Raw genomic sequence first — 144,179 nt, forward strand, 5'->3', positions numbered from 1 at the left:
TACCCCTCCTTCTATGTCTTTGAGTTATTTTGAACTATTGACCCTGAAATTTTGTTACAGTATATGGGGCTAAAAATCCCAAACCTTTATGCAGCCCTGTTTTCTTTATTACAATAATATATATATATATATATATATATATATCCATCCATCCATCCATTTTCCAACCCGCTGAATCCGAACACAGGGTCACGGGGGTCTGCTGGAGCCAATCCCAGCCAACACAGGGCACAAGGCAGGGAACCAATCCAGGGCAGGGTGCCAACCCACCGCAGTATATATATATATATATATATATATATACCTACAATATGTCTGAACATACACCAGAATGACTAAAAAAGAAAAAAATTAAAAAGAAAGAAAACTTCTGACATGGCAGTCACTGTCCTAGTGAGGGATTATGCAGACTTATTGCTGTTGGTATAAAGGAGCCCCCTTAGTGTTTCTTGACACACTTCTGACGAATAATCCATTGGCAGAAAGTCCTCAGTGTAAGTGTGTCAGAGAGAGGATGTGCAGCATTGTTCATGTTCAGGTGGAGTGGTGGCTCTGAGGTTAGGTATCTGCACTGTCAATCGGAAGGTTGCCGGTTCGAATCCCGTAAATGCCAATATGGACTCTGCTCTGTTGGGCCCTTAAGCAAGGCCCTTAACCTGCAATTGCTAAGCACTTTGAGTAGTGAGAGAAGCGCTATATAAATGCAAAAAATTATTAAAAAAAAAAAATTATTATTATAATGGCACTCAGTTTTGTCTTCATTCTTTCCTTTGCTATGACCTCCAGGGGGCCCAGAGTGTGTCCCATAACAGAGCCTGCCCTTTTAATTACCCTGTTGATTCGGTGGGCCTCTCTTGAAAAGACATTACCAGCCCAGCACACTACACCATGAAAAATTGCAATGGCCATCACAGAGTAAAGTGTAGAAAGGTAAGGGTCTGAGTACTTTTTGAATCCCCTGTACTTCTCTGATGTTGGTTTTGGTTAATTAAGTGTTATTATTATAAATATTATTGGAGTTGATAAGCCCTTCTTCTTCTTCTTCTTCTTCTTCTTCTTCTTCTTCTTCTTCTTCTTCTTCTTCTTCTTCTTCTTATTATTATTATTATTATTATTATTACACAGTATGTTTAAGTGGTGTCTTTACAGATAGGGATTTAGGAAATCAAGACATGTTATAATTATTTACTTATTAATTTCTTTCCTACATAGATACAGTATGTGTTAATTGACTTTCTCGGCATCACACAATGAGGTGTTATTTGAACCAGCTACACTGGAGTTTACAGTCCATTGCCTTTATAGTTTGATCACACTGACTGCAGCTTGAAAGGTTTCTATAAAACTGTATGTAACAATGTCATTGCTGCTCTATTGTCTGTTTGTTATCAATGTAACCTTGTGGATCATATTCTTTGACATACTTCAAGAATTAAAGCACTTTGAATTCTAGAATTTTTAAATATGCTGCTGTTTTATGGCCATGCTGCCCACTCTGTCATCTCCCTGACTGATGGCACTCACATCTGGACACATCTGAGTTTGATGACTCAGCTGATGTACAAGTCAGCTGGCTTAGTTGTACTGACTAAGCAAAAGCCTCTAATGGCTACCCTTTTGGTGTGTGTTTTTAGATAGATAGATAGATAGATAGATAGATAGATAGATAGATAGATAGATAGATAGATAGATAGATAGATAGATAGATAGATAGATAGATAGATAGATAGATAGATAGATAGATAGATAGATAGATAGATACTTTATTAATCCCAAGGGGAAATTCACATACTCCAGCAGCAGCATACTGATACAAAAAACAATATTTTTGTGCAGTTATTTGCACCAGTGCCTCATATTTCTAGAAGGCAGGGTTCAAATCTCCTCCAGCTTCTGTACAGTAACCTAGCAGCTGGAATTTACCACAGTATAAATAATTGTGCCCTCTAGTTTTCCTCCCACATCCACAAAAACATGCAAGTTAGGTAAATGTGTGAACCACTGTGGTCTGGCATCCCATCCAGTACTATAATATAATAATGTGGACCACTCCTGTCACTTGGTTTTAGAGCTGAACTTTAAGACACAGTATCCTGTGTGCTGCCAGGATATGCTTTTGTTGTTCATGACCCTGCACTAATAAACAATGAGCCCTGAAAATGTATTAACAGTCTTTCTGTCTGTTTCAGAAAGATCTTTAACATCCTGCTGGTTACTTACATTGATTATCTGACTAGGCTTCTTGCTATGTAAAAACAACCCTATGTGATAATTAGGGATCTTCACAGGCATATTCACCTGGCACTATGGTTGTTGTTGTTTTTTCTTGGCTCCATTGGTCCACGTTCATTTTTCTACTCTGGTCACTGGAGTTACAGTAGCACCTTCTCTTGGTACTCCAGTCTCCTCCATGATGACAAAGACATGCAGTCTACTTTAATTGTCCCAACAAGACTGAGTGTTGATATTGCAATGTCTGGTTGGGCTGCCATCAAAGTGTATTTCCCATGGTCTCTCCCCATTGTGTGTGTGGATTTTCTTTCAGAACACAAGGCATTAGATTAGTTAGGTTAGGTACAGTATATTTATTTATTTATGGGGAGATTGTCTTTTTGCATGACATTTGGGGGTCAGAGCACAGTGTCAGCCATTGTACAGTGCCCTTAGAGCAGTTTTCAGGTTAAAGGCCTTGTTCAAGGGCCCAACGGAGTAGGATCCCTTCTAGCAGTAACACAATTTGAACCAGCAACCTTCCAGTTTATTATGCCAGAGAAAAATTTATTTGCATTGAGAAACTACAAAGCATAAGACATTGTTACACAGATGCAAGAAAATAAGCCATCTAACACTGCCTGCATAGCTGGACTCAGAACACAAGTTCAGAAAACTGAGAAACAGAAAGACAAAAACTCATTTGGCAATTATCTCTCTCTTTATCTCTCAGTCACAGTCTGACTTAAAAAGTCTCATCTTATTTCTTTTTTGGACCACACTCTGACCTCCATTAAGCAGTTATTTAGAAGAGGGGATTGATGGTGTCTGAATGCTTTGAAATGGAAACTCAAATTTGTTGTTTTCATGTCTGTGGCTTCCAATGGATTTTGTTCTTATGACTTGAAGGATACATTTGGTACTTTTCAAGTCAAAGTTAGCTCTTCACAAACATATATGTCTTTGCCACGGGAAGTTGTGTTCTAAAGTTAAGCATTTTCTATAAATATTAAAAAATACATAGCATGTCCTGGCATTTTATAATGGAGGTCAGGGGACATTTAGCCTGACTGGAAAACAAAAGCCTGAAAACTTACCAAATACATCAATTTTTTAAGCCAAGAAAGCTATCAAGCTTTGATCCATGTCTTGAGATTACATACATATTATAAAATAACGTATACATGTCATTTATGAAGAAAAAAAACATCATAATTATGACATTCAGCCGTTTTCAAACAAGACCAGCTGTGTGCCATACCTCAGTGTTTGTCTTCCTAGACAGCCACCTTTCACCCCTGAGGTTTGGTTTCCTTTTAAAAAATAAAACCACACTGAACTATTATGGCCATGTGTTTAGTATCTTGCTGATTTACTTCCATATTTACAGGAGAACTCCTCCCATGAAGGTTCGCATAAGCAACTATACAGTAAAATGTATCCTTAACTGAAGAAATCCATGCGGTCTCATCTTTGTTGTCTGGAGCCGTGACTTCTTTGCGTGTGGTGTTTTTGAAGCGCGTTGTAGGAGCCTCCGCTTATTGTTTTTATCTATTTGGTCTCGTCTTTGTTGTTCTGTGGGTGTGTCGTTAGGTAGATGTCGTTTACTGTTAGGAATCATAATTGAACTTACTTTTAATACTGAATTACCGTCATGTGATCCAAATATGCCACACTGACTGCTGGCACAGTGGATTAGAGCAAGTTTAGTTTACAGGTTGTGTTGTTTGGGCGCCACCTACTGACTCTGGGAAGCCGCTGGGTTTGACTCTGGGGCGCGTTGTAGGAGCCTCCGTTTATTGTTTTTATCCATGCGGTCTCGTTTTTGTTTCTCTGTTACTGAATGACCGTTATGTGATTCAAACATGCCACACAGACTGCTGGCACAGTGGATTAGAGCAAGTTTAGTATACAGGTTGTGTTGTTTGGGCGCCACCTACTGACTCTGGGAAGCCGCTGCGTTTGAATCTGGGGCGCCGCGGCACAGTGCGCATGCACTTCAGTGCGTTCACCGTGCATAAATTAAACTGTCGTTTAGTAATATAGATATGATTATTATTTCTAAACTCCTTTTATTGTCACAAACATGCATCAGAAACATGGATGGCATGCTTTCTTATATTAAAAATGTTGACATTTTGAAGTGGACATATTTGGTAAGTTTTAATGCTTTTGTTTGCCATTTGGGTCCCATGCCCTATGACTTCCATTATAAAATACCAGTACAGGCTATGCTTTTTTTTAAAAATGTATAGAGAACACTTAACTTCAGAAGATACTTTTGTGTTGGAAATGCATAAATATCATGTTTGCGAAGAAATAACTTCAACTTGAAAAATACCAAACTTATCCTTTAATCCAAGGCTGACTGATATCACTGGACAACAATTCTTTTCAAGCATGAAAGAAAATTGGTGATCCTGATGGACAGCTTCAGTCTGAACACAAACATATTTTCAAATTGACTGTGTTATGTAGAAATTTGGAGGAACATGTAATTAACTTTTAATGGATTTAGTGTGTTTAATCACTTAATGATTCTGACATGTTGCATTAGTTCAGTTGAAGTAAAAATGATTTGCAGCTGGTTTCCATTTCAACTTGGCATCTGATGCTTCTCGTTTCAGTGTCTAACTATAGTTGGCCAGCATTGATGAATTCCACTTTCTGTTTTTGCAATGTCCTGGTGAACCCATTCACCAGATTCATCAATAGACTGCACAAAAGATTAGAATAGAAGAAGACCACATGGGAATGCAGAAAATGAATATTTAGCAACATGTTGCACTTCAAGGCTTTGTACGTTTGAAATATGTTGTCACCTGGCTGGATGTAGTTTGCTGCTCCATAGTCACCAAGAAAATTCTCAGTTACATCCTTAAATGTCTTCTATACAATTTCTTCCTGCCCCACACTAGAAGATCTTCCAACCATTTGTCATTGGTGATCATTTGTGGACCAACAAAAATCCCTTCCTTAATCTTGGCACCAGTTATTTGTGGAAACATCTGTCTCAAATATTGAAATCCTTCACCTTCTTGATCACTTTCATGAAAATGAGACAAAAATATCTTTGTTGGGCTGACCAGTTGTTTATGTGCCACACTTTTCTGCCCTGACACCAAATGCTTAGAGAGTGGCCAGTTGTCTTCATGTAATGAGAGTCTTCGGCACATTCACAAAACGAGGCAACAGGACTTGATATATCTGAGACCACCACAGATGTTCCAGATGCAGTTGTTGTACTATAAGTAGACATGTAATATGAGGGGAAATCACAAAAATAGGCAATTACAATAAAACAGTATGCAACAGGAAAGTTTAAAGGGGACTTTTGTGATCAGCAGGTGAAAAACCAAAAGACCAAAACAAAATCTTTATTGTCTGAAGTATTCTTTGTAGATGAAGCTCATGTTGTAATGTTTTTATTTAAAGTTTTATAAACTGTGTGTTTTATTTGGTGTATTTTATTCAGTATTACAGCTGACATTATATTGACTTATAAGATTACCTGGCCCAGAGTTTCTGAACCGACTCATTCCTATTTGTATTTTCCAATGACTCGTGAGTATTGCATACAAAATTTGGTTTTTTGTAACCTTGAATAGAGGCATCTGTTAAATAATTAATTAATTAATTAATTAATTAATTATAGTAATAATAATAATAATAATCATAATAATGGAGGATGATGGGTTTTCTGGAACCAATGCTAAATGTATTAGGCAGGGGCCAGTCCTGGACAGGTATACACATTCATAAATATACTAAATTCTGTAATTTCCTTCTTGAATAAAGATGACCTCTGCTCTTACTTCTTTTACAAGACAAATTCACATCCAATCTGTGAAAATGCAATTTGATCTTCTTAATGTGACAATAATGAAATTGCTTAATCCAGTGGGGGGTAAAAGGGTAATGATTACCCAGGGCCCACTGGGTGGAGGGCCCTCAAAGCCTGGAATGAAAAGTTTGTTTTCGAGAGGAAGGGGCCCACAGAGACTGCTCATGTAAAGGTCCCAGAGCTCTGTGCCATACCCCTGGTGGGTGCAAAGCAGGAGAAGTGGCACTCTTTTTCAATGCAATTATGAATTATGTTGTGTTCTTTCCTTCTCCATACAGTCCAATTGTCAATCCTGCCTAATGGCTCCAGTGGTTTAGATTGAAATATCATGCCAGTCATTGTGTGAGGTTGGCACGTTCTGTCTGTGTCTATGTGGGTGGGCTTTGTTTCCAAATCCCCAACTACCTGCATAGTAAGTTAACTGGCAACTCTAAGTTGGCTCCAGTGTTTGAGTGTTATGGATAATGGCGCCCTCTCTAGGCCTAATTCCTGCCTTATGCTACTACTGCCACATGGGACAAGGTCAGAAATTAGGTTACTGAACCCTTTTGTTAGCAGGTCATTAAGATATCGACTACATTCTCTGTTTCATTTGGGCAAGGATAATTCCTAACAAATGATATTAGTTTATTTCACATACGTTATGATGCTTTGATGCGTTTCTATTAATGTTTGATTTTCAGACTGGAATTTATGTTATGTTTATAAGATGCATTTCGACCTCAGCGTGTATTAAAGTTGTAGGTGTGGCCACAAGTGCCGTGCTATTTATCCTTTGTTTAACAACGACAAACCATCATGAGGACGTTTTATATTTCTGTTTAGTGGTGCAGCGATTGGCTCTGCTCCTGAGGTGAACAAGGTTTGCTTCTACTCATCCTACCTTTACCAAAAAATTCAAATGCACACCGTAGTACAAAGGTGTTGTACCATGTTAGCCGTTATGGATGTAATGAGAAATTTAGTTTCATGGTGTGCATTTAATGAGAAGTCAAGCAAAATGGCACCTTTTATGGCTAACTGAACAGATGACAATATGCAAGCCTAAGAGGGTGACTCGGACTGTTTACATGTTACCTGAAGAAGGGGCCTGAGTTGCCTTAAAAACTTGCATATTGTCATCTTTTTAGTTAGCCAATAAAAGGTGTACAGGCGGCATGGTGGCGCAGTGGTAGCTCTGCTGCCTTGCAGTAAGGAGACCCGGGTTCGCTTTCCGGGTCCTCCCTGCGTGGAGTTTGCATGTTGTCTGCGCGGTTTTCCTCCCACAGTCCAAAGACATGCAGGTTAGGTGGACTGGTGATTCTAAATTGGCCCTAGTGTGTGCTTGGTGTGTGTGTGCCCTGCGGTGCGTTGGCGCCCTGTCCGGGATTGGTTCCTGCCTTGTGCCCTGTGTTGGCTGGGATTGGCTCCAGCAGACCCCTGTGTTTGGATTCAGTGGGTTGGAAAATGGATGGATGGATAAAATGTGTCATTTTGCTTGACTTCTCATTAGATGCACACCATGAAACTAAATTTTGTGTTTTTGGCCACAGCCCTTGGGTGAGAGGCAGGAACCGTGATACTTGACAAGGCACCAGTCCACCACAGATATTTTCAATCTGTGATGTATAATTTGGCCTTTGAGGAAAGGAGTAATTAATGTTGCATTAATGAACATAAAAGAGGTATTTAATAAACATTACTTGAGCTGTTTTATTATCCTCGGTTATTGTCTTTGCTAAACTCTGTGAAGTAGAGAACCAGAAAGTGACCTATTGTATTCAATGACGGACCGAGAAGAGCTTTTCCCAAAGGACCACACATTCAGGGTCGATTCCTGACAGTCACCAAATGCCGGACAGACATAGGCTTTGCGTAACTCTGAAAGTGAGAGGTCTCAGATACATGCTTACCTAGTGAGAGATAAAAGGGTTGGGGGCTTTGTGATTCACCTCTGGATGGGTATTGGGAAAATATTTTTTTAGTTTCTTAAAAAAAAAGTCATCTTGGTCATTTGTAATTTTTAATATTCTTTCTATTGTTTTTGAAATTTTTCATTCTTATTCCAAGATAGTTTTCTAAGAACCTTGTTGTTTATTTCATTTTTAATTGAGGGGCCCGTGCCCAGCCTTCTAGGCTCTCATCTCCTACCCTGAACCTAAAAATGATTTGTCAGGTTACTAAATGTACGAAGATTATCTTCAGGGGGTACCCTTACTGCCTCACTGGTGTATGGACCAGAGTTCTTTTCCTGGCCAGGTCAGCCACCGTCTGTGTGGAGACAGACTGGACATTCTGCTCGCTTGTGACCAGGGCCATCTTAACGCATGGGCACACTGGGCAGTTGCCCGGGGCCCCCATGTTAATCTGTTGTGACTTGCTGAGTGGTTGTGTGGGTAGAGATACCAGTGTACTGCTTTGCCTGGAGGCCTATAATGCTGTTAAGATGGCCCTGCTTGTGACTGTTTCTCCATCGCTTAGCCCTAGAAGATCCTTGGTAGTTTGACTGGTTATTCTACAGTGGCTGGCACTGGGCATATGCGTTCTGGTCAGTCTTTGTTCCTGTCTGCTGCCTGATGTGGGTAACTTTGTATCTTTTTAAATGTCCTACACATTTGTGTGAATCGGCTCCTTCTGCACTGACTGCTGAAAAAAAATACAAAAAGACCCTTTAATTTTGTTTTTTTATTAATCAATTTAACTGGATCAAATTAAAAACAAGCATTAATATACAATCATATGACAAAGTTTGGGAACCCCTTTCAGCCTGCATAATAATTTACTCTCCTTTCCACAAAAAAGATAACAGTGGTACGTCTTTCATTTCCTAGGAACATCTGAGTACTGCGGTGTTTTCTGAACAACGATTTTTAGTGAAGCAGAATTTAGTTGTATGAAATTAAATCAAACGTGAAAAACTGGCTATGCACAAATTTGGGTCCCCTTGTAATTTTGCTGATTTGAATGCCTGTCACTGCTCAGTGCTGATTACTTGTAACACCAAATTGGTTGGATGAGCTCATTAAGCCTTGAACTTCATAGACAGGTGTGTCCAATCATGAGATATAAAGGTATTTAAGGTGGTCAATTGCAAATTGTGCTTCCCTTTGACTCTCCTCTGAAGAGTGACAGCATGAGATCCTCAAAGCAACTCTCAAAAGATCTGAAAACAAAGATTGTTGAGTCTCCTGGTTTAGGGGAAGGCTACAAAAAGCTATCTCAGAGGTTTAAACTGTCAGTTTCAACCGTAAGGAATGGAATCAGGAAATGGAAGGCCACAGGCACAGTTGCTGTTAAACCCAGCAGGTCTGGCAGGCCAAGAAAAATACAGGAGTGGCATATGCACAGGATTGTGGGAATGGTTACAGACAACCCACAGATCACCTCCAAAGACATGAAAGAACATCTTGCTGCAGATGGTGTATCTGTACATCGTTCTATGATTCAGCGCAATTTGCACAAAGAACATCTGTATGGCAGGGTGATGAGAAAGAAGCCCTTTCTGTACTCACGCCACAAACAGTCACTTGTTGTATGCAAATGCTCATTTAGACAAGGCAGGAACAAAGTGCTTTGGACTGATGAGACAAAAATTGAGTTATTTGGTCATAACAAAAAGTGCTGTGAATGGCGGAAGAAGAACACCGCATTCCAAGAAAAACACTTGCTACCTACTGTCAAATTTGGTGGAGGTTCCATCATGCTGTGGGGCTGTGTGGCTAGTTCAGGGACTGGGGCCCTTGTTAAAGTCGAGGGTCGGATGAATTCAACCCAATATCAACAAATTCTTCAGGATAATGTTCAAGCATCAGTCACAAAGTTGAAGTTACGCAGGGGTTGGATATTCCAACAACACAATGACCCAAAACACAGTTCGAAATCTACAAAGGCATTCATGCAGAGGGAGAAGTACAATGTTCTGGAATGGCCATCGCAGTCCCCTGACTTAAATATCATTGAAAATCTATGGGATGATTTGAAGCAGGCTGTCCATGCTCGGCAGCCATCAAATTTAACTGACCTGGAGAGATTTTGTATGGAAGAATGGTCAGAAATACCTCCATCCAGAATCCAGACACTCATCAAAGGCTATAGGAGGCATCTAGAGGCTGTTAGATTTACAAAAGGAGGCTCAACTAAGTATTGATGTCATATCTCTGTTGGGGTGCCCAGATTTATGCACCTGTCTAATTTTGTTATGATGCATATTTTCTGTTAATCCAATAAACTTAATGTCACTGCTGAAATACTACTGTTTCTATAGGGCATGTCATATATTAAAAGGAAGTTGCTACTTTGAAAGCTCAGCCAATGATAAAGAAAAATCCAAAGAATCAAGAGGGGTTCCCAAACTTTTTCATATGACTGTATTTTAGTGTCAAACCGTCTCTTCAAAATAAACGTACAAGAGTGCTTGTACAGAGTGGAACCATTTTTGGGTCCCAAAAGACCCCTTAAGGTTTCTGGAAAGAACCTTTATTTATTTAGATTTGCAACAAGCTGCACACACTAAATAGCCATGAATATGTGGTAACTGATTTATGAAATACCAATGGCTTGTGAGTTTAAAAAGACTCTCGCTGCATACAAAAGCACAGGCTAAGCCCAAGTTTTCTCGATCTGTTAGTGTCACACTATAGGTAGCCTATCATATATTAAAGATTTCTGCTTTTTTCCCCCTACATATCAGGGACTTTTTCAAACCACAAGGAATCAGCTTCATAAGCAAACAACCCTTCCAAGAATGAAATGATGTTTGGTCAAACAATAACTGTATGAGGAACCACACAACCCAGTAAAGAACCATAACATGCCATTAATGAACCATTTTTAAGAGTGAATGTGAACCTGTGAGTGTTTCTTTACAGAAAACAAATACACCAGTATTAGCATATGTGATGCCATCCATCCGTTCTCTAAACCTGCAGGGTCCAGGGGAAGATGGAGCCTATCCTAGCAAGCATAGGGCACAAGGCAGGAGAAATCCCAGGACAGGGTGCCAGTCCATCAGAGGGTGAACACACACTCATTAAGGCCAATTTCACATCGCCAATCCACCTAACCTGCAGGTCTTTAATGTGTAGGAAGAATCCCACAAAGACACAGGGAGAACATGCAAACTGCACACCCTGAACCCTGGGCTCCCTTTTTGCGGGGCAGTAGTGATAACACAGCGCATATGTGATATCTTGCATTTTCATATATCGCTCATTAAATATTATTTACAACAAGCAAAATGCTAGAATATTTCTTTTTTATAATTATAGGCTATTTTTATAGGGGTGTTCACCAAGTTCAGGCGCAGAGCACTATGAAAAATTCTCAATTAAACTGCAAGTATAGATTAGACTACTTACAAAATGTAGAACTTAAAAAAGTCTTTTAAAGGGTTTATGATGGTGTTTGCATCAGAAACGAATCTGTGATTTTCATATTCAACATCTAAAAGTAAAAAAAAATGGTTTTCCGTTAAAAAATACAATAATGGGTACTAACTCATTACAACAGAGGGGAACTTCTCAATAAATGTGAAGAAAGCAAAATGCAACCGGACTCTGGTACGGAAATTAGCAGCATGCTGTGCCCATACCACCTGTAACGGCGCTGTGGCTGTCCGCATCTCAGTGGGCTCACTCATATGCCAAGTGCCTAGAAAAGATATGTGGCCTGAAATCGATCTGTGTGTAGTGTGCAGAAAATAAAAACCAATAATACCTATTGTATATACAGGTATTGAAAAATAGCCCAATACCATCGTTATTTGTTTGTTAAAGAGTTTGCAGCCGCTGCAGCCCAGCCATACACGCTAGATCGTCGGTGTCCACTCACCTGCAAAAGTGTTTCCCAAACTTCAGGTTGAACAGCAGACTTCCGCTTGCACCATTGCCCAGAATCCTGGAGATGATTAACAGAGCGAGCCGAAGCACCGCCAGCCACATCAGCATCAGCGCAGCGCTCAGACTGAGGAGAAAGAGTTAACGGCGCAGCTTTGACTCCTGCCGCGCTGACGTGCTTGACAGAGAAAGGCAGAGCGAGTGAAGCTCGCACTTCACACCGAGCCGAGTAGCCTGCAGCCCGCAGCCGTGCTCTTCGCGTCTCCTGGGCGGCTTCGTTTGGGATCCTAGAACCTGCTTCTAAACCCCATGCAAGGTAAACTTTGGCTTTTTTTTTTTAATACAAATTGCAAAATCAATGAGGTGTCAAGTCCCCGATTCTGTTCGTGTTGACAGTAGCTGAATGTTTTCGTTGCACCTCGTCAGCTGATGGGACCGTTTAATTTGTTTTATTTCCAGTAAAGTGGATAGATTGTTTTTCGGTGTTCTCTTTCCTGTCGCGGTGTTTAAAAGACTCCATTAGCGCGATGAGATGCGAGATTGATCCGACACTTTGGTTCGTTTGCGATGGTTGCATGGTCAAGGTAACATGCATAATGAATATGTTTTCCGATTTGTGTTCACAGTCGAAGAGTTTAGAAACAAGCTCAGAAAACGAGGAATAATCAACACATCCATTTATTTTCTGAAACCGCGCCATCAAAAATGATTAGGGTGTCAATGGGCCCGAGATTGTCCCGGGAGGGAGTATCGGGCGCATAGCAGGAGCCAAGCCTGCGGACAGGACTTCAATCCGTCGCAAGACACACTGAACGCACATATTCACGACGACAAATTTTTGGTGTCTCCAGTTAACCCAATTAGCAAGTCGTTAGACAAAGAATACCAGAGCACATGGAGAGCTACCAAAACTCAGGCGTTCCCGGGGTATGCTGCAGTAGCACTAACCACTGGCCTACTGAATCTCTGTAATGCCCGTATGAAAGCCTCGAATTTCGGTTAAATGGATGCATTCGCTGGGGTTCGGCAGTCTGATTTAAGATATAGGAGATTTGAGAGAACTGAGGAATGGAGTGCTGGATGTGTTTATTAAGAGCATATCTGAAAAAATTTAACTGTGGTAGTTTGTCTTGACGTCTAGAGAACGTGTTATCAATAGGATGGGTGGCACCGCGGGTAGAGCTGCTGCCTCATTGCCCCAGTAGACTGCATGGCTTCGCATCTGCAGCCATGTCGCTGTCTGTCAGTGTTTGCCTGTCTTCTCTTATTCCGTATTTTATTTATTTATTTTCCTTCTACCTTGAGCTCACTAGCAACTGTAAACTGGCATTGCATGGGTAGGTATATGAATGAGCCCTTGGACTGGCTTGTGCCCAACGCTGTTATCATAAGGAACGGCTACTCGCGTCATTGAGCTGAACAGAGTAAGTTAAAAACGGATGGACATATAATAGTTATACTTTATGGGACTGCAGTGTAGGGGCTGGAGAAGGAGCAACAGATGCAAGAGAGAAGCCAATCTGGACGGGACGCCAATCAATTCACATTACAACGCCTTGTGTTCTTGGAGCAGTCAGCTAAGTAGCCAGCAGAAACCCACCCAAACATCTGAAGCCGAACATGCAGGGATTTGGGACTGCGGCTCCTTGATGGAATATAAGGATATGGTGGACAAGCAGGCAGTAGGGAAGGAAGTCACTTCACCTGTCTGTGCGCCATTTGGAAAAAATAACACCAGACAGAATGTAACCAAATGTATCTCGAATGTTGAAAGACATCGGCCAAATAATATTAGAATCTAGAATTTACAGGCCACTCTTGTACGAGCTTACTTCCTTTATTTCATGTAGCTTCTTTTATTTTAATCAAAATTAAACGGTCACTTTATTCTGTGCGACGCTGATGTTTAATAACTACTTTCGCAACCTTGTCATGGAAACTTTAGACGTCAAAATGTCACTTGAAGTTAAAAGATAGCCATTTGGACGCCTATACTAGAATCTTTTCTCTCCATCTATGTATCATAGGGGTCTTTCATTTCTGTCCGCCTGTCTGTGGCACTATTAAGCTTTTTAATGCAGGTTAAATGTCGTTTTCTTATTGAGGAATATTTAAGCTCGTTATTTCATTGCGTGGTAGACATTTCCCTCCAGACCTTTTAATTTCGTATTTTATTCTATTTTCAGATTCGCCTTTCAGATCGAGCTGACACACGAGAAAGCGTTTTAAATGACAGAAGAACTTGATAGAATGCGTTTAAAAGCCCCCGATCTCGCTGAATGCCAGAACGTTTTTGTCTTTCTGAACCGCGTTGGCGGAGCTGATGAAAAAGAGAGAGAGAGAGAGAGAGAAAGAGAGAGAGAGAATGTGATGCTTCTGGAGAAATACAAAGCGTGTATGTTGAAGGATTTTTGATTATGTGGTAACTAGAGTCGAAGAGAAAAGCAACTTTGCGAAGCGCCCTGTGCTCGTGTTCAAGGGTGTAACGTACACCTTTATAGCCAGGACGTGGACTGAGAGTAACGTCATCTGTTCATGGCCAAAACAATCTAAACAAAATTTATTTCCGTGAGTTGATGTATTCATCTCGTCAACACTCCGTTCTGCGAATGTCATTGACCTAAAGCTTTTGAAATGGTAAGGAGCTTTTTCAAATGCAACCTTCGGCAATGAAAGGTGAACACATGTATTCAAATCCAATTTCTTTCACCTGTCCTAACGATAAAGTATTATCTCCCCTTAGGTACGTATATTCATACAGAATATATGCAATAAATCAACGATAAATTACTATGGCGGTAGTGACTTTCCGTAGCTGCATATCAGTGTTTTTGTTTTCACTCTGTTAGTGTTCGTTGGTTCCTGCTCCACTCTCCCATTCACTTTACTCGCTCGATCCATCGCAGTCTAACCCAACAGCAAAGGGACGGACTCCGGACGGGACGCCTTCTCCGAACCAATTAACAGGAAGAGCTTCAGTTGCGCAGATGACTACACGCCGAAGCTCTAAACACCGAAGGCTCTCATATAACAGTAACGTTAAAATCAAACAACGCAAAAAAAAAATCACGTTTTCTTCATTATGCTGTATGTACTCGGGTGTTACGCCGTGTTAGCCGTTATGGATGTAGTGAGAAGTTAAGTAGAATGACACCTTTTATTGGCTAACTAAAGATTACAATATGCAAGCTTTCGACGCAACTCAGGCCCCTTCTTCGGGCAAGATGAAATCAATTGATTGATTACTGATTCCGTCTTGCCTGAACAAGGGGCCTGAGTTGCCTCGAAAGCTTGCATATTGCAATATTTAGTTAGTCAAGTAAAGGTGTCATTTTGCGTAACTTTTCAGTCTGCTGCAAATTCCCGAAAGATAAAGGTCTATAGTCTTATTCTGCAAGGCACGTGGTTTATTATGGATCAATCAAGACTAAAATGCTGTCGTCTCCACTTCGGCAAACGATTAATCGCTGTTAACGCGCACGATTGGCGTCAACCGTTAAATCGCCGAAAATGAATCTCATAAAACTACTTGACTCAGTCAAACCCTGAGGTTGTGGGTTCAAATCCCGCCACTGACACCGAGATTGTGTGTGAACGTGATCGAGTCACCTGACTCCTGCCTGTGCTCCAATTGGAAAACCAAAAGAAAGGGAACCAGTTGTATCATAAATGTTGTAAGTCGCTTTGGATAAAGGCGTCAGCCAAATAAGTAAATGTAATGTAGATTTATATACGATGTGACAATTCTGTACAATTTAGGCGATGTAGTAAATTACTACTGTAATAGACATACGAGTATTAAGTGAATCAGCATAAACGTTCAAGGTGTAAGATGTTAATAATCATCGATATATTTCTGGAAGCCGTTTCACAGACCACCGGGTTTAGACAACCGGTTTTACAAATATGGTGGACTCGATCATTTACGCTACTTTAAGATCAGAAATATATTATTTAATTCTGTCGAGCAATGACAAATTTCATATTTAAGTATGAATTTAGCTGTCTACAGTATACTTCAGAATAGAAACGTTTACTTACTAACCAATCCAAAATATTGGAATCTGTGAAGGTTGAATTTCAAACCCCGAGGTGGTGCGTTCAAATCACTCAACTAACGCTGGGTGACCACGAGCATATAATCCAACTGGAAAAAACGAAATATATGCAACCAATTGTATCTCAAATGTTGTATGCCGCCTTGGATAAAGGAATCAGACTATTATTATTATTGTTATCATTATTAATTATTATTATTATTAGATAACATTTACATTGGCACAGTGGCAGAATTGCAGCGCTGCTGCCTCACAACATGGAGACTGGGGTTTACCTTCCTTGGTGCTCCCTGTGTGGAGTGTGCATGTTCTCTCCTTGGTTTTCTCCAGCTGTTCTGATTTCCTTCCAGAGGTATGCAGGTTCGGTGGATTGGCGATGTTAAACTGGCCACTGTGTGTGTGTGTGTGTTTGTTCACCCTGTGATGGACTGGCACCCTCTTTAGGGATCGTTCCCACCTTATGCCCAGTACTTGCTTGGATAGACTCCAGCTGCCCTGCAACCCATGTTCTGGATAAGGGGTTTAAGAAAATGGACTTCTCAAACTGACTTAATCCAATATAGGGTCTCAGGGGGCTACAGAATGTCCCTGTAACTTTGGGGAAAAGGGTAGGAAACATCCCTGGGCAGGATATCGGTCCATTGGAAGACCCTATTCCAGCACAGGGCCAATTTAGAAAACCAGCAACAAAAGTATCTTTTAGGATTTGGGTGGACATATTGATTACTCCAATGGAAACCCATTCTCTTAAAAATACTGGTTCTGTAATGGCCCTTTAATGGTTTGTGTGTTCCTCTTTGAACCCTTGCTTGACATAGAAAGCTTTCATTTTAAAAAGGGCTCTTTGCATATTAGTAATTTTTTGGGTTTTGAAAAGGTTAGTGAGATGTGGACGAAACATAAACCTTTATATAGTGGGTTTTACACTCTTGTAAATACCAGTTCTTTAATGACACTTAATGGTTCTTTACTGGGATGTGTAGATCATCGTGGAAACATTGCTTGACAGCACCATTTCATTCTGGGAAGGGATCTTTGCATATGAAGTTGTTTTTTTGGTGCTTCAAAAAACTTCCTAATATTTTGAAAAAAAATTCTTCAATGTATGGTGGGCTGCAGGACACTAACAGATTAAGAACACTTGGACTTAGAATGAATTTTTGCATGCAGTGAGAGTCCATTTAAAATCAGGACCCACTGGTATTTCACAAATCTGTTACCATCCAGGTTATGAACATATAGAGATTGTTAGTGATCTAAATAAATAAAGGGTCTTTCTGGAACCTTCATACGGATGGGTCTCATGGGAACCTAAAATAGTTCCCCTGTGGCATCGCTTTGAAGAACTACCTTGACACCTTTATTTTTAAGAATGCATGCAGGATACTGAAAGGTCAAAAAAGCCTGAACGTAGTTTGCGTTATTCAATGCAGGACGAGTCCCTTTTAAATCTGAAACCCTTCGGTATTTCACAAATTTGTTATCATCTGCCCTTGGCTAATTATGGATCCTGTAAATAAACAAACGCTCCTTCTGCATTCTCCATGTGGATGGTTCTTTTGAGAAGTAAAAATAGTTCGCCTATGGCAGCGTTTCTCAACCTTTAAGTATTTGCGACCCGAGTTTTCGTAACAGTTTTAATCGCGCCCCCCTTAACGTTTTTTTGAAAGGAGCCCACTAATACCAATTTGTTCTTTTTAAATTAATAATATATCATAGATGCATATTTTATTATACCTACTTAACTTTTATCGACATTTATCTAACTCTATATTTATTTTTCTAGTATCAGAATGTAGTTTAAGTTAATTTGTTTTGGTTTCAATAGATGTATTTTTCATATTTTCGATTCTTGTTTTCTTTTTGGGCGGCACGGTGGCGCAGTGGTAGCGCTGCTGCCTCGCAGTTAGGAGACCCGGGTTCGCTTCCCGGGTCCACCCTGCGTGGAGTTTGCATGTTCTCCCCGTGTCTGCGTGGGTTTCCTCCGGGCGCTCCGGTTTCCTCCCACGGTCCAAAGACATGCAGGTTAGGTGGATTGGTGATTCTAAATTGGCCCTAGTGTGTGCTTGGTGTGTGGGTGTGTTTGTGTGTGTCCTGCGGTGGGTTGGCACCCTGCCCGGGATTGGTTCCCTGCCTTGTGCCCTGTGTTGGCTGGGATTGGCTCCAGCAGACCCCCGTGACCCTGTGTTCGGATTCAGCGGGTTGGAAAATGGATGGATGGATGGATGTTTTCTTTTTTTCACATCTTCGCCCCACAGTTTGAGAACCACTGGCCTATGGCACCCCTTTTGGCACTTTTAATTTTGAGAGTGCACGTTCACTCGGGGAGCAAAAAATGAAAAGGCTAAATAGGCGTCTGCGAAAATGCTAACCCCTGCGCCACCGTAACACATCTCTTACTTACCAGAAAATTGAACCTTTAAAGAATATTCTTTCTTGTAGCACAGTATTCTTTCTGCCCCAATATCCTGATGAGCTCATACCCTAAATAACAATATAAGTAGCTCCGGTCCCCGTTTGTCCCCCTCCCCGGTGCCGTCTCTTCTTATCACTTTTCCTTTATTTGCTTCGCCCCTGCCTCCCCATCCCGCTCTCACTCATATCTCTCTGACTCAGTCAAGCGCATTTTCCTCCCATTCTTCCTCTTCTTCTATTCAGCTCCTGTTTTTATGTGGTGTTCTTTACCAGTCTGCGACATGCTGGGATGCGGGATCACGGCCAGGTTATCCCTAAACACGCCCACACTCCCCCTTCTAGCTGTTTTGACATTCCAAGGACAAATGCACAATTTTCAGCTGCTTCAATGAAGAGACAAAACCGTATCGCAGAGCAGAGTTTAAAGCTGGCACGGTAACCAAACAAAAGAGCACATACAAATAAGATCGCTTTTTGTTTTTTTCTTCTTTTAAGTCTGTATTTGAAAATGGCAGACACTTTCGAAAATATTAGACCATTAGGAAAGATTCCTTCTCAGGTCCCACGGGGGAGTCCGCAATACTTTTTAAATGTCATGTCAAATCTCTTAATAACCCCCAGGTGGAGTAAGCAATCAATCATCGACAAATCAAGAGGGGCGCTCGTAGGTCACAGGTGAGCGCGACACCCGCTGACTGTTAAGTAAAGCCGACGCCCCAGTCCCCGCCCCCTTTAAGTGGAGCTGGACAGAACCGGTTCTGGGGCTGTGTCGATCCAGCGGCCGCTACCGTCCAATCATTCACCTCCTCGATCTGCTTGGTGAACCCACTTCACAGCAGAACTGCATTTTTTTTTCTCCTTCGACTATTATTACTTTTATTTATTTATTATTTTTTTATATCATCCTTGTGAGTCCTAAATGCTGACAAGCTTAAGTCAATGCAGCGATCTGTCGTGTCAGCTCAAAACTTGGTCGGAGTCAGAAGAGCCCTTAGAGGCTGTACATCGGAAGGCTGATTTTTGTCGTCTTTTCAAAATGATTGCTCAAATCCATCTTCTTAATGCTACCAAGTAAACTAGATATTTTTCTGTAGTATTGTAATCAAATCACAAAAGCACACTCTGACATTTATCATTTATTAAAGTGTGTGATATATTGTATTTTTATTTATTTATTTATTTTTTTAATCCTGGTTATTTTTGATACTGAGAGAACAGGTCTAAATAAAAATTCATTTTACTGGCACAGTGGGTAGTGCATTATGGACTTGTATTATTCATGTTGGTTTTCTTTTTTTTTTTAATTTCATTCCCCCCAAAATGAGCACATTAACTTGGTTATGTAAAGAATCCTGGAATATGTCAGATGATTCCTACCTTGCACCAGATGTTGCCAGGGAAGATGGTGGCTGCCTGTGATCCTGTACTGGACTACATGAATTCAGAGAATGAATGAATAAAATGATGCAACGTCTGAATGTTCATTCATTTATCTGTACCTGTAGCCAGTACTGTCCACATCAAAAATGAGCCCTAGGGTGGGAACCAGTTAATCAGAAGGAACACTAACTGCACCTTTAAAAATAAAAGCGCCAAAGCTGTTCTTCAACATGATACCGCGCACTCTTAAAACTAAAGGTGCCAGAGTTGTTCTTCAGAGTGATGCCACAGGGGAACCATTTTTGGTTTCCAAAAGAACCATCCACATGAATGTTCAAGAAACAACCTTTACGATCTGTAACAGGTGACATAAAGAACAGATGGCAACAGATTTGTGAAATACCAATGGGTCGTGATTTTGAAAGGGCTCTTACTGCATACTCTACATATTCTACTCTGTTCAGTGCTTGCATGGACTGGGTGTTGGGCAAAGTTGTGGGGTCCAGCTGCTGTGGGGTATCTGTTGGCAAGGAAAGATTCACTGATCTTGGCTTTGCTGATGATGCTGTGATCTTCACGGAGTCAATGGAGGCTCTGATTGGGGCTCTCGAGAGACTGAGCGAGGATTCTGAGTGTCTGGGCTTGCGAGTGTCCTGGATAAAATCCAAGATCCAGGCCTTTAATGACCTCTTGGGCACAGCCATCAGCAGTGTGTCTGTTTGCGGAGAGAGTGCTGACCTTGTTGAGAGGTTTACTTACCTCGGCAGCGACATTCATGTCTCTGGTGAATCTTCCTATGAAGTCAGTAGACAGATTGAGAGAGAATGGGGGTTCATGGGGTCGTTGGAAAGGGGTGTGTGGCGCTCCCGATATCTATGCAAAAGGACGAAGGTCCAAGTCTTTAGAGTCCTGGTGCTTCCTGTCTTGCTATACGGTTGCGAGACATGGACACTATCCAGTGACCTGAGATGAAAACTCAACTCTGTCACTACTGTTTCTCTTCCGAGAATCCTTGGGTACTGCTGGTTTGACTTTGTGTTGAATGACCGGTTGTTCACGGAGTCCTGAATGATGCACATTACCTGCATTGTCAGGGAGCGTCAGTTACGGCACTATGGCCATGTGACTCGATTGCCCGAGGGTGATCCGGCTTGTAAGATCCTAATTGTTGAGGACTCAAGTAGCTGGACCAGGCCAAGGGCATGCCCACGTAACACCTGACTGTGGCAGATAGAGGGTCATTTCTGGTGGGTGGTACTGGACCGCATGTCTGCCTGGGGGGTTGCCAACCGGGATCCTGAGCTATTTCATAGTGTGGTTGGTGCGGCAACGCGCTGTACCAGTGCATGCTCCCCAACCTGACCTGACCTGACCAGACCTCTCGCTGCATACAATAACACAGGCCAAGTCGAGGTTTTCTTAATTTTTTAGTATTCATTTTTTTGACATATTAGAAAGTTTTTCAAAGCACAAAGAACCAACTTCATACTCAAAGAACCCTTCCCAGACTTAAATATTTCTTTGCCAACCAATAGTTCTATAGGAACCATACAATCCAGTAAAAAACCTGAAAATGCATTTAAATAACTATTATTTTTAAGAATGCAGGGGAACCATCCACATGAAGGTACTAGAAAGAACCTTTTATTTAGATCTGAAGAGGTCCCAAAAATAACCATGGATAGATGATAACAGATTTCTAAAATATCAGTGTGTTTGTGATTTAAACAGGGACTCTTGCTATGTACAGTGGGCTCAGGCTAAGTTCAGGTCTTCTTCACCAGTTAGTAGACTACTGTACAACGAAGATCTCTGTCTACATATGAAGAACCCTTTAAATTCCAAAGAACTATTTTTATATGAGAAGACTGCTTCTCAGAATGAAATGGCTCTTTCTCAAGCAATGGTTCTCTGAGGTACCACACAACCCCACCATTAATTTTAGAAGTGTGGAGCCTTTCATGACAAGATCAGGGACAAGGGCAATGCCAGTGCAACTCAGGCAACACTTAACACTCACTCAAAGTGGGCCAACTTAGAGTGGGCAATAAACCATACAAGTATATGTAAAGAGTGTTGGGGAATGCCAGGGCATTTGAGAAAAATCATCAGGACCCAGCAGAACATGCCAAGCACACACTCAGACATTAAACAGGCCGGAATTCAGATTCTATCTGAATCAGAAATAGAAATCAGAAATATTTGTCTGGTGTTTCTCATTTTAAAATTCTATGGCCGTTGTTATTAGCTTTCATACATGTAGCTCCTAGCTGGTGGAATGAGCTGCCCACTTCCATTTGAACTTCCGACTTCCTCAGTGTATTTAAGTACAATACAATACAATACAATACAGTTTATTTTTGTATAGCCCAAAATCACACAAGAAGCGCCGCAATGGGCTTTAACAGGCCCTGCCTCTTGACAGCCCCCCATCCTTGACTCTCTAAGAAGACAAGGAAAAACTCCCAAAAAAACCCAGTAGGGAAAAATGGAAGAAACCTTGGGAAAGGCAGTTCAAAGAGAGACCCATTTCCAAGTAGGTTGGGCGTGCAGTGGGTGTCAAAAGAAGGGGGTCAATACAATACAATACACAGAACAGAACAAATCCTCAATAAAAAATAAAAAATTTTTTAGAAGTACGGAGCAGAATTTAACAGTAGATGATATCACATAATAAGATTTGGATAATTTTAGATTCCTGGAGACCTCATCCATCAAGCTGCCTCCCCCATTTGGCCATTCCATGGCTGAAACAGCGCCAGCCAATCCGATGAAAGGACCCCTCCTTCCCATGATTCCTGCGATCCTCCATCAGGGATGACTTTACCTTAGGCAGGCAAAACAACTTGGCAGGTGGGCCGTGGCACCAAGTGCCACATTTGAGTACTGAGAAGAGAAACAGAATAGGTGAGGGTTATTAACAAATTATGACTATCATGTTACTTATGTTTTAGTGCTAATGACTCACAACAGAGATGCAGTCTGTACAGTTAATCAGCAGCTCTAGTCAGGATATGCTAAACTGAAGTAGTGAGTCTTCAGCCGGGATTTAAAAGCTGAGACTGAAGGAGCATCTCTTATAGTAGCAGGCAGACCATTCCACAGTTTAGGGGCCCTGTAACTAAAAGCTCGACCCCCCACTGTTATTTTATTAATCCTTGGAATCATAAGCAGACCGGCATCTTGAGATCTTAATGTAATGTTAATCTTAAGTAATGTTTGAAGACTCTCTGGATTGGTGAATTTCTGTCTAACTGGTATTAACTATCAGGATGTATTACTCGCTTCTATTTTGTTCTGAGCTCTTCACTTGTAATGATCAGTTTTGTACCCTTGTTCTGTAACACGTCTTCCCACACAGTCCCCCAGACTGATGTTCACCTGATTATTCTAACCTGTTTTGTAAGTTGCTTTGGATAAAATCATCTGCTAAGCAAATACATGTAAATTGAAAGGGCAGTGCTGGCACAATGATTAACACTGCTGCTGCACAGATATACAGAGCTGAGTTTGATACCCCATCCTGTCACGGAATCCATGGGGGCTCATTTTTGATGATCTCATTGTGTTGGAATTGACTACAAGGATGAAGATTCCAGCTCCTATTGACCATATGGTGTAAAAACAAAGTTTAGAAAATTGATGGATAGTATCACGTGAGGAAAAAAAACTTGAATTTGAACTGCTAATCAAAATAAAATGTTTACATATACAGTGGCAGAAATGAGTATTGAACACGTCAATGTTTTTTTCCAGTAAATACATTTTCAATGGGGCTATTCACATGAAATTCTCACCAGACATTGGTGTTAACTCAAAAAATCCAAAATATAAAGAATTCAGTTCAAGGATTAGGAGACGTGAGCGGCTGTGACTGAAGGATACCAGGAAGCCACAGAGATGAGCACAGGACTGTTAATTTGAAACGAAACCTACCACTTCATTCTGATACTGTAAGGGTTGGTACTTACCTTGCACAGTGAGAAATAAATAAGCAATAGCATTACTACCATATGGAAGAAAAAAGAATAGCATTATAGGCAAATAGAAAAATAAATGCATACCTAATTTCATATCTTTTTTATATGGTAGCACTTGGTTATCCAATCCCACCCACATCTATCTCTGCTTCGTCTCATTGTGCTCACCAGGAGGAGTAGCAACACCCCAAACCCAAGACACAACTACACAAACACAGTCCCAGGGTCAAGTACAAGGTGTTTTTATTCACAACAATACCTTAACAGGCTTCCATATCCTCGTTTCAAAATAACACAGTACAACAACAGGTTTTCCTCTCCTTCCACAACCCCAGGTTAGTCCCATCCAACTCCTTCTGACTTGATGACTCGAACTGTTGAGGCAGGACGTCTGGCTCCTTTTATGTCGGACCTGGGAGTAATTCCAGTGCCATAGCTCTGCTTGTCAGAAACACTTCTGGTTCAAGTGGAAGCCCCTCGTAGAAGGCAAAATGTTCCCCTGTAAGTCCTCCTAGTGGCACCCAAAAACCCTACAGGGCTGTCCTATGGGACTACAATTTCCAGCCTGACCTGTGCTTCTCCATATCGGAGTTTCACAAGTGGGATGTTGCCATCGTGTGCACATGGAAAGAACATAGCCCAGGGAAGCAGCTACCCAATGTCTTTCTGAGTAGGCCTCCCACTCATCCTAGCAAGGAAACAGCGGCCATCACAATTGGGATGCCAGTCTCTGTCCCTCTATTAGAGCTTCCTGTCCTGGCAAGGAACCTGCTTCTATCCTGGTCAGCACACCGGACCATCCAGCATGACATTCACTATTTATATTATATATATATATATATATTATAACAGCTGTACACCGTGGCTCTGCCTACGTATTAGTGAAAAATGATAATGAGGAGGGCCCTGCCTGGCACCCCACTCCTGACGTTTCCCCCTCCCCTCTGCCCACAGCCTCTGTCTCAGATTAGTGCGAATATATTGGTCCTGCAAGCGAACTATGATTATTAGCACGATGAGAGAAGTTGCAAAATCAACCAGAATGTTCAAGCAAATTCTAGAAAAAAACCTGATGTAAATCCGTTAAGTAGTTCTCTCGTGAAAAGTGGACAGACATGCAAACAGATAGATAGACATTGGATTTTATATATATGTATATACAGTATATAGATTAGATATATTACATACTGTATTTATATTTGGCATAAAGCATATCTAATCATATATATATATATATATTGTAACACTAGATGGCACTATACCAGTGTTTCACCTGCCACACAGACACTGACAACACATTTTAAAAGCACCAAGAAGTTGTTTAATTTCTTTTCTTTAAATAAATAGTGCCCAAAGCATCTTCACCACAATAAACAAATAAACACAATAATATTTAATTCTTGAAATCTCTCCTCCACCCCTCCCAGCAAGCTCTGTCCTCTACCTTCCAAACTCCGGCTCGCTTGCTGGGTCTTCATCAGGCCTTTATATAGTCCTTGACCTGCAAGTGCTTCCGTTCTTCTGTCCTCGTGACTTGCCAGCATTTCCGTGTCAGATGGAAGACTTGAGGTTTTCTTCACCCCGGAAATACTTTGGGGCTTCTGACCCCGTGACTTCGGAGTACTTCCAGGCTATACAGAAAATAAAAATCCCCAGATCTCCCTGCAGTGTCTCCTGGTGGCACCCAAGATACCCAGCAGGGCTGTGATGCAGAAGTACAGATCCCATGATGCCCTGTAGGAATCCGCTATGCTGTAGGGAACTCACCATCTGGCGTCTTGGGGGAGGCAGTGCCCCTCAGTAGCTGCCTTCCCCCATCCTTCTCTTCTTTAGGGCATCCTGGCTGTCCGCCACTATATATACTGTATCTGTATATATATATATATATATATATATATATATATAAATATATATAAATGGCCTATATATATGGCGCTCCCAATATACTGTATATATATGGCCTCTTTTAATGTCGTGAACTGAAATGAAAGAAAATAAAAAAATATTCCTGAAGCTCATCATTGAGTCAAGGTTTTCCATCCTGGTGCTGATACTTTAAAGTAGTTCTACGGTGAGCTCTGTCCTGTTCTGAAGGAGACCCAACAAAGAACACCAGGTACTAACTGTAGGCTGAATTAAGTAATCAGGAGAACAGAACGGATGAGGCTTGAGCTGATTGTACTGGAAGCAACATCACTTATCTTCCGGCTGCTTGTCTTCCACGGACATGTTCATTTTGATGCATCCCCATTGAATACCTGTGTCAACTTTCAAAAGGATCAGCCAGGCTTCAACAGAGTTGAGTTATTTCATGTGGACAGACAGGCAGACAGACTTGGAATTTGCAGTAGGTGCTTTTTTCATCCTACATGAATGTATCTAAATATGATGATAGGGCCTCTTTATCCACTAACAAGGCAGGTAGAAAGGGATGTTTTTGTAGTGTTGCCATTTCCATGTGCTTTAAATTGTAAACACACAATAACTTTGAGGTAGCATGGTGTTAAGTGAATTTCCCCCTGGGATTAATAAAGTATCTATCTATCTATCTATCTATCTATCTATCTATCTATCTATCTATCTATCTATCTATCTATCTATCTATCTATCTATCTATCTATCTATCTATCTATCTATCTATCTATCTATCTATCTATCTATCTATCTATCTATCTATCGTGCTTCTGCCTCGCAACTCTTGGGTCCTGGGCTCAAAAGTCTGGATCTGGGTGACTTCTCCTTTCAGTCTGGTTTCAGGGCGCGGCACAGCTGTGAAACTGCTCTGCTACGGGTAACCAATGATTTGCTTATGGCAGCAGACTCTGGACAAACTAGCATATTAATTCTGTTAGACCTCAGTGCAGCATTTGACACTGTTAGACATGACATCCTACTGTCCAGAATGGAGAACATGCTGGGTATCTCTGGCACTGCCCTCCAGTGGTTCAAGTCCTATCTGACTGATAGGCAAGAGTTTGTTAGTCTTGGCAACAGCAGGTCCAACTCCGTGCCAGTCACACAAGGAGTCCCTCAGGGCTCTGTCCTCGGTCCTCTGCTTTTCTGTATTTACATGCTTCCCCTTGGCCATATTATCAGTAGCTATGGATTGGGTTATCATTTTTATGCAGATGATACTCAGCTCTACTTCAATGTTAAAAGTGGAACTTCATCAGAGCTTTCTCAGCTCACAACCTGCCTTAGTGAAATTAAAACTTGGATGGAGCAGAACTCTTTAAAATTAAATTGCAATAAAACTGAACTCCTGCAAATTGGGACTAAAGTGCAACTTAATAAAATGAGCTCCTTCCCAGTCCATCTTGGCAGTGATCTCATCAGACCTGCTTCTACTGTAAAAAATCTTGGTGTCATTTTTGATTCCTCCCTCACTTATTCCGCCCACATAAATCACATTAAGAAACTTTCTTACTTTCACCTCCATAACATATCCCGTGTTCGCTCCTTCCTCTCCTTCTCTAATGCTGAGAAACTTGTCCATGTTTTTATCACATCCCGCATCGATTATTGTAATTCCCTACTGGCAGGTGCCCCTTCTAATCTTATATCACAGCTCCAGCTTATTCAAAACTCAGCTGCAAGAGTCCTTACTCGAACCAGCAGCAGCGAGCACATCACACCCATCCTGCTCCGTCTTCACTGGCTCCCTGTAACTTACAGAATCGAATATAAAATCCTACTAATAACCTACAAAGCTTTAAATAACCTCGCGCCAAACTACATCAGTGACCTTCTCCATCACTATATGCCTGCCCGCCCACTAAGGTCCTCTGATTCTGGTAATCTTGTTGTGCCCCGCACTAATCTACACTCCATGGGTGACAGGGCCTTCAGCTGTATAGCGCCCAGACTCTGGAATGACCTACCAAAATTAATCAGGTCAGCTGACTCCATGAATTCTTTTAAAAAACAACTCAAAACTCATCTGTTCAGGAAGGCTTTTAGCTCTATTTGACTTTATTACCCTTCTCTCAGTTTACTTCTCTGTCAAGATGCCAATGTAACCTGTGTGTGTGTGTGTGCGACCATCAATTATGTTGTCTGTTTCTTTTTTCAGAATTTACTGTCTTAATCTTCTTTGTTTATTTATCTGGTTTGTACAATGCTATATACTGTATATTCTGCCGTTCTTTATTTATTCTATAAGTGCCTTGAGCATGGGAAAGGCGCTATATAAATAAAATGTATTATTATTATTATTATTATTATATGTGATTTTTTCCCTTGGTATGTGGGAACATCTCAAATAATAGCTTGTCAGGTTCATTGGTCACTTCGAAATGAACCCTAAACTTGAGTGTGCCCTAAAATTCAACTAGTCATAAATATGTGTGTGCCCTACAATGTACTGAAGCCCACCTCCAGAGCTGGAGATGTCACAATAGACTCTAGCTCTTTGCACCCCTTTATTGGAATGTGCAGGTTCTGAAAAATAAGGATGGAAATTGAGTATCTGTGTCTTATGACGGGCTGCTGTCCTTCTCAGATTTTATTCCGGCATTGTGCCTAATGCTGCTATACAACCCTATATTAGAATACACATAACATAACATTCCCTGATTTACTTGATCCAGTTCAGGGTCACGGGCTAAGAACATTTTTGGATGGGGTGCCACAGACTAATTTATCAAATGTGTGCCCCTTTGGGAGGACCTTAAGAACAGCACAATGGGAGAACATGTAGGCTCCACACAGAGAATGACCAATCACCCAGAATAATGGAGCAGTGAGCCCCCCATTTTGGAAATAAATAAATGAAAGTGAAAAAGGAATGAACAGCAGCATGGGCCACTTCCCCTTAAACTCAGGCAACAGACTGGTCTTGTAGAAGTGCCAGTGATGAGCACTGGCCAAATGATCTTGGTGGAGGAGATAAACACCAATTTCAAAAGTCTTATTTTTATTAGTAAACTATTGTTCATTACTTTAGGCGATGTAAAATCGAGTGCTGTCAACATATAAAAAAGCCCCCAATGTCTATGGGACTGAGTTTTCTTAGATGGGCGGGGGAATCTGACAGTGCTTTGCAGACCAGATGGCATCACTGCAAGAGACTGGCATATCAATCTGTCCAGATTGGCTATTCGTGGTATATGGCACCACAGGTGAGGCGCTGGCTCAATCTGCAGTGTTCTGGAGTGCTAATCCGATGAAGTGGCATGCCACTAATTCGCTGCTTCTGATCGTGTTCTTTGAAGGAATTCAAGTCTTCCATACCCACAGCAAAACTTGCTTTGGCACAGCAGCTTGGCAGCTAAGCAGAAATGGACAAACTAATTTAAATAGCCAAAAATAACACTTCAAAAAAACTGAAATGTGTGACATTATGACCACAGAAAACATTTTGCTTTAAATATTTTGACCTGATGGCATTGCAGCACAGTGGCTAACAAAGCTACAGAGTCCCGTCAAACCATTTGTGTGTAGGGCTTGCACGTTCTGCCAATACCCGTGTTGGTTTTCACGTAGTTCTTCTCACATTCTGATAATTAATTTGCTTGGCATTACTGATTGTGCCATGCAGTAGACTGGCACCGTCCAGTCTTGGGCTCAGTGCCACTAGGAAAGGCTCTAGCACCCTCATCCCTGATTTAAATGGGCTCAATGAAGGATGCAGCAAAGTTTATTCCTGAAACCGAAGCTTTGGTATCAACCCTCCATGATCCATATCTGTTGAAATGTCATACAGCAAGGTGTTTAACTTGACAAATGTTTGTTGAACTCTTAAAATACTGACTGAGCTCTTCCCATTTATTAGAAGTGCTAAAATATACTTGTATTCACTAATTATCACTCTCACACCTCTTCCTTCAGCCTTGAAGTTTAATATTCTTAAATAATTGACAAAAAAAACATGTTGAATTAGAATTCCCATGGACTCCATCATCTGCACACTGCATTCATTTAGAAATGACTATCAATTTGTTCAGTGCTTAAAGGAAGCTTTCCTTCAGCCGAAAAGTGTTTTCACTGCGGCTTTATTAAAAATGCAGGATTCTTAGCAAGTCTGCCTGCCACTTTAGAAAGATTTATAATCTAAATTCAGAACAATATTTAAATTAAAGCTGTAAAAGGATTGGGTCGCGTCATTTAAAGTGCTGCAATTAGCTGTCTCTTTCTTTATTTGCCTACCTCCATGTGGGATGATGATGCAAATGGCTCGCCTACAGCAGATAACTGGCACCAAGGACTTGTGGTGGGCACCTCTCACTCGGTAAAGAGCCTGCTTCATGTTGCTACACAAGAAAAATGCACCGTAACAATGCAAATATACAAGATATCCCTGAAAGGTCTAGTGGACTAGTGTTAAAAAGCTAAAACAAAGTAAATAATACATTAAAAATGTCCAACTGTCAGTGTATTAAGAGTAAAATAAGATCAAGGTGAAAGCCTTTTTTATTGTTAGATGTACAATGCACAGTGAAATTCTTACTTGTATAATGTCCTTGTAGACGCAATAATTAACATATTGTAAAGCATCAGGAGACAAAAACCCCTCATACCTGTATCTAATATTAATAATAATTACAGTAAATGACGCTAAGCATATTATGGCGTGGCATTTAATTTGCTCAGTTTATCACATATGACAGTTGAGCTGCTTGATTACCTACGGATAGAAACTGTTCTTAAATCTCACAGTTCCAGTGTTAATAGTTCTATAGCGCCTGCCTGATTGGAGGGGAATAGAAAAATAACCGTGCAGGGTGACCGGGATCCTTCATGATTCACTTTCCGAGATAGCGTTTGGCAAACATGCCTTCAAGGATGGTATCCATGTGCCATTGATGATTTGTGCTGTTCTCACCACCCACTGTAGTTCCTTATGGCCCTTAGCATATCAGTGCACCATGCAGCATGTCAGGATGGACTCTACATGTGCACTTATAGTTAATGAGGGCTGCCAGAGACGTCTGCAAAAGTAAAGTCGCTGATGGGACTTTCTGATGACTGCTGTGGTGTGTTCTCTCCACTTAAGGTCATAGGGGATGGTTAACCCCCAGGAATATAAAACTGTTGACTGTTTCCACAGGCTCACCCCGGTGTGATGCTTTCTGAAATCAAAGAGAGAGTTGGCCCAACGAAGAGAGTTGAATCTTAACGTAGCTGTACATAATTAGGACATCATAGCAATAACACAAACCCGGCTAAACAACAGTCCTGGGTTGGAGTTTAACATAAATGAGTAGTGTGACAGATTGGGGACGCTATCGCTCCCTTGAACCCTCAGATCAGACGCCAGACACCAGATAAAAGTCCAAATTATTATTTTATTAGGACAATAATGTGCACCAAGCACCTTCCATTCCACAATACTCATAAATCAATTCTCACTACAATAATTAATAATCAATCCTCCACTCCCAGACGTGTTGCCACCCTTCCTCCCGACTCAGCTCCCTGTCTGGGATCCCTCACAGTACTTTATAGTCCATGACCTGGAAGTGCTTCTGATCCCTCAGTCCATGTGACTTCCCAGCACTTCCAGGTCAGGTGAAAACTCCTCTTCTTCATCCCGGAAGTACGTCATTTCTTCTGTCGCTGTGACTAGGACGTACTTCCGGGTTATAGTGCACATAAAACTCCTTATGCCTCACTGCAGCGTCCTCTGGCGGCCCCCATGGTATCCAGCAGGGCTGTGAAGGAAACCTCCAATGTCCATAATTCCCTGCTGGCATTCTGGACTCCTCCATGCTGCAGGGAGGGCTCCATCTGGCGGCCTGGGGGTATTGGCCAGGATGAACGGCTGGCCATATCCCACAGTAGACATTATTTAGGAAGGACAGGCAAAGCGAAAGATTTAGGGTAGTTATTTTAGAATCAAGAATACAGGGACACAGATGGACATTTTATAAGGGTAAAATTTACACAAATGTTACAAAGTTTTCTTCACACAAGGAAACATACTGTAGACACGTAAATAAATCTCAAAATATTGTGATGGAGGTTAGGGTTTTAGGGACCTTCAAATCTCAACTTCATGTTATTTTGGAGAATTGACATGAATACGTTTGACAGGCTTCTTTAGAGGTATGGTATGTTCACATCAAAGTTATTTCAATGTTCTAACAAATATCAGTGCATTCTATTTGATCACCTTTTTCTCCACATTTTATTCCATAATTGAATTAACTTTTCAGAATGCAGTTAATCTAAATCAGATTAGTTGAAAAATATTGGAGAATTAAAATAATTTTCAAATGTGAAGCAGACAAAAAACATAAGGCTTGAGCACACGAAAAACATTCATCGCTACAGAAGTACTGAAGATTAACACATGTCTGCTGTCGCATTGGATTTTACTGGCTTCGTGGTGTGGTGGCTCACTCACTTAGGCGCCTCATACAATCGACACAATCTGACGTTGTGCGTTTACTTGTGCTTCAATAACCCAGTTTTCAAGTGGGGTTGAATTCTTGTTCTGTTAGGTTTTGTTTTTATTCTAGTTTTATGGTGTTTCTTTTTCTCAAGATTTATTTTCTAGTTATTTGTTGTATTATACACTGTTACTTTCCTGAAATAAAAATTTAAAAAATTAGTTATTCATAAAAACCTGTTTTTTTAAAAACTGTAATGCAAACCCTTATTCCAGTTAGACATTGTAAACCCTTATTCTGGTTAGAGAAAATGAGTTATTGGTCTCTGAGTCACCTGATTAACACACGGACCTCACTCCACATTGAGCATTCTCCTCTTACTGTATCTCCAGTTATCATTGTTAGACCAATGTCCTTACTTCACATTGAGCATTCTCTTCTTATCTCCTCTTGTTGTTGTTAGTCCAATGTTAGGTTCTTGCCAATTTTTAGTTTCCTATCTTATATCTTCTGAAGTCTCGGAGTATAGACTCACCTGACAGTCTAAGTCACATCCGAATAGCTTTATCTGACCCATACATTAGACAGTGTGCCATTTCTATCCTACGAACATTAGTGCCTCTTCTGCCCTGGTAGGCCCATCACTGTATTTTCTGTGATGCAGTATGCTGGACATCAAGCCGTATTTTGAGGAGATCTTCATTCTGGTCTAGGGTGTTGTCCTGAACATTACCTGGGTGAAGTCATATCCATGAAGTTATTTTGAACACTCCCTGGTTGGTACTACCTGGTGTTTCACAGGAGAGCAGATGAAGGTCTGGTCCTTTAAGGAGCTACAGGACAGGAACAGAGATTTTCAGCCATATCCCAGTCCTGTCCCTCTAAAAGGATGGAATCAGATGGAGTGGCAGTGGTACCTGGGAGAGCTCCTGGTATAGAAATACACTCTTCTGAATTGAGTATGGATTACCTGAAATTGAACATCTGAGACCAAGTCAAGCACCGGCATTACTCCCTGGCTCCCCCTTACAGGAACCTTACATTCCTCTGGCAGACTATCTTGGAGATGGGAATGGAGAAGATACAAGGAGGCAGAGGAGGATATACCAAAGATATATAAAGACAAGGAGGTGGAGGAAGGTAGTCATGGGCAGAGCTCTGGTATATACTGTAGTCAGGCCCTTGGGTGGCTTAGTGTTTGCTGTTTTCCCTTTGTGTTTATTCCGAGGCGCTTGTACTTTCCCAAAAACCTTTAACTTTCAATAAATCCAATTTGTTATTAGATTTTGTGGCATCTGAGTCCCAAACCTGGAAGTATCACTCAGAAAGAAGAAATACATTTCAGGCAGGAGAAGAGTGATTGTTAGTGAGTAATGAAAGTCAAACTCTGTTGATAGAACGGTGTAATTCAGGCCTGGGAAGGTTGGTCCTTGGCAGAGAGGCACTAGGGAACTGCATATCTGTAATCTGTAGTGGGTAGATCTGGTGTGTTGAGCCTTTAGGCAGGGGGGATAAGCCTAGGCTTATGAGGAGTTCTGCCGATAGACTGACACAGGTTTGTTTAGTTAAGTTTAATTTTTAAAATTCAGTTTAAGAAATAAGAATAATTTGCTAAACCTTAAAGAACTAAATGCACACTCAAATGTACATTCAATGCATGGCAAAACAGAGCAATTTCAATTCATTCCATTGAGCAGTAGATGGCAGCAAGGAGCACCAGAAGGAGATTTAGGTGCATTGGCATGAGCAGCATGGCCAGGTGTGGAATGTAATATGTGCAAAAATTAAATAAATACAATGGCAATTATGAAATTAAAAAATCACTTGAAAAAGTACATTGATGCATACATACAGTTAGGTCCATAAATATGCAATCGTTTTGTTCACCCCACTAAATTAAAGCTGAAAGTCTGCACTTCAACTGCATCTGAGTTGTTTCATTTAAAATTCATTGTGGTAATGTACAGAACCAAAATTAGAAAAATGTTGTCTCTGTCCAAATATTTATGGACCTAACTGTATATGAGTCATTAAATTTAAAAGTCAGTTATTATGAAATATAATGACATTTTATTTTGGTCCAATAATGTAGTTACCTTACATTTCATTGTTACAGGCTTCTTTTCAACGTGGCCTTATTTTTAAGACTGTTTTTGTTTAACAATGGGCCTTTTCCAAACAGCACATTTTTGAATGGCCATTTTAATGCCAGTGCTATTTATTTCAACATTCCTCTTTTCAAGATGATTTCATCACTTGACAAATAAGGCCAAAGAGCTAAACCTGTTCCTATTGGTTAAACATTTCCTGTCGATTACTTTTGCCTCATTGTTTTTCAGCATTCAAACTGGAAAACGTCAAGGCAGTAAGAACTGCGACAGTTTTGCAGACAGATATAAAGGAGAAAGTAGGGTGAAATGACACCTTTTATTGGCTAACTAAATAGATTACAAATGCAAGCATTTGAGGCAGCTAAGGCCCCTTTATCACCCTACTTTCTTCTGTATCAGTCTATGGCTGACACGGTACAACACTCTACTACTATAGGCAGATATATAGACATATGGCAACGTGTTACCAAGCAATGGGTGCTTTTATTAATCAATAATAAACTGTACTATAAAAACCTAAAGAGTCACTTACAAGTCATCTGAAAGCATGTTACCTGGAATTTTAGCTGTGGTCATTCTATGAGATTTCTTCATGGGCACCTTCTCTGCAGACATGGTGCTTAATCAATCTAAAAGTACTAACAACTTCTTTATCAGAGTGGTTATTTGTCAAGAGCATTTCCAGTGTATCATCAATTTGTCTCAAAATAGTGTCCTGTGTTAATTGATCTCGTTCTGTTTTGTCTGCAAGACTAGCTGTCCCAACTCTTAATTGCTTCCTTGTCCTTGCTGGTTGGAAGGCAAGTAGTGCTAATGATCTTTAATGCTAATGATCACCTACAATCAGGGAAAAGTAATCAACAGCAATGAGTTAACCAATAGAAAGAGGTCCAGCCCTTTGGTCTTGATTGACAAGTGACAAAGGAGGAGGTGGAGGAGGTTGGGAGCAATCCGCTGATTATAGCGCGGTGCCTGACCCACCACACAACAAACCACCTGGATTGGGACCCCAGGGCAGCCATGCAACAGGTGACCCCTCAGCACCACACTGAACAGTGGGTGGTTTTTTACAGTGGCTGAAGTGCCAATCCTGCCATCAACCTCCGAGTTTTCCCTGCAAATTGGAGGACCTGCTTGTATGGCTGGATGCTGGTTAACATCATACCCAGGATGGAGCAATTTTAAGGTGACAAAACCATTGTGAAAAAAGATGTTATAACGTTGGCGCTAAATAAGCTGTTCAGAAAGTTACAATGTGAAATCATTTTGTTTAATAAGTAGGTCATTTAATGATAATTAAACATACAGTTAGGTAAGTACACTGTTGAAGTAAAATAAAACGATGACACTGAATTTCATAATAAGTTACTTTTACTTAATTATGGATTTTTTTCACAATCCAATGACTCATTTATACTGTATGCATCACTGCACTTTTTCATGTTATTATTTATTTCATAATTTCCATTTTAATTATTTCAAATTGACATAAATGGTATTCCATAGTCAGGCTGCCTGGACCTTTAACTGAAAATTGAGTGGAGAGAACAAAGTGTGTTATCCATCAACAGGCCAATGGAGTAGTTTTCAGAGGATGGTGGCTTCTGGCGGGAAGGAGTGATGAAGGCTAGAGAAAGTCTATCTATCTATCTATCTATCTATCTATCTATCTATCTATCTATCTATCTATCTATCTATCTATCTATCTATCTATCTATCTATCTATCTATCTTGCTGCTCCTTCCAGCTGCAGGTTCTGCTCTACTGGGTCCACAAACACCCGATGCATATTTATGTACAGTATATGTATATTTGGACATGTTTAGCACAGTTTTTCTTTACCCATTAGCTGCACGTCACCCTGCAGACGACTATCCCATTGCAGTTCAATAATGGCCTATTTACACTGGAAGCCCAGCTCAGCCTAATTACATTGTCTAGTATTGGCGAAATTTCTACCCTTGCATTTTGGCCTCTTTTCACACTGAATGAAGTCTAACCACCAATTTTCCTTGAAGCAGTTATTTTATGGCTTCAATTTTTTATACTGAGTGCCTTTTTACGAGCGAGTGATATTTACTCTAAAACCCCAGCACATTATTTCCTTTATTTATAGATGAGCCGAGGCATTGTATATCCATAAACAGAGATAGTGATAGGTTACAGAAAAGAGCGCTGCTGTCACTTAAATCTCTTCATCCCATTCTTCACCCTCTCAGGAAGTCAAGCAGGTGGCCATGCTTTTCTTCTTCTGAGGATTTCTTTCTTTCAACTGAAGCCATTTGAATCTACCGTATGTACAGTTTTGTATCTGCTCACAAAGTGTACATTTATTGAAGATGAAAAAGGCAGTCTGAATTCAGCAGTTTTTGCAATTTCAGTCGAGCTGTTTTCTTACCTGACAGCCTAAAAGAAAACTGACAGACCCTGCAACACTTGAATGGGAGAGCTGGCCAGCCGTGATCTTGTCATCTAGCTGATGACTTGATCAGAGGCAGATCAAGTAGCCTTTTAAGTTGACTTATCAGGTGGTTTTATCTGTTCCTCATTTTCTAGATTTACAAAGTGATCCTTCATAATGTATTGTGTTTTTACAAAAAAAAATCAGCAAAATTGTTCAAATGTTTCTTTTATTGTAGCATAGCAGAATTGTCATTCAATCCTTCTGAACTTTGCTTTGATATAACTAGCAACCATGCAGCATGTCATATTTGGTATTGGTATTTGGTGGAAAACACAAATCAGAACCTATTTTTATGCCCTATAAAATTAAAGATCTAAATAATTCAACTAACATAAATACATCATCTGTTTATATGTCTCCCTGTTTTTCCACTCCATCCAGCTCCTTCTCTAAGTTCTCACCAGTCACATCTGCGTTTGTTAATAACCTGCTTTGTAAGATGAGGCCGACTACTTGTGTACTGGACCCCATCCCCACCACACTACTTAAATCCTGCCTTCATGCCATAATCCCGACTGTTACAACAATAATAAACTCATCCCTTGACACTGGCTCTGTGCCGATCACTTTTAAAATCGCTTCTGTAACCCCAGTGTTAAAAAAGTCTGGTCTTGATGCTGACAATCTTAACAACTTTCGGCCTATTTCCCACTTACCTTTTCTGTCAAAAGTTCTTGAGTGTGTTGTAGCTTCCCAACTAGCCAACTACTTAACTTCTAATAATTTGATGGAACCCTTTCAGTCTGTTTCAGGGCACGGCACAGCTGTGAAATTGCTCTGCTATGGGTAACCAATGATTTGCTTATGGCAGCAGACTCTGGACAAACCAGCATATTAATTCTGTTAGACCTCAGTGCAGCATTTGACACTCAGGTCAGACATGACATCCTACTGTCCAGAATGGAGAACATGCTGGGTATCTCTGGCACTGCCCTCCAGTGGTTCAGGTCCTGTCTGACTGATAGGCAAGAGTTTGTTAGTCTTGGAAACAGCAGATCCAGCTCAGCGCCAGTCACACAAGGAGTTCCTCAGGGCTCTGTCCTCTGCCCTCTTCTCTTCTGTATTTATATGCTTCCCCTTGGCCATATTATCTGTAGCTATGGACTGGGTTAACATTTTTATGCAGACAATACTCAACTTTATTTCAATGTTAAAAGTGAAACTTCATCAGAGCTTTCTCAGCTCACAACCTGCCTCAGTGAAATTAATACCTGGATGGAGCAGAACTCTTTGAAATTAAATTGCAACAAAACTGACCTCCTGCAAATTGGGACTAAAGTGCAACTTAATAAAGTGAGCTCCTTCCCAGTCAATCTTGGTGGTGCTCTCATCAGACCTGCCTCTACTGCAAAGAATCTTGGTGTCATTTTTGATTTAGAAACTTTCTTACTTTCACCTCCGTAACATATCCTGTGTTCGCTCCTTCCTCTCCTTTTCTAATGCTGAGAAACTTGTCCATGTTTTTATCACATCCCACATCGATTATTGTAACTCGCTGCTGGCAGGTGCCCCTTCTAATCTTCTATCACAGCTCCAGCTTATTCAAAACTCAGCTGCAAGAGTCCTTACTCGAACCAGCAGCAGCGAGCACATCACACCCATCCTGCTCCGTCTTCACTGGCTCCTAGTGTCTTACAGAATTGAATATAAAATCCTACTAATAACCTACAAAGCCTTAAATAACCTCGTGCCAAACTACATCAGTGACCTCCATCACTATGTGTCTGTCTGCCCACTAAGATCCTCTGATTCTGGCAACCTTGTTGTGCCCCTCACTAATCTACACTCCATGGATGACCTGGCCTTCAGCTGTATAGCGCTCAGACTCTGGAATGACCTACCGAAATTAATCAGGTCAGCTGACTCCATGAATTCTTTTAAAAAACAACTCAAAACTCATCTGTTCAGGAAGGCTTTTAGCTCTACTTGACTTTATTACCCTTCTCTCAGTTTACTTCTCTGTCAAGATGCTCATGTAACCTGTGTGTGTGTGCGAGACCATCAATTATGTTGTCTGTTAGGCTTTTTCTCTGAATTTACTGTCTTAATCTTCTTTATTTATTTATCTGGTTTAGTACAATGCTATATACTGTATACCATGCCGTTCTATCTTAACCTCTGTGAAGTGCCTTGAGCATGGGAAAGGTGCTATATAAATAAAATGTATTATTATTATATTATATTATATTATATTATATTATATTATATTATATTATATTATATTATATTATATTATATTATATTATCCAAATTACTCTGATGGACTGGCACCCTGTCCAGGGATTGTTCCTGCCTATGCTTGATGGGTTAGGCTCCAGTCCTCCACGACCTGTTTAGGATTAAGCAGGCTTAGAAAATGGTATGGTATGTTAGCCAAAGTACCCAGTGTTGTGAGGTATATTTGTACTGTATGACGATAGAGAAAAGCCAAGCAAAATGACACCTTTTATTGGCTAACTAAAAAGATTACAATATGCAAGCTTTCGAGGCAAGATCTTGCCTGAAGAAGGGGCCTGAGTTGCCTCGAAAGCTTGCATATTGTAATCTTTTTAGTTAGCCAATAAAAGGTGTCATTTTGCTTGCCTTTTCTCTACATTCATAATGGCTAACACGGTACAACACCCTAGTACTACTGTATGACGAGAAAGGAATGGAAAAATGTGTACTTGTACAAATGTACTTTTCATGTCCCCAAGGGGAAATTAGAACTCTGCAGAAGCTTGAGTGAGAGAAAGAGAAATATATAAATATTTGGAAGACATAAGTGGATAGGACTGGCGAGCTTTGTTGGGCTGAATGACCTGTTCTCGTCTAGTGTGTTCTAATATATACTGTAAATAATAAATCAACGACCCCCTAAACACATAACAACGTCTGGCTTGGATATTGGACCAATCAGTCACAGGGCTATAGGTGGCAGTAAGATGGTCAGACCTGTTCAGATGTTCATTTCATGATATCTGAATAAATCATGAGATCTGAATAAAGTAGGTCCAGCTTGTTGCATCCAAAAGAGGAACATGCTGTTAGACGTTGGTTCAGAATTACTCATCGTTTGGATACCGAGTTTAAAAATAAACATCAACAGGATAGACAGTAAAATGGACAAATTCAGTCAGTTTTTCAAAGTCTGGTTTTAGTCGGTTTTAATTATAGTGTGCCTGTATACTCTTCATACGTCTCCAGACGCTCTTCTGCTTTAACTACTCTGTCTGATCATACTGTATCATTAAATAGAATCTGAAATATGTTTAAGCCAGTTCTCTGCAATAAACAAGTGCCACAGTACCAAGAACAGTCCGTGACTCGCCATAACACATAAAAGTTCAGCCAAGTTATTTAAAAGCAATCAAACATTCCACATTTGTGGTGACAGCCCAGTTGTTACTTTTATCCTTGCTTCATATTCTTGTCATCTTTGGATGAGCTTCTTCTGCAATAAGGTGCAACAGTGAGTGGTGATCACAGAGCTACAAGTTGAGTAGGTGGGTATGTAATATTCGCCTCTTCACATGCTCAGAGTCTCGTATGTTGTTAATATAGACATAGGTAGCCATCAGGTTCTTCCAAACCTCTTCGTTCACGTTGTGATGAATTTCAAGTTCTCACCTCATCCAAAAAGTAGTTGGTATGAGCTGACCACTCAGGTCTGTATCTGTGATGACAACAGCATAGCTTCAATTTAAAAATTGTCAGTCAGTCATCGTCCAACCTGCTATATCCTAACACAGGGTCATGGGGTTCTGCTGGAGCCAATCCCAGCCAGCACAGGGTACAATTTATGAACAAATCCCGGGCAGGGTGCCAGCCCACTGCAGAGCACACACCCACACACCAAGCACACACTAGGGACAATTTAGGATCGCAAATGCACCTAACCTGCATGTCTTTGGACTGTGGGAGGAAGCCGGAGCACCCGGAGGAAACCCATGCAGACACGGGGAGAACATGCAAACTCCACCCGGGAAGTGAACCCAGGTCTCCTAACTGTGAGGCAGCAGCACTACCACTGTGTTTAAAAATTCATTCAAGATAAAAAATAACAAGCTATAAGCCTCCTCTTAGCATTATCATTAATAATAATTGCATAAATTGGTTAACAATATAAAATAATAATAATAATCTTTATCGTCATCTTAAAAAAAGAGAAAGTTGTCCCAAAAAATAAGAGAAAGAGATTTCAGGAGAGATTCAATTTAAAAATTCATATAAGATTAAAAGGAACAAGCCATAAGCCTCATCTTAACATTATCATTAATAAGAATTACATACATTGGTTAATAATCTTAAATAATAATAATAATAATAATAATAATGATCTAAAAAAAGAAAGTTGAGAGAGCTCCTGTAAAAGGCTATCACCTGGAAGAAGCATCAAAGCCTAAAATAATAATCTTAATACATAATTCGCCAGTCTCCTCACTCACTCACTCACTCACTCACTCACGTCCGTCCGAAGCCGAATGCGCAGTCGCCTTCTGCGCAGCTGCCCGAAAAACCTTACGAGACCGACATCGCGGCAGGCGGCGGATTTACGGCCGCGAAAATTCAAAGAGAAAGACGACTACAGCCGCAAAAATTCAAAGAGAAAGGTGACTTCAACTGACATCCAACCCCAACATCACGGGAGGCAGCGGATTTTTGGCTGCAAAAATTCAAAGAGAAAGGCGACTTCGATTAAAGCTCTAGAGGCCCGAAAGGCGATTTCGACTACAGCTCAAGGCCTAATTACGCATTCATTCAATACACCTATATCAGGTTTGTGGTGCTTATACAGTATTCCCTCGCTACTTCGCGGTTCACTTTTCGCGGATTCACGACTTCGCGGATTTTATATGTAAACATATCTAAATATATAACGCGGATTTTTCGCTGCTTCGCGGGTTTCTGCAGACAATGGGTCTTTTTACTTCTGGTATTTGCTTCCTCAGTTGGTTTGCCCAGTTGATTTCATACAAGAGATGCTATTGGCTGATGGCTGAGAAGCTACCCAATCAGAGCACGCAGTTAAGTTCCTGTGTGCTGCTGATTGGCTCAGCGACGGAGTACTGCATTAACCAGGAAGTCTCATCTCACTCATTCAGCATTAACGTGCTCTTGCTACTGCATTCAGGGGATTATCACCTTCATCGTCATCATTTTTACTGCGCAGCATATTCATCACCATCATCACGTCATATATAGCTACGTGTACTTCGCTATACAGTAAGTGTAAACTTATCTACCGATTTCATATTGTTTAGCAGTTGTCCCTGTTATTAACAGAGTAAAGGGTGGGTTGTAAACAATACAGGGAGGGTTTAAAAACGTCCAAATACAAGTTAAATAATTAAATAAATATGATGTCCCTACTTCGCGGAAATTCAGTTATCGCGGTCGGCCTTGGAACCTATCTCCCGCGATAAGTGAGGGATTACTGTACTTATTATATATTATACTATTCCACTCGTGCCTGTTTCATCTTACGTTGTCGAAACGGGCTCTTTGTCTAGTTGCTTCATAATAAAATAGGCTTGAATAAATGTCAGCCTTCAAGAAACAGTAAAGTTGTGCTCAGTCATTCTCTTTTTAAGGTATTCTGAACAGACACTCTGTACGCGCTAATAAATTGTGTTAAATTCTGTTTCTTCATGGATTATCTCAAAGTGATATGTAGGTGTACAGTAGTGTTGACTTTTTCAAAACTGTTAGGTTTTGCCTGGATAAGAACGTAATGTCATCAGCTCATTTCAGAGGTATTGTGTGCACAGTGCAATGAAATTCCCATCTGCTCGTCTGACCAAAAATGAAAAGGCACCCATTGCCCTTCTTCGGCAGCTTGCTCCTTTGGTTAAGTATAGTATAACATCAAAGAATAACAGATAGTAGTGAGCAAAACAGTTCAGTTTCTCATACAGTTTCACAAAATTGACGTTAAATTTCATTTCACATGCAATGCCACAACTGCAAAACTCTACTATAATGTTATTTTTTTGAAACAAGAAACAATTTCCTTTAAGAGATTGGCAAAACCGTACACCCTTTAGGACCCAAAAATTTCTCAAAAATTGGTCTAGATAAAAATAAGCCAGGGAATTTAAAATGGCTAAACAAAATCATCGATAAGACAAAATGTCATACTCTTAGACAAAAGCTGTAATTCAGTGAGACAATAAAATCAGTTGCTGGATGAGTTAAGAAGAAAGTGTTGTGCCTACAGTCTTAGATGAGATCCCACTATTGCTGTTAATGACAAACAATGTTCTCTCATTAGCCCCAGCACTCTCCTTCTGTCTGATGGGAATTGTAGTCCCCATCACTTAGCAGGAGAGTATTTCAGTGCTGTTTTTTGGTTGCCCACCTCAATTACAACCCCTTTCCTTAATACTCCATAAAGTCTATATTTTAAGCTGGACTAATGGCAACCCACATGCAAAATTCTATTAAAAATGGCTTTGTCGTTGTTGTGTGATTGGCAAAGAAGCAGACAGATAAACAAACAGATTAGAATTTTATTTATATAGATTGTATTATCAATTACATTACCAACAGAACTTCAGTATGTAGCATTAAATGAATAAATCTTTCAAAAAGGGTTGGTTGAGCCAGCAGTAAGATTTGAGGTTACTTCATGGGTTTAGGAGCATTTGACATTTGTAATCATTAACATGATGCCAGGACTAGAAATGTATTCTTTCATATTGTAAGGTTCAAATTCAACCTTGTCCTGTCTTTTTAATTCTGTCGGTAGCTGTACAACAAATCAGCATATCAGACAACAGAGTAACATGGATCATGTTGGGCCTCATCTGGATCTAAAATTATTTACCCCATCCATTTGTGAATGTGTGCAGGAACATGAAAGTAACACGAGCCCAAGCTAAAGCTGAACAGAGCACTTTGTTAACTTACTTCGACTAAGGGCGTGCTGTATGTTCAGTGCGAATCTACAAGGTGAGGTCAGAGGCAGAAAAAGAAGAAGTCCAATTAAACTGATTGTCCAATTAAAGAGCTAAATTTGCCTCAGTTAAACTGGTTGAAATGAAATCTGCCTGCCTTGGGGGTTCTTCAGGATCACAACAGAGACCCCCTGCTCTACATCCTTAGTAAGGAGAGAGACACATTGAAACAAGAGCCCACTTTGTGAATTTTTAATATGCCAGCAGGGGTCCATGCATCTTGTTAAAAGATAGATTGCTTACATGGCTGGAGGAATCCGATCATCTTTGGAGAATACACTGTACAAGTCAATAACAACAACAAAGGACATGTCTAAGTATGTTCATGGCAGTGATTGTGATCCCCTGACGGAGTGTGCCCTGTCATAGTCCTGACTTAGTCATGTCCTGCCCCTGTTCTGCCAAGATAGACATGGTGACCTGGCTGAGTGGGCGCAGATTTAGATTGGGATTCAAACTGTTGTAATAAGTAGTTAGACTCACTCACAAACCTGACCTTAGAATCCTAATTATAACTGCATGTTTTTAAAGGGTCTTCACAAAATATTTTTAAACACTTACAGTATGTTGTTATCTGTTTGATGCCTTAATCTGTTAGAGCCGATATATTGGTATATGCTCCCTCTGTTGATGTACTGAGGAAGCAGACATGGCGTTATCTTTAGAAGGGCATGTGTTGGAATCAAAGGTGTCGTGATCTTGTTTTGGTGCAGATTCAGTCCTGACTGAGTTTAGGATGCTTGTAATTCCATTCTGTTGGGGCTGATGTAGGAGAAAACTATAGGAAAATCCTAAAAATCAGGCTGCTGGGAAAGTGAAAAATAAAATCAATGGCTGCTAAAAGAAAAATCTTTGAGAAGATATAACTTGAAACTTAACTAACCTAAACTTAAACTGCCAGCTTCCATGCCTTACACAAGAATACCATGGAATATTCTATGACAAGACCACTAGGGGCCACTCAGTAAATGAGACAGAAGGATTGCAGGTAATTGCAGTTACAGTGGATGTCTTCGTTTTAACCTCTTTACAAACATATGGTGTAAAGTCTCAGTAGACCTAATAATGGCTCGCTCCCTTGTGGACCACAGTTCTTCTGGAGCAGCATCTCACTCCTTCCAGATAACCTGGGGGAGCTTTTTAGAGTTAACTTCTTCACACCTTGTGGTCTGACTGGGACCTGTCTTTTTCTCCAACTGTTCCCACTTATGTCCCCTCATCACCAGTAGGTGTGCCCCCCTCTTCAGTGGGATTACACTCCCTTTGTTCCTTTGTTTTTTGCGGTTCTGGATTCTTCTTAAATAGTGAGAAGGGTGAAGTGGGAGTAGAGGGATCATGAAGAAAGATGAATCAGTGGAAGAAGATCAGCAGAGAGGAGGAGGAGACAATATGAAAGAAGCTGAAAAGGGCCCTTCATTTATGATGTGTCTTTATTTTTTATTCTAATTAGTTATTGACTTTCAGCATTATTTAAGCAGCATCATGAAGAAAAACACAGTAGCATTTATATTCTGATGTTTTTGCTTTGTTTTGATGTGCTATTAACTTTTATTCCCTGATGTTTGATTTTTTGTTTTTATCATTCTCCATATTTTGGTTACAAACCAAAACTCATCTCTTTCCTGGCCAACATCGTACACATTTATGCTGGCATACTGGCACCATGAAAGAGGGCAGCGCACAGTAAACCATCCAAAAGCTGACCATTCGACTGAAAGACTCTGATAGAGTCAAGCACAGAAACAACATCAAGAAAGACAGCAGTCGGGCAAAGAAAGTCTGGTCTGATTTGTGTTTAATTTTATGACTTTGCTATTAGTCCAATCCAACTCACATGAAGAAAGAGGGGTAGCATTGTCAGTATGTAGACATTGCTGATGGATTCCTTTAACTTTTTATGGAATTATTTAGTGTCTATTTCATGTTCTTTGAGGCTCGTCAGACATTTTGAAATGTGTAGAATTAATGTACGTAGGGTTTATTCTGTGCTAAAAACAACCATTAGAACAATTGCGACGAGAAAAGGCCATTCTGCCCAACAAGCTCATCCATCCTATTCATCTTGATTACCCAAACTAACAGCAAGTTGAGATGTGAAGGTCCCTAAAGTCCTGCTCCCTACCACACTACTAGGTAATTTATTCTATGTTGTCTATTTTTCTCTGCGTGAACTTTTGTGTGAAACCTGCTCTTAAAGAATTACTTTTCTTTATTTCAATTCAGTTATTTCTTCACAGAGATGTTATATACCTTATAAACTTGCGTTTAAGTTCTCCCATGGATTTTACCACATAATTCCCGGTATTTTATAATGTCGGTCGTATAAGTCGAATGCGGAAAACTGATGCTATTGGTCCAAGAGATTATGATATGCTAACACCCACCTGAGAGAGTAACCACGGAGCACACGGCCTTTTTTCTATGTATTTTGCCTACATGACCACACAGTAATACTCAAACTATTCCAAATCGACGTTTGCACTGATTTGTGTTTTTTGTATCTCATACCCTCATACACCTTTATCATAAGAGCATCCCTTATCTACGATGGAGCGTTTGATCAGAAGAAAATATGAAGCTTGGTTTTAAATTAAAAGTTGTTGAAGTGCTGAAAGAAATTGGTAACTGGTCTGAGACACTGGTGTGTGACTGGAGGATTCAAGTAGATAATAATTAAGTGTTGTATTTTTGAACGGGAGTATAAGTCAGGGTCTGATTTTACGATCGACTTTTCAGTTTTCAAGACCTGACTTATATGTGAGTATATATACATTATGCATTTGCCACATAAAATTGTGTTCCAAAGTGAAGCATCTTCTATAAATTAAATAAATATGTTGCACTGGTGCTTTACATTGCATGGGAATGCATGGGGCATGGGTACAGCTGGAAAACAAAAACCTTAAAACCTACAGAACATGTCAACTGTGAAGTAGCAGAGGTTTTGATTTAAGAAGTAATAATTGTCACATTTATGCGACATCCTTGTAATAGCCAAAGAAAACTAGAAATGATGATTTTATCCTAGATAAATACGTTTCCTGTTCACTTCTCTACTCACAGCTGCTATCGTGGATGGGGTAATAACAATCTGACAAGCCCCCAGCGCCAAGCTCTATTTTACTTATCCTCCTATTTTTGCCTCTGCAATTCTAGTTTTTCAACAGTTATACAATGCAATGGTTTGTAATAGCAGACAGATGAGTGTTCAAAATTATGATTATTTTTTTCCTAAACAGCACTTACTTTTCACCCTGTACATTTTGTGTTGTTATTTAACAAGGCTAACAGAGTAAGATTCACACTGAGTAGCAGCGTAGTTAAAAGAGTGCATAAAGAGTTTCATTATACTTTGTGCAAATTTTTGTAATATACCTGCTGTATAAATATTCAGAAAACATGATGCTTTAGAACAAGGGATTTCTTCCAATGATGATATAGGTTTGACCATGTGATAAGTTATTCACCCCAAATATCTTACTTTCCACAGTTTGTAGGATAATTAACTCCTCTTTGGCTGTTGTTTCTTATCTATGGTTAAATAAGTTTGGGAATGTCTGATCAAAGTGGCTCAAGAAGAATATGTGTTGATTTACCACTCTGCAATAGAGCTATTGAATTAACGTATATATATATATATACAGTACTGTATATGTTTAGTGACCACAAGGGGGCACCACTGATCTCCAAATCCCACACTCAGTTACACCTAACATAGTCATAGATTTAAATAATGGTTATTTATTTATACAGTGCACTAAACTGACAAATCACAATCCAAACTTTAATCACCATCATTGATTGAAGTTTCCTTCCTCTCCTTTCACTCCTCTGGTGAGCTTTGTCCCCTCTCCTCCAGAGGCTGACACCCCTAAGTGAGGCAAGATGGCTCCTTTTATGTTGGACCCAGTGGTACTTCCGATGTCACAGCTTAGCATGACAGAAGCACTTCCAGGTCATACAGAATATCCCCAAATTAGGGATACCTCCCTCTAGCCCTTCCCATCCCCCCCAGGGGGCAGCGCCCTCTGGCAGCAACCAGGGATCCTGAAAGAGTTGCCCTTCTGAACTGCAGGTCCCATAAGACCCCGTGGAAATCCAAATAGAAACTATACCAGAGAGCAGTGCCACCTTTCTGTTGTGGGATACACTGTCCCTGATAATAAGTCGCCTCCCATCCGTCCATTATATGATTGCCCCGACTGGGATAGGAGCCTAGAACTGTCCTCACCAGGTTGCATCTCAATTTATGTAGTACATTTAATATGCCCTCCCGGCCAGGTAAAGTCTCACTCTCCATCCCAGGATTCAAGAATTTACAATATATATATATTAGTTAATTGGCTTTGGTTTCAAATATTTAAGCTAGAATGTTTTGACTATATCTTTGTTTAGTGATTTGGGTTTGACAAAACATAAGACCAGATCTCTGCTTAAAATTAAATCTGCCTTTTCCTCAGAAGGCATTATTACTCTGACATTCCTGACTATTCTTCTGTCTACTCAAAAACAAAAATATCTCTGCAATCTGTGCTGTTTACAAAGTGCTTCCTGGGACTCCCTGCCTGTCCCATAAAACACATTAAAAGTCTTTGTTTTAATGTGGTGATGAGACATGGTGCTACATTGCCACACTGGGCTGCTCTGTCTAGGTCATCTTATATAATATAGTATTATTGAATTCCATGTCAGGAACACATTTGACATCAGTTTAATAATTGAAGGTTATTAACTTTTATTAAGTGTTACATGCGTTGTGTGACCCATGAGATCGTGGACACCATTTCATATCAAACAGTAGTGTGTGAAAATAAAGATCTGTTTTATTTAAACAATTTGTAAACTTAACAAAATAGTACAGAGCTTTTATGGTTTTGATTCTTGTTATATTCTTTAATTTTTGAATTCTGGTTAATATTTTGGTTTTGCTTAAAAATAAATCAGGTGATAGGAAGGGAAATAGACTGTGGAATGATTAATGGCTGTTCTTTTCTTAATCAATCACAGTATCAATTGTAATATTACACATGAGTTTTTCCCATTTACATATTTTTGGATGATGAGAGTCTTTTTATTGTTAGTGTTTTTAGTACTCCTGTTGAGATGATGTCATAAGGGGTGTGGCCACACTGATTTATAGGCCTGGTAATTCCCTTCGCTACAAAAGCAAAATAAAAGTATGATAAGACTGTCATCTTGTTTAGACTCTGTCTGACTTAGAGTTTGAAGTGTTATTTACGTCTGTTTATGCTCATTTTGCACATTTTTTCTCTTTCTGGTTTTTTAACATTATTTTTAGACTCTGGCTCTATTATGTCAGGACTCAGAGGATCAATCCATAAATATGATGATCATATGTGTTCCTGTTTATCTGATTTCTTTTTATTTCTTTTCCAAGTATCAGCTCTGTTGTGTTTTTTTTTTGTTTGCTCCTTATTTGCTAGTTACAGTTAGGTCCATAAATATTTGGACAGACAACTTTTTTCTAATTTTGGTTCTGTACATTACCACAATGTATTTTAAATGAAACAACTCAGATGCAGTTGAAGTGCAGACTTTCAGCTTTAATTCAGTGGGGTGAACAAAACGTTTGCATAAAAATGTGAGGCAACTAAAGCATTTTTTTAACACAATCCCTTCATTTCAGGGGCTCAAAAGTAATTGGACAATTGACTCAAAGGCAATTTCATGGGCAGGTGTGGGCAAGTCCGTCATTATGTTATTATCAATTAAACAGATAAAAGGCCTGAAGTGCCTTGAGGCTTGGTGCTTGCATGTGGAAGATTTTGCTGTGAACAGACAACATGCGGTCAAAGGAGCTCTCCATGCAGGTGAAAGAAGCCATTCTTAAGCCATCCGAGAAATTGCTACAATATTACGAGTGACAAAATCTACAGTTTGGTACATCCTGAGAAAGAAAGCAAGCACTGGTGAACTCAGCAACACAAAAAGACCTGGACGTCCACGGAAGACAACAGTGGTGGATGATCGCAGAATCATTTCCATGGTGAAGAGAAACCCCTTCACAACAGCCAACCAAGTGAACAACACTCTCCAGGGGGTAGGCGTATCGATATCCAAGTCTACCATAAAGAGAAGACTGCATGAAAGTAAATACAGAGGGTGCACTGCAAGGTACAAGCCACTCATAAGCCTCAAGAATAGAAAGGCTAGATTGGACTTTGCTAAAGAACATCTAAAAAAGCCAGCACAGTTCTGGAAAAACATTCTTTGGACAGATGAAACCAAGATCAACCTCTACCAGAATGATGGCAAGAAAAAAGTATGGAGAAGGTGTGGAACAGCTCATTATCCAAAGCATACCACATCATCTGTAAAACACGGTGGAGGCAGTGTGATGGCTTGGGCGTGCATGGCTGCCAGTGTCACTGGGACACTAGTGTTTATTGATGATGTGACACAGGACAGAAGCAGCCGAATGAATTCTGAGGTGTTCAGAGACATACTGTCTGCTCAAATCCAGCTAAATGCAGTCAAATTGATTGGGCGGCGTTTCATGATACAGATGGACAATGACCCAAAACATACAGCCAAAGCAACCCAGGAGTTTATTAAAGCAAAGAAGTGGAAAATTCTTGAATGGCCAAGTCAGTCACCTGATCGTAACCCAACTGAGCATGCATTTCACTTGTAGACTAAATTACAAGGCCCACAAACAAACAGCACCTGAAAGCCGCTGCAGTAAAGGCCTGGCAGAGCATTAAAAAGGAGGAAACCCAGCATCTGGTGATGTCCATGAGTTCAAGACTTCAGGCTGTCATTGCTAGCAAAGGGTTTTCAACCAAGTATTAGAAATGAACATTTTATTTCCAGTTATTTCATTTGTCCAATTACTTTTGAGCCCCTGAAATGAAGGGATTGTGTTCAAAAAATGCTTTAGTTGCCTCACATTTCTATGCAATCGTTTTGTTCACCCCACTGAATTAAAGCTGAAAGTCTGCACTTCAACTGCATCTGAGTTGTTTAAAATTCATTGTGGTAATGTACAGAACCAAAATTAGAAAAAAGTTGTCTCTGTCCAAATAGTTATAAACCTAACTGTAAATGTTGACAGGCACGCTCACCCTCCCATGTTACATGTGAGCACAGCAAACCCTTGCTGGTTTGACTATAAAGCCTTTGACATTTAGTTCTTTTTCAGGTTGGTGACAGGATCTGGTGTGGTTTGAACACCATGTGCTTTTTTCTTTGTGTCTATGATTTTGCCACAATTATTTGCCACTTAGTGCAATGTTTTGAGCCTCCAGAAGTTTCCTTCTAATTTGTGACACCTGCAAAATCTGTTTAGTTGGAATGTATGCATCTGTGAGGTCAGTTTTAGTCATTCTGATGATTAACACAATTTTACTATTGACAAGAAACAATAAAAAATTTAGCGGTTTAGCACACCAGCAACCATAATGAATATGGACAACTGAACTTCTCAGTTTGGATTTATGTGCTCAACGTAATGGAGGTATCCTTTACATTAGTAGGCTTATTGTATAGAGTTTGGTGACCCTGTAGCTAAAGGCTGAACCTCCTTCTGTAATTTTATTTATATTATTTGTTTTTCATTTATATTTATATTTATTTTGAGAAGAATGGCATCATTAGAGAAGACCAATGAGTTATACTTCTGTATCAGGCAATATAAAGGATACTATAATAAGCAATAAATTAGAAAAATACTGGTATGGAAATGGTGTACTGAAAAAGAGCCACTGTGGGTCTAAGAGGGTAAGATTCAGCCAAAAAATCCTAACATGTGACTCAATTTTCTTAGAAAAAAAGCCTTTGATACATTCCCACATCCAGAATTTATTTTGCAACTAGAAGCTCATGGCATCAGAGGTATCCTACAAAAATAGACCTCAAATTGTATAACCGGCAGGAGATAAAGAGTATAGATACGAAGAGAATGATCAGTGTCTGAAGTCCCTCAGGGGTCTGTCCTAGGACCCTTACTTTTTCAAATTTATATTAATGACATTAATCTTGGTATAGTTAGTAAACTTGAAAAATTCACAGATGTTACTAAAACTAAGGATACAGCAGGTACTTAGGAGGCAGTAAAATAAAAAGACCTGAACGATATTCAGAACTGTTTGAAGATTTGGAAAAGTAAGTTTTTAATGCAGAAAAATGCAAAGTGCTGCACGTACATACTGTAGGCACAAAGGATGTCGGTTATAAATATAAGATGAGAGACAATTTCCTAATGGAAGCAACCTTTGAAAAGGATTTAGGGGTTTATGTTCACACACCATTTTCATTGTCTAAGCGATATGCAGACTTGATTAAAAATACAAATACAATGTAAGGTTGCATGGTAGAAGCTGTGCAGAATAAGGCAATGAAGTTGAACTTAGATCTACATCAGGTTCAGGCAGGTAAAAGTCATTTGTCTTGAGCAGAGGAGGCTTTGTGAGGACCTAATTTAGGTCTTTAAAATTTTCAAAACCATTGATAAAGTTAATCCAGACAGCATTCTTTCATCTAAATAGTGAATCATGTATGCAAGGACACGGGTGAAAAATAAGGAAGTGCTTTAAAATAATTGATAAAGAGAATCCAACAGAATTCTTTCAGCAAAATAGTGAATTACATATGTAAGGACACCAGTGACAATTAAGGTCCTAGCACTTCTTTACTCAAAGTGTTGTGGGAATCTACAATAAATTACCAAGCCATGTAGATGAGGCAGAAACCTTGCCAACTTTTAAGAAGTATCTTGATGAGATACTGGGACAACTTAGTCATTAACTAAACAAAAGAGTCTGATAGACTGAATGGTCACTTCTCATTTTTCAAATCTCTTATGTTCTCGAGGTTCTGCTGTATGGACTAGAATGAAAGGAATTAATAACTTTTGTTAATCCTTAACTACTCGAACCATGTCTCATCTTATAAGTACTTGTGTGCTGTACTTTATGCACCCGTGTTAAATTGGCTATTTACAGTATACGCTCACTGTGAGGTTGTAATATAAAATATTGCATTCATTTTAAATTGTACATGTTTTTAATGTAATTTAATACCATACTACTGAATAGTATGACACAGTCTAGGAGTATCTGATAATAAACCTGACCCACTTCTCCATTGCTCATTCATCACCGGTCACACTTTCACCCACTGCAGAAGCAGACAAAGTCAGTGCAAGAAGAACATCTCATCGTTGTCACACATAAGCATGTACCTGTCCGGTGTGCCAAATGCACCATATGGAACTTGCGACTGTGCGTCCACTCATAAAACCAGCTGGGGACACACTGGAGGGAAACCATTGTGACACTGTACTTGTAGTGAATCAAGCTGAGGACAGATGGCGGATGCTGCTGGTAGTTTCAAGTAAAAGGACGTTGGACAAGAATAACTGAGATTGGTGTACAAAACACAACAGCGTGAGTAGTTAAACGTTAAGTAAAGGAGGACAAAGCCAATGTATATTACAGAGAGGATTTTAAAATCTACCCAAAATAAAACTATACAAACTTAAGAGTAGAGGTTACATGATCTACTTCTTAGTTCTGATCAGTTATCTTTGTGACAGCAGTATGAATTACATTCTTTTCATTTAATCTTACGTCATGTTTAGTCCAATAATCCTGAGCTTCACAGAACAGGTTATCCTGTCACTAGCAAGTGCTTCTGGATCTTATTGGGTACTTCACAGAAGATTTCAAGGTGGTCAATAGATTTAATCTTTCCCATGAGCGGTGTTTGGTAAACCAAGGTAGGTGTCTAGGAAGCACTCTAAGTCCATTCCAAAACCACCTTACATGGCTCATGTGATCCAGAGATCAAGAGTCTCATTTGGATCACTTGCATCATTATTTTAGTCGCTATCTGGAACTTCTGATCATGGGTGTGGGTGGGAAAGTAGACTGACCGGTTAATCAAAATCACTGTCTGAAGGTCTAGATCCTGCTCATCCACGTGATTCTGAAACAAAACTGCTACCACAACAGTGATATGTTTGTCAGTCTCACAACAAAATCGACTCTCATTTATGAAGAAGACCCCTATTTTCTGCAGCTCATTCCTTCGCTTGGGGTGAGCGGACCATTCTTTACCTACAGGGAAAAAGCCATTCTTTTACAGTAGAGGACCAGCTGCTGGCTAAAAGTATGATAGCTTGAATACTCTGTGAGTACAATAACCTTTCTTCAATCACATAAAAGCAGATCGTATGGTGGTAAATTCAGTGCTAATAAGATAAGTGTCTAATCCTATATTCATATTGCAAGCCTCATTGCTTAATTCCGATTTTGTGCTCAGATCGGATTTGCCTACCTTATGGTTCACACTACAAGTACAAGAGACCTGTAAAGTGAACGCTTCTGTCCTATGAAATGGCACGCATGCAGACATTGATACGTATGTGCATGAGTCATCTGTGTCATCACCAACAAAAGACGTTGTATTTGTGAGATGACTCATGGTATTAAAACTGGAAAACTGGACGCACTAGTAGCTAGTGTATGCATCGCATGCTGCCCTGGAGGACAGCAAACAGTTCATCAGCTAAACATGATTAGGTTGAGAAGGTGAAGAAAAGCCACATGGCAAGCTTTTGCTGTTTTTGCAGCACTGCTGCACCAAGAGATGTGTGGGTATGAGAAAGTTGCCAGCAATGGTGGTTCTGTGACTTGTCACAGCTGTAGGTCTCTTCCATTGTTGTTTTGCCACACTGCTAGTGCAGGCTGATGATGACAACATTCAGCCCAAGTGTTTTGGCAAAAAACACTTGAATTCTGATCTGACTATTCTCATTCATGACACATGGCCATAAATCAGATTCAGTCCAGGACCACATATGAAAGTGACTCAAATCTGATTTGAAAAGATCAGATTTCTGTGTCCACACAGCCCAGAAAACATTAGAGATGTGTCCCATTAAAAGGCAAAAAAATTGGAATTGAGTCACTGCAGTGTGGTAATGTGAACATACTGTCTAATAAGGGTTCTGCTGTGTACTGTTCGCATTTAGGCCCTTTCAATATAAACTTGACAATATTTTTGATTGTCTCAAGAATTTCCAACCACAGATCAACTTCTGTTTTTTTCTTTTCAAAATGTGTGGTGTTTTCTGTGTTTAGGGGCAAATAGATACCAGTGTGTAAAGGTCTGAGGAGTTTGATGCAGTTTCATTAAAGAAACAATTGAAGAAACATGAACGTCAAAGTGAATATTAACCTTTTTAATGATACAGTATCTCTTTCTGGCAATACACAGAGAAAAGCTTCATTTTAATTTTCCATTAATGTCTGTATTTATCAAAATTATTGGTTTTATATTTTGCATGTATTCTGTATGCCTTTTCATTCTCTTGTGTTATTATAGAGGAGAGGTGTTTGTGAATGATGAGTAGTGTCAAAGAATACACACGACAATGTGAAAGGTTTGGGGATCCACTTGAAAAAAGGTTGGTTAGGTAGGTCTTTATAGACATGAGCTCAAAACAGAACTGAGGGAAAAAGGAAAAATGGCTGCCAAATATAGCTGGTAGATGGGAATTCCGGGAATGACATCAGAAGGAGGTGGGATCTTGAGGACCGGTAGAAGAAGTGATGTTGTCATTATTCTGAGTGGCGGAAGTGGCTTTAGGATGGGAGTTCATAGGCTGATCTGCAGGGAAATAGGAGAAAGAGTTAGAGGGTAGCACCAACCGCTGGTCTGGTGGGGACATACAGATATTCAAGCCCATAAACCGTCTCCCAAGTGCACGTGTGTGACAGGAGGTATTATGCTTAATAGTACCAGATTACCACAAGTTGTGGATTGGCTTTTTTTTTTTGACAAATCACGTAATGAAAAGTTAAACAGAAGATTGAAGTTGTGGATCGAGAGGAAGCCTAAAGACTATTAACCAAAAATATTGAAAAGACAAGTGGGCTTCAAAGCATGAATAGAAAATCCAGAATTGTATTTAAATGTTCTGCAGCATATCAAATGAGCCTTTCCCTGGGTAAAGAAATCCTCTGCAATCTTTTCATTGAGAAATCCAAAGATTTGGATCATGCTGATATGTTCTGCCCACTGACTTTGTAAATCCCGCTCGTATGAATTAACACAAATCATCCATGTAAGTGGCGATGGGCATCAAATATGGGCACTCATGCCTAAACACTCCATACTGGAGCTGCCCATCAAAATCAAATGTTGGTGAGAAACATAATGCATAATTTTACAACAATAATAATTACATTTTGCAATATTCTCAAATTTTTAAGTAATACTAAAAATTTAATTCTAAACCCGGGTACACATTCTTGAAAAGTGGAAGAGATATTTCTTTTAATGTTTCTCCAAAGCATAGTGGAAGACATTTGCTAAAGAAGACAGTATAGTACAGTCGTGGCCAAAAGTTTTGAGAATGACACAAGTATTGATTTTAACAAAGTTTGCTGCTTCAGTGTTTTTAGGTCTTTTTGTCAGATGTTTCTATGGTATAGGGAAGTAGAATTACAAGCATTTCATAAGTTTCAAAGGTTTTTATTGACAATTACATTAAGTTTAAGCACAGAGTCAACATTTGCAATGTTCTTTCTTTTTCAAGACCTCTGCAATTCGCCCTGGCATATTGTTCATCAACTTTTCAGCCAAATCCTGACTGATGGCAGCCCATTCTTGCATAATCAATGCTTAGAGTTTGTCATAATTTGTGGGTTTTTATTTGTCTACCTGCCTCTTGAGGATTGACCACAAGTGGGATTAAGGTCTGGGGAGTTTCCTGGCCATGAATTTCAATGTTTTGTTCCCCGAACCACTTAGTTATTACTTTCGCTTCATGGTCTGGTGCTCTATCATGCTGGAAAAGGCATTGTTTGTCACCAAACTGTTCTTGGATGGTTGGGAGAAGTTGCTCTCGGACGATGTTTTGGTCCCATTCTTTTCAATACAATCATTCCTGACATTCTCATTACCAAACTGGTCACTCTTGGCCTCCCCCTCTCATATGTGTCTGGATGAAAGACTTTCTTACCAACCGGCTCCAGACTGTGAGACTCGGCCCCCACCTCTCCTCCATTTGCACACTGAACACCGGTACCCCAAAAGGCTGTGTGCTGAGCCCCCTCCTGTACTGTCTCTACACTCACGACTGAAGCCCACAACAACAACCTCATCGTCAAGTTTGCTGACAACACCACAGTGGTAGGACTCATCTCAAAGGGAGATGAGGCAGCTTACAGAGAGGAGGTCCTGAAGTTGGCAGCCTGGTGTTCAAAGAACAATCTGGCTCTGAACACCAGGAAAACCAAGGAGATCATTGTCAACTTCAGGAGGCACAGCACCAACTTAGACCCCCTTTACATCAACGGCGAGAGTGTGGAGAGGGTCTATACCTTCCGGTTTCTTGGCGTCCTTATCTCCGTTGACATCTCCTGGACAGACAACATCACAGCAGTCATCAAGAAGGCTCAGCAGCGGTTACACTTCCTGAGGGTCCTGAGAAAGCACAACTTGGACTCCAACCTGCTACTGACCTTCTACTGCTCGTCCATCGAGAGCCTGCTGACATACTGTATCACAGTATGGTATGGCAGCTGCACCATGGCAGACAGGGAGAGGCTTCAGAGAGTAGTAAAGGCAGCACAGAAGATCATCGGCTGCCCTCTCTCCTCCCTGATGGACATTTACACCTCCCGCTGTCTCAGCAGAGCAAAAAACATCATCAAGGTCAGCTCCCACCCTGGCTCTGATCTGTTTGACCTGTTGCCCTCATGGAGGCGCTACAGGTGCATAACAACAAGGACAAACAGACTCAAGAACAGTTTTTTCCCCAAAAGCCATAACCATTCTAAACTCACACATGCACTGACTACACAGTCTAACCCCCAACTCCTGGACTTCCTTCTATCCATCAACTGTGCAATATCCAATATCTAAATGGTATGGATAATAACTGTGCAATATCTGTATACTGTACAATATTATTACTCTCAGGGTCCAACATCCACTACTCACTGCACATGATCATCATTATTGTGCAATATTTTTATATTATTTAAATAATGTGCAATAACCCAATAGTGCAATAGTTATTTATTCTTTCCATATGTATATAATGTTGGAGAACTTTTTTTTTTTTTTTTGCAACTTTTTTGCAACTTTTTGCACCATTCGTTTATTTGTTTGTTGTGTTTTACATATATGTCTGCACTGGAGGAGCTGCTTTTAATCTCATTGTACGTGTGTATAGTGGCAATAAAGGCATTCTATTCTATTCTATTTATTCATGGCTGTGTTCTTAGGTAAAATTGTGAGTGAGCCCACTGCCTTGGCTGAGAAGAAACCCCCACACATGAATGGTCTCAGGAAACTTTATTGTTGGCATGACACAGGACTGATTGTAGCGCTCACCTTTTCTTTTTTCTGGATGCCCTAAACAATCAGAAAGGGGATTCATCAGAGAAAATGACTTGACCCCAGCAGTCCTTAGCAGTCCAATCCCTGTACCTTTTGCAGAATATCAGTCTGTCCCTGATGTTTTTCTTGGCTTCTTTGCTGCTCTTCTCAACACCAGGCCATCCTCCAGAAATCTTCACCTCACTCACACCTGCCTGTTGCCATTCCTGAGCAAGCTCTGCACTGGTGGTGCCCTGAACACCCAACTTTAAGAGACGGTCCTGGCGCTCGCTGGACTTTCTTGGGCAGCCAGAAGCCTTCTTCACAACAGCAGTGGAAAAGGTTTTTTTGGGATTTGTATCCAGCAGAAGGCGCTAGCTCCTTTGTTGGAATAAGTTCTTTTGTAATTGCGGCATGTTACTTAACCCAAAACTATATAGATTGTGAGCATGGGCCCAAACACCATCAGACAAACACCACGTCTTTATAAAACACACGTTTATTGAAGCACAGTCCCACACAGCACACAGTGCTCCCGCACCAATCACCCTTAACATGGGAACTTCCTCTCAAATGTCCGTGGGCTGCCTTTCCTGTCCTCATGGGAGCTTCGTCCTGCTCCCACTCCCGACTCTAGCCCCTTTTATTTTCACCCGGATGTGTTCCAGGTGCCTGATGACACTCTTCCGGCAGCACTTCCTGGTGTGGCGAAAGTGCTGCCCTTGCACCCGGAAGCACTCCGGGCGTCCCTGGAAGGTCCTTCCTCCACCCTGCCAGGTGTGGCAGAAGTGTCGATCTCCCGGGCTCCACGATGCTCGGGGCGCCCCCTGGCGGTGACCTCGGAGCCCAGTGGGCTTGAGCCTCCTTGCTCCTTCCCTGTGGTCCCCTCAACATCCAGGGCAGTTGCCCCCTTGTGGCCCGGGGGACGTATAGACCACCTCCTGGTCCTTCCAGGCATCCCGGCTGGGTCTGACCCCAAGCCTCCTGTGACAAGATATAATAATAAAAGGTGATACCCCTCCCTTAGTGATGCGGCGGTAAGAAATCACATAGGAGAAATAACTTCACTTTCTTTAATGACGGTTTACGTGGCATAACAGACGAGGAAGCCATGACAAGACCTTTCGGGTAGTGGGGTCCCAATATGTAGAGTCTGCCATTTTCATTGCTGCATGGGAAAGATTTTCCGGCTGGGATAACGGTATCTCCCATCCATCTGTCGGCTTCAAAGGTGTGCCGGGCAATGTTCCAAGGCTTTATACTCTTTCTTCATGTGCAGACCCCTACTTAGGTAAATCATGCCATTCCAAACAAGGAAAAGAAGATCCAATCTCATGCTGACTCTGTCACACAGAAATAGCACAATGCCCATTTCGCTGTTGTCCCTGTCTTGTCTTCTAATGCTTGCCTAGCAGTACTAAATGTGGCTTTGTATTAGCTGTACATGTGAGAAGAAAAGAAAAGCAGATTTAAAATATTTGCACAGAGCACAGTGACATATTAAACTTATATTCTGAATACAGGATTAAGTTCATTTTCATGGCAAAGAGGGACTTTGCAATTAATTGCAATTCATCTGATCACTCTTCATAACATTCTAGAGAATATGCAAATTGCCATCATAAAAACTGAGGCAGCAAACTTTGTGAAAATTAATATTTGTGTCATTCTCAAAACTTTTGGCCACGATTGTACTTCATACAGTATCATCGATGAGTATCATGGCATGGGTTAATAGACGTTCAGGTACCAAACACAATTTCCTTCTTACGTGTTTTATTTATGCCCCAACCCTTCTCTTCCTTCATTGGATTTTTTTCATCTCCACCTTATCTAAATTCTCACCAATCAATCAAAACAGAAATCAATAAACGGAACAAATTCAGAACAGAGCAACTCCTCACAAGTAAGAACATAACAGATAATAAAACTTGTAAGTGAAGGAAGAATGCATGAATAATACAAATACATCAACCGAATAGCATAATTTGTTTTTTCACTCTCACAATAAACACATGCTAGAGTGTTTTGGTCAAAATGAAAGCTGAAGTCAAAATGAGTGCTCAGGCGCCAGTGCCCCTCGAAAACTTTATTTTAAATAATTAGACTCTGGATGCAGTTTTCTGCTGGCAGTCATCCTTTACAGAATGTCAGTAATAATATCATGGATCACGCAAAATGTAAATCACAAGCCTAGCAAAATGGTTGTGCCCAGAAGAATAAATATACAAAATGAAAAGGCCCATGAAAAACAAGTATACAGAAAGGTGATGGGATGAAATCACCAATTAGAAATAAATGATTAAAGCGTTTGTGACACATTCTTAAAAGTGTGGTTTACATGTATTCAGTCGATTGAAGAATTTTTGCATATTTTAAATTAAATTACTTTCAAATTACTTTCCATAAAAACATTTTTCATGCTTTTCTGATAAGTGTGTTATGAAAATGACATCATTAAAAAACGTGCTGCTACAAACATCATTAGCAGGCACATGAAAGTGCAGGTTAAAGTGCGATTGCAAATTCACTGTCTGTACCTTGCTTGCTAAAGGAAAATTACGTCTTTGCTGATGATTTTAATGAGGAAAATATCAAAACCCACTTACTGTATGTCAATTCCAGGTTGAGAGGTGTGAGAGTTTATCCTTGCAACATTGCATGTAAAGTAGGAACCAGCCTCGAGCATGAATGATGGTGCATATGGATGTGCCATCCTGGAAGAGCAGGACTACCTGTGCAACCTGAATCAGCTGCAGGTACCGCCTCATGCTACCAGTAGTGACAAGGTGTGACAGATAGCAGCACTATCGCTCTCTTGAACCCTCAGATCAGACACCAGATAAAAGTCCAAATAATGGTTTTATTATAATAATACAGTGCACAAAACACCTCCACCTCCACTATACTTCAATAAACTATTAATAATCAATACAAAATCACAACAATCAATAATCCTCCACACCTCCAAGCAGCTCAGTCACCCTTCCTCCCAACTCAGCTCGCTCTGCTGGGGTTTCCCATAGTCCTTTATAGTCCTTGACCCGGAAGTGTTTTCTCTGTCTGTCCATGTGACTTTGCAACACTTCCGGGTCGGATGAAACTCCTTTTCTTCAACCCGGAAGTACGTCATTGCCTCTGTCCCCTCGACTGTGAAGTACTTCCAGGTTATAAGGCAAATAGAAGTCCCTGGGCCTCCCTGCAGCGACCCCTGGCGGTCCCCATGGTATCCAGCAGGGCTGTGCATTAAAACTCCAATGTCCATGATGCCCTGCTGGAGTTCGGGGCACCTCCATGTTGCAGGGAGGGCTCCATCTGGCAGCCTGGGGGTATTGGCCGGGACAAACTGCCGGCCATATCTCACAAAGGACACTAGCAACTAGAGAAGAATCAGTCATGAAGGATAAGGAGAGAGCAACTCACTGTGGCCACCACCTGCAATACCATTCCCTTTTTGGGGTTTGTCTTGCTGTTGCCTCTTCAGTGCATCAATTGTCACTTTGATTTGTACCAAAGCAAGGGACATTGATTCACAATCACTTATGCTTCCTAACTGGACACACTGATATCCCTGAAGCTTCACTGACTTGGTGGTAGACTGGGATGATGAAGTTTTCCCTTAAATTTTTGAGCAGTATCTACATATACGATATATACAGTATATAGTTATAATAAACATTCATACTACTCATAAAACAGAAATATTTACTATTTGGTTCCCTGATAAAGTCTTCTGGGATCACAGTAAGTTGAACCACTAGATGCTAAGATCTCGGCAACAGATATTGGTGGTCTTTGTATGTCCATCACATTGAGAAAACCTTCCTTCATTTACTCTTTATAAGAATACTCCACTCAAAACTGACAGAACTCTTGACCAATAAATGAGGGAGGGTGGGTCTTCAATTCAATGGTTTAATCCCACTTGAGCGCACTTCATTTCAATGCACAACTTGGATTTCTTGAAGTATTTATTTAACAATATTTTAGAAAAAGTGCTCATGTTTTAGATGATTCAAGCAAACAACTTGATAATTGGCATGTAGATTATACAACACAAGTAACTTAAGAATTTTTTCATAAAACTTTAAATATTGTTGCTGTTATATAGTGTTGTCCTCCTGCTGCCCCAATAAAGCCTGTTCTATCAGATATGTTGTTATCTCTGTTCTTTGTGAAAAAAGACTAAAAAAAATTGCTCAACCATCACTATAAACAATACGGGGTAAGTAACAGATTCAAAAATTGCCATTTATTTAATTAGGGCTTGTTTTTAAAAGTATCGTTTTACTTTATGATTTATTGTGCAACTGCGCCAAAGTATAAACTACTGTTTATTTTTCTTGGTCAGATGTATTTCTTATACTGTATATCTATCAATGGGTTCACGTCCTAGGTCCTCCTTCCGTGGAGAGCGCTTTGAGAAGTGAGAAAAGCACTATATAAATGTAAAGAATTATAATAATAATTATTATTATTATCCATTCATTAGCTTGTCCAGTCTGGACCATGGTGACCATGATGAGCAGAGTCTGGCAGCACTGAGCATGAGGCAGGAGCCAACTCTGTCCATCTAGAGGGCAAACTCACACACATCACCCTACTCACTCACCTGACCTTTTTTATTATTTTAGATATTAAATACTTTGTCATTTTTTGTAAATGGGTTGTGCCTTAATTCAGTATTGAGGAGTTTCTTTATTTTATTCCAGTGCTGTGGCACACCTTGTCTGATTATTTTCATTTTAAGCACATCCGTCACAGTGCATCTACTGGAAATGCACTGGCTAAACAATGCACTGTACTGAGATGTACTGCATGCTATCATTGTAAGGTATACCTCATATAACTGCTGTCTTTTATTACAGTTTGATGTGTAGAAAACCAGACAAAGCAAAGTGACTGAAAAAGATCCTTAATGTTGCCGTTTCTCTCATTTTATTTCCAGGTAACTTCTTCAAATGATGACTAATCTGCTACGTTCAATACGGTTCAGATGGCGATTATAGAAGATTCCAAGTAACCAGCCTAAGCACTGTTAATTTTTCCAAGCAACTTATCGACTTGTCGTCTTTTCTAGTGGAGTAACAGTATTGTTTAGTATACCCAACATCACACTAACAAGCATTGAAGCGTGGTAGAATTTCACATTGAAAAATAACTGAAGACCACTCAGGTCCTTAATAAATGGTCTAGTAGGTCTGGTGACTCTTTTTATTGAAGCTGACTTTGAATATTGTCTACTCTGTTAGTCATCATCTAGGACATCAGAACATATACGTCAGGAGGTCCACAGACAGCCTTTCCACATGTCAGAAGTGTTCCTTTATATTAAAAGAAACCTGAGTGTTGATTGTTATCTTTAACCACTCCAAGAAGCAAATCCCACCCAAAGCTACTGCAGTGAAAGAGACCAATCAGGCATTAACCAAGTCATTAAATGTCAGCAGCCCTCATGGAAGGACAGTTTTTCGCAGTGATGTTTGCCTTTTTCTTGGCAATAAGAGGAACATTATCTCAAAATGATACAGACCCCATTGTACTGGAGGGTAAATGTCTGGTGGTCTGTGATTCAACTCCCGCCACTGAGCCAGCTGGAACTGCCCTTGGAATGTCTGTACGATCCGGGACTGGCAAAGTGGCCTTTTCGGCTATTCGAAACACCAACCATGAGCCTTCAGAAATGAGCAACCGGACCATGACTATCTACTTTGACCAGGTAAGTACTGCTGTGATGTCACTTAACAAGTGTATCAGTGAAAGGGGGTGTCAGTTTTAAATGGGCTTATTTAATGAGTTCAGGTAAGAATTCAGGAAATCAGGAGATCAGGTTTGGGATTTTGGTTTAAACGTCACTTCATGTTCTCTTAATGTGATATATTTAAGGATCAATGATCAAAGCATAGGTGACTGCACAGCCACAGCTGGTGATTCCAGGTCTACTAACTTCAGACTTAAACTGATCAAACCTTATGCCTGCCATGTTGCAGCATTTCCTACCCACCTCAAGTTTTCATAACTCATATTAAACCAAGAGTCTCACACCTACTGTAGCTCTTGAGGTCAGACATTTTAGCATTTTGCATTTACAGAACTGAATGGAGCTTACTCTTTTCGCTTGGAGCTCTTTCAGTCTTCTCAGCTGTAATGGAGTCTGACGTTTTGTCCTTGCTCTTTAAATTGCCTGCAGATCCTGGTTAATGTTGGAAACCATTTTGACCCTGCCAGGAGCATGTTCATCGCCCCCCGCAAAGGAATCTACAGTTTCAATTTCCATGTGGTCAAGGTGTACAACAGACAGACCATTCAGGTAAGCCACCAAATGGAACATGCTGATGTTTATTTTTATTGTTATGAGCATACAGAGATTTATACATGGAAAGTGAAGTAGCAATAAGGAAAGTGCAAACCGTTTCAAGTAGAAAATTATCGACCAAGGCCTTTATGTCTGTAACCTGTCCTGTCACACTCAGATCCACACAGGATGCAAGGGTCTATTTTTGGGGTCTTCATTCTGATTGCTGCTTCAGAATAGAATAGCAATCATTAGATGAATTACGAATTTGGTTTGGGCATGTGTAGAGGAGAGATGCTGAGTATATTGGGAGAAGGATGCTAAGGATAGAGCTGCCAGGAAAGAGGAAAAGAGGAAGGCCTAAGAGAAGTTTTATGGATGTGGCGACAGAGGACATGCAGGTGATGGGTGTAACAGAACAAGATGCAGAGGACAGAAAGATATGGAAGAAGATGATCCACTGTGGCAACCCCTAACGGGAGCAGCCGAAAGAGGAAGAAGAAGAAGGTGACTTACGAGACAACTGAATAGCGATACATGCTCTTGTGCAAACACCTGCACACTACGCTATGTACGCATTAAACGCACCATGGTTTGATACCACATTAAACTTGGAGAAAACTTTCTTCCTTATTTCCGAGCGTGCCGCACTAGCTCATGCCTTACGAGGACTCCTGCTGTACATACTTGCACCTGCAAACTAATGCTGGAGCGCCTCACCTATGTAGGCTCCAACTCAGCACACAACTCCAAGGTCTAAATCTGCTTGAGCTATGAGCCAAAAAATCACTGTGATCCCTAATAAACCACTCGTTGTGTAGGCTGCCACGTTGTTAAACGAAAACAGTGCTATTTAGTAAGCCACCATCACTTGGCTACATGTATAAAACTTAGATTTCATACTAACATTTTGTTTATGCTCAAAAAAGGCAAAAACAGTGAACACAAAACAAAATTGGACTTATCAAACCATGCAAACCATGCATATGCCTCATGCCACAGTAAGTTCCTTCAAAAATCTCCAACCAGCTTAACATGATGTGCATGCAGAGGCTTTTAGTGTTTCTCCATTACCTCCCACCAGTAACCATGTATGGCTTTAAAACACCTTTTTCTTTTTGAGTATTCATGATTGAGTCACCACATAAACTTGGCCATGTTCTTGAGTGAAGTATTTACAAATCATGGGAGAACACAGAAGATGAAATTTCAGTGAATGTGAACTTGAGAGATTAGTTCCCACACTACTATTTGATAAAAAAAAGAATCATGGGTTCAGTCAGGATACCTCACAGCAACGTTTTTCAGACACATTTGAGCATCACATATTAGTTGTATATTACGTGTTATTGAATGAAAGTGCTTTCTGTTTACGAAAGCAAATTCATTCTGTGATGGTCAGTCAGTCATTATCCAACCCGCTATATCCTAACTACAGGGTCAAGGGGGTCTGCTGGAGCCAATCCCAGCCAGCACAGGGTGCAAGGCAGTAACAAACCCCAGGCTGGGCACCAGCCCACCGCAGGGCACACACACACACACCAAGCACACACTAGGGCCAATTTAGGATCACCAATGCACCTAACCTGCATGTCTTTGGACTGTGGGAGGAAACCGGAGCACCCGGACGAAACCCACGCAGATACGGGGAGAACATGCAAACTCTACGCATGGAGGACCCAGGAAGCAAACCCAGGTCTCTTTACTGCGAGACAGCAGTGCTACCCACTGTGCCACCGTGCTGCCCTCTGTGATGGTGCCTTTTGCAATATGTGTGCTGTCAATTTCATCAATTACATTAGGAAAATCAGCAATCACTGCAGATATCCTTTTTGTCTTGGCCTGCTCATCCTGACGTTAAGGAAACTAGATATATCTGGGTAGTATCTTAAGTATACCATTCCATACAGACGGCATGACACGGCTCTGAGATGGCTGTAGGATTCTTGACTGGCCAACCAGTTCACGCTGAAAGCTCCCATCGTCCAATACCCTTAAAATATGTAACAGAACAGGGACTCCGTGATTTATGCATGATGATCTCCGTCATGTAGGCTCCAACTCAGCACACAACTCCAAGGTCTAAATCTGCTTGAGCTATGAGCCAAAAAATCACCGTGATCCCTAATAAACCACTCCTTGCGTAGGCTGCCATTTCATCTAAAAGAGCTAACTCTGCCATTTCAAGTTATGTCTCACACACACAGCACACCCTTTTTATAGACAAAATAGATCAGCTACACACAAGAGCACTTAACAATTAGCGTATGCATTAGGTGCTGTTACCGACACTGAAGACAACTCTATTAAGAGAATATGTCAGTTTGCTGCGATATAATTAGTTCAAGAACATTGAAATGTGACTAATGTGTCATTGAAATGTGCAATGAAATGGGATTTTCTGTTTGCTTTATTGTCCTATCGCCGAGAGTCAATAAAGTGCTAACACTAAAAAAAGTGTACATGGGACTTACAGGTGGTTGAAATTTGAAGAAATGTTAAGCCAAATTTCATGCCAAGTTCTCCAACTTTTGCAAAATTAATAGCTTGTCCATGTTTTCAAACGCAAGCACATTTTACATGTGAGGCGCCTGAACAGAAGAGCCGTCCTGCGGGCTGTCATAAAGAAAACAGAAGGCAGGTGATCTGTTGTATCTTCTTCTTTTCATGTTTCTTCATGCTGCCTTACACCCTGCCCTTTCTTGGTAAACCTGTTTTCTTCCATGCTGAAAAATCTGTGTGTTTAATCTTTTAAGGCGTTTTAACAGATTTTCTTTCAGCAGATAGAGAGCCTCTGGCTTTAATGTGAGAGTGATTAAGAAAATGGTGGGTATTGGAATGTGGGCCTTGCACAAATAAAGTCATTAGCCGCACACCCCTGGGTAGCTTCTTCCCACCTTGCATTTATCAGCTAAGGAGTGATGCCAATTTAAAGTGGCAGGATTCAAACTACGTTGCCATTTATCTAATTTCAGAAACACTTAAATCTGCTTTTGTGGCCTTCCATTTAGCTTAGACCCTTCAGTTTGGAGGTTTATGTGGAGAGCTGAGCCACACATGCAGTCGAGCAGGAAAAAGGGTTTGTTTTTTTTTACACCTCATTGCCCTGTATACAAATTTGTGATTTCTAAAATTCAGCAGCCGTCTTAGATGTCTTGCTGCAAATTTTCACAATCATTAACTCTTTCAGGGCTGATGTCAACTTTGTCAAAATTCAGGGGTAGAGGACAGTAATCAGCTGTAAACTTTGACGAAAGTCGCCCTTACATTTTAGTTCAACTCTCTTTGCTAGAACAAAAGTTACATAGCTTTGTTGATTTACCCTCGATTCCTTACGTGTGCATGAGTAGTGAAGAGCAAACAACCTCTAAAATGGCATCAACATCTGGCGAGAGGCCAAAGCGAATGTACAAAGCAAAATACTCCATGGACGTTTTACGTAGTTTCATTGAATAGGACTCTTATTTGTCGGACTCCGAGTTTGATGCAAGTGATCTGGAGATGGATATTGAAAACGAACGTGAGGTACTAGCATCATCTGATTGGTCGCCAGCAGATCATGGTGCTGAACACTTTAGTGTAGCTGATGGACCTACAGCAGTGTTCACCAGGGAGGACCACAACTTATGATGACAAGAGGTACAAACCATATTGCGTCACACTGTGACCGCCACCGCTGCCCACCTACTGTGCGAAGACAGGCAGGCAGCCAGCTCACCGTGCATTCCTGCTGACTATCGAGATGCCACAGCACAGCCACTGTTGCCAGAGATGCTGAACATGCGTCCACAGCAGCCACAACACGCAGCAACAGATGTTTTATGTTGATATACTGTACATGTGATTTCTCAGTTTTTTTATTTTTAATAAATTTGCAAAAACCTCAAGTAAACTTTTTTCACGTTGTCATTATGGGGTGTTGTGTGTAGAATTCTGAGGAAAAAAATGAATTTAATCCATTTTGGAATAAGGCTTTAACATAATAAAATGTGGAAAAAGTGATGCGCTGTGAATACTTTCCGGATGCACTTTATGTGTGAAACCACTGCTTTGTGTGCTTTTCAGGAAACGGAGCTTTTTGGAAAAAATATTCAGCCCTCAAAAAGTTAAAAACTATGTACCCCTATGCTTTTGTTTTAATTGATTAATGATTTCCTAGTGGGATATTAGCTGTCATATTGCTTTTCAATAAAATATTTTCTTTAAATTGCTTTCTTAAGTTGTTTGTAAATCACGTTGTAGTGGTATGCTACCTAAAATGGAGACTAATTGATTGATTTTATTGTGGCATAGTGAAGCAGCCTCATAGCTCAGGATGAATGGGTTTGAATCAAAGACTATAATTAAATTTAAATGGATTGATTTAAATTGATATTCAGTTTACTTTATAGCACCATTCACATCTACAGTGTATTAACAGAACATTTCTAAACAAGTGGTTTTCAAGTTTTGCCCTGTGAGACCCTCATGACTGGGGGTTGTCAAATGCAATCAGTTTTACAGCCACTTTATCATCCTTAATATTAATTGGTCTTATTACTTCATCATTATTACCGAACCTATAAATGTTCCTTAGACATTCATACAAATTTGTATTGTTTGCTATATAAAAAGCTTATGCTTCTTTTTCAGTTTTCTTTTTAATTCACCCTTAATTGCTTTAAACCTTAAAACCAACCTTAATGGTGTCCAACTGTAGATGATTAGCAATGAGCAGAGCAGACACAGGTGCAAACAACTTGAAGATGTCACCCTTTCACCATCAGTCACGGTCAGGTGTCTTGGTGTATCTCTGAACTCATGGCTTTCATTCATTGATGATATTTCTTCAGTGACCCAATCATTTTGTTATTCATACTATTCAAAGGGTCTGAGCCTTCCCTACTAATTACACCATGCAAACCTTTCTTCAAGCACTGGTTCTCTCCCGGCTGGCTGGACTACTGCAACTTTCTTCTGGCGGGGCTTTCTTCTACTGCTATCAGACCTCTCCAGTTTTTCATGTTCTCGGTTCCCCATTTCACTTCTCCTCTGTTTCAGTCTCTTCACCGCATTCCTGTTGCTGCAAGGATCCCCTTCAGATCTTTCATATTGACCCACAGTTCTCCTCCTCATTATCTTTGGGCTCTCCGTTTATCCCATCGAGAGTTCTCCATTCCATTTCTCTCTGTCTGCTAATCATCCCTCCTTTTGACAAATATGCCAAGACTGGACAAAGCTTCTCCATTCTTGCTGCAAAGCAGTGGACTGATCTCCCTTTGACAATTTGCACAGTTTATTTATATTTAAGTGTCTTTAGAAAACGCACCTTTTCATTAAATATCTTGGAACTGCTTGGTGTCTTGTACAGGATAGCTGCTGTTGTACTGATGAAGAGTTTAAGATGTCGATGTTTGTCTTAGTCTAGCTGCAGGTATAATTATATAGTAGTACAGTCCCTGTGCTCAGGTTTTATCTCATTCTCTGTTGCTTTTGATACTTGCACCTTCTAATTTTTCTTGTAATATAACTTTCTTTGTAAGTCACCTTAGATACACGGATCGGCTGAATAAATAATAATCAAGAGGAGCACTGACTTCACTGCCATTTTTTAGAAAGACTGACGGAATAAAAGAAAGCTGACAAAACAGTGAGACCAATTAAAAGTAACAATGACACGCTGATAGAGAAATTGGTTGGATTTAAAGGCAGCAGTCCTTGAACTTTGTAGTCACTGTGCTAACCCCTACAACACTTCCATCCTATTTTAAACACACAGCAAAATGGAATAGTTTCAATTTGATCATTATAAACAAAGTCCTTCATTACTGAGATATGGCCAGCTCATATCTGATTAGAATATTAGAACAATCTACACGAGAACAGGTCGTTCAGCTCAACAAAGCTCGCCAGTCCTATCCACTTAATTCTTCTAAAAAAACATCAAGTCGAGTTTTGAAAGTCCCTAAAATCTTACTGTCTACCACGCTACTTGGTAGGTTATTCCAAGTGTCTATCGTTCTTTGTGTAAAGAAAAACTTCCTAATGTTTGTGCAAAATTTACCCTTAACAAGTTTCCAACTGTGTCCCCATGTTCTTGCTAAACTCATTTTAAAATAACAGTCTCGATGCACTGGACTAATTCCTTTCATGATTTCAATCATGCCATCTCAACTGAAATGGCTCAGCTCTTTTAATCTTTCTTCATAATTCATCCCCTGTAGCCCTGGAATCAGCCTAGTCGCTCTTCTCTGGGCCACTTCTAGTGCTGCTATGTCCTTTTTGTAGCCTGGAGACCAAAACTGCATACAGGACTCCAGATGAGGCCTCACCCGTGTGTTATAAAGCTTGAGCAGAACCTCCTTGGACTTGTACTCCACACATCAGGGTGTCATATAACTTGATTGCCTTCTTAATGGCTTCTGAACATTATTGGGAAGTTGATAGCGTAGAGTCCACTGCGACTCCTAAATCCTTCTTGTAAGGTGTAGTTTGGATTTTCAGGCCTCCCATTGTGTCTTCAAACCTAACATTTGTACTTCCTATGTGTAATTCTTTGCATTTTTCTGACTTAAAATTTCATCTGCCACAAATCTGCCCAAGCCTGTATGCTGTCCAAGTGCCTCTGTAATGACTCTAGATTATCTACCAATCTACTTATCTTGGTATCATCTGCAAACTTAACCAGCTTTTTACTTATATTCCTATTCAGATCATTTATATATATTAAAAATAGCAGCAGCCCTAGCACTGACCCCTGTGGAACACCACTCTTAACATCAGCCTATTCTGATAAGGTTCCTCGCACCATCACCTTTGGCTTTGTATATTTTAGCCAATTTTGCATCCATCAACTAAGATCATCCCTAAAATTCCACTTCTTTTAGTTTGATGCCCAACCTCTCATGTGGCACCTTATCAAATGCTTTTTGGAAATCAAGATAAATACTATCATATACTCCACTTTGATCATATCCTTTAGATGCTTCCTAACAGAATTCCAGCATTTTGACCTCCCTCTTTCAAACCCATGCTGACATGAGGGGCAGTAAACTGTAAACTGTAGTCAACAGCATTACTGGAGAAAATGAACTTCTGACTTATCTGAAGTTGGTACTAACAGATAAGTTGGACAAAGTCACCGTCGTGACTCTGTATTAATCTTGTATGAGTGGTTGCAGATGTGTGCGGTCCAAACAACACTTTAGATAGATAGATAGATAGATAGATAGATAGATAGATAGATAGATAGATAGATAGATAGATAGATAGATAGATAGATAGATAGATAGATAGATAGATAGATAGATAGATAGATAGATAGATAGATAGATAGATAGATAGATAGATAGATAGATAGATAGATAGATAGATAGATAGATAGATACTTTATTAATCCCACACTTTACATAGTGGCGTGGCCTACCGATGTGTAACTCTGTCTTCCTCCAGTTCTTTTACTTTTGTTAGATAAGGGTAGTCCTGCTCCATGGATGTAACCTGAGTACATTTGTTTATGGTTGGGGTAGAGGAAGGTAAGCCCATATTACAATAAAAACTGGTCAGGCAAGAAAAGGAGAAAACCTAGTTAGAGGAATGGAGTGTTTCCTAAACTGAGGTGTCTATCAGGGCAGGACAAAGACCTCAATGGCGTCTGACCAGAACAGATGGCGACTAGGGACAATAACCCAGTGGTTTATAATTTAGCTCCTTAGGTTTTCTGATGTCATAGACGTTACATGATACCAGAGGACCTCAGCACCTCATGGGAGATCACACTATTTTTCTCAGGGCAGGAGAGGGCAGCAGGTAGCCTTGACAGGAAAATATGGATAACTAGCAATGGCAGAAAGCCCAGTGGATGCCTCAACCTGTATGTTTGTTCCAGGAACACACTGTTGATGCCAGTACCTTGTTTGGCTACTATTGACTGCAGTGTGCCAGGCTTTACTAAAAATAGAATGGCATTCTGAGCAAGAATTTAGAAGAGTAACAGAGAATAAAAGAGTGAGAAGAAGAGGGTGGACATACAAGAGCAGGCCACACTTCTCCAAAGAGAGATAAGGCACCATCCTTGTGGCTGGGTAACTGTATTGCTGTAATGATTTCAGTTTTGTTTTAAATTTTTCTCAGCCTTCATGTAGGGTGTTTATGAGTGTTTGCTATCCAGTCTGAGTTTTTATATTATAGAGATTTCAAATATCTCAACAATTTCTATGCAAAAATTCATTTAACATAGTTGGCCATATTGTTTTTTCACAGGTATTGTCATAATCACCGGTATCTGTTGTGCTAGTGTCTGTACAGATGTGCTGAACATCACATCATTAACAGGACCATATAAAGTTCATTTACTTTCAGAATCATTTGGGTTTGCTGACAATGCAATGCCTTGCGAAAGTATTCCCCTCAGTGTTAGTCCTGTTTTGTTGCTTAAAATCTGGAAGTAAAATGGATTTTTGGGGGGTTAGCACCATCTGCTTTACACAACATGCCTACTACTTTGAAGGTGCAAAATATTTTTATTGTGCTATATGGTTGCGAGACATGGATGCTATCCAGTAACCTGAGATGAAGACTGGACACAATCAGTACTGTGTCTCTTCGGAGAATCCTTGGGCACCGCCGGTTTGACTTTGTCTCAAGTGATCACAGAGTCCAGAACATTACCTGCATTGTTAGGGAGCGTCAGTTATGGCATTACGAATATGTGGCGTGATTCCCCGAGGGTGATCCGGCTCGCGGGATCCTCATTGTTGAGGACCCGAGTGGCTGGACCAGGCCAAGAGGACGCTCACGTAACACCTGGCTGCGGCAGATAGAGGGTCATTTCTGGAGGGTGGGACTGGACCGCGTGTCTGCCTGGGGGGTTGCCAAACAGGATCTTGAGCTGTTTCATCATGTGGTGTTTGTGGAAACACACTGTACCGATGCATGCTTGCCAACCTGATCTGACCTAACACAAACAATAATTGAGAGAAAAAGTCAGAAATCCTGAGTGTGCATAGGTATTCACCCCCCAAAGCTAATACTTTGTAAAGCCCCCTTTTGCTGCATTTCCAGCTGCATGTCTCCTGGAGAATGTCTCTTCTAGCTTAGCACTTCTCACTACTTGGATTTTCCCCAATTCCTCGAGGTAAAACTGCTCCAGTTCCTTCAGGTTAGGTGGGTAGTGTTGGTGTACCGCCATCTTCAAGTTATGCCACAGATTGTCAGCTGGATTGAGAGGTCTTCACTTTGACAAGGCCATTCCAAGACATTTCAATGTTTTTCTTTAAACTACTCCAGTGTTGCTTTAGCAGTATGTTTAAGATCATTCATTGTCCTGCTGGAAGGTGAGCCTTCATCCCAGTCTCAAATCTCTGGAAGACTTAAACACTTTTCCCTCAAGAATTGCCCTGTATTTAGTGCCATCCATCTTTCTTTTAATTCAGACTAGTTTTACTGTCCTTGCTGATGAAAAATATCCAAACAGAATAATACTGCCACCAGCATGCTTCACTGTGCAAATGGTGATCTCGAGGTGATGGGAAGTGCTGGGTTTGCGCCACACATGGCATTTCCCATGATGGCCAAAAAAAGTTCAATTTTAGTCCCATCTCATCAGAGAACCCTCCTCCATGTGTTTGGTGAGTTTGCAACATGCTGTTGGGCAAACTCAAAATGTGCTTTATTTTTCTTCTTTAAGCAATGGCTTTCTTCTGGCCACTCTTCCATAAAGCCCCGCTCTGAGGATTGTATGGCTTAAAGTGGTCCTATGGACAGAAACTCCCATCTCCGCTGTGGATCTTTACAGCTTCTTCAGTGTTATCCTCGGTGTCTTTGTTGCATCTCTGGTTAATGCCCTCTTTGCTCAGTCTGTGAGTTTGGGTGGGCATGCTTCTCTTGTCAGGTCTGTAGTGGTGCCATATTCTTTCCATTTTGTTATAATGGATTTAATGGAGCTTCGTGGGATAGTTATGTAATAATCCAACTCTGGTCTTTTAGTCCCTACAACTTTGCCTTGGACCTGTTTGGAGTGCTCCTTGGTCTTTGTGTTGTTTACTTAGTGGTGTTGCAGAAACAGGTCTGTTAATAGCAGAGGTCACTAACAGGCGGACCGCGGTCCAGGTCTGGACCCAGAAGCTGTCTCATACGGACCCAGATGTACAGCCTAAACAGAAGGTTATGATTTAAAACCTGTCGGGGCACTTCTATTTTAGCCGGTGCAGCTTTTGTATTCTTTACAGTAATGTTTTAGTGGATGAGGAAATGCACAGACCAATTGTATGCACGTTAAGCCATTTCACGTGATACCACTCAGCCAATCAAGTCTGTGGATTCTAGGTGGAAGAAAGTGAGAGATGCAGACGACTGCCCAGGAAAAAGTAAAGACGGGTGAGACGGAAAAGGGACAGAAAAATAAGGAACAAATGGCGCTCTCCAAAAAAAGGAAAGTGGACAGCGAAAATAGTTAGACAACATGATCTTCTGGACCATTGCTTCAAGAAATTTTCTCTAATTAGACCTCTTTATATTTTAGTTGAATACCCCTGGTTTATACAGACATCATGTGATAGACCATGTGACACTTTGATCACACACAGTGGACTCTAATCAACTAATTATGTGACTTAAGAAGTGAAATACTGTAGTTGGAGCAAATCTTATTTAGAGTTTTCATAGCAAAGGGGATGAATATTTGTGCACTCACAACTTTTCAATTTTGCTTGTTTTTTTTATTTCTATATAATGCATTTTATTTTCATTCCACTTCAATAATTTGGCTTATATTGATAAATCCATTCCATAAAATCCTAATGAAATCTATTTTAATTCCAGATTGTAAAGTGACAAAACATGACAAACACAGAGGGGGATGAATGCTTTCACAAGGCATTGTACTCTAAAAGACGGCATGGGATTCTGATTTTTGTTTTACTCAGACGTTACCATTATTTTAGCAAAATTTCAGGATTTTGATGAAATATCAGTTTGATTCTTGGCTTATGAACGTTGGGGGTATTTTACCTTCAACTCATTTAATGTTCTGTCTCATTTTTTCAAATCTGTAAATTGGAGCTGATGGCTGTTTACTCTTTTCTTATGATTTTTTTATCCTTTTTGTAAATCATCTCTTATTCAAGAAATTGATTCCATCTTGCCTGAAGAAGGGGCCTGAGTTTCCTCAAAAGCTTGCATATTGTAATCTTTTTAGTTAGCCAATAAAAGCTGTCATTTTGCTTGACTTTTCAATACATTCAAGAAATGTATAAATGCGCATTTTCTGTTTTCTAGCAGCTTTTACTCAGGGTCACAGAGTCATCTGTCACTATATTTAAAACGCACTTCTGAGTACTATAAATTACAATTTAGGTGGCAGTGAAGGATTCAAGCCAAAAACTGAAAGAAATTTGCTTATAAAAGAATATGTTAAGTAACTAATTCATACTAATAATACACTATGTACAGAATGTTTATAGGTTTATAGGGTCCTTATTAATGTCATGTGCGCAGGGTAAAGTGAAAATTTTCTTTGCAAATGCTAATTTACATGCAACACATATAAAGACTGTTATGGTCTGTACTGTCAGACACCTAAAAAAGGCACAGAAGATAAGTAGAAAAATAAACCAAAAAATGCAAACTTAACACTCTGTGTTTTGCTGTTTTCAAAACAGTAGCCCTTCCTCAGTTCTGGTAGGTTTCTTTTTTATTAAAACACCAAAAAAAAATACCAGTGTTGTTAATTGGTTTGGGGTTTAAAGTACTATTACTAGCATTTTCTTTAACATAAATGATGGTTTTTAAACAGTCACTACCATTAGTGGTCTATAAAATATGTGATAATACAGTATTTTCTAATTTATATTAGCAAATATAATATTTGCTAACATTTTCCTGCAAATGTCATGTCATTTTCTAACCCACGTAATCCAGACCAGCATCGCAGGGGTTACTGAAGCCTCTCCCAGTTAGCATAGGGTGTAAGGCAGGAACAAACCCTGGACAGAGCGAACAAATACACTAAAAACACACACACCAGACACACACCAAACACACACAGCGGCCAGTTTACCTAACCTGCATGTCTTTTAGAAAGTAGGAGAAATCCAGAGCACCTGGAGGAAACCCATCCAGATACGGGAAGAACATGCAAACTCCACACAGGGAAAACCAGGATGAAAACCCCGGTCTCCTTACTGCATGCAGTAGTGCTTCCACCATGCCACTGCAAATGGTGCTTTGTAAATAAAAAATGCAACTATCACTCATTTTCTATCATGTAACAAGATCTTAACAAAGGCTTTGTTGGGTCTTCATAACACTTACAGAGCATCAGTAAAGTGTTTCTTTGTCTCTACTAACTAAACTTCCCTTTGGACTGGTCTGAGGTGGCTCTATTGAGACACATTTCTCTTGATATTACATACTTAGTGCATGACCTCCTTCATATTAACAAGTCATTTTACCATCATGTTAATATGCCACACTGCACAGAAATGAATAACCAACCTACTCATGTTTTATAAGTGCTATGAAGACCAAACTAAGACTTTGGTAAGCTCTTGCTACATAAACGTACATGAGTAATAGATGCATTATGGAACCAAAAATACATAAAGGGACTACAAGTTGTGCTCACTATAAAAATGAATCATAAGAAAAGCACAATCAGAAATTTGAGAAAACCCAAGACACTTGGACGTGATTGGTGAAGCTGACTACAAAAGAGGTGGAGGACATCAACTGAGCAGAAGCATCGGGGTATTTGGGTTTTAAACATGTCCAATGATTTAATGACTACCTTTATTGAAGCAAAGAGCCTCTTTACAGTTTTCTGACTTTCTTTTATCGTTTGCTTTGAAACTGAAATGAGTCCAAATTGAAGAAGTCAAACTAGGCTTTGAAATCCGATCCCGGGTGAATGTCACTCCTTTTTATCGGTTTTTCAGAGTTTTGGAACCTTGCTGTGTCTGTGACTGGTGTAACGCAATCATCACTGCTTCATTATATCTCACCGATATGAGGTGCTCTGATTTGTTGTTCAAATTAGTTTAGATTATAAAATAAATAAGGGAAGTGTTACTGCTGTGAGCTGGTTAACCATCTGCCAGCATCAACTTAGTTCTGGTTTTAAGGTTCACCTTTTTTAATTTTCTTCTCTTTCTCTTTTGTTCATTTTGTTCTGTGAAGCCAAGAGGGTCCTGTTTTTCCCAGATCACAACCTCCTTAACCGTTTATTAAATTGTTCTGGCTCATCCCTTGGTCTGCTAGGCAAAACTAAGACTGCTGGTTGTGGTCACCACGTTCAGTCTTCACTTCTTTCAGTGATAATCTTTCCCCCATGAAATCTGTCAGATGATATGGCAGCTTGAAGGATGTGTATTTATTTTCTCACACATGGCTTTTGCATGTTGCCTTTTTTAACGTATAATAACATAACATGTTCACAACAACTGGCATAACTCAAGTCAGCTCATGCGGGACATAAACAAAAAAGCAGCACACACCAACTGAGCTCTGCTGAGATACAACTGCTTGCACATCTCAAGTGTTTCTGAGTTCAGCGTGTAGTAGTAGGGTGCTGTACCGTGTCAGCCATTAAGGATGTAATGAGAAGTCAAGCAAAATGGCTGACTGAACAGATTAATGCAGATTGATGCAAGCTTTCAAGGCAGCTAAAGCCCCTTCTTTAGATAAGATCTTACCTGATGAAGGAGTGTTATTTGCCTCAGAAGCTTGCATATTGTAATCTGTTCAGTTACCAATAAATGGTGTCATGGAGTCCAGCATCAAATACTTCTGATACTCGAACAAAACAGCAGTGATTTGTTCCTAAGTTAAGTCACGCTCTGAAGATTTTGGATTTCTTGTATAGTGGTCTGGCAGTGATGGACGTGGCAAACAAATATGGAGCCAATAAAAGAAGCATTATTGGAATAAAAAGCCATAAACATGAAATAAGGCTTGCAGTCACGCACGTCAAGTTTACTTTAACAGAACTAAGTGACCTGGTGGCCCCTGAAGAATGAAAAAGCCTGGAATATCTGAAGAGGAGTTGAGAACAGGTGAAATAGAAGAAATAATTAATAATACGACAGCAGAAATAGAGCAACAAGGTGATGAGTGAAATCATCAATCAATTTTCTGAAGTTTTCAAATGATCTTATTGTAGAATATAATTTATCAATGGAGCAGAGTCTCAGAATAACTTCAGTTTAGCTGTGAATGGTGTACTTCAGCCGTACCATTACCTGTTTCAGGATTTCAATATAGTAGCCAATAACTTTATTTTGCATTAAGAAAAAGTTACAAGAGATAAAAATGTTTGATTCAAATGCACCACTTCTGCAACAAAACATCAACATCAGCTCTCGTGAGCCGAGTCACAGCAACTTTGTCATCCAGCTGGATGTCAGGACTTTCCATCATCGATTCTCCCCGGCTCTCTCAGGAGGAACAGTAGCTCATCTATACACGCAACGGCCAGGGTGAGTACAAAACTCTTTTTTTTGTTTTTAATATTTTTCTTTTATAAAGCTGATATACAGATACAGATGGAAAGAATGAACGGGAACAAGCGTAATATAGTTACAGGCAGCACTGTCTAGGTGTACTGTTGCCATTGACCTGCTGTTTACTCTTTAGTCTACGTGTAAGTGAAGGTTTATGCTAGAATGATGTCAGTTAAATGCGATTTTTGACTTCACATCCTGTCATTCCTCCAGTCTCTGTAAAATGTGCTATTTCCCTCTGCTCTTAAAATATAACGTGCCATACATGTTTGGTAAATTGTGCATTGTGATGGCTTCAGTTCATAAAAACAGTGCGCTCAGGGTCTGGATGGTTGTAGGTGTCCTCAGTGACATGAACAAACGACCCTGGGCATTTGATGGGGAGATTGGTTGGACTTGAATTCACAAGCAGGCACACACAGTTAGCACCATTTATAGAATTTTATTAAAGAACGTTATTTTTCCCCAGGGGGATATTTGGCTTTTTACGGAATCTCTTTAAATAAATAAATACATAAATAGGTACAGTAATTATAAGTAAGTCAGTAAATAAATACTCACATGCTATTTGGTCTGAAAACACACTAGAATGATTATAAAGCTGGAAAATTAAAACGAAAGAACACTTCTGGCTTGCCTGTCATGTCACAGTGAGGCATTATGCAGAAGTCTTGCCTATAAAGCCCTGTAGCATTTCCTGACACACTTCTGCTAAATAATTTATTGGCTGAAAGTCATAGATGGAATGTGCAGCATTGTTCATAACGGAACTGAGCTTTGTTTTAATTCCCTACTGTGCTATGACCCCCAGACTGTGTCTCATAACTGTGTCTGTCCTTTTAATTACCGTATATACTCCCAAGTTCTCCCACGGATAAGTTGGGAGTTGATTTTAACATATAATTTCTGGTATTTTCTAATGTCGGTCGTATAAGTTGAATGCAGAAAACTCACGCTATTGGTCCAAGAGATTATGATATGCTAACGCCCACCTGATAGAGTAACCACGGAGCACACGGCCTTTTTTTTCTATGAATTGTGCCTACGTGACTACACAGTAATACCCAAAAAATTCCAAAGCAACGTTTGCACTGATTTGTGTTTTTTGTATCTCACACCCTCATACACCTTTATCGTAAGAGCATCCCTTATCTATGATGGAGCGTTCGATCAGAAGAAAATATGAAGCTGGTTTTAAATTAAACGTCGTTGAAGTAGTGAAAGAAACTGGTAACTGCGCTGCTGCAACAAACTTCGATGCACCTGAGAAGCTGGTGCAAGATTGGAGGAAGCAAGAAGATGTAAAAAAAAAAAATTGAAGTGTCGCATTTTTGAATGGGCGCATAAGTCAGGGTCTGATTTTATAATCGATTTTTCGGGTTTCAAGACTTGACTTATACGTGAGTATATGGTAGTTTGTTGATTCCTGTGGGCTTCTCCTGAAGTGATGTTAAAAGTCCACCACACCACAGCATAGAAAATCACACTGCCCACCACAGAGTTGTAGAAGATATATATAAGATATATACTGCATATATACTATGTATATAAAAATGATTTAGATAGGAATATAAGTAACAAGCTGGTTAAGTTTGCAAATGATACCAAGATAGGTGGATTAGCAGATAATTTGGAATCCGTTATATCAGGGGTAGGCAACGTCGGTCCTGGAGTGCCACAGTATGTGCAGGTTTTTGTTCCAACCCAGTTCCTTAATGAGAACTCAGTTATTGCTGATGAAGCACATATTGCTTAAGTGACATTTTAATGCTTCATTTTAGTGGTCTCGCTTGTTAAGGTTCTCCAACCTTAATTGCTTATTTCAATCTTAAACTGCTGCATTCAGTGTTTCAATTGCTCCTTATTAGCAATAAGATGTAAAAGACAAAGCAGCCAGCAGTTCTCCAGCTAGCTTTTTTCCAATTACATCTGTGTGTGTTCATCATGCACGGTTTGATTTAATAAAACACTTAATAGAAAAATGTGACAGACTGAAAATGATCTGTTTTAGGCTTCAAATCATTTGGATGATATCCTTGGAAAGGAAAAAAATCTACGATATAAAAGCCTTACATTGCACAGACTAACAAGCCATAAAATTAAATAAGGTCTGAGATTGGCAATGATTGGTTTCTAATTAAGCAATTGGGTTGAATGAAAACCTGTAGCCACTGCGGCTCACCAGGACCGACATTGCCTACCCCTGTTTTACATCTTATTGCTAATAAGGAGCAATTAAAACACTGAATGCAGCAGTTTAAGATTGAAATAAGCAATTAAGGTTGGAGAACCTTAACAAGCGAGACCACTAAAATGAAGCATTAAAATGTCACTTAAGCAATATGTGCTTCATCAGCAATAATTGAGTTCTCGTTAAGGAACTGGGTTGGAACAAAAACCTGCAAATACTGTGGCACTCCAGGACCGACGTTGCCTACCCCTGCGTTATATCATTACAGAAGGACTTGGATAGCATACAGGCTTGGGCAGATTTGTGGCAGATGAAATTTAATGTCAGTACATGTAAAGTATTACACATAAGAAGTAAAAATGTAAGGATTGAATACACAATTGAGAGTACACCTTATGAAAAGGATTTAAGAGTCATAGTGGGCTCTCTACTCTCGACTTCCCAACAGTGTTCAGAAGCCATTAAGAAGGCTAACAGAATGTTAGGTTATATAGCACGGTGTGTGGAGTACAAGTCCAAGGAGGTTATGCTCAAGATTTATAACGCACTGGTGAGGCCTCATCTGGAGTACAGTGTGCAGTTTTGGTCTCCAGGCTACAAAAAGGACACTGCAGTGCTAGGAAACGTCCAGAGAAGAGCGACTAGGCTGATTCCAGGACTACAGGGGTGAATTATGAGGATTAAAAGAGCTGAGCCTTTTCAGTTTTAGCAAAAGAAGATAAAGTAGTGACATGACCGAAGTGTTTGAAATTATGAAGGGAATCAGTACAGTGGATCGAGACTGTTATTTTAAAATAAGTTCATCAAGAACACAGGCACACAGTTGGAAACTTATTAAGGGTAAATTTCACACAAACATTAGGAAGTTTTTCTTTACACAAACAACGATAGACACTTGGAATAAGCTACCAAGTAGTGTGGTAGACAGTAAGACTTTAGAGACTTTCAAAACTCGACTTGATGGTTTTTTGGAAGAATTAAGTGGATAGGACTGGCAAGCTTTGTTGGGCTGAATGGCCTGTTCTCGTCTAGATTGTTCTAATATTCTAAAAAGATACGAAGGATGTCACTTCCCATGTTAAAGGAACACGATATCATAAGGATAAAGAGTCTACTCTGCCCTTTCTTATAAAAATCATCTGTGTTCCAAGATCAGTCCCACCTGTCATTGATGTGGACCCCCAAGGACTTGTAGGAGTGGACCACCTCTACATGCACACCTTGAATAGTGACAGGACATAGTGATTTTTTGGTGCAGAGAAAGTCAATTACCATTTCCTTGGGTTTGCTGATGTTTAGTTGTAGACAGTTCTTTTTGCACCAAGAAGCAAATCTCTCCACCTGACTCCTCTCCTCTGTCTCATCCCATTTATTAATACACACCCATAAGTGCAGAAGCTGAGAATTTCTGCAAGTGACATGACCTGGCATGATATTTATAGTCTAAGGTGTATGAGAAAAGAGACATGGCTGGTTCTTGTGATGATAAGATGAGAACTTAATTTCCTTTAAAAATAGATAATAGGTATAAAAGTAAAGTTAAGAAGAACAAATAGAAAAGGAAAGCTTTAGTGACTATAATGTTCCAAGGCTGAAATTGTCAAATAAAACACCAGAAGGTAGATGGTTTACTTCTAATGCGCAGGGTTTTACAAATTTGGGAAAAATATGCCACACTGGGCAAGATGCCACTCTACCTTAGGCTATTTTTCTAGAGAAGATTTGAGGACCCATGTTTGAGGATCAAGGCCTGAGTTTAGCAGCCGAAAAGGAGAGACTGGAAATAGCCTATCTATATATATAATTCACTAAGCCGCCAGCGAGCAAGACACCCATGGAGCACGCAGGACGGAGCCGCGCCCACCAACTCTAAGACCATTGGATACAATGACAACTCGCAGAGCCACGCCCACCAACTCGGATGCAGCAACTCACAAAACACGGCGTCATTCGCGTTCGTCTCTGCTACAGTCCACATGCACCTCTGAGCCACGTTGACTTTTCGGTTACGACGCACGACCGCATCCATCATCGCAAACTGTTTTACACGCTACATACAGTGATTTGCATTCGCGACAAACATGCTTCTTCTTAGATGGTCCTTCAGGAACACTGAAAAAGTTTGTCTACACAATACTCCTTATTCCCCGGCCCACGTCCACCCTCGCTCTCCAGGCAACAAACACCACGAAAGTCGCTTTCATCTCCATGGCACACACACGACAGAGCCCCGTCCACCAACAATTCGCGTGAGGGCAAAAGCATTTGCCATAGAATGTTTCCATTAATCAAGAACGAAAGTTGGAGGTTCAAAGACGATCACATACCGTCGTAGTTTCGACCATAAACGATGCCGACTGCCGATCCGGCGGCGTTATTCCCATGATCCGCCGGGCAACCAAAGTCCTTGGGTTCTGGGGGGAGTATGGTTTCAAAGCTGAAACTTAAAGGAATTGACGGAAGGGCACCACCAGGTGTGGAGCCTTTGGCTTAATTAGACTCAACACGGGAAACCTCACTCGGCCCGGACAAACAGAACAATGAAAAGTCAACGTGGCTCAGAGGTGCATGTAGCAAATGCGAAACCGACTGGGGCGTTGTTTGGAAAATGAATAGTCAATGTGACTCACAAGTGCATGTGGACTGTACACAGACGAAAGCAATTCAAGTGAGGAGTTGGGGGCGGGCACATGAGCAGGCAGTGCGTATTGAACGATGACTAAGAGATGACTGTTCACCCATCTATACATTGTCCTCACTGGGCGTCCTTCCCCTCACACCCCGTTCCACCCTCCGCGCGAGACTGCCGTCCAGCCCTGTCCCTCGCTCTGGGAGGTGGGGGCGTGGCGGCAGCCCTCCAGTTTTCAGTCACGGACAATTGTATGTTGCTCTCTCCAGTGTTCCCTTACAGTCATATCCTCAAACCCACCCCATAAGAAGAAGCATGTCTGTCGCGGATGTGAATCACTGTATGCAGCATGTAAAACAGTTTGTTTGTCGCGGATGCGAATCGCTGTATGCGGCATGTAAAACTGTTTGCGAGGGGTATCCCATGGTCTTACAGTTGGTGGGCGGGTCTGTGTTAGTTGCTCTTGCAAGTGGGCACATGACCAGGCAGTGTGTATGCTTCAAGAGCGAGGGTGGACGCGACAGGACCATCTAAGAATAATCATATCTGTCGCGGATGTGAATCACTGTATGCAGTGTGTAAAACAATTTGTTTGTCGCGGATGTGAATTGCTGTATGCAGCGTGTAAAACAGTTTACGAGTGGTATCCCATGGTCTTAGCAGTGTCTATGCTTCAATGTGAATCGCTGTATCCAGGGTGTAAAACGCTGTATTGTATGTTGCCCTCTCCAGTTCCATCTTTTCATTCACCTACAGTCGTATCCTCAAAACCAACCCCATTTGGACAGCTGTGTCTTTCAGGAAGTGTCCACCCATCAATACATAATTATGCGGCGTATGCAATGCCGTGGGTTGGCTAGTACCATTTAATTCTGGTAACCATGAGATAGGGTCTTACCGGGAGGTCACAGACTATCAGAAACAATGCCCCATGTAAGCCAAGTTGAATATTTGGCATTGAAATACCACCCTCAGTTTTACTCCAAATGAGCATGGAGTCTTTAATAGCATATCTTTTTTCCATTGCAAATAAGATAAAGTCACTGCGGTGGGTTGGCGCCCTGCCCAGGATTGGTTCCGTTCCATGACCCTGTGTTCGGATTCGGCGGGTTGGAAAATGGATGGATGGATGGATGGATAAAATCTACTGAAATTCCACCAATATTTAATGGGATGAGAAAGGGGAAGTTTTGCATTAAAAAAAAATCTTAGGTGGGGAAAAATAGTCATTTTAATAAATTACAGAAACATAAATGACTAACAAATCATTTAGTCTCTCACACTAATTTAGGGTTCTAGTATCTTCCAACAAGGAGAAGATGTCAAAACCAGAATTTTAACTGGGAGGGATGGGTGGAGGGAAGGAACAATGGTTATTAAGGGTATTTAGGAATAGAAGACAAATTACATTCATAGACACACTCATGGGAATTAAATAATTTAAAAATTGGAGGGAGATCTCTAGGACATGTTGGTGCTGTAGAGGATGTTCTTTCATCCAGTTTGTAATATCAGTGAGACTTGCAAAGGTTCCAGCCGATACCGTATGGTCCTCTGCATGGAATGGCAGGCAGAGTTGAGTATCATCAGATAGTACTGATAAGAAAACCATGGGACTGGATGATAAGACTTAACAAAGAGGTGTATCAAAAGAAGATGAAAGGGTCCAGCACTGATCCTTGGGGCACCTCAGTGCTTACCTGGTGCACCATTGACATGGCATGCCAGGACATGCGGTATAATCTTCCCAAGAGGTAGGATTCAAACTGCCTGAGGACGGTCCCAGTGATGCGAAGGTCAGAAAGGGTGGAAAGGTGAACCTGGTGGTTGACCATGTCAAAGGCAGAGGACAGATCTAGCAGGATGAGCACAAATAATATGTTAGACCTGTCATAATGTACCTACAATAATGAGTAGAGTTGTCTCTTCTTACATCTTGGTTGATTAGGATCAAGCAGCCTATTGTTTAGAAGAAAGGAAGACACTTGGTTAGAGACAGCATGTTCCAGTGTTTTGGTTAGAAAGGAGAAAAAAGGTACTGCTCTGTAATAAAGTAATATACCTACTTGAGATGTACGAAAATGGGCTTCTTGAGTCATAAGCATCTTTTTTGAATAATGCAGAAAAAGTGTTTGTGCTGAGTGAAGTGTTGACGATGTGTTTAATTGCACAAATGACTGAAGGAGAGATAGCCTGGAGGAGATCTGAGGGGATGGGTGTGGTATAGCGGGTCCGCGGCTTCAAAAAAAAAAGGTGGCCAGATTTTAAATCCATAGAGCCGTGTCGCTCTCCGCGGGCATGATTGCACAACCATGGGGAGTTAATTGAAGTAGTTGGAGTGAGTCACACCTGCACATGTGGGTGCGGTCGTTCGCAATTGCTTCATTGGCTTCCTGCGGCATGTGCTTAAGGCGCTGCGCCCACAGAGATGATGGTGTATATATACGGGTCGGCACCAGGAAAGGGGGAATGGATCGTGATCAAAGAAAAGGACAAAGACAGAGAGAAAAGGAGGCTAAAGGACAGGATAAGCAGTCTTGGAACATATGATCTGGCCACCTGGAGGGAGGAGACAGCACGAGCTGGGGCCCCGCTAAGGAACGTTTGTCTGTAGCGCTCTAGGGGCTAGTCCACCCCACTGAATGTTCGGATGGAGTGGGGTGAGCAAGGCAGGTGTCTGCCCAATGGATATGAGGAGCGACTACATGAGCGCGAAGGAAAAAGGGAGGAGAGCCAACCTCGGACGATCTGGCCGTGATGCCTGGAGGCAGACAAGACGAAGGTCGGCCGAAAGGAGCTTGTTGCTGTTGGGTCTCCGCTGGCTGCGGGAGCAATGGGTGAGCCGGGGAGAATGAGAGATGGAAGTGTGCTGAGATCGTGATGAGAGAGACTGCATTTTAACTTCTGATTTTAACCTCGGATTTTAACAGATTTATTTATTGTTTTTATCTCAACATTTCACTGTTCTTATGGATTTATTTATTGGAACTGTGGAGCACTGCACTTTCTGTTTGGACACAACTGTTTGTTTTAATAAAAGCACCTTGGCACTGATTGCACTATCCCCAGGCTTCATTTGAGAATTGTCCTCATTTGTCAGCTCATCTCGGTGACATTACCGACGGTGTCGGGAGCATGGAGCGAACCTGCATCGTCACAATGGGTTCAAGTGGAGAGGTAGTGGGCTGACTTAGAGTGGTGGTTGTAAATATCAGTGGTGGGAATTGAAGAGGAAGAGGAGAAAGTTGTGGTGTGTTCAGCAGGGAGTAGACTGGCCAGAAGGAGTGATGGGAATTGACCACTGTTGACAACCATTTTCTCCTGAAAAAACTTTGCAAAGTCATCAACAATCAAGGAGGTTCAGTCTCATACTAATGAAACTTGCCCCCAGCTCCATGACGTCCATGAATTGTCATATAATTTTCTGAATCTTCTGTTCGGGCCTTTCTGTTTGTTCTGAGCCAAAGCATAAGTCAGATGGGACGGAGATGGGTCAAAGTATAACATGTGCAGAAGCTCTCTGTACTCTTTGTTCTCCTATGACTGTGAGGTCAGACACAGCTTCAACACCTTCATTAAATTTGTTGACGACAACAGCATCATAGGCCTGATCACCAAAACTGTTAAGATGGCTTTCAGAGAGGATTTCTGTCTGACACAGTTGTACAAGGACAGTTTCGTCTTTCATGTCAGCAAAACCAAGAAGTTGGTCATAGACTACAGAAGGAATGTACAGCTTCCATCGACACTGCAGGTATTGCCGTTGAGAGGGTGAGCAGCTTTACATTTCTTGAAATGTCTATCACTAAAGAACTGAAACGGGTGCAGCTCTCATTTCAACTCCTGTCTAGAAGGCTCACCAGTGTCTCTACTTCTTCAGAGGCCTGAGGGCAGCTTGGATTTCTCCATCTGTTCTCAGGAACCTCACCAGGTGCATATTTGGGTACATCCCCACAGGCTGCATCACATCCTGGTATGGCACCTGCTCGGCTCAAGAGTGTAAAACACTGCAGAAGGTGATGAAGGTGGCACAGAACATTACCAGCACTGAGCTGCATTCTGTTAATGGCATATTCAATATTAGAAAAACAGCCAGTTTAAATAAAGCCCTTAGCCATCCTGCACAGTCGCTTTTATCAATACTTCCTTCTGACAAAGGGTGCAGGACCAGATTCAGGGGCAGCTTCTCTTCATAGGTTATAAGGTTGCTGAACAGTCAATCAAAAGAACATTTAAAAACATACAGTTCAGTGCCCACAGTAATATTTGGGACAAGGACACACCTCTCCTTGACTTATCCCTCAAGCTCAACAGTGTAAAATTAGAAATCAGACAAATCAGATGTGATTTAAGTGCACATTGCAGACTTTCATTTAATGGGATTTGCATACATTTCAGTCACACCAGATAGAAATGATAACACTTTTTATATATGCTTCCCCATTTGAGGGCACCAGAATGTTTGGGACAGTTGGTGTCACAGGTGTTTGTGATTGCTCAAGTGTGTTTCATTGCTTCTTGAGATACCTCAGCTTGATTCTACCCTATGGAGTCTGTAGTTACCAATGTTCAATATGAGGGCAAGTGCTGTGCCAAAGAAAGTCAAAGAAGCCATCATGAGGCTGAAAAAGAAGAATAAAACATTAGAGACATCAGTAAAGCCTTAGAATTATCTAAATCAGCTGCCTGAAATATTATTTAGAAGAAAAAACAAACTTGTGAGCTCAGTAATCTCAAAGAGACTGGTAGGCCAAGGATGATCTCTACTGCCAATGACAGAAGAATCCTCACTATGGTAAAGAAAAAACTCTAACGCCTGTCCAACAGATTAGACACAGTCTTCAGGAGGCAGGCTTGGATGTGTCAGAAGCGACTATCAGCAGAAGACTTCATGAACAGAAACACAGAGGCCACACTGCAAGATGCAAACCACTAGTTAGCCACAAAAACAGGATGGCCACATTACAGTTTGGAAAAAAAGGACTTAAATGAGCCTGCAGAATTCTGGAAAGAGGGTCTTGTGGACGAATGAAACAAAGATGAACCTGCAACAGAGTGATGGCAAGAGCAAAGTGTGGAGATGAAAAGGAACTGCCCAAGATCCAGAGCATACCACCTCATCTGTTAAACATGGTGGTCTGGGTGTTATGTCTTGGGCATGTATGGCTGCCACAGCTACCGACACACTTCTCTTTATTCACGATGGAGCTGCTGATGGCAGTCACACAATGAATTCTGAGGTGTAGAGAAACAGCTTATGTCCTCAGGTTCTTGTAAATGCCTCCAAACTCATTGAATGGCAATTCGTCCTACAACCACATAATGATCCCAGACATAATTCTTGAATGGCCAAGCCAGTCATCTGATTTAAATCCAAATAGACATACCTTCTATATACTGAAGAGAAAACGTAAGGGGACAAGTCTCCAAAACAAGTAGGAGCTAAAGATGGCTGCATTAGAGGCTTGGCGGAGCATCACCAGAGAAGACACTCAGCACCCGGTGATTTCTATGAATCACAGACTTCAAGCAGTCATTGCATGCAAGAGGTATGTGACAAAGTAATAAATATGACTGCTTTAATAGACTTGCCATTGCTGTGTCCCAAACATTATGCTGCTCTGAACCATAATGGGAGGGGGGAGGGGATGGGGGGGGGGGGGGGACTGTGTAGAAGAAAATGTTTGCAAATCCCCTTTAATGAAAGTCTGCAATGTGCACTTTAATCACATCTGAATAGTTTGATTTGTAAGTTTAAACTGTAGAGCAGAGGAGTAAATCAAGGAAAAAATGGCTCTTTGTCCCAAACAGTTTTCAAAGTACAGGTGGATCTCAAACTCTGCTTCTTTTCTTCTTCTTCTTCTTCTTTCGGCTGCTCCCGTTAGGGGTTGCCACAGCGGATCATCTTCTTCCATATGTTTCTGTCCTCTGCATCTTGCTCTGTTACACTCATCACCTGCATGTCCTCTCTCACCACATCCATAAACCTTCTCTTAGGCCATCCTCTTTTCCTCTTGCCTGGCAGCTCTATCCTTAGCATCCTTCTCCCAATATACCCAGCATCTCTTCTCAGCACATGTCCAAACCAACGCAATTTCGCCTCTCTGACTTTGTCTCCCAACCGTCCAAGGGTAAAACTTGGCACAGAAGATAAGATAAACTCTGCTTCTTTTACTGCCCTGAAATAATTTTTTGTGTGGCCTGTAAGATTTTTTTTCTGAATATTTGCATAATGATCATACAAAATCTATTTAAGATATTAATAGAATATTATTATATGACAGTCAAATCTACATACCTCTTTTACTTCTGTTCAAAGTCCTCATCAGAATCAATCTTTGTTTGCCACTGTTCTAGAAGTTCTGTTGTATTTAAGCTCTCTTTCAGCCATCGTTCATATCTGGACCACAAAGTGTATTACTCCAATGTGCGCTGCTATCTCTTTGATTGTCACTTGTCAGTTGTCTCATCGATCCTTTTATGTGGCTATCTTAGTAGAGCTAGTCCATGATGTCTGTGTTCCTGTCTTTAAAAGTGCCTTTACCTGTCATCTCCATAAGCATCCTGAGCTTGCGTGTGAATACGAGCACCTTGTCAGACATTTTCTCACACTGAATTGTGAACACATAAATGAGGCAGGTGACACCTTTGTCATTCATGTGTGAAATAATTGCGATACTGTGCATTTCAGTGGTGTCAGGCATATGCTCGTTACTTTTCTTGATAATCCTTGTTCTTCCATACAGTACCCGTCTAGATTTTGGACACCCCCAGAATGTTTCATGTTTTTGATAGGAATTGTTTTTTTTTTTTTTGTATAAAGATACCATTAAATTGATTAATGTTTTGATTGGTTTTTTTTAATGTTTCTAATGGCTATTACTACTGGAAGTGATTCTGGGATGCAGGCCTAAGAGGCAGTCATAACTGGAATAAGCAAATAAAAAGAAAAAGTTAAAATGGGCACAATGGTCCAAATATTGGACACAGCATGACTGGGAAAGTCTAATGTGGTCAACATGCTGTTGCAGGTGACACTGGCATTTGGTGTCTACTTAGGGAAGGAGTCATCTGAGAACTTAACACTCTCATGTCCTTATCCTCTTGTGCAGTTGCACATCTGAGCCTTTGTCTTCTTTTTCTACCCTGGTTAGATCCAATTTGCCTTCTTCTCTCAAGACAGTAAGTGACACCATTGTATGAAATCTTCAGCTTGGCAATCTGTCACACGGAATAGCCTTAATTCTGAAAAAAAACCAATAGACTGATGTGCTTTTTGAGAATATTGTTTCACTAGCCATGTGCGTCCACCTACGTTGCGTGTGTTAAAGTTGTCTGTGAAGGGCTCCCTGTTTAAACGCGGCTGCCAGTCGTGAACTGGGCCCTTCGTCGCACAGCATTATGATTTTTTATAAGGGAAACAAAATTACAAAAGAAAACCCTTGGACATTGATTCGATAGGAATGGCCTACTCGGAATCACTGTCCGAATAGTAATTATGTGGTGGTGGAGGAGCATTTCTGCTTCTCTCCGTTCACAGTCCGTCTCGTTTTCATGACGCCGTCGTTTCCTCTCACGATCTCTTCTCAACCTTTCTCCCATCTCGCAGGTTGCTTTGTGGCAATCCAAAGAGTAAGGAAGAACCAATGCTTCTTTCTTGAACTCCAAACGCAGACTGATGGAAAATCACAGAAGTGTGCCCGACTTATATACTCTGACTGCCGACTCCAAGAAGTGGGTGAACATTCGATTTGGACGAAGTGATGCCAACGACGGTCGATAGAAACACAAAAAACCACAGTCTCGACAACGAAGCAGGTGTCGACGCCAGATCTAAACACAAAGCACGGTGTCGACGCCAGATCTAAACACAAAGCACGGTGTCGACGCCAGATCTAAACACAAAGAGTGCTATCGACAGTGTTTGTAAACAAAAGTAACAACCAAGGTGTTGTGTATTCAGCCAGTACAAACAGCACATAGTCTCCTTTAGTTCAATCCTCTTTAATCACCACACTCCAACCTCATCCAACGATCCTCCCCCTCACTTCCTCTCCTCCTCCATCACTACTGCCCTCTACTGAACACAGCAGGAACACCACACAAGGCAGTGAATTTGCGGACAAACAAAGATCAAGATCCAAATTAAGATTATATATAAAGATTCTGTCTACTTTTGAACTCAGAGTTGAACTTTAGGAATGCCAGTACCTTGCAACTGTCACAAAATACTCCAGACAATCACAAAGGTTTGGGGCAGCTACCCGTATAATATGATCCTGGCTGCAAAAGGTTTATAAAGAGTGAATTGTTTAGAAGAATGAGTCCAAAACAGAAGTGAATATGCAGAGGTAAGATAGCAGTTTTAATGGCTAGCAGAGGAAATGATGTCATCTATGCCGGAACTGGAAGTGTTGTCTTCGGGGACCGGAAGTGACGTCATCAGACGCGCCAAGACTGGAAGTGACGTCATCAAAGGCGCAGAAAAAACAGAAGTGACATCATCAGAGGTGCTGGAACCTGGCGGGATTTCCCAGGAATGGTCTGCAAGGAACTGAGAGAGGCAGTCAGCACCCTCCGCCACCCCCTGGTCTGATGTAGTATTATGGTTACTCAAGCCCTTTAGCTGTCTCCTAATCGCATGTATGTGACACAACATAAGTGAACAGAATAACAAGTTTCAGCAGTGCTAATGCAATTACAAAGGTTTCTCTAATAACCGATTCATATTTATTCATGACTAGTTAAGGATAAGCTAAGGAAGACACTGAAGGAGTGGCTACTGGAAATGGGGCTTTGCGGTCAATTTATAAATTTTAAAATCTGTCATTTCAAGCAGTATTAGCCATTTGCAACACTTTCAGAGCAATAATGAAATTGTATCTTGGTAAAATGATTATTTTCAATGAAAAGCTTGAATATTTCTGGCCATCTTTTTGGATGGCCTATTTTGGCAAACATTCTTTGACTCACATTTAGACCCTGAGGAAGACGTTGAAGAAGGTGGCTGCGAAAATACATAGGTTTTGCACCCTGTGCCTTCTCCTTTTTCCCTTGGATACACTGTTAAATGCAAGAAGAGCCTTGAGCATGAGGAAGGCGCTTTAAAAATATAATGTATTATTATTATTATTAGATAGATAGATAGATAGATAGATAGATAGATAGATAGATAGATAGATAGATAGATAGATAGATAGATAGATAGATAGATAGATAGATAGATAGATAGATAGATAGATAGATACTTTATTAATCCCAAGGGGAAATTCACATACTTCAGCAGCAGCATACTGATATTATTATAAATAGCTGAGGTAAATATATATTGTTGTCCTCAAAAGATTTTTCTATTTCTGTTATACCCTTCTTCTTACTCCTTTATTTTGTTTTCAATTATTGTATTATCCGTTGTCTTGTAATAAACAAAAAATCTTATTATTTTTGTATTGGATTCCCAGTTTTGAATTTTTATGTATGACATTATTCTGCTTATACGTATGTAAGTACACAACCAATGCAATTGTAGATTTTAAGAAAATTGATAAAATATCCCAACATTTAATATCATTTATAGCCCATTTATAGCCCAACAAGATAATGTGTGTAATTGTTAACCCTGCTGGCCATTAACCTTCTCCCCATAATTAATATTTTCAACAAATGTATTTTATATTGTTTGTGTCTGCTCTTGTGATGGCTTAGTATTGTGGAGTTGAGCAGAGCCTCAGTGGTTTGGGTAGGGTCAGGCTTAGGGTTAGTAATGCTTATTTACAGGCCATGTGGAACTAACTTCACAGATATAATACAGCAATTAAAGAGTTTTTAAGCACTAACAGTACTGGTACAGTATGTGTCTTAATTTGACTGAAATATTATGCATTGACACCTTGGGCATGTTATATGAGTTGTTATATGTGTGAGTGTGTTGGTGTACATGTGTATATGCACAATACTCAGGAGTATTACGTGTTTGATTTATCCACACTCTTTAATTATGTTTTTGTACAGGCCTGATTTCAGTCATTCTGGTTTATCAGGGTTACAAAAGATTTATACTTAAAACCATTTAAAAAGGCTTTGATTTGATGATGGGCATATGTCCAAATATAAAAGTGAGAAAGATTGCAAAGGAACATAGAAATAAAAAATCATTTTGTTTTCTGCTCTGATATCTGAATTAAGCCTGTACCTGTCGTTAATTTATGTAATTTAAGCAACTGATAAGGCTTTCATAGAAATTTCAATTAATATTTTAAAGACTCCTTCCTTAATGGAATACTCCACCCTAAAATTATTTTTTTAAGTAGTACTTATCCCATGTAGTTTGTAGTGATCACCAAGAGAAATTTTTAAGTTCATGTTTTCATCCACAGTGGAAGTAAAAAAATCTTACCAATGACATGCATGAAAAACAAAATCTCACTTTACTCATGTTATATAATCCACATGTCTAGTCATCCATTTATATGTTCTCAGTGCCCCAAACACATTTATTTTTACTAAAAAAATATGTGAAAGAATGAGTCTCAACACACAAAAATGTTTGGGGCAGCCACCCTTAAATTGTCCCTGGCTGCAAAAGGGTTTTGGAATAAGCATAGATGTACTCTGTTTGAGTTCCAAGACTGAACTGATTTAATAGTAGAAAAGATAGTGGATTTAAAGACCAAAACCGGATGTGATGTCATCTGAGGCCAGAACCGGAAGTGACGCCATTCTGGGCACTGGAACAGGAAGTTGCTATTACATCAGGTAGGTTTTCCCATATCTGGCCTGCAGAGACAACAGAAGTAAGTTTAGTGCACCAAGCCACCCCCTGGCCTGGCGGATAATTACCTCCACTTCGTCCATTCAGCTTTCTCCTAACCACATGTGTGTGACAATTCTTAAATAAGCAACTTCTGTAAAATACCCTTGTAAGCAAAAATTGAACACACTCAGATACGAACGAGACCTTCTATCTGTCATTACATTTATATTTAAATTCTTATTCACAACTGGAGTGCCTCAGGATTATTTAGCGTTAGTCTGTGAAACTGAACGGGTGAATTGACCTTCTGCTTGTTGAAGCCCATCAGATATACACAAATCCAAGGCATATTCTCTTTCTGTTGTTTTCACTGGCTTCTCTTTAACTTGTAATTTGCAATTGTGCTCATCTCTCAACTCATACTGCAGTGTTGATATGTCATGAAGCACAATGTTAGCCAATCAGTAAACTGCTACTGGACTGGACTCCTGACCAATGAACACCTTCAACTGAAATGCTTGGCCATGTCTGAGTGTGTTCCTTTTTTTTAACAAGACAATTTTTATGAAGTGGTTTATTTTACAATATTTTAGAAAGAGTTTGGAATGTGGCGAGCATATGCCTGGAAGAATAGACATGTGGGTTTCATTCTTTTATGTCATATTGTTTGCTATTGTCCATTGTGGCTCACAAAAGACATCAGTTATATCAGGAATATTGTTATCTCTATTCTGCATGAAAGCATGAGTAGAAATTTTTCTTGGCCATCAGTACAAACAACACGGGTTAGGTAACATATAAAAATATAATTTTTGTATATGGTATTCCTTTAATAAAGAAGGTAGAGAAACATCTATCTATCTATCTATCTATCTATCTATCTATCTATCTATCTATCTATCTATCTATCTATCTATCTATCTATCTATCTATCTATCTATCTATCTATCTATCTTTTAGGAATACTTAGCTAAAATTTTTACCCCATTATTGTTTGTTTTCAAGCAAGTAATGTTGAAAATGTTGAGAAACAATTTGAGTGGAAACCACATTTGTAAATCTACGGGTTCACACTGGAGTTTCCCCCTATTGATTTTGCTTTGTGATTAAAGGTTGCCCTTTTCCATTCCACAGGTGAGCCTGGTGCTTAATGGTTGGCCCGTGATCTCAGCCTTTGCCGGGGATCAGGATGTGACAAGAGAGGCTGCAACAAACGCAGGGCTGATCATGATGGAGAAGGGAGACAAGGCTTATCTCAAGCTAGAAAGAGGCAACCTCATGGGAGGATGGAAGTTTTCCACATTCTCGGGTTTCCTTGTCTTCCCTCTTTAAAGAATCCAGAAGAGTACACCTCCAGTCTGAAAGCTGACCACAGTGCCATGTTGCAACCCTTATAAAAAAAATAAAGAAAGAACAGATGTCCATTATAAGACAGCTACTCTCTCTGCAAAGGAGAGCAAATCTTATTTATTTTAAAGGCAGTATTGTATGTGTTATGAGCTTCATGTCAAAGTATGGAAGGCTGTCGTCGCTTACCCCAAAATATGGCAGTCAAGTTAAAGAAAGTTTTAACTTGAGGGCTGAATGTTCCAGTATTTAACATGCCCACTAGCAGACCATTCTTCAGTGGAGTCTTCTTGCTTTTTTTCTTTTTTCTCTAAATGAAGCTCATATCCATAAGTTTTGCTTGTAACTCACCAGTCCTGAATTATCAACCCAGGTGTATGGACAGTTGACTCCTTTTATTAGGCAAAAAAATATCTTTATGATCATTTATCTTAAATTATTTCCCTGCATTCTTTTTATTGTGCCTTAATGTACCCATGCATTTCACACAACATTGGAAGAAGTAAAGGGAGAGAAGACTGAGCACAAATATGGAAAAATTTCAAAGTAAAAAGTAAATTAATCAATTTTTCATCAACAGAGTAAGTTAGATCTATCTATCTATCTATCTATCTATCTATCTATCTATCTATCTATCTATCTATCTATCTATCTATCTATCAAATACAAATAAATGAATAAATTACACATAAATGGTTATTTATTGTTACTGAGAAAGCCAATATGCTAGATAGACATGGAACATGAGATCTGAATTGAGCGGCCTAGTGTCACTCATGATGTGTCTCTGCTCTCCCGCTCAAACTTAAGACTGCAATCCTTTGCTTCCCTTGTGTATCTTTTGCCCTCATTGTCAGTCAGGTTATCAACAAATGGTCACCCACCCATCTGTCAGGTTTAAAATGAACACATCACAGACATCTCGCTGGTATCCTTCACATATACCACTTATTCAAATGTGTGGGTACTGCTGGCACCAAAGGCCCTGTAATGTCCATGAATTGACATGTTTCTGTTGACACATTTGTGTCTTGTTGAATCAAGTATTGGATTCTTTTCATACAGGCTGGTGCATCTGGTGAACATTTGAATTGTTTTATGTATATTTAGTGCTTAACTGTAAGTAAAATGTAATCTTCTAAATCACAAGCTTCTCATATTTCATGTGATTTATAGATGTGTCTTTCATTGCTCCATTGTTGACTATATGCACAATGCATGATTTGTTAATCTTCTGAAGGGGTGCCTGCCACACGGGTATATGATGGGACATCTGCTCAGGACCGAAAGCAGAAAGGTGAGCTCTTTCTAACACTAATAACAAGCCTACTACTTAAAGTGTACATTGTAGGGGCATAGCCAGGAATTCATTTCAGGGGAGAATGAGAAAGTACAGGAATCATAATAATTCTTTCTTTGATCAATCAGCTGAAATTGTCATAAAATGCATTTTCAACCCTTGCCACCTCCCAACCTATACTACATTGACATGAATGCCAGTGGTAAAATCAAAAAAGGAAAATGTTAATTGCTTTATTTCAAATGAATTGAGAAAAGAACAGTAATGTTTTGTCATTCTGTTAAATGCTGTTTCCATGTTTACTCCAACTTTGTATAAAATCTGAATTACTGTATCTTTTAGGTTACATCTGTTCAAATCTATGGATTGCTTTCTAAGGCATCCACTCTGTTGCAAGTTTCCAGCGATACTCATCAATGTACATTTATCAGCAGAATCTTATGTAACATTCATTTAAATTTGAACATAAAATTTCTTTCATTGAAAGGCACAGGAAATTTGTCCAGTTATTAGGTTTTAATTTCTAAAAAATGATTAGCATCTTTGCTTCTCATAAAAGCAAAAAAGTTTTTCATGAATTCTGTGCAATAATGAATAATCTGTACAACAAATGTATACATTGATGGTAAACTTTCCCGTGTCTAAATATGAAATTTATACACCTTTAAAGCCATATAATGTTTATTTTAGTTCTGCCACCAGGATTGGGTAATCAAAGTGAAATAAAATAAATAAAGTAAATAGAATTGTAGTGTGATCTGTCTCAGTTATCAAAGACTACCAATAATTACAGAGCCTCAGGATATCAGTAAGAAATACAAATGTCAAATATCAGAGATACTCAGACATCCACAGGATTGGACTGTAAAATGTGAAACCTTCATCTCACTGGATTATGAGACTAAGAAAGCGTGGAGGCACTAGGAGATGAGAGGTACTGGTTTAGAGGAGTTTGAATGTATGCTGCCTAAAAGAAAATTGTAATGTGAAATATCAACAAATTGTAAGGTATTCATGTTGAAACTGATAGTAAGTCCTCTGTCACAGCAGGCTGGAAAACAAAATTTAAAAAACTTAAGTAAGAGCCTGGTGACAATCGCTTTGCCTAAGGAAAGTTGCTTGGTGTACCCGTAAACTCTTGCTTTCTTATAATATAATATAATATAATATAATATAATATAATATAATATAATATAATATAATATAATATAATATAATATAATATAATATAATATAATATAATATAATATAGGGCGGCACGGTGGAGCAGTGGGTAGCGCTGCTGCCTTGCAGTTAGGAGACCCAGGTTCACTTCCCGGGTCCTCCCTGCGTGGAGTTTGCATGTTCTTCCCGTGTCTGCGTGGGTTTCCTCCGGGAGCTCCGGTTTCCTCCCACAGTCCAAAGACATGCAGGTTAGGTGCATTGGCGATTCTAAATTGTGCTTAGTGTTTGGGTGGGTGTGTGTGTGCCCTGCCGTGGACTGGCGCCCTGCCCGGGGTTTGTTTCCTGCCTTGCGCCCTGTGTTGGCTGGGATTGGCTCCAGCAGACCCCCATGACCCTGTGGTTGGGATGTAGTGGGTTGGATAATGGATGGATAATATAATATAATATTAACATTGCTGTCCCACAGTTCCTGATTCCTGAACAGTGGATAATGTTTCAAATTCTATACATCTCCATCTTCAAAGTTTTAAAAATGCCATATGGTGGAGTGGTGGCTCTGAGGCTAGGGATCTGCAATTGCTGAGTGCTTTGAGTAGTGAGAAAAAGCGCTACATGAATGTAAAGAATTATTATTAATTGGCTACTCTAAACTGGCCCCATATAAGCAAGAATGTGCCCAGTGATTGGCTGGTAACCCATGCAGTTGGTTTCTGCCCCCCAATTTCCTGAATTGTTCTAAACAAGTTTATTATATTATATTATATTATATTATATTATATTATATTATATTATATTATATTATAACTTCTAATGATGAGCAAAACAATTTATACAAAATTTAATTTGCAGATAAGCTCGGTGTTTTATTGTAAGGAGCTGCCTGGGGTGACTTTCCATTTAGTATCTTTTTTTGTGGAGAAAGAACAGTAATATGCATGATGGCACATTTAAGTGTGTCTTTGTGTGGGAAATATGCAGCACATCATGTTTTTAGAAAATACACTGCTTTTCTACAGTCATGTGAATGAGAGGCATAAATAGAAATGATTGACTGGTGCTCAGGGGCCTTATGTATAAACAGTGAGTATGCACAAACTTGTTGCGTATGCCTGGTTCCATGCTCACATTGTAATATATAAAATCTAATCTTGGTGTAAAGCCACGCACAATCTCACGCCAGCTCAAACCATTGTGTACACAAGTTTTCAGCTCGGTTTTGCAAACTTGCGGCACCCAGCGTCAAAGCAGTGCTACTCTTCCTGTGTGGTTTCCCTTTATTTTTTAAATTCACATCCATGACGTGGCTTTATCAAATACACTGAAATGAACTGCGTATCGTTTTTTAGTTTAAGGCATCTGATCATAATCAACCTGTAACCATATAATGGTGCACGGAATGGACAAACTTTTCCAAATACTATTGCTGCTTTATTGTTGTTACTCTCAGTTCACCACTCAAGAGTATTTTAACCCACTGTATCTGAGTGAGGAATCACAGCTTTACAGCAGCTGACCACAATGCTCTAGTGCAGATTGAGTCAAGAGCTAGAAGAATTATCTGGATACAGCTTCTAGCACACGCTGCCTCAGCCATAAGCACAGTCTATTTGAACTTCTCCCATTCGGCAAATGCTTCAGAGCCTTTCCTGTAGGGACCTCGCTTTTAAAAGGCAGTTTCATTCCAAGAGCTTAAAATGCCCTCAATCAGTATATGAAGTGCTCCTTGTAGAACTGTTTGTACTTATAAGTACAATTACCTCACTGTAAACTTGCATTGCAATTGTAATGCACAACCTGAGCCACTTATGCTTTCATATTGTATATTTTTCATTGTTTTTTATCGTATTATTATTATTATTGTTGTTGTTGTTATTTTACCATTTTATAGGAAAATAAGTTTATGGAGAATTTGATATTGAATCTTATTGTATCATACAATAACAATAAAGGAATTCAATTCAATTCAGTAGAAGAGAGCCCATATTTACAGATGATGATGACTGGCTTCTATGTCGATTTAGATTTCTCGGCATTATCTTCTTGGAGCTCTTGATATCATTTTTAAGATGAAATGCAGTAAAGTATATACAGTATATTACATTATACAGATTTTTAACTTAATTTAAATAAGATATACTGTGGACACAGTGGACAGCAGTACTAATGAAGTGGCACCCAGGGATTGTTCCTGCCTCACGCTGTATTCTTGCTGTGGCTGGTGCAACCCTGGATGGATAGATGGATGGAATAATTCAAAATGAAGATATTTCAATGTTCTTTAAGTTTCAAGAATTGACATTCTAAGCTTACAGATGGCTTGACATTTATTACAGAGCTGATTGTGTGGTGATTGGTTACTTGGAGAAAGAAAAGGAACGACAGGAATTGGGGGTTAGTATGTTTGAAAGAGACAGTACTGCTGCAATAAATTATTTCATTGAAGGTCGCAAACCGCGCAGCAAGCATCTTGTGGGACGCAGCAATCTCAGGATGGGGCGCCAGCTTTTTCGCTACCACTGTACCAACATGCCTCTTTGTTTAATACATGCTTTAATTCCTATCATCATGAAAATGATGTCAAGTATACATCTTAGTATTTAAATTATTCAGAGAGCTGTAATATCATGAATGTAATGTATTTTGTGTCCTGTCGGTATAAGAGAAAGCACATTTTTAAGAAGCACATAATGATTCACATACATAGAGAACATAGAAGAACACATAGAATATGAAACATTTAACGTGCTACTTTAGTTACGATGGAATTTGAGAAACTAGTAAATTAAACGATTTTAAGGTGAAGTTTGTGACATTCTACTTTAATGACAAAATAATCTATGTAATTAAAGTGGAAATTTTGACCTTTATTTCCACTGTGTCTGTTTATTTTCTTTTCTCTGTACCCTAATACGCTTCCATATGACACTCCGACGTTGGGCTACAACTCTCCTTTTCATAGCGACTTTGATTTCTTACCAGTTCTTTTTTATTTTGAGCACTGTGCAACTTTCTGAACTTGAACTATGGAGTTTCTCTACCACTTTATGTCACTCAATCAACTTCCTTTTGGTGTTTATACCGTTGCTAAACCACCAAATAGTATGTTTTTCCTTGCCTCCACTTGGTATTCACTGAAATTCTTCTTTTTTCCCTGTGCTATTGCCATTGTCTTTTCACAGAATGCTGAACTTATGGGCCATTTATATTGATTTGCATATTCAAAGAAGTGTAATTCTGGGAGGAGTTTGGGGAGTGGCGGCAGGCACGTGCACTAATGTTATTCTTCATGCTGACCGGGATTTATATAGCGGAAGAACGTGGAAGTTGGCGTACACATAGATTTATGCATCTGGATTGCTTTGTGCACACTCACATTTCTGTTTTTGTCCGTACACCATGTTTTAGTGTGAATTCTACGCACAGCATTATACATGAGGCCCCAAGTGATTACCTGTATTACACAGCTTAGGAAAAGAACACAGGTAAACATAGAAGCGTGAAGGAGGCTTTTTTCCACCAAATAATAAAAGAAAACTTTAAAACCTCCTAAGCCTTTTAGTAAATTTCATATTTTGCAATTGCAAAATCACCTGCAAAGCAGATTTTAATGTCAGTTTCATGAAGCTGTGTGCAAATCAAAACCTGTCTCTTTCACTCATCACTAATGACTATCAACTCTTCCAAATTTTTCTTCCCTAATCCCAGCATGGCCCAGAAAGACATTGCTTCCTGACAACCTTGAAATTAATTAAATGAGTTTTATAATCTGATCTAATCCAATCTAATCTAACATAATGCAAATGACCTGCCTAATGAAAATGATTTTTTGGCCAGTTCATGGGCACACAAGCTCTTTTTATACGTATCAGGTGCAAGCGCTGAAGCACAATGAAGACTGAAACATCCTTTTGTGGGGCATATTCATGGACCCACAGTGGCATGAGGAAGAAAATCTGTGGTACCTACAAGAAAAACCTACAGGGAGATCTTTCAAAGTTCATATAAACAATGACTAGATTGTCAACTAATCTCCTGGAAGTGTGCAGCAGCAGCACTAATCATCATGACCCCGATATGAATTAAAAAAGTTTAATATTGTGTGTCATTGGAGCCTATGCCAGCAGTGGACACAAGGCAGGAACCACCACAGTCCAATGCTGGCCATAAGACCTAAAGTCCTGAAATGAAATGCTGCAAAAGGTTAGATATAAGCTACAGTAAAGTATCCACCAGTTGTTTACAAATGTAACAACCTACTAGTTGATTATGAATTCTGAACACTGTCACGCATGTGCATCAGTGGGTCACCTTCCAAGCTCATCCGAGGTAAGCAGTACCACTCCAGGACACAAGGGGGCACTGTCATTAATTGTATTGTCTCCTTCTCCATCCACAGCTCAGAAAAACCACACAATGAGGACAATTGACTTCACTCTTTCCAGCCAGGGGGTTTCCAAAACCGAGAAACTTCTTAGGTGGGATCTCATTTTGGAACTGTGCCACCTGGGAGACAGAGCCAAAAACAGACCTTTCAGCTGAGCTTACTTGAATCCCTTTGCGAGGCACTGCAGTCTACAGCCTTGTGTTTTATTTAATGTGCCTTTTTATTTTGAAGTTTATTGCACTTTTATTAAAAGGGTTGATAAGGTTGGCATCCCAACATTTATTATTTATACTCAGCTCATCCCTGATTTAACCACAACACGTGTATATCATGTGCATGGGAATTATCAATAGATGGGCACACGGGACAATGCTTTAATTACAATAAATTTCCAGATCAATGGTAAAGTGCCCACCAGGTTGCCGCTTCTTAACATTTTTGAAATTCCAGAACAAATCAGGTCATTATATTTTGGTTCAGACCAAGATCATAATTCTAGCCACATTACTTCTCAAGTAATCACATTAGAGATGGACAGACATTAGCATGTTAGATAGATAGATAGATAGATAGATAGATAGATAGATAGATAGATAGATAGATAGATAGATAGATAGATAGATAGATAGATAGATAGATAGATAGATAGATAGATAGAATCATATGAAAAAGTTTGGGAACCCCTCTTAATTCTTTGGATATTTGTTTCTCATTGGCTGAGCTTTCAAAGTAGCAACTTCTGTTTAATATATGACATGCCTTATGGAAACAGTAGGATTTCAGCAGTGACATTAAGTTTATTGGATTAACAGATAATATGGAATATGCATCATAATAAAATTAGACAGGTACATAAATCTGGGCACCCCAACAGAGATATTACATCGATACTCAGTTGAGCCGCCTTTTGCAAATATATCAGCCTCTAGACGCCTCCTATAGCCTTTGATGAGTGTCTGGATTCTGCGTAACTTCAACTTTGTGACTGATGCTTGAACATTATCCTGAAGAATTTATTGATATTGGGTTGAATTCATCCGACTCTCGACTTTAGCAAGGGCCCCAGTCCCTGAACTAGCCACACAGCCCCACAGCATGATGGATCCTCCATCAAATCTGACAGTAGCTAGCAGGTGTTTTTGTTGGAATGCGATGTTCTTCTGCTACGCAAAGCACTTTTTGTTATGACCAAATAACTCAGTTTTTGTCTCATCAGTCCAAAGCACTTTGTTCCAAAATGAATCTGGTTTGTCTAAATGAGCATTTGCATACAACAAGCGACTCTGTTTGTGGCGTGAGTACAGAAAGGCCTTCTTTCTCATCACCCTGCCATACAGATGTTCTTTGTGCAAATTGCGCTGAATTGTAGAACGATGTACAGATATACCATCTGCAGCAAGATGTTCTTGAAGGTCTTTGGAGGTGATCTGTGGGTTGTCTGTAACCATTCTCACAATCCTATGCATATGCCGCTCCTGTATTTTTCTTGGTCTGCCAGACCTGCTGGGTTTAACAGCAACTGTGCCTGTGGCCTTCCATTTCCTGATTACATTCCTTACAGTTGAAACTGACAGTTTAAACCTCTGAGATAGCTTTTTGTAGCCTTCCCCTAAACCATGATACTGAACAATCTTTGTTTTCAGATCTTTTGAGAGTTGCTTTGAGGATTCTATGCTGTTGCTCTTCAGAGGAGAGTCACAGGGAAGCACAACTTGCAATTGACCACCTTAAATACCTTTACTCATGATTGGACACACCTGTGTATGAAGTTCAAGGCTTAATGAGCTAATCCAACTAATTTGGTGTTGCGAGTAATCAGCTCTGAGCAGTGACAGGCATTCAAATCAGCAAAATTACAAGGGGACCCACATTCTTACACAGCCAGTTTTTCACATTTGATTTAATTTCATATAACTAAATACTGCTTCATTAAAAATCTTTCTTCGGCAAACACCCCGGTACTCAGATGTTCCTAGGAAATGAAAGACATACCACTGTTATCTTTTTGTTGAAAGTCAAGTAAATTATTAATAAGGCTGAGAGGGGTTTCCAAACTTTTTCATATGACTGTAGATAGATAGATAGATCTGTGGTGGGCTGGCGCCCTGCCCAGGGTTTGTTTCCTGCCTTGTGCACTGTGTTGGCTTTGATTGGCTCCAGCAGACCCCCATGACCCTTTAGTTAGGATACAGCAGGTTGGATAGATAGATAGATAGATAGATAGATAGATAGATAGATAGATAGATAGATAGATAGATAGATAGATAGATAGATAGATAGATAGATAGATAGATAGATATGCGTAGGAAGTTCAATAGAATTGTATCATTCTGCACTGTATATTCAGCTCTTTCTTTTCAAGTTCCTAAAATCCCTATCACCTATGGATGCTTTATGTGTTACACAGTGGCTATACTGTATATGCTCCTTTAAAATGTTATTTTACATTATGTTCTGCTATGTGAATTCATGTTACACTTGTTATGTACATGTTATACATAGGAATGAGTATCTTACGTTTGAATTCCTTACTTTCCATGATCCTTCGTAAACAAATTTTAACATGTCTTTGTGATCTTTTGGATATTTGTGTGAACTTCTTGTTCTCAACAGACTTACTGTTTCTTCCACATTTCCATCCAATCATCAGTTGTTCATATCCACACTTTCCAATGCAGAATCACAAGGCAGGGATTTACTTAACATTCATATCCTTGAGTATACAGAGAAATCCTGAACATAACCTTGCAGTCAGAGAATAAGGCAGGGCAACAGAGGCTGTGACCATGCTGGATGTCAGTCTTTGGTCCTTTTTTCCATATTTTTAACCTGTTGTTTTCAGCTGGTACTGTCAGACCAAGTAAAGAACGTTACACTATTACATTTCAGGGTTATTGTTTCAGCTAGATTGGGTCACTTATATAACATGGTCAATGCCCAGCAAAACTTAACCAAGAGCTATTTTAAAACTGGATTGAAATAATGAGAAGTTAGTGGAATAAGTCTGAACTAGGGCCATTCAGGTAAGGAAAAGAAAATAACTAATAAAGCAAAAACCAAGGCCAAAGCTGTCAAAAAGAACAGAAGAGAAATAAATCAAACCATAGCAGGCACAATAAATTAAACGAGAAAACTAGGAAACAAGATCTGATGCCACTGAGTCATTGATGCATATGAGTCATAATGGAAGGGTACAAGTGCTGCTCTCTTACATTTCCTTACCTGCTCTTTCACTGAGAATCTGATGGCCATATTTTTAAATGTTGATCCTGATAGAGGTGAGGTGTACTGCCAGGGACTGCTTTCTTCAGCAAACTTTATTGTTTGATAAAAAAACTTCAGAGAGCCTGCTCTTCAGTCCTGGCTCCATTTAGGAGATTACATTTCTTTCCTGGGTTTGTCTTGTTTGTTTGTTTGTTTTCCCATTTTTTAAGGCCTCCCTTGATGCTGGTGAGGAATTGCTTGTGGTGATGTTCCCACTTTCTCTTGAGTTGAAATCCCTGAGACAGCAGAGGTGGGATGTGAGCTGACAAACTGCTGAAATCAGAGCGACTAATTTTGCCAATTTATTAAAAACGATGTCCATCAGTCAGCAGCTGATTTGGCCACTTACCCTGTTGATTTGGCCACTTACCCTGGTTATTTGGTCACTTACCCTCTTATGCTTCCTACTCATGCAGTTGCTCTCTCTCTCAGACAGACTCGCTTTCAGACTGCACACACTACCTTCACACTTTCATTTGATTTTTCCCTATTTCCTTAGCAGTTTCCTCTTTTTTTGCTTTGGTTTTTGTTTGTAGTTTTAATGTGGTCTTTTACCCTAAATTGTGTTCATTGTCTTCATGATGAAGGGTTTATTGGCAATTAGGAGTCTCAGGTAACTGTGGTAATTTTTGTTGCAGTTACCTGAGAGTCCTCCATAAGACTCCTACAGCATTAGCAAGCATAGTATCTGTGTTCTTCATCCCTGCCATGATTCTCTGGGTTATTCTGAATTAATTCCACATATTCTATGTATTGTCTGTTTATTTTTGTTATTAATTTTTGTTTTACATGTCATTCTTTTCTATTTTTGTGATCACTGCCCCTCTATTGTTCTTTTGCCGATTGTTGGTACAGTGGCTTCCATGCACGTCACTATCATCTGAATGGTGTCAGATATCATGACACTGCTGGTATAAAACATGGTGGTGTGGGTCAGTCAATGTCATAAATATTTGAACAAATTCTCTAACAATACCTCATGATTCTATGCTTTGGGGTTTATTCTATTTTTCATCCTATAGTTTGAATCATCATTTTTCTTATTTAGATTTTTCCCCTCATTTTTGTTGAGACAGCACCATCATTTTGATCTCTTTATTATCTATTTGTCCATCTTCCGACTACTCTTTATGGATTTCCATCAGATCATCTCCTGGCCCTTTTTAGCAGTCTGTTTCAGGATTAATCTGTCAGTTTTCTGTTATCCTGCCCCTTTTTTATTCACTTTTCTGTGGTTTAAAGATATTTTAGTTTAGTTATACTTTTGTCTTTAGTAAACTACTTTTCCTTTTTATTTGTTCTTCAGTTCTGTGCTTTGGATTCTTTAGATCTATTATGTTCTGCTTTTGAGTCTCATTCTTTGGTTATTTGCTTTATCCTTCTTTTGTTTCTGTCTTCGTGGCCATCTGACCTTATCATCATACTCATCTTTTGAGGCTTAGAATATGATATTATATATTAGTCTACTCTAGTTTTCTACTAATTATATATCTATGTTATGTAAGCCTGTATTAATTTATTTTTTTGTTACTTTTTTCTTGTTTTTCTTTTCTTGTAACTATTTCCTTGTGCATTAAAATGTGCTACAGAAATAAATGTTATTTCATTATGGCGTAGTTGTTATGGCAAGTTTATTGTTTTTTTATTGAATGGTTTGGTAACACTTTAGTTTAGGTACTGCAAAAATGCATCTGTTACTCATGTACTCTTATGTAACAAGACCTTAACAAAGGCTTCTTGTGGTCTTCATAACACTCTTTTTTATTCATCTCTGTGTAGTGACATATTGACATGATCATAAAATGACTTGTTAATATGAAGGAGTCACAGGTCATACACTAAATAGGTAACATCAAGAGAAATGTGTCTCAGTTAAGCCCCCTCAGACCACTTGAATGTAAAATTTTATTAGTAGTCACATTGCAGAGATGAATACACTTTATTGATGCAAATATGAGTTATGAAGACCCAAAGAAGCCTTTCTTAAGGTCTTGTTACATAATAATGAATGAGTAAAAGATGCATTTTTGCAGTATCTCTAGTAAAAGGTTACCAATGTTTTTGTTATTTTGTAATCATTATTTGCCTTTTTATGTTATTGATTATGTTCGTGGTACTGTTTTATCTTTTCTTGATTTATTTAACTTCCTGTGTTTTTATTATGCTTTTTTAAATTATTTCATTTGTAACTATTGAGTTTCCATGTATTTCAGCCTATCCTCCTATGTTTCTTGTACTTTGTGGGTGGAACCCAAAGAGGCGGGGCCATCTTGATTTCACAATTAAGCACCACCCCCAACTTTTATATTTTGAAACAGAAGGCAGAACCTTTATTGGTCCATGAAGTCCCTTAGTTCTTTGGGGACTCCTTTGCTCTGGGTTGCCTTTCTAAGCAAACCATTTTGCCTTATTTCTACCCTTTTTGCCATTTTTGTGCTTTAAATAAATACCATACTAGCCACAGGTTTTTCAGTTCCCCCCCCTAAAGGGTATTTTTATTATATTTTGGAAGTATAAATTGAACTTTAAAATCCAGAGATGCTTTTAGGTCTTAGTAGACCAATGAAGTTCGGGGGTCAAACTGCTAGAGTAGACCTTGTTTGTGAATGGTTTTGGAGGCCTTCACCCACTTCACCATAGCTGTGCACTCAAATCATAAAAGTAGTAGTTTGGCATTAGTAGTAAATTACAGATGAGTTTCATTCCTGGAGATGTTCATAGCTCAATTTTATATTCAAGTCAGAATCAGCACTGAAACATGTCTTTCTATTATAAAAGAAAATCTTGAGATGAGATTTTTTCAATTCCCACAAGACGAGACTTTTGCAAAGAGATTTTGTCAAGTCCTGCCCTCCTCTCAACCATTTTCAACTACTCCCACAGTCCTCTCACCCCTCGTTCGTGTGAATGCTTTTCTCAGACACAGTTCCTGTGCTCTCAGCTCTTATAAATTTTTACATTTTCCTCACTTTAAGTTCCCAATAAAAGAAGACTTATTATGTTGAAATCTTATTCATCCCGAAGGGTTATCAACAAAAGAAATGTGTACACGGGCAATCCTAGCACCGAGAAACAATGAAGCCAAATGAACTAACATGAAAATTGTTGATCGGTTACACAGCAATGACATGTAAAATTTTAACAGGCGACAAGAAAGGTAATGTAGTACATCTTCTGTGGATAACATTAGACACCAAAGGAGATCTTGATATGCCATTCGTATTAAAATGTTTACAGTTTCCCGTTACAATAGCTTTTGCTATGACAATTAACAAATCACAGGGACATACATTCAAAAAAGTCGGTTTATTTATTAGAAAGAAAGAAACGATATTCACTCATGGGTAGTTATACGTTGCATTGTCACGATGTAAGTCCAAACACAGAGTCAAAATTCAATGCGATATTGATGAAAAGTTAATTCAAAAAATTGTTTTTACTGAAGTTTTACAGTAAAAGTGTAAGTTTAAAAAGTATTTGCATGTTAATTTCAAAGCCAAAAAAAACGAAAATGTATAACGCAACGAATACCTCAAATGCAACCATGAAAACATAATTTTCTTTCAATTTATTACGTTTAACTATTTTTTATTATGGTTAATTGCTCACTGTAATGTAAAATAGTTAGTTCTATTATGCATATGTAACAATTCCCATGAAAATAACAATCTGTTTAAATTGTACATCCGCTTCCCATATGTGAGCGGCAGAACCATAAAGAGGCTAGAGCATCGCGCAGGACCGGGGGTTGGCGAGCGGGGGCAGATACCGCTAGTCTGTTAAAGAAAAGTCAACATGGGACTGCTTAGCTATTAGCTAAATAAACAGGCTTGATGGACTGAATGGTCTCCTCTCATTTGTCAAATTTCTTATGTTATGTTCCAACCTTATTCTTACATGTCCTGTAGTTCCCAACACTGATACAGAAGCTCATGGAGTTGAACAAGACATAAAGATGGCATAAAAAGCTACCACTAAGTGATTATTGTGAATACATGCTGTCTTTGTTTAGGAATCCATGAGAGTGTCGCCTACCTCTCCCAGTATTCACTGAGACTACAGAGCATGGATTCGTACTTAGGGCACTGGGAATTGCAAGCCATGTACCACTAAAGAGCCAGCTACCAGTCCAGCTGCATGTCTGAGCTTATTTCAGTGGCTACGCACTCTGCCAGTTATATTTGAGGAATTTAGTTACATTACATAAAATGTAAAAAATATGCGATATAGTTATGTATTATAAAATGTAATGCATTATAAACAGTGTGTTACTTTTTCTTCTTTTGTATGAAAAAATGCACATTTCACAGGCCAGAATTTGTTATTATATCCTAAGCCTATATGTGAACCTTCATGTGCTGAGAAGTAAATAACATCCATTCCTTCTTTTCTATCCCCACTTGGAGCCCTTGAAAATTTGTGGTATGAACATTTGCAGTTGTTTCTGCACATCACACTTTTTCGACATATTTATGGCAAATAACTGGATAAACTAACACTTAATTTATACAGTATGTTTCTGATTCCGGATGGCATGATGAACACTCTTGTCTGCTTGGCTGTACCGTCCACCACATTTGCTTCTTGCCTTTCACGCAGTGCTGCTGCAATAATCACTGAGTCCTTGTGACCAGACACTGGATCGATTATACTTACCCCTTGGCACACACAGGATTAAATGTATGCCTATGATTACTTTTGTTCAGTTCTTTTCATTTGATTGCACATTACGCACGTGTTTAACCTATTCCTTGTTATCTGTCACCAGACGCCTGGAGCACACGCATGTGTGATAACACCAACCTAAGCAGGCAACGTCTTTGTGAAAAAAATACAAAACTTCTGTGAAATAAGCTTCCATAGTAACTCAGTAACACATATACTTTTCTTTTAAGTAGAGCAGGTATTTTTTAAATTAGTAGAATAAAAATTGCATTAAGTTACTAATTACTTTGAAAAGTAATCTGACTACATAATGTGTTACCTTTAACGTGTTACCCCCAACCATGGTGCTATGCCTCAGCTTTAAAGGTGGCCTGCTACACATTCATCTGCATTAGAACTAGTCTGCTTTCTTTGTAAATAGAAAATAGAAGTCACTAATTAAATATTAAGTGAAATTCAGTTGAAAATTAGCCTTTTTCGGTTTCATGTGATCATTTGTACATGTGAAGTTGCAGTAACCTGGGACTTAGCTGTATATTCTTGTTAAGCTGTTTGACGTATTTAAAGAATTGAATTCTTGATTTATGTCTTATTGGTGACTTTGAATCTGTATTGTTGTCCACAGATAATAATAATAATAATAATAATAATAATAATAATACATTTTATTTATATAGCGCCTTTCCCATGCTCAAGGCACTTACAGAATAAATAAAGAACGGCAGAATATACAGTATATAGCATTGTACAAACCAGATAAATAAACAAAGAAGATTAAGACAGTAAATTCTGAAAAAAAAAAAAAACAGACAACATAATTGATGGTCTCGCACACACACACACACACACACATACAGGTTACATTAGCATCTTGACAGAGAAGTAAACTGAGAGAAAGGTAATAAAGTCAAGTAGAGCTAAAAGCCTTCCTGAACAGATGAGTTTTGAGTTGTTTTTTAAAAGAATTCATGGAGTCAGCTGACCTGATTAATTTTGGTAGGTCATTCCAGAGTCTGGGCGCTATACAGCTGAAGGCCCTGTCACCCATGGAGTGTAGATTAGTGAGGGGCACAACAAGATTACCAGAATCAGAGGACCTTAGTGGGTGGGCAGGCACATAGTGATGGAGAAGGTCACTGATGTAGTTTGGTGCGAGGTTATTTAAAGCTTTGTAGGTTATTAGTAGGATTTTATATTCGATTCTGTAAGACACAGGGAGCCAGTGAAGACGGAGCAGGATGGGTGTGATGTGCTCGCTGCTGCTGGTTCGAGTAAGGACTCTTGCAGCTGAGTTTTGAATAAGCTGGAGCTGTGATAGAAGATTAGAAGGGGCACCTGCCAGTAGGGAATTACAATAATCGATGCGGGATGTGATAAAAACATGGACAAGTTTCTCAGCATTAGAGAAGGAGAGGAAGGAGCGAACATGGGATATGTTACGGAGGTGAAAGTAAGAAAGCTTCTTAATGTGATTTATGTGGGCGGAATAAGTGAGGGAGGAATCAAAAATGACACCAAGATTTTTTACAGTAGAGGCAGGTCTGATGAGATCACTGCCAAGATGGACTGGGAAGGAGCTCATTTTATTAAGTTGCATTTTAGTCCCAATTTGCAGGAGTTCAGTTTTATTGCAATTTAATTTAAAGAGTTCTGCTCCATCCAGGTTTTAATTTCATTAGGCAGGTTGTGAGCTGAGAAAGCTCTGATGAAGTTCCACTTTTAACATTGAAGTAGAGCTGAGTATCATCTGCATAAAAATGATAACCCAATCCATAACTACGGATAATATGGCCAAGGGGAAGCATATAAATACAGAAAAGCAGAGGACCGAGGACAGAGCCCTGAGGGACTCCTTGTGTGACTGGCGCTGAGCTGGATCTGCTGTTGCCAAGACTAACAAACTCTTGCCTATCAGTCAGATAGGACTTGAACCACTGGAGGGCAGTGCCAGAGATACCCAGCATGTTCTCCATTCTGGACAGTAGGATGTCATGTCTAACAGTGTCAAATGCTGCACTGAGGTCTAACAGAATTAATATGCTGGTTTGTCCAGAGTCTGCTGCCATAAGCAAATCATTGGTTACCCGTAGCAGAGCAGTTTCACAGCAGTGCCGCGCCCTGAAACCATACTGAAAGGGTTCCATCAAATTATTAGAGGTTAGGTAATTGGTGAGTTGGGAAGCTACAACACGCTCAAGAACTTTTGACAGGAAAGGTAAGTGGGAAATAGGCCGGAAATTGTTAAGATTGTCAGCATCAAGGCCAGACTTTTTTAACATTGGGGTTACAGAAGCAATTTTAAAAGTGATCGGCACAGAGCCAGTGTCAAGGGATGAGTTTATTATTGTTGTAACAGTCAGGATTATGGCACGAAGGCAGGATTTAAGTAGTGTGGTGGGGATGGGGTCTAGTACACAAGTAGTCGGCCTCATCTTACAAAGCAGGTTATTAACAAACGCAGATGTGACTGGTGAGAACTTAGAGAAGGAGCTGGATGGAGTGGGAAAACAGGGAGAGATATAAACAGATGATGTATTTATGTTAGTTAAATTATTTAGATCTTTAATTTTGTTACGGAAAAAGTGGAGGAATTCCTCACAGACTTCAGTTTGCTCTAACAGTGTAGATGGAGAAGTGTAGAAAAGGCCAGAAGGAGTTGCATTGTGTCTTTGTGTACCTGGAGACAGCATATGACAGGGTGACAAGAGTGGAGCTGTGGTATTGTATGAGGAAATCAGAAGTGGCAGAGAAGTATGTAAGAATTGTACAGGATAAGTACGAGGGAAGTGTGACAGTGGTGAGGTCTGCGGTAGGAGTGATGGATGCATTCAACATGGAGGTGGGATTACATCAGGGATCAGTTGTGAGCCCTTTCTTATTTGCAATAGTGATGGACAGGTTGACAGACGAGATTAGACAGGAGTCCCCGTGGACTGTGATGTTTGCTGATGACATTGTGATCTGTAGCAAGAGTAGGGAGCAGGTTGAGGAGACCCTGGAGAGGTGGAGATATGCTCTAGAGAGGAGAGGAATGAAGGTCAGTAGGAACAAGACAGAATCCATGTGTGTAAATGAGAGGGAGGTCAGTGGAATGGTGGGGATGTAAGGAGTAGAGTTGGTGAAGGTGGATGAGTTTAAATACTTGGGATCAACAGTACAGAGTAATGGGGATTGTGGAAGAGAGGTGAAAAAGAGAGTGCAGGCAGTGTGGAATGGGTGGAGAAGAGTGTCAGGAGTGATTTGTGATGGACGGGTATCAGCAAGAGTGAAAGGGAAGGTCTACAGGACAGTAGTGAGACCAGCTATGTTATATGGGTTGGAGACGGTGGCACTGACCAGAAAGCAGGAGACAGAGCTGGAGGTGGCAGAGTTAAAGATGTTAAGATTTGCATTGATTGTGACAAGGATGGACAGGATTAGAAATGAGGACATTAGAGGGTCAGCTCAAGTTAGACAAATGGGAGTCAAAGTCAGAGAGGCAAGATTGCATTGGTTTGGACATGTTCAGAGGAGAGATGCTGGGTATATTGGGAGAAGGATGCTAAAGATAGAGCTGCAAGGCCAGAGGAGAAGAGGAAGGCCTAAGAGACATTTTATGGATGTGGTGAGAGAGGACATGCAGGTGATGGGTGTGAAAGAGCAAGATGTAGAGGACAGAAAGATATGGAAGAAGATGATCTGATGTGGCAACACCTAACGGGAGCAGCCAAAAGAAGAAGAAGAAAGTGCCTTTGAATAATTCCTTTTTTATTTATATTCTTCCTTATAATGAGAATTTTGAAGTCTGAATTCATTCTTTAATTTACATAAATTAAAATAAGGATTGAGTTTGAAAAGATATTGTTACTGTTTAGGCCTTTTGTCTTGTAGAAATGAATAATACTTGTTTTATTACCAAGGCTTTTTAAATAACTCATTGACAAGAACACATGTGTGTATCATTCATTTTTATTGTGTACATTATTAATATTTAGATTTCATTTTTTATATTATTTGGTAGGTCATCACATTGCCATTATTCACTTGTACAGCCATTTTGTGCTTTGAGTCACTGTATTTTGTTGCACGTACCAAGTAACCCATGGCATTTGGATGATTTAAAAGATGGTCATCTTCAAATGTATGTGTCCAAAAATTAAATCTAACTGTTTAAAGGAGCAACTTATAAAAAGTTTTGCTTTGAATAGAATACATAAGGTATTTTTTTCCATTAGGTAATGGCCAGTAAACTGGTGATGATGATGCTAGTGAATTACATCATAATTATATACAGTAGTTTTAATCTTAGCTTCATTCTCAGTATTCTTTTTGTTTTGTCCTTCATCACTAATGATTTAATCTTTTTTATGTATAGACCTTTGGCTTGGGCGGCACAGTGGCGCAGTGGTAGTGCTGCTGCCTCGCAGTAAGGAGACCTGGGTTTGCTTCCCAGGTCCTCCCTGCGTGGTTTGCATGTTCTCCCTGTGTCTGCGTGGGTTTTCTCCCACAGTCCAAAGACATGCAGGTTAGGTGCATTGGCGATCCTAAATTGTCCCTGGTGTGTGTGTCTGTGTGCCCTGCCCAGGGATTTGTTCCTGCCTTGTGCCCTGTGCTGGCTGGGATTGGCTCCAGCAGACCCCCGTGACCCTGTGTTAGGATATAGCGGGTTGGGAAATGACTGACTGACATTCGGCTTTGCCTTTTCTTTTTTATCATCCTAAGAAATGAACTGATCTCTGCCTTGTGAGTACTGATTAAAGTGGTAGGGATTGATGCTACCTTCTCGACTCTCATGTCACAAGTGTGAATCCTTCTTTCATTCAGCTTTTTCCTCCTCTTCTATCGTCTTTTCCCTTTGCCCATTTCAGTGTGGCCCCCATTGGTAAGGCCCAACTGTTATTGTTTGCTGAGCTGAAGTTAAAGAAAGTTTTAATGATAAATTGATACTTGAAAAAGTCTTTGCATTCTCAGCATGTCTGTGTGCTCACAGATCCCTGTTCTTCTCTTCACTGGCACAAAGAGCAGCCAGCCGCCTCATGTCATGTGTTCCTCAGAAGACACTTCATATCCTTTATCTGCTTTCCTTTGTTTTTGTCTGTTAATCCTCATATTGTATATCACCATTTATGCAGAATAAAGCAGATAATGTACCGTATTCTTGCAAATGAAACTTAGGCTGGATAAGTGGCTTGCTCAGGGACTCCTGAAAACATTGCCGGGAAGTTTCACCTTGCAAATCCATCTATGCAGACGCTTTGCCACACCGCATGCACACCATGCTAAACACTTAATAAATCTGCTTGGCTGGCAGCTGTAACTTCAGATACTGTAAGGCCCCTTGTCTAATATCTGTCTTACCCTAGTGTGAAAACAATGATCAGCAGCTTGAAAGATGTGGAGGCAACATAAGCAATTTCTGTCTGCTCTCAGAGCTGTCCCAGAGCACCACTGCATGAACCTCTGAATAATTTTAAAAAGCTTCCTTGTGTAACTCATCTCCAGAATATGGACTGTAGTCAAAGCTGAATGACATTTTACATTGCAGGGCTGCTTCTGTGCAGATACCTCAGATATATTTTCTTAGAACTTTAATTTCTGTCTTAGGGGACTTGCCCATTGTGGCTCCTTATTGTTTATGCCCTATTTAAGGGACATTACGACAAAGAAATGATACTGATGCTGCTAATGCAAGTTGGCCTTCCAGTACTAACAGAAGTCAAAGTAGCCTCTCAAGTTCAAAAAATGTGCATAATCAAGCACACACAGTATGGCCTCTGTGGCTCATTATTGAATGAGTGCATACTGAACCACCTTCACAACTGTTCTCTGTTAACAGACACGTAAGCAAATTCCCAAACCTGAACGTTTTCTAAATATAATCACGTAGGTAAATTGGTAAATTAAAAAGTGTAATTCGTATTTAATGAGGTTTTCATTAATTAGTAGCATATTAATTTGCTTACAACCTGAAATTCCCCTTTGGGATCTTTGGTAGCAGATCTGCAAAATAAGCAGATGAGAATGATAGACAGGCCGACACACAAGTGACTAAATGACATAAGCTGAGCGGGAGACAAACTGCAATACAGTAGAGCAAATTCATTGTACAGGCCACTGTTTGTCAACAGAAGTGTAATTAAATACGCAGAGAGTCTGACACTAGACTGCTGGGAGTGAATTGTAAATATTTCAAAATACAGTTTAATTAAGAATGAAACCCCGAGCGTTATTACGAGGCTGCAGGAGACATATGAGGCGCATGTAAAGCAAAGGACCTGCTAGCTGTCCAGCTGTGGGGCAAAATATGTGCAAATCTCAGGATGGTTACGGCCAGTGCAATGACTAATACTACTTCAAGCCAAATACTGTCACTAATTGCAATATGTATGTATTTTTTAAGATTTGTAATCTACCTATTCATGCATTTGATACAAACAAAAAATCATTTATGATGTCACAGCTGAAAACATTAATATGAAATAAAATGATCTCCTGTCTGAATGTACCTAAAATAAATATCTATCTATCTATCTATCTATCTATCTATCTATCTATCTATCTATCTATCTATCTATCTATCTATCTATCTATCTTTACAGTATATATATATATATAACATACTAATGTCTGTCTGTCCATCTGTAATGTGATTAATTGAGAAGTAATGTGGCTAGAATTATGATCTTGGTCAGAATCGAAATCTTATGATCTGATATGTTCTGGAAATTAAAAAAATTTAGAGATCCACAACCTGGTGAGCACTTTACCATTGGGCCAAAATGCTTCTTGTAATTAAAGCATGGTCCCCGTGAGCCCATCTTTTGATAATTCCAAAGGACATGATACAAACATGTTGTCATTGAATCAGAGATGAGCTGAGTACAAATAAAAAATATTGGGGTGCCAACTTGGTCACCCCTTTTAACAATGGTACAATAAACAACAAAATAAACAGGCACACAATGGTCCTAAACAAAACGCAAACTTGTAGGCTGCAGTGCCCTGCAAAGAGATTCAAGTAAGCTCAGCTGAGTGGTCTGTCTTTGGCGTAGAGATCCGTCTCCCAGGTGTCCCAGTTCCAAAATGAGATGTCACTTAAGAAGCTTCTCAGTTTTAGAACCCCCTGGCTGGAAGGAGTGAAGTCAATTGCCCTCATTGTGTGTTGTCTTTGAGCTGTGGATGGAGAAGGAGACAATACAATTAGTGACAGTACCCTTCGTGTCCTGGAGTAGTACTGCTTACCTCGGACGAGCCCAGATGGTGACCAAATCACAGTGTTCAAAATTCATAATCAAGTGTAAGTCATTACATTTTATTTTACTGTATATATAATACCAGTATTGACACACTGCACGATAACGTGCAGTGAATACGCTTGACTTGAGCATTTATAATTTTCATACTCTTTCTCTGTACATTTATCATTCGTTTGCTCAGAGGTTGATGTGTTTGCTGCTTCCTGAGCAGCTCTTCTTTTCTCCACTCTAGTGGCCCGCTTTTTCTCTTCTTTCGTCAGCATCTGTTCACGTTAAAACTGATTAAGTCAGTGTTTGTGTTGCAATTACTTAGTATGTTTTCTTTTAATTTTTCACTTAAGCTGACACTTAAGTCTTCAATCTGCCTCAAGGATGATTTAAGATATAAAGAGGTAGGGGAAGTGACGGCGAAGGTAGTAGGGATGAGAACGGCGCCCGTGCGCATACGCCGAACGGCCGCCCTGCAGTTGATTCTACAATAAAATAAAATCAAAATAAAAAGAGGAATAACCTTGGAGGTCAATCATCACCCAGAAAGCGGACAGTAGAGGTCACATGATATATGTGTACCAAATTTCAGGTCAATAGTTCAAACGGTTTGCGAGCTACAGGTGATTTAAAATCCTAGACAGACAAACAGACAGCCATGGTAGCATATTATATATAAAGATATACAGCAGTCTATATATTTACAGTGTGTATTGTTAACAACAGCAGGAATGTGAGGAATAATGCATAGTTCTGCCCCATCTGGGTTTGGAATGGACCACTGCTTGGATGGAATGCCATGGAGCTGTCCAGGAGTTGATTCCAAATCACACCCAGGACAGGGTAGGACTGATAGAGGAGAGAATCTGGCCAGGGTTTAGTCCACCGGGCCTGTCAGATGCAACAAAAGGCTGTCGCTATACTCCATCCACAGCTGTGGGTGTATGGCCTTTTAACAGGTCAGCTGCACACCTCTGAAGGACTTTACTTTAATCAGAAAGTTCTTCCTGCTAGCTGGTTTAGTGCCACAGAACTCTTCATTAGTTTCTCTTTAAAAGGAATTCAAACTCCTCAGCCAGGTGAGCTTGGAGTTTAGAGAGAAGAGCAGACAAAAGGCTCACCTGTCTAGGAGAGGGAAGGAATGACTAGAGATCTGGAGTGAGGCAAAGATGAAGGAAATTGTTTTTTTTTTTTTACTTAGACTGAAAAAGGGTAATATATTTATATATGTAACTTAGGTGTTTTCCATCCATTATGAGCAGCTTCTGTTAATAAACTAGTATGTTGTTTGAATTTTCATACAAATTTTCATTCATGATTTGGGAGTCACTCAGGAGCATGTATATAACAAAGCTGCAGGTCTTTCAGATTGCATGGACAAAGTGTTAAAAATATAAAAAAGCTCTCTTTAAAGCTTGCTCAGACTACTATTCTAAAATAATATGTAACAATAACAATTATTCTTGTGTACTTTTTAGAGGAGTGGCTAATTTAAAAATTGGGAATTCATATCTACAGTGCAAAATATCAACAGACATTAGCAATACAGAACTTCTTTATTGAGAAAAGTAAAACTATAAGATCTCAGATCTCAGCATCACAGTGCAAACCGTTTACTAGCTTGGCAAACCCTGACTCGCCTTGCATTCAACATTTTAGAAATTTTAATCCTGTAACAGAACAAGAAATCTTGTCTTTAATTTCTAAAATGAATCCTACTACTTGTTCTTGAGATCTGGTGGCAACAAAACTAGTAAAAAGTGTTCTTGTAGCGCCTATTCTTAGCATTATTGATAGTTCATTATTGTATGGCACAGTATTTAAGTACCATTACTTAAAAAGTCAGACCTAGACTCATATATACTTAATAACTATAGACCCATTTCAAATGTACTCTTTCTCTATAAAATACTTGAAAAGCAGTCATCAGTCAGCTTCAGTCACACCTTATGTATCACAATTTATTTGAGAAATTCCAGTCTGGCTTCTGCACCAGTCATAGTACAGAAACGACACTAACACATGTTGTAAATGACATTCTGATACCCTCTGATGAAGGAAATTCCACTGTAATTGCGGTGTTAGGCTTAAGAGTAATGTTTGACACCATTGACCATTCTGTTTTACTGCACAGGCTGGAAAATGAAGTTGGGTTAACAGGCATTGTCCTTGCCTGGATTAGTTCTTATTTATGAAATTGATTCCAATACATTTCTCCAATATTCTCTTTAATTAGCTGTGTTAGTGAATTAAAGAAGTGGATGGATGATAACTGCTTGTCTTTAAACACAGATAAACCAGAGATGTTAATTATTGGAGGGAATGGTGCTGATCACAACAATATATTGTCACTATTTACCTCAGTGGGAATCACCATTAATTTTACTGAACCAGCCCACAATCTAGGAGTTATCTTTGAATTTTGTACCAGCCAGAGTAGATTTCTTTTAAGAGCACAGGTACTGCATTTTCTCATCAGGTACAGTAATTTACATTACAATTTTATTGTCTTAGGTGACATTATTTTTTCTCATTGTAGGTTGTGTTTAACTGTGTTGAATTTTCAAAACCCTGTTTATTTTCATCTGCACTGTTTTTCCGAGATATGTAATTTTCCAAAGCAGTGTCCAATGCTGCCTGACCCTTAAGGATCAATATTCCTTTCTTTCAACTCCCAAAGGCTTTTTAAAATTCCAAAACATCCTTTATTGTGAGTTTCATGTTGCAAAATCTAATGTGAAATGAAGTTTAGCATTGGTTTTGCAAAACCGGTTACAAATGGAAACTCTGCTATATTGCTCACCACTACCTATTATTACACGATATTATATTTTAAGCAGGTTTATACAATAGATGGATGGATGGATATTATACATAACCAATAGAGAGAGAGATGAACCTCCAAGCAAGGAGAGTGGTGGCCTGCTGTTCCGCGTTAGTCAAACATGCAGATTGGAAATTCATTGTACTGTGCACACGTGACAATAACTGAAATGATCTGATGACACTACATTTTTTATCAAAGCAAAGCCTCACATTAAAAAAAAACAATATTATTGTACACATGCATATCATTACTTAAGTTTGATAAAGATAAGCCACAATGAAATGAAAGTCCTGGCTAGTGGACTGCCTCTCCAGGTTAGACACTGTAGCAGAAAATGAATACTGAGAAGAATGATCCAGAACAGCCATCCCTGTTAAAGGGTAATCTCAGGGACATGGGGGCGGAGAGCCTGTGGTGTCCTGGATAATGGACTATCTGTTGGGCATTCTGCAGTTTGTGAGATTCAAGGTCTGTGCCTCTGATACAGATGTGAGCAACACTGGAGCACCACAAGGTCAGTCCTGACTCTTTATTTTCTCTCTGTACTCCTCAGACTATTAATATAACAGCAGGACATGACACTTCCATAAATTCTCTGATGGTTTTGCACTTATGGGGTGCTTTAATAAGGGGGATAAGACAGAGGAGAGGTGTCAGGTGGAGAAATTTGTTTTTAGGTGCAAAGAGAATTGTCTTCATCTTAACATTAGAAAAAACACAGAACTGGTTATTGACTTTCAACACACCAAAGGCCTCTATGTCCGGTCAGTATTCAGGAAATGCATGTGGAAGTGATCCACTCCTACAAGAACTTGGGGTCCACAGCACTGACAGGCTGTAGTCGGCTCATAACACAGAGGAACTGGATATGAAAGGGCAGAGCATGCTCTTTTTCCTTAGGAGACTGAATTCCTTTAATATGAGAAGTGACATCCTTCATATCCTCTACAACTCTGTGACAGCCAGTGCAATATTCTACGCTGTGGTGTGCTGGGCTGGTAACTTCAATTCAACAGTGGCCAACTGAATCAACAAGATAATTAAAAGGCAGGCTCATTTATAGGATGCACTCTGGGCCCCCTGGAGATCATAGCAAAGGAGAGAATTGAAACAAAACTGAGTGCCATTATGAATAATGCTGCACATCCTCTCTCTGACACACCAAGGACTTTCAGACAACAAATTATTCAGTAGAAGTGTGTGAAGAAACTCTATAGGGGCTCCTTTATACAAACAGCAATATATCTGCTTATTGCCTCACTGGGAGGCACCATACTGTGCATCTATCTATCTATCTATCTATCTATCTATCTATCTATCTATCTATCTATCTATCTATCTATCTATCTATCTATCTATCTATCTATCTATCTATCTATCTATCTATCTATCTATCTATCTATCTATCTATTGAATGAAGCATGATACTTTAGCGCATTCCGAATTACTGTTATTTAGGGTATGATGGACAGAGGACAGCTGAGGACAGCGCTAGTAACATTTATTGGGAAGGAGCCTGAGGTAGTGCGCGAAGTTGAGAGGTTCCGGCTAGATATAGTCGGACTCACCTCGACGCACAGCTTGGACTCTGGAACCAATCTCCTTGAGAGGGGCTGGACTCTCTACCACTCTGGAGTTGCCCCCGGTGAGAGGCGCCGAGCAGGTGTGGGTATACTTATTGCCCCCCAACTTGGAGCCTGTACATTGGGGTTTACCCCGGTGGACGAGAGGGTAGCCTCCCTTCGCCTTCGGGTGGGGGGACGGGTCCTAACTGTTGTTTGTGCGTATGCACCGAACAGCAGTTCGGAGTACTCACCCTTTTTGGAGTCCCTGGAGGGGGTGCTAGAGGGCATACCTTCTGGGGACTCCCTCGTTCTGCTGGGAGACTTCAATGCTCACGTGGGCAATGACAGTGAGACCTGGAAGGGCGTGATTGGAAGGAATGGCCCCCCTGATCTGAACCCGAGCGGTGTTTTGTTATTGGACTTCTGTGCTCGTCACGGATTGTCCATAACGAACACCATGTTCAAGCATAGGGGTGTTCATATGTGCACTTGGCACCAGGACACCCTAGGCCTCAGTTCGATGATCGACTTTGTGGTCATGTCGTCGGACTTGCGGCCACATGTCTTGGACACTCGGGTGAAGAGAGGGGCGGAGCTGTCAACTGATCACCACCTGGTGGTGAGTTGGCTTCGATGGTGGGGGAGGATGCCGGTCAGGCGTGGTAGGCCCAAACGTGTTGTGAGGGTCTGCTGGGAACGTCTGGCAGAGCCCCCTGTCAGAAGTAGCTTCAACTCCCACCTCCGGCAGAACTTCGACCACATCCCGAGGGAGGTGGGGGACATTGAGTCCGAATGGGCCATGTTCCGTGCCTCTATTGTTGAGGCAGCTGACCGGAGCTGTGGCTGTAAGGTGGTCGGTGCCTGTCGTGGCGGCAATCCCCGAACCCGCTGGTGGACACCGGCGGTGAAGGATGCCGTCAAGCTGAAGAAGGAGTCCTACAGGACCCTTTTGTCCTGTGGGACCCCGGAGGCAGCTGATAGGTACCGGCAGGCCAAGCGGAATGCGGCTTTGGTGGTTGCTGAGGCAAAAACTCGGGCGTGGGAGGAGTTTGGGGAGGCCATGGAGAATGACTTTCGGACGGCTTTGAGGAGATTCTGGTCCACCATCCGGCGTCTCAGGAAGGGGAAGCAGTGCAGTGTCAACACTGTATATGGTGGGGATGGTGCGCCGCTGACCTCGACTCGGGATGTTGTGGGTCGGTGGGGGGAATACTTCGAAGACCTCCTCAATCCCATTAACATGCCTTCCAATGAGGAAGCAGAGCCTGGGGACTCAGAGGTGGGCTCCCCCATCTCTGGGACTGAGGTCACCGAGGTGGTCAAAAAACTCCTTGGTGGTAGGGCCCCGGGGGTGGATGAGATACGCCCGGAGTTCCTCAAGGCTCTGGATGTTGTAGGACTGTCTTGGCTGACACGCCTCTGCAACATCGCATGGACATCAGGGACAGTGCCTCTGGATTGGCAGACCGGGGTGGTGGTCCCCCTCTTTAAGAAGGGGGATCGGAGGGTGTGTTCCAACTACAGAGGGATCACACTCCTCAGCCTCCCTGGAAAAGTCTATTCAGGGGTCCTGGAGAGGAGGGTCCGTCGGATAGTCGAGCCTCGGATTCAGGAGGAACAGTGTGGTTTTCGTCGTGGTCGCGGAACAGTGGACCAGCTCTATACCCTTAGCAGGGTCCTGGAGGGTGCATGGGAGTTTGCCCAACCAGTCTACATGTGTTTTGTGGACTTAGAAAAGGCATTCGACCGTGTCCCTCGGGGAATCCTGTGGGGGGTACTCCGAGAGTATGGGGTACCGGCCCCCCTGATAAGGGCTGTTCAGTCCCTGTACGATCGGTGCCAGAGCTTGGTCCGCATTGCCGGCAGTAAGTCGAACCCGTTTCCAGTAAGAGTTGGACTCCGCCAGGGCTGCCCTTTGTCACCGATTCTGTTCATATCTTTTATGGACAGAATTTCTAGGCGCAGCCAGGGTGTTGAGGGGGTCCAGTTTGGTGGGCTCAGGATTGGGTCACTGCTTTTTGCAGATGATGTTGTCCTGTTTGCTTCATCAGGCCGTGATCTTCAGCTCTCTCTGGATCGGTTCGCAGCCGAGTGTGAAGCGGCTGGGATGAGAATCAGCACCTCCAAATCCGAGACCATGGTCCTCAGCCGGAAAAGGGTGGAGTGCCCTCTCAGGGTTGGTAGCGAGATCCTGCCCCAAGTGGAGGAGTTCAAGTATCTCGGGGTCTTGTTCACGAGTGAGGGAAGAATGGAGCGTGAGATCGACAGGCGGATCGGTGCGGCATCCGCAGTAATGCGGGCATTGCATCGGTCTGTCGTGGTGAAAAAGGAGCTGAGCCGCAAGGCGAAGCTCTCAATTTACCAGTCGATCTATGTTCCTACCCTCACCTATGGTCATGAGCTATGGGTAGTGACCGAAAGAACGAGATCGCGAATACAAGCGGCTGAAATGAGTTTCCTCCGCAGGGTGTCTGGGCTTTCCCTTAAAGATAGGGTGAGAAGCTCAGTCATCCGGGAGGGGCTCAGAGTAGAGCCGCTGCTCCTCCGCATCGAGAGGAGTCAGATGAGGTGGCTCGGGCATCTGATCAGGATGCCTCCTGGACGCCTCCCTGGTGAGGTGTTCCGGGCATGTCCAACCGGGAGGAGGCCCCGGGGAAGACCCAGGACACGCTGGAGGGACTATGTCTCTCGACTGGCCTGGGAACGCCTTGGGATTCTCCCGGAAGAGCTAGAAGAAGTGGCCGGGGAGAGGGAAGTCTGGGCATCTCTGCTCAAGCTGCTGCCCCCGCGACCCGACCTCGGATAAGCGGGAGACAATGGATGGATGGATGGATGGATTTGTAACAATTTTAAATCAACACTGAATTATATATACATGTATATATATACTGTATATAGATAGATAGATAGATAGATAGATAGATAGATAGATAGATAGATAGATAGATAGATAGATAGATAGATAGATAGATACTTTATTAATCCCAAGGGGAAATTCACATACTCCAGCAGCACCTTACTGATACAAAAAACAATATTAAAGATTGATAATAATGCAGGTAAAAAACAGACAATATCTTTGTATAATGTTAATGTTTACTCCCCCGGGTGGAATTGAAGAGTCGCATAGTTTGGGGGAGGAACAATGTTCTCAGTCTCTCAGTGGAGCAGGACAGTGACAGCAGTCTGTTGCTGAAGCTGCTCCTTTGTCTGGAGATGACACTGTTTAGTGGATGCAGTGGATTCTCCATGATTGACAGGAGCCTGCTGAGCGCCCGTCGCTCTGCCACAGATGTTAAACTGTCCAGCTCCATGCCAACAATAGAGCCTGCCTTTCTCACCAGTTTGTCCAGGCATGAGGTGTCTTTCTTCTTAATGCTGCCTCCCCAACACACCACCATGTAGAAGAGGGCACTCGCCACAACCGTCTGATAGAACATCTGCAGCATCTTATTGCAGATGTTGAAGGACGCCAGCCTTCTAAGGAAGTATAACCGGCTCTGTCCTTTCTTACACAGAGCATCAGTATTGGCAGTCCAGTCTAATTTATCATCCAGCTGCACTCCCAGGTATTTATAGGTCTGCACCCTCTGCACAGAGTCACCTTTGATGATCACTGGGTCTATGAGGGGTCTGGGCCTCCTAAAATCCACCACCAGCTCCTTGGTTTTGCTGGTGTTCAGGTGTAGGTGGTTTGAGTTGCACCATTTAACAAACTCATTGATTAGGTCCCTATACTCCTCCTCCTGCCCACTCCTGATGCAGCCCACGATAGCAGTGTTATCAGCGAACTTTTGCACGTGGCAGGACTCCGAGTTGTATTGGAAGTCTGATGTATATAGGCTGAACAGGACCGGAGAAAGTACAGTCCCTTGTGGCGCTCCTGTGTTGCTGACCACAATTTCAGACCTGCAGTTCCCAAGACGCACATACATACGCACAATACAGAACTGAATACGTAGAGGTAAGATGGCGGTTCTAAGGGCTGGTGGAGGAAATTATGTCATCTACACCGGAGCCGGAAGTGACGTCATCAGAGGTGCCGGGACCTGGCAGGATTTCCCGGGAATGGTCTGCAAGGAACCGAGAGAAGCAGTCAGCACACTCCGCCACCCCCTGGTCTGATGTAGTATTACACTTACTCAAGCCCTTTAGCTGTCTCCTAATCGCACGTATGTGACTATATATATATATATATATATATATATATATATATACCCCAACCCTTAATCTGATTTCGTGTGTTCATTTCACAATATATATGGAGGTAGTGTTCATGTCTTAGTCTTCATGCATTTGCAAAGGAAAAAAGGCTTAAGGTTATTTAGACACTGGAAAGGAAAGAAGGTAAAAGACCACATTTTGGCTTATTTGCATTCATCAGGTGTCCAACTGAAAAAATAAGCAGGTGTTAAACTGTATTAAAAGAAGCAAACACAGGAAAGGCGTCAGGTATGTCTGTGACCCCGTGTAATGGAAATAAATGAAACCAAAATTATCCTTTTTACAAAGGTGAAAATGACATCTTTTCAGACTTGAGTCCAATGCAGAACTGACTTAAAATGGCCGGACTTCCTAGCAGGAAGGTCCAGGACAGCAGACGACAAGTGACATCAGTGGTAGAGCAGCTGTCAATCTTCCATTCTGCATAGGGAGAAATAGAAAAGGCAATACAACACAGCGCCAATCCCTGGTTCGGTGGGTAATTACCATCACCAGAGCACTTAAGCTGCCTCCCAAGTCCACCTGAATGACAATACATAACAGTGTAAGGCAGGGACAAAGCAAGTGCAGATGAAAGGAGAAAAGATAGGGGTAGGTGCGAAATGGCTGCCATTGGAGAAGATGAAGAGAGAGATTAAAATGTTAGTAGGTCATTAGAACTTGGAGAAATATGTTCTCTTAAGGGTGAAAATAAAAATAAAACTCAGAGAGGTCTAATTTTGTTTGGATTTGTGCAGATGGGAGCTGTCAACCAATGAATGCCCACCCAGAAATACAATTCATATAATGCAATGACAAGGAATATGAGTGTTTTAGACTTTGCAAATAAAAGAGAGACTCATCTGTCTGGTGTCTCATGTTTTATGTACCACACCAAAAAAAGAAAACAAAAGAGAAAGATGGCAGTTGAAATTGCTGTACCTGTAAAGCCTTCAAGTGGGCATCATGTAATTGGCTGTCAGAATTAAGGGAAATGTGGAACTGTTTTGGAAATTTGTCAAGCAGTTGTCTAATTTTGACATTTTGTGCAGTTTTTAGTTGTGTAATCCGACATCCTCAGCAACTGCAGCTGTCAATGTTGACATTCCCTCCGACTAGAAGTCATGTAATGTGACATCAACTCAAGGAGAGACAGTGTTGTTTGGCGGAGATCACGAGGAGTCTTCAGGTAAGGCAGAGTGAAGCTGTGACCATCATGAGTATGTGTAAGGGGGGACATGCTGAGGTTAGATGGAGCCTTCTGCAGTGTCTAGCTCTTGATTTTCTGTTTTGGCAACCCTATCCCTAACACTAACCCTAACCCTTGTGCCCCAAAAATCAGAGGAGTCTGCTTAGGTGTCCAATGTTAAATGTGTACTAGTGATTAGAAAAACAATAAATGTTCTTGAAGAGGTTGAACTGTTTATTCTTTGGGGTGACTATGTCTCTCTCACCTTAGTACTCATTATAATAATTAAAATAATACTACATTTAGGCTGTATGAGGGATTAAGAAGACTGCAAAGTTAAGGAGTGGTTATAAAACTTCCAAATGTGCCCAGCTGTTTTCTTTTTTGCTAATCCAGGTCATGCTTTTGGGAGTTGGAGACCATCCCAGCATCACTGGGTACAAAGTGAAGACCATTTGCGGACTGGATTCTCTTCAAAAAATGACATCCAAATTCTGCCAATGCTAGACGCCACTTGTATGGTCAGTTCACAGTTGGAGTCTCTTAGCTCCCCAATATCTAAACGAATTCCCTAACAGCTTTTCCAAATTCACAAAACCAACATGACTACAACATAATGTGCACGGAGCCTCCATGCGTCTACCCTTTACCACCTCCTGTCTGTTTTATTTAGGGAGACTGGGACTCATCCCTCCATCAGGGCAGTTTGTTTTTAGAGAAGATTGCAAAATGAGTTTGCCTACGGGAAGATCAAAAGGCAGCCTTCATTAAAAACTTGGATTTAAAAAGCACCGCTTAAAGGCTCATTACGATGTAATGATGGTCTCACTTTTATCATATGTCCCCCTGCTTCATTAGAACGTTGTGGATCAACTGCAAATGAACACAACCTATTTGTGGCAGCCCCTTCAATTAACACAATAGGATAGCCAAAGGATATTTCAGGGTCATCTTCAACAGATAAATCTAATCCCAATTATTTTACTGAATCAGTTAAGTGCATGCTGGGTGCAACTTTTGGCTGAGTCTCTGGCTTTTTGACTTTAATTGTGTTCGCTTTCTGTTTTAGCTTTAACTGCCATACATATAATAATTAAACTTTAATAACTTGGGGGAGTGTTGCTGCATTAAAAAGAGTTACCAATGATATTGCAGGCCTGCTTGCAGGAGCAATAAATGATCATCTCCCCATCCCATGTGCGCCTCAAGCTCATCAAAGTGCATTTTGAGACTGATTGCAGAATGCAAATTTCAGACCACTAAAATGCCATCCCTAATTTAATGATCTGTACTTTTGAAGATAAATATGTGAATGAAATGTCATTGATTAGAGCCATGGAAATCTGCAAATGACTCGACAAATGGCTAAGCTCAGAAAAAGTGTAACAAATTCTAATTCAGTTGTTAAATATGTGAAGAAAGGAGAGATAATAGGTGGGCGGATGTGTCTCCTCTCCGTCTCATTTGCTCCACACTCATTCTCTTTATATTGCAATGAACACCAAGATGGAAGACGCAGAGACACCACAAAGAAGGAGCAGTTCATCAGCTGCAAGAACAGACACATTTATTATGTCAACCTAAATAGGCACTAAATGAACTTTCCTGTTGTTTGGGCAGTGGTAAAAGGCACTAAAATAACAAAGATGCACTGATAGAAGTCACACTGTGTCTTTGACTCTCATGAAGAATGATCATACTTGCACTCCATAATTTTCAACATCTTTGAACTGAGAATAATTCAGTGGTATCTTCTTCAGAGCTGCTCTTCTGGAGAGGGGTGCGAATGACAAATTCGAGACTGATCTAAAAAAGAGAAGCATCCTAGATGGGTAAAGATGTCTTGGATTAGAGAAAAAAAATAAGGACTTTTATTATCATAAAGCTTCAGACTTGTGTGTTAAGGCAGTTGACATTCAACTGCTCCAACATTTATCTGACTTAGGCTTGTAAGAAAATGCATTTCATTTGTAACCTCTCTGCTGCTACATGTGTCACAATATGTTGTAAATAACAAGATGAAGCAAAAGTTAAAAAACTGAGGGTGCACCATTTAATGTGTGGTACCACACAAGAACACCAATAAATAGTCACAGTGAGTTAGCAGGCTTTGAATGCTGCTCATTAGAGAGATCAGTCCTGCTTGCAAGCAGGGCCATCGTAACGTATGGGCACAATGGGAACTGGCTGGGGGCTCCAGGAGCATAGGGGCCTATGATGTTTCTGATACCTATGTATGTTTCTGTTTTGCTATCAAACCAGGGGCCCCAGCACACTACTTTGCCTGGGGGCCTATGGTGCTTCTGAGACAGCCCTACTTGCAAGCAGGTCCAATAATGAATAGTGGCTTCCAAAGACAGGGCAGTTCAGGTCAGGTCAAGGAGTATGCACTGGTAGAGCAAGTTGCCGCCCCAACAGTATGATGAAACAGCTCAAGATCCCTGTTGGCAACCCCCCAGGCAGACACGTGGTCCAGTCCCACCATCGGGAAATGACCCTCTATCTGCCGCAGCCAGGTGTTACATAGGCATCCCCTTGGCCTGGTCCAGCCACTTGGGTCCTCAGCAATGAGGATCTTGCAAGCTAGATCACCCTCGGGGAATTGAGCCACATGGCTGTAGTGCCATAACTGACGCTTCCTCACAATGCAGGTAATGTGCTTCATTTTGGACTCCATGTGCAACTGCTCATTCAACACAAAGTCAAACCAGTAGTACTCCGAAGAGACACAGTACCAAAGGAGTCCAGTATTTGTCTCAAGTTACTGGATAGTGTCCAGGTCTCGCAACCATATAGCAAGACAGGAAGCACCAGGACTCTAAAGACTAGGACCTTCGTCCTTTCCAGCGACCTCATGACCTACCATGTTATCCCAATAAGTCTACTAACATTACAGAAGAGTCAGCAGAGACATTTAAGTAAACCGTTTGAGGTGGTCGACACTCTTTCCGCAGACAGATACACTGCTGATGGTTGTGCCTAAGGTGTCATTAAAGGCCTGGATCTTGGTTTTTATCGACACTCATAAGCCCAGACACTCAGACTCCTCACTCAGTTTCTCAAGAGCCCCAATCAAAGCCTTCATTGACTCCGGTAAGATCACAGGATCGTCAGCAAAGTCAAGACCAGTGAATCTTTCTTCGCCAACAGATGCCCCACAGCTGCTGGACCCCATGACTCTGGCCATGCAAGCATTGAACAGAGTAGGAGCAAAAACACACCCCTGAGGAACCCTAGAATTAACTGGGAAAAATGCAGAGGTTTTCCCTCCACTCTGTACAGCACTCACTGTACCAGTGTACAGGCCAGCCATGATATCCAGCAACTTTGAGGGGATCCACCAAAGTCTCAGGATGTTCCACAGGGCAGCTCAATCAACCAAGTCAAATGTGTTATGAAAATCAACAAAGGCTGCAAAGAAACTCAGAGCCCTCAGTACCAGGATGTGGTCGATGGTAGACTTTTTAGGCGTAAAACCTGACTGCTCCGGTTGCTGGTAGGTGAGCAAATGATCATGGATCCTATTGAGGATGAACCTAGCAAAGACCTTACCAGGCATCAAGAGCAATGTTATTCCCCTGTAGTTATCACAATCCAGGCGATCATTCTTCCCTTTCCAGATGGGGACAACAAGTCCCGTTTTTCAGACAGATGGGAAGACGCCTGTCTCCCAAATGGAAGCAAAGATTGCTTGCAATGCCTGGAGGATAGCCTTACCACCAACCTGGAGAAGTTCACCCAGGATACCACAGATCCCAGAAGGGATCTGTTTCTAGAAGGGACAGGAGTTGTGAGGGCAGGGCAGAAATGATGTCACCCATCCTCTGTGGTGTCCTACTCTTCTTAAAGAGTAGAATTGGAGAAGGCATTAGGAACTGTGCAATACTCTGAGATGTTCTCTGATTACATCCCAGACAGGAATCGGTGTAACACTCCCCATGCTTCTATATGTACGCATACATATACATATATGCATACATATATATATATATATATATATATATATATATATATATATATATATATATATATATATATATATATATATATAGATATATAGATAGATAGATAGATAGATAGATAGATAGATATATGTATGTATATATATGTGTATATATATATATACCGTGGAACCTCGAGATACGATCACCTCTGTATACGAGAAATTCAAGATACGAGGAAAGTATGAGCGAAAAATTCGGATCTAAATACGAGCATTGGCTCGCGTAACGAGCCATGAGCCAGGCTGTGGGTATGTGTGACGCGTTTCCCGATCCGCCTAGACTCGGGGATTCACCCAAGCTGACGCTGCCCGCCCGTCAACTCACTCAGTGTTCCTTGATCTCCCGTAGCGTGCGCTTGTGATTTCATTGCTTTTTTTGCATTTAACGTGAAAATAATTTTTCCACGATGCCCCTCAATAGATTGTTGCCTCAGATAAGTGCTGCAAAGAAAGAAAAGGAAGCCATAGCCGTTAAAATTAACTTACTTACTCCCTATCGTCTCCCTCAAGCCAGCCAGGACTCTTCATAAAGGTAAACTACAGTTATATTATTTATCAGTGTTATTTATTAGGAAAATTGATTTTTATGTTGATATTTTTGGGGGTGCAGAACGGATTAACTGGATTTCCATTATTTTCAATGGGGAAGTATGTTCTAGATACGAGAAATTCGCTATACGAGCTCAGTGCTGGAACGAATTAAACTTGTATCTAGAGGTTCCACTGTATATGTATATGTATATTTACAGTATATGTTAAGGAGTAGGACAGCATATACATACGTACTGTGCCTTCTGAAGTATTCAGACTCCCTCACTTTTTACACATTTTATGCTGCAGCCTTGTGTTAAATTATTTAAATTATATTTTTCTCTCATCAAGCAGTGCTGAATATTCCACAATGACAAAGAGAAAACAAGATTTTAGAAATTTCTGAAAATTTATTAAAAGTAAAAAACTGAAATATTCCATTGATACAAGTATTCAGACCCTTTATTCACTACTTAGTTGAAGCCCATTTGGCATTGATTCCAGTCTGGGTTTTTGGATTTTCTGCCATTCTTCTCTGCAGATGCACACACGCTCTGTCAGAATGGATGGACACCATTGGGTTCAAGTCCAGGTTCTGGCTGGGTCACTCAAGAGCATTCACAGAACTGTCACTAAGCCACTCCTATATTGTCTGCTTTGTGCTTAGGGTCATTGTCCTGCTAAAGGTGAATCTTCAGCCCAGTTGAAGATCTAGAGAGCTCTGGAGCAGGTTTTCATTACGGATATCTCTGTTCTTTGGTCTGTTCAGCTTTCCCTCAATCCATTCTAGTCTTCTAGTCCCTGATGATGAAAAGCAGACCCATAACATGATCGGGCTACCACAATGTTTGTCATTCGAGTGGCATTGCACAGGTGATGAGCAATACCTCCAGATATAGCACTTTGAACTGAGGCCAAACAGTTCTATCTTGGGTTCATCAGGCCATAACATCTTTTTTACAATCTGAGAGTCTTTTAGGTATCTTTTTTCAAACTCCACCTGGGATTTCACGTATTGTCTGGCCCCCCTGAACAACCTAGATTAGTGGAGTTTTGCTATGGTGGTTACCCTTCTTGAAGTTTTTCCCATCTCTACAAAGGTTCCCTGGAGCTCAGCCAGGATGACATTCGGGTTTTTGGTCACCTCTCCTGTCAAGACCGTTCTCTCCCATTTTCTCAGTTTTGCTGGGCAGTCAACTCTAGGAAGAGTCTTGGTTGTTCCAGACTTATTCCATCTACAAATTATGGAGGCCACTGTGTTATTAAGAACCTTCAATGATGCCGACATTTTTGAAGCATTCTTCAGATCTGTGTCTCAAATCAGTCCTGTCTCTAAGCACTGCAGGCAGTTCTTTGACCTTGTGACTTGGTTTTTGCTCCGATACATATTATAGTATCCCTTCCCAGGCGGGCAAATAAATCTCGCAAGCAAGTGGTGGTAATTGTCCAAAAAAACTAAATAATGGTTTTATTTCTTTTCTTCTGACTTCACAGGCTGAAAAACAACGCAGTGAGGACAAACAAACAAGCACTGAACTAAAAACCACCCCACACCATGAGTTAAACACACTGTTCTTTTTACCTGAACCTCCTTTCCAAACTCCCTCCTCCCCAGCACCCCAGTGGCTGTTTAATAAGAGTGGCAATTTTGTCTCTTCTGCCCGCCCCTCTCCACAGCAGCCCCCTCTTTTTAACTTTTTAGAACACTTATCAGGGTGTAGCTAAAGTCCTGCTTCCCGTAATTTCGCTAGTATGGTTCTAAGGGAGTGCAAAGCAGTTTTAAACATGGGTCCATGTGCCATCACATTGTCCAAATATACCAGGCATCTGGAACGAGGGATGCCCGAGAGGACACAGTCCATTAACCGTTCAAAAGTTGCCGGCACATTGCACAATCCAAATGGGAGCACTCGGAATTGCCAAAACCCGCCCCCGGTCGAAAATGCAGTTTTTTCCTTGGCTTCTGGGGCCAGCTCCACCTGCCAGTAGCCACTTCTTAAATGTAGCGTGGAGAACCAACACAACCCAGACACCAGATCAAGGGCCTCATTGATTCTAGGAAGTGGATACGAATTGTTTTGCGTAACTGCATTCAACCGGCGGTAATCAACACAAAAACTCCATTCTCCTGATTTCTTTTAAACCAAAACAACAGGGGAGCACCAAGGAGAATCTGATGGCTCGATAATTCCAGAATTCTCGAGTACCAACCGATCTGCCTTGATCTGTCATGCCAGGGGAATGCACCGTGGATGTTGTTTGATATGGGGCGCATCTCCCGTGTCGATGTAATGGTAGACGAGGTGAGTTCGGCCAATGTCCTTAGAAGAGGTGGCGAAACAGTCTCCGAATTCCTCCAATACATCCTTAAGACATTGTCGCTGTTCCTTTAATCCCTGGCAGCTTCTTTCCCAGTGGTCTTCCAGAGTATCGTTCCATCGCCCACCGTTATTGCTCACAGGGGTGGGGGAGGCTCCCAGTAGATTGACAGAATGGGGAGGTGGTCCCAACTGAAGCTGACAGCCCATCAATTGACAGGATGCACTGCCAGGTATCAACAGGGTCCAGTGGCCAATGTCAATCTGAGCCTGGGTTTTAGTCAAAAAGTCTACACTCAAGATGCAAGCGTCTGTAATTTTTGCTACCCAAAAAGAGAATGTCCAAACGTGTCTACAGTAGACGTAGCCCTGGTATCTATCAAAGCCTTCACATCAGTGTTCCAAATTCGAATGGGCAAATGAAATAATCTCCACAGCCTAGCTGTCCCACAGGGATCACTGACTCGTCCCGGCCTGCATTTGTTATCGGTTGCAGTGGGACTACTAAAGGGTCCGGAAACGTCCCGCTTACTCCGAACCCTGGCCCTTCACCAGAATTTATCTGGAGCCCAGAATAGTTGCTGGACAGAAAGGAGAAAATCGATGAAGATGCCCGTGTTGGCCACAGCGCCAGCAAGTAGGGGGTGTAGTGGCCGAAGCTGATGTTCTCATAAGGTTTAGCCACACCGGGGGAGTTCTTCCTGAGGGATCCTCTCCCAGGCACAACACATGGTCGCGCGGTGGCTGGTGGTAAATCCTTTCCCACTCCCTCTCACGACCCTCCATATAGGCCCATTCGCCCTCACATACCAATTTGAACTCTACAGCACGCTCGAGTGCCTCTTCTAGAGTTGCTGGTTGGGCAAGTTGAGCGTGGTGGCACAGCACTTTAGGTTCAAGTCTACGGAGAAATGCATCACATGCCAATTCGTCTCAGACCCCGTGGGGAAAATGTGCATAGGCTCGCCCCACCAGTCCCTGCACTTCCGTGGCAAACGTTCCTAGACGTTCTCCAGACATCCGAGTTCGTCTGTGCAGTTGCCTTTGCAGTCCTAATATGATTTCTGTCCTCCCAAAACAACGCTCATTGGCCTTCAAAAGCAGTCCTAAGTCTGTTAAATCCTCCCGTAGAACATCCTCAAGGGTTTTCAAAGCCTCCATTCCAACACCGCCACCAACTGCACTGCTCTATCCTTGAACCCCCACCTATTCACCTCTGCAACAACTTCCCAGCTGCCCGTCCCGTCATAGCATCCAGGTTTCAACTTTGGTAAATCATGCCTTTCCCTCGTGCCTCTCGGTTCTTCATGTTTGTCTGTGGGTTCTTCTTTGCACTGCAGTAACCACTAGGGTGGAGGGGGAAATTCATCGTCAGCCATTTGCAAGTCCTCTGTTTCTTGCAACAGCCATCTCAATGGGATGCCTTGCAGTCTCCCTTGGAGGCGTGGGTTCAAATCCCACTCCTGACACCAGTGTAGTATCCCTTCCCAGGCGGGCAAATAAATCACAAGCAAATGGTGTCAATTGTCCAAAAACACTAAACAATGGTTTTATTTATTTTCTTCTGACTTCACAGGCCAAAAAACAGCATAGTCAGGACAAACAAACAAACACTGAACTAAAAGCCACCCCACACCACGAGTTAAACACACTCTTCTTTTTACCTGAATCTCCTTTCCAAAGTCCCTCCTCTCCAGCACCCCAGAGGCTGCTTATTAAGAATGGCAGCTGTGTCTCCTCTGCCCGCCCCTCTCCACAGCAGCCCCCTTTTTTTGTTTTTACTTTTTAGAACACACTGCCTCAATGGCAATTTCTTTCCCAGATCGTTACAATATTGTCACCTGTGGGGACCTTCTATAGACAGGTGGGTGCCTTTCCTAATCACATTAGTCAAAGGAAGGTGGCAGGTGGTGTGGCACAGGGGTTAAGTCTTTGGTCTTCAAATCCTGAGGTTGTAGGTTCAAATCCTCCCACTGACACCGTGCAACCCTGAGCAAGTCACTTCACCTGCTTGTGTTCCAGTTGGAAAAAGAAAAAAAAGTTTAACCAATTGTATGTCAAATGTTGTCAGCTGCTTTGGATAAAGGTGTCAGCTAAATAAATAAATAAATGTAAATGATTTGACCACAGGTGGACTCCAGACAAGGTGCTCAAAAATCTCAACAATTATCTTGAGGCAGATTTCAAGCATCTTTGCAAGGGTCTGAATAGTTGTGTCAATGAGATAGCTCAGTTTTTTATTTTAAACTAGATTTGAAAAAAATCTTATAATCTTGTTTACGCTTTGTCATTCTTGAGTGTTGAATGTTCTTTGCTGAGAAAACAATAATTTAATTGATTTTAGTGTAAGGCTACAACATAAAAAACTGTGAGAAAAAGGGAAGGGATATGAATACTTTTTGAAGGAACTGAGATAAATTGGCTGATTTCCCGGTAAAGCAGACATGTGGCAAGAAGAGGCGGATCTAGGTAGACGGACATGGAAATGACATCGGCTATCAATCTTCTGTTCTGCCAAGGGAGGAGAAGAGAAGGGATTACAACATTGTGCCAACCCCGGTCCACTATGTAATTACCATAACCACAGCAGCTAAGCTGCCTCCCAAGTGCACCTGGATGATTATATATATCTACTGTCACACTCATGCACTTGGGAGACAGTTTATGTACTCAAAACTGCATGTTCATGCCAGACCAAGGGGTTGGTGCTGCCCTCTAACTCTTTCTCCTCTTTTCCTGCAGACCAGCCAATGAACCCTCAGCCTATAGTCACTTGCAGTCTTCAGAAGTCAGCCAAAGTCACTTCATCTTCTAGTCCCCAAGATCCCACCTCCATCTGATGTCATTCCCGATCCCAGAATTCCACCAACTCATTATATCACTTCCTGTCTATCTGCTATATATGTTACCTTTATTCTTTTTGTCCTCAGTTCTGTTTTAAGCTTACATCTGTAAAGTGGGCTGTAAAGTGGACAGTGGATTTGCGGCAGTGATTTCTTCTACAAGCTAGCATGTAAAGAGATACAGTTTTGCCAGCTTATATATATGGGGTGGATCCCCAAACCTATATATATAGGTTATATAGTGAGACCAAAGGTTACATGAGTGGTGGACAAGACATTCTGCTTCTAATTTTCTTTTCCAGACCTAGACAAGGACAGCTAACTTCATCTTGCCCTTACCTTAACCTCTGCTCCTTACTGTATCTGGAGCTTTTATGTCCACCCACCTTTCATTTCACTTTCTTATTTTATTGATTTCAAGTTTATGGAATAAGGATGCTTAAGAAGTAATTTCTCCTTCCTGTTTCAATCAGGTTATTAGCCAGAGACCTAAAATCTCTGTAAAGTCCGTTCTGTTGTGTTATTGAGGCTGTTACCCAATCATGAAGTGTGGATGGGCTCCTAAGCCTGTCTAGAATCCACTGGAATGTTTTTATGCTTTGAGAGTTTAGAAGCACCTGGTGTCGCTGGAAGACACTCCGCTGGATTGGCATCAGAGCCTTTCTGACATTGGAAGTGATCTCAGCCCATATCTAGAGGTACTTTTGGGCCAGGACTTTAAAGTCTTATCAAACCAGAGCTAGAGAGTGGTTGGTGTCTTGGTTGAGAGTTTTTCAGGCAGGATGAAGGAAGGACAGATAGACAAGAAGTAAGAAAGACCCATTTGCTAAGGTAAGGTAATAAAGACAAAACAGAGATGCTAATTAATGGAGGGAGTGATGCTGATCGCAACAATATTTTGTCATTTAACTCAGTTGGAATCACCATTAATGTTACTGAATTAGCACACAATCTAGGAGTTATCTTTGACTCTAGCATGTCATTTAGAGTGCACATTACAAAACTGTCTAAATCATGTTTCTTCCATCTTAAAAATGTTGGGAAATTAAGGCGCTTTCTAAATAAACTGGATTCTGAGAAATTAATTCATGTATTAATTTCTAGTAGGACTGACTACTGCAATGCAGGGTTCACTGGATGTTCAAACTGTTCTTTATACATCTTCCAGTTAATCCAAAATGCTCCTGCAAGAATTATTACAAGAACAAGAAAATATGAACAAATAACTCCAGTTCTTAAATCCTTACACTGGCTCCCGGTTAAGTTTAGGGCAGCTTTCAAAATCCTCCTTTTAACATATAAAGTTTAAAATGGCCAAGGTCCGGCTTACTTGTCTGAACTTATCATGACTTACAAACCAGAGAACACATTAAGATCTCAGGATGCCAGGATGCCTGCTTATGATTCCAAGGATTAATAAAATAACAGTGGGAGATCAAGTTTTTAGTTGCAGGGCCCCTAAACTGTGGAATGGTCTGCCTGCCACTATAAGAGATGCCCCTTCAGTCTCAGCTTTCAAATTCCAGCTGAAGACTCACTACTTCAGTTTAGCACACCCTGACTAGAGCTGCTGATTAACTGTACAGACTGCATCTCTATTGTTAGTCATTAGCACTAAAACATAAGTAACATGATAGTTAGAATTGGATACTAACCCTCACTTATTCTGTTTCTCTTCTCAGTATTCAAACGTGGCACTTGGTGCCACGGCCCACCTGCCAAGTTGTTCTGTCTGCCTAAGGTAAAGTCATCTCTGATGGAGGATTGTAGGAATCATCGGGTAGAGTGTTCATTTGTTCGGATTGGCTAGGCCAGCACTGACTCAGCTGTGGAATGGCCAAATGGGGGAAGTAGCTTGATGGCCAAGGTCTCCAGGACCCTGAACAAATCCAAATCGTATTAGATGATATCATCTACTGTTGAATTCTGCTCTGGACTTGTAATATTTCTATTGCACTATTAAATTGCATTGAGGATTACTTGTGTTCTGTTCTGTGTATTGCATTATATTGACCCCCATTTTTTTTGACACACACTGCATGCCCAACCTACTTGGAAAGGAGTCTCTCTTTGGATTGCCTTTTGCAAGGTTTCTTCCAGTTTTTCCCTACAAGGGAGTTTTTCCTTGTCTTCTTAGAGAGTCAAGGGTGGGGGGGGGGGGGGCTGTCAAGAGGCAGGGCCTTTAAAGCCCATTGTGACACTCCTTGTGTGATTTTGGGCTAGACAAAAATAAACTGCATTGCATAATTGTATTGTAGACCTTTTTTTAGCAAACTCAAAGTGAAGAATCTAACCATCAAGTCACGTGTGGTGGCGAATAACGGTGGATAATATTTATACAGTTGTAACATAAGTTTTACATTAAGCCTATTTTCAAAAAGTTTATTTACTTTGAATTTAATCATCCTTCAGCAATGCAGCCAAAGCCTAGACTTGCAGTCCTGCTTTTGTTTAAATCATTTAATTTTATTTTACCATATTTGTGTCTCCTTTGCCACAGCAGTTTAATGGTTATTATTATTGTAGTCATTAGATTATTATATACTGTATATTGTAGCCTATAAGTTTTTGCCCCGGTGTTTAAAACAAGTGAGTGCCCATGATTGAGAGCATTCTGAAGAACGACACAGTGCACAATGTTTTAATTGTTATCCATTCATTCATTTACTGAACGTCTTCAATTCAATTTTATTCAGCTGTCATTTTGTTAACACTTTAAACCTCCCGGCCGAAAGATCAGCCCTTCCAGTGGCTCGTTATCTCGAGTGCAGCAGCAAAAAATTGTATTATATTGAGGTACATTTTAAACATTTTGGGATGGTGTTCACCATAGTAAAGTGTTGCATGAAATTTTATTTCATAACTTTATTTATATTCTTTTTTGGAAGTTTTGATTAATGTCACTATTCTTGTCTTGTGGTGCAACACAAACTATTTTTTATTAACTCAGATGTGAAAAATGCTTCAAAAATACGACCATTTATCATTTTTTCTTTTAAAAATGATTGTATATCTGAAATTGCAAGAAAAATGTTCACCGCCCCCCCTCCCCAAACTCTTTACTGATTTTTAGTTTATTCCCATTAAGTGCAACATGAAAAGCTACTGAGATTTTTCAGTTCTTGTCATCCAACCCAAAATGGCACATCCAGCCTTTGGGTTGTTTTGTGTTTCAAAAGCAGGAAGGGACTCTCCCAGAATCTCACATCACACCTTATTTGCTCTTTTTTTATAATTTATTTGTTATTTGGTTTCAATTAAACTGTTACCTCATTCCACTTTTTGCATGTAATGGAAAGCCTGGCTAACACAAAGCTGCAGCCAAGCCAAGATGGGTCACAGGGCATACTCAAACACAAGTCCATGCCAGACCATGCCAGTACACCTTATCTGCACATGTTTGGGATGTGTCAGGAAACCAGTGGGACAAGAGGAGGAGAACAAATCCGGGCCGTTTTACCATCATAGGCCCCCAGGTAAAGTAGTGTGGTGGGGTCCCTGCTTTGATAGAAAAACAGAAACATGTATAGGCATTAGAAAAAAAAAAACATGGGCCCCTGTGCTCCTGGGATCCCCTGACAGTGCCACTTGTGCCCATACACCAAGACGGCCCTGGACCAGAAACAAGATTTGAACACAGAGGGGCAGCAGTGTATACCACTGTGTCATCTACAGTTTGGCAAGGTGGGCTTAGAGCAAGATGTCATAAAAGGAGGGAGTGAGGTGATGCGGAAGAGTCTGTGCTTATCTTTGTGAATATACGTCTCCATTGAGTATTTTTCTCTGTCAGCTTTAAAGCCTAACTCTGACAAGATAAACCCTGTTGTCAATTGACCATACAGTAGTACAACTATTCATTAATGGATACAGTAGATGTGGCTGGGCTCCATTTAGGTTTCAAACGACTGTCTCTTTTAAACAAATCTATATCTTTACATGTAATCAGTCTGTAACTGTTTTACTACTAACTGTTACTGGAATTTGCTGACTAGGTTTTCCACAGAAAAAGTCAACCATATGTTAAGTGTACTGTACTTCCTCACATCTGGATTTTAAAGAAGGGTAACTTATTGTCCTGTTTGCAAATCAGGTCACACTACCAGGGTTTGGATCTATAAAAGGTGGATAAGGACTAATTAATCATTTAATTAACAAAAATAATATTTGTGGAGTTGTAAGGAAATTACCATCTGTATTCTACTTTTGTTATTTGTTTCATGTCCTAAAATTTGTACTGTCAGCTAAAAGGTCCTTTAGCCATATATGACGTAAGCAAGATCAGAGGGATGGATTTCGGTGGATCTTAAAACCTTAAAGTGCTGTGATCGAACCACAGGGGTCTTTCAGAAATTCAGTTCAAGTTCTGAATCCACTGCTGTTAATAAAGACCTCCTTTTTATTAATTAATACTGTGGCTTATTTTTCTTCCACAGTGACCATTGCTCAAGGCACAACTCTCAAAGAACAAGCCCTGAAATGCAATCTGCCATTATATGGTTAGGAAAAAAGGGGAATATCACAGTTCAGCCAGGGTTTCATCCTTCGCGCAAATGTCTTTTCTTTATATTTGATCTTTTTTTGATTGCTAGGAATTATTTTATACATACTTTTGATTTTGTTTTGGTTTAGCTTTTTGTATCATATTTAGTTAAGCGTCTGTGTGTCCATCCGGGTCCAGTTGTTATGTCTTTGTCATTCCAAAAGATGATGCGTCACACACATTAACACCGCTTTTACGAATCCCATACCAAATGGCATATAAAAGAGACAAGTATTTGTCTTTCCACATATGACGCACCACAAAACATTTGCATGAATGCATTTTATTATTACAAATGTTGGTGATGTGCCATCTGTTGGAATGAAAAATGCAATGCTTTTTATTACTACATGCATTACAAAATACATTTCAATAGATTGTGCACTGCAAACATTAATCTTGAGGTTGATTATTTAGATTTTAACTCATCTTAGATGGGTAGCACAGCTAGTATATGAATATTCAATTTTTCAATTATGTAATGTTCATTTCATTATTTACTTTGTATATGGATGGAGCTCCCTGATGAGGCAGACTTTACAATGGCTTCTTCATCATTGAGGCTGTTCTCCTGCCTTTTGGTTTTTACTTTCATTTTGTTTTTGGATTTTCTGGTTTGGAATCCCTGCTCACATCCCAAACATTTTGAATTGGACCCTATTTATATTTTTTAATGTTTTCTCTGAATCGTTTTCTGAGATCTTTCAGTCATTTTTGTATAATAGGGGTCAAAGATTATGATTCTGATGTTTATTTTGTAAATCCATGTTTACATTTATTGTTATTTATTACAGTTTGGTATATTTTGACTGCATACTGGAATTTCATTTTGTGTTTCCTGTCATTAAGGTGATGCCCCATGTTGGCAGGGGCATGCCCTCTTTTCAGCATGATTCAATGGATAAAAAGGTCAGCCAGGTGTTCACTTCCTCAGCAAAACCCTTTTTGAAAGCACTTTGTTATGATCTTCTTTTATTTAAAATCCTTCTGGTTTTGACTTTTGCAATAGAAATGTTTGACTATAACTTTTGCCTGTCATTTTATTTTTGATGCTCATGTGTTTAATCCCCCATTTTTGTCTGTTTAAAAGATGTAAAGGTTCAGGTTCAATTAAAAAAAATATTCTTCAGGTCACTAGCATAACATGTTTTGTGTCAATTGATTGCATTTAGCTTTGTTTGCCTTTTAGATAAACCATTAGACTAACCTATTTTGTTTTATTTTTAAGCTTGCCTTTGGAATATTTTTTGAATGCTTATAATAAATATGTAAATATTAAAGGAACTTTGTTTCATTTTAATAGGTGATAGGTTTTTGTTATGGCTTTCTTCTCACCCTTTGAGAACAGTTTGTCATTTTAAAGCCTTTGCCTCAGTTGTGGGCCTGTGCAGGCCGCTAGAGTTAGAGACTTCTGGTTCAGGTCCAATGTGAGAGCGCAGGACTGAATTTTGTTTTTGAGGCCTTCACCTATTATTGATATTTTGAATTATAAGGATCATAAAAAGAAAAAGAAATGGAAGAAAGTATATTTGTGTACTGCCAGTGTCTTCAATAGTATCTCATGCAATTTTGACCATTTATTTTTGCATTTTTCTCATTGCTATGAAAATTTAGGTTAGTTACAGCACGGATGTTGGCCCAGAACCAAGTGGATGACGTCTCATTGTGGATATTGCTAAGCTTCAGAGACAGGCTTGCCAATAAACAGGCTACTTGCAGGCTGAGATTTACAGAGTGGGCTACTGCATTTTGGGTGGATGAGAGATTTGACAAAATTTCAAGCGTCTAACTACTTTTTAGACCATGTCACATAGCCCACCTTTGCTCCAAAATATACTGTATCTCTCTATTATAAAAGAAAATCTTGAGACAAACCATTTTACAGTCCCTCCCTTTCAGAGATCCAAGAGGACAATGGGAACAGGATCTCTCCCTCAACATATCATAAAAGGAGTGGAAGGTAGCAATGCAGAGAATTCACTCAAGCTTCATATGTGCAAAGCATACAATTATTCAACTCAAAATGATATATCGAGCACATCTGTCTTGTTTAAAATTGTCCAAAATGTTTCCAGGGCAAGATCCATCCTGCGAACGCTGCAATCAATTTCCAGCCTCACTGGGTCACATGTTTTGGGCCTGCACCAAATTAACATCATTTTAAATGCCTGTCAGACAGCCTTGGGGTCACAATCCCTCCTAATCCACTAACAGCTGTGTTTGGTGTTCTTCCAGATGGGGTTAAAGTGGAGAAGGACAAACAAACTGTGATTGCCTTTACTACACTATTGGCACGTAGACTTATCTTAATCAAATAGAAGAATCCTAACTCTCCCCTTTTAAGTCAATGGGTAACTGATGTTATATATTATTTGAAATTGGAAAAAATCTAATTCTAACTTAGAGGATCTGTGCAGAATTTTTTCCAAACCTGACAGGATCTAATCAATAACATTTTAGAATAAGCTTTTAAAGCACTGAGGAAGCAGATTCTCTTCCCATTCTCTTTTATTTTTTTTATTTTTCTTCTCCATTTATCTATATTCACTTATTAATTGGTCTATTT

The 144,179-nt window shown here is 40.4% G+C and overlaps 1 protein-coding gene across 1 annotated transcript; it reads left to right on the forward strand.

Moving 5' to 3' along the window:
- The first annotated feature begins 12,033 nt into the window (after positions 1-12,033).
- On the forward strand, positions 12,034-97,640 carry si:dkeyp-74b6.2 (cerebellin-1). The gene is made up of 4 exons (XM_028793599.2): positions 12,034-12,184; positions 62,851-63,621; positions 64,093-64,212; positions 95,382-97,640. Exons 2-4 carry the CDS (start codon positions 63,343-63,345, stop codon positions 95,577-95,579), a joined length of 597 nt encoding a protein of 198 aa, XP_028649432.1. The 5' UTR covers positions 12,034-12,184; positions 62,851-63,342; the 3' UTR covers positions 95,580-97,640.
- The last annotated feature ends 46,539 nt before the right edge of the window (positions 97,641-144,179 follow it).

The sequence above is a fragment of the Erpetoichthys calabaricus genome, chromosome 2 (genome assembly GCF_900747795.2).
Source record: "Erpetoichthys calabaricus chromosome 2, fErpCal1.3, whole genome shotgun sequence".
Classification (NCBI taxonomy): Eukaryota; Metazoa; Chordata; class Cladistia; order Polypteriformes; family Polypteridae; genus Erpetoichthys; species Erpetoichthys calabaricus.

What these genes read in the sequence shown, in the direction of transcription:
- si:dkeyp-74b6.2 (XM_028793599.2), top strand. Translation starts at nt 63,343, where the DNA reads ATGTCAGCAGCCCTCATGGAAGGACAGTTTTTCGCAGTGATGTTTGCC. An exon ending in TGACTATCTACTTTGACCAG is followed by an intron (nt 63,622 to 64,092) that starts GTAAGTACTGCT and finishes AATTGCCTGCAG; the next exon opens with ATCCTGGTTAATGTTGGAAA. An exon ending in ACAACAGACAGACCATTCAG is followed by an intron (nt 64,213 to 95,381) that starts GTAAGCCACCAA and finishes TCCATTCCACAG; the next exon opens with GTGAGCCTGGTGCTTAATGG.